The 116505-nt window shown below is 44.0% G+C and overlaps 3 protein-coding genes across 4 annotated transcripts; 2 read left to right on the forward strand and 1 right to left on the reverse strand.

Annotated features, from left to right (window-relative positions):
• The first annotated feature begins 16577 nt into the window (after positions 1-16577).
• SPP1 (secreted phosphoprotein 1) lies at positions 16578-21214 on the forward strand. 2 transcript variants are annotated; one of them, XM_076337051.1, is made up of 7 exons: positions 16578-16776; positions 18037-18103; positions 18208-18258; positions 19161-19268; positions 19420-19464; positions 19731-19979; positions 20468-21214. In XM_076337051.1, exons 2-7 carry the CDS (start codon positions 18050-18052, stop codon positions 20870-20872), a joined length of 912 nt encoding a protein of 303 aa, XP_076193166.1. In that variant the 5' UTR covers positions 16578-16776; positions 18037-18049; the 3' UTR covers positions 20873-21214. The 2 variants fall into 2 exon arrangements, with proteins under 2 accessions (XP_076193166.1, XP_076193167.1); XM_076337052.1 differs by lacking the exon at positions 19420-19464.
• Positions 21215-21710: 496 nt separating this feature from the next.
• On the forward strand, positions 21711-49207 carry PKD2 (polycystin 2, transient receptor potential cation channel). Its single transcript, XM_076337054.1, has 15 exons — positions 21711-22125; positions 28846-28959; positions 31893-32026; positions 32379-32629; positions 33379-33603; positions 34167-34395; positions 36235-36405; positions 37571-37752; positions 38836-38956; positions 41399-41497; positions 42496-42617; positions 43429-43546; positions 43811-43974; positions 44790-44937; positions 45970-49207. Exons 1-15 carry the CDS (start codon positions 21711-21713, stop codon positions 46201-46203), a joined length of 2727 nt encoding a protein of 908 aa, XP_076193169.1. The 3' UTR covers positions 46204-49207.
• Positions 49208-71357: 22150 nt separating this feature from the next.
• Positions 71358-94097, reverse strand: ABCG2 (ATP binding cassette subfamily G member 2 (JR blood group)). The gene is made up of 16 exons (XM_076337656.1): positions 93907-94097; positions 87892-88104; positions 85903-85962; positions 85304-85418; positions 83988-84140; positions 83416-83573; positions 82509-82660; positions 81939-82043; positions 79823-80073; positions 77278-77360; positions 76092-76181; positions 75350-75474; positions 74037-74191; positions 73030-73119; positions 72238-72335; positions 71358-71754 (listed from the first exon to the last, which is right to left on the reverse strand). The coding sequence occupies exons 2-16, from the start codon at positions 88095-88097 to the stop codon at positions 71604-71606; spliced, it is 1992 nt and encodes a 663-aa protein (XP_076193771.1). The 5' UTR covers positions 88098-88104; positions 93907-94097; the 3' UTR covers positions 71358-71603.
• Positions 94098-116505: the final 22408 nt, after the last annotated feature.

Genomic DNA, 116505 nt, shown 5'->3' on the forward strand with positions numbered 1-116505 from the left:
GATTTGCTGTGCAGGAACTGGGGAACAGCTGCTGCTCTCAGCACGTCCCAGCGATGAGTACATCATTCTGGAAATGGGTGGCAGGAAACTCTGCCTTTCTCCTTGGGGAAAAAGTGATCTCTGTCCCCCCCGGGTGCCCTCTCCCTTGTCACCAGCTGTGGCTGTGGTGGGTACCAAATGTGTTTAAGGTGAGACGCTGTGATACACAGGGTCTAACATGTTCTCACCCTCTCCCTGCTCAGGAGGATGTTTCTGTTCCCTGTTGCCACCCTGCACAGCCCCTTTCTGTAAGCCCTGGATCCTTCCTCCCCACCCCCGTGTTGTCCTGCCTGCCCTTACCAGTGTGCCCTACAAAAAGGGCTTTTGTGGAGGTGTGCTCGAGGGAGGTAGTTAATTTTTAGCTTCCTGTTTGCTGAGCCAGGAGTAAGATTTTAACAGGGACTTGCTAGACTAGAGCTGTTTTTGCTATTGCTTAACTAGTGCTGCCTGGCTCTGGGCCACTTAAAACAAAAGGCCAGACCCCAGAAAAGAGCAGAGCATCACTACAGTCACTGGAAAAACAAAACTGGGCCCTTTCTCCATGCGGCTCAAACACTGCCCAGGCCTGGGGTTTCAGAGCTAGAGGAAACCTCCCCAAAGTTGGTAGGTGGAGGTGTTTGTTGGGGTGAGGGCTTGTGTTTCTCCACTCAGGGATGTGGAGGGGAACTGGGGGGTGTCCACATCATCCAGCAGATTTTTGTGGCGACTGATAAGATTTCATCCTCTCTGCCGCAATCCATGGCCACTGCATCTGCTTCTCAGGTGGGGAAGCCAAGGCACCGATGTCCCAGGGACTGAGCTCTGTGGCCAGGCACTGTCCTGGGTTGTGCTGTCTGGGCAGTCTGTTCTGGCACACCGAAAGGGAAGGGAAGGTACTAGCTGGGTTTGGCAGCAGCAAGCTATGCATCACACTTCATCCCTGAAAGTCCTGTTCATATAAAGGCATGAACGCAGTCTGAGAGTTCATGATTAACTAGAAAATGAGATTAAGTTAACAAGGGTATGCATTAGGACACCAGTGAGACTAAATCTCTGGATTTTTAATGACAGAAATAAAACACTTCTGCCTCGTGGTACAAAAGCCTCATCAGTAGCTGATGTTAGCCTCGGTTTCTCTCCTGTTCAAAGAGCACGCTGTCAGGGATAAAGTGGCTAGTACGCAGTTTCATGTCAGGGCCTTATCCAGGGCACTGTCAAGGGGAAAGCAAGGGGGCCCCTTCCCAGGGATGCTGGGCTTAGGAGGCAGAGCTGTGCAGGGCTCTGGCATGGACTTGCTCCGTCAGGCTGTTTTCAAAATAGCTATTGTGCTTCTCAGAATTTGCAGAGATTTTCAATAGCCATGAGGACCATGGAAAAGGTTTTTAAGTGCTCAGAGATGTAGGAGGTGCAAGGGCACAGGTCAAAAGCTAACCTCTTCAAGGGGAGATAAAGCCCTGAGGCTGTAAACAGCTCAGTGTGGGACAGCTGGGTCTGTGTGCAGGCGATAACCCAAGTACCTAGAGCAGCTACAGTGATGTGCTTTCCCAGGAGATGAGAAACGGGGGGGGAAGGTATTTTACTTGTTTTCTTTCTCTTTGATCCTCCACTGTTGCTAACCAATCCCTTGGTGTGACTTGTATCAGAAGGGGAATGGTGATGTTGCAGGTTTCTTACCCTTTCTGGATGTAGGATCTGTACTTCCAGAGCCTGCCACAGACTCTGACCCTTAGCAAGAGCTGGTGACCAGTCAGCATGCCAGGCACGAGGGGAAGGTTTTGCTCAAGGTATGTGGCATGGCATGCTCTTTTACCTCCCCTTCTTGCAGAAACCATAAAGGAACTAGTTTGTGGTGTAGGTAGCAAAGTGCTGGTATAATTCAATTCAGTTCATATACAAGTACCTACCGATAGCTACTGGTGTTTTCATAACACTGCTGGATATTCAGTGTTTGTGTGCTTGAGAGAGACTTTTACTTGGGGTTGTTCTTGTCTTGTAATGGCGTGCTGTCATAAAAGACTCCCAGGAAGGCAAATCTTGTACTGGAGAGATGTTCTGTGGCTGGTGTGAGCATCTTCCTCTTTCTTTAGAGTAAAGCCACTGCTCAGCCTGGAGCCTGCTCTCATTAGGGTGAGCAACAGAGAGCTTTAATCCCCTTTGCTGCAGGAATTGACACATTTACCTTGCTGATGTGACAGACAAAATATGATTCATAAGCCACCAGCCTGACACTGGAAGGCTGCTGGAAAATCCCAGTTTAAAAGTTTTACATGTTACTGAAACAAAGCAGTCTGTCACAGCTCTGGAGTTGCTCAGAATTGATTCATGTTTCTGTGTTTGATATACAAAGGGGTAATTTGGACCTTAGCTCCTCCTGATGGTCAGGTTGTTTCTCCAAAGCCTGCAGGTGTGCCACACGTTTGGTTTGAGGGATGTGTACCTGCAATACGCTTCAAGCAAACAGAGCCTGTGGATGGGGGTCACGAGCAAGCAGAGCTCCTCATGTGCTGTGCATGAGGCAGAACTGTTACACTGGCAATTGCATGCAATGGTTGGCTTAAATTACCTCCCCACGAGTTGGCTGGCTCTGTGATTTGCCTGACAAATTTTCTGTGCCTTTCCCTGCTTGTTTTTCCTTAAGAAACCTCCAAGCCTTTTTTGTACGCCCTGACAGGCCATGGGGAGACGTGCTTCTGATTGTGACCCTGTGGCAATCCCAGTGATCACGGTCAGTGTCAGATGAATGCTAAATCCATGTTGTCCCTGGCACCCCCACTCTCCTCGGACCTGCTTGCCTATGTTATCCCCTTGGCCAGGCAAGGACCACCTGGGCCACCATGGCCCTGGGTGTTAACAGATGCATCCTCTGCTGTCAGCACCCTGCTTGAGTTAGTGCAAAACGCAGCAGGACCTTGAAGCTTTGCCAAGTAATGGGGCTGGTTTAGGATTTGGTGCCTCGCGCGCGTGGCTAAGGAAGGAAGTGACTTATGTGCTTGTGATTGGATTTTCCTTGCAGGTTTGCGCTGGCAGGCAAGAGTGAAATGCATCTGATGCCCCAGGCTGCGCACAGCTTGCTGGCACTTGCCCAGCTGTAGGTGGGCAGGAGGGCAGCTGCTCGCAGCAGCACCCTGATGGTGTTTCAGGAGGGTAGGGGTGTGCATTGGCTGCAGAGAGAAACAGTCTCAGCATCTCTGTCCTTGGCATCTGCTCCTGATGCAAGGCTAGACCTGTCACAGGCTCCACAAACAGAGCTAGAAGAGTAATCCAGTACTAAATGCTCGCTGTAAGTGTCAGGTCTCTGGGAAAACCCTTGCTGAGCCACAGCCATCAATGTTGTATTGTGACAGAGTAAGTTGCCAGACTGAATGGGCCAGAACATTGTAAAACACTGAGGGGACACCTTTCAGGTTCCTGGCTTTCAGCAAGAATTTGGTTCAAGAAGTTCTTCAGGTTTTGTCCAGTGGCCTTTGTGCAACTACCTGGAAATAAAAATATTTAATCTTCTTTCCACCTTCCCTCCTCTTTCCTGTGTTGCTCCTCTTGTTTTGGAAAATGTGGTTTAGATCTTAACAAACACCTTCCAGGTAGCATGGGGATACCTTCTGATAGATATCTAAATTAATTTTCTAGATATCAGAAGATATCTAAAGATACGCACTATGTGCATAACTGCTTCTGCTTAGTCATGTGCACTCCTATAGCCTTCTAACTCATGCCTTGACTGTTAGGAGAAGCACCACTCGATGTCCCTAGGTCGCTTTGCCACCTCCCTGGGCAGTGGCGGTGATGCTGCTGCTGAAGGCTCAGCACATTTCTTGCCAAGATGTGCAAGTCTGCCTGGAGCTCCTGGGCCCTGACAGCACAGACGGATGGCCAGACAGGCCCTGCAGAGAGGGGAGAGGGCCACAGCAGTGGACTCCTGTGTTCAAGTGTCAGGGGAGAGCAGCTCTCGGGCAAATGGGTATTGCTCCCATGTGGTCCCTGCCAGACCAGCCTTGTTTCACTTTACCTGAGCTACATACAATGCGAGGAGTTTGCTTGTGCGATCTTGTTGCCTGCTTTTGCCTAGTGGTTTATTCAGCCATGCCGCTTGGGCTGCAGTGTCTTTTATGGATGGAGGCCAGAGTATTTACTTGTAAATTCCTGCAGTGACTTAAGAAAATAAGATAGGAAGCAGCTGATATTTTTTTAAGGTACGTTGGCTCAGAAAGACTTACAGTAATAACTATTGAGCCCAGATACAATCAAGTTCAGTAAGTGTGTTATACCTACTTATACTAGTGAGGCTTTCCACTGACAGAATGTAATTTTTCATTTTTGTTTAATGATTGACCTTGTTTGGAGAGCAGGGGAAAGTAAACCATTTGTTATTTTAGTCCTCTATTTCCGTCTTGGATTATACGTTTTGTATGTGGGGACACGTTGCAGGGAATTACCCATCTGGGTAAAATAACCTCTGGCCAGGAGGTGCCTTACCACTGCTTTCCTAGGCTGCGACCATGCAGCCACGTCGTGCTGCACTCCTCTCAACAGCTCAGATGTACACTTGTTTAAATGCTTTGCCACCTCAAGAGCAATTGCAAATACACAGTGAAATGTGAAAATGGTCCTATGTTTGGTCAACTTCTTCCATGGTTAGGAAATGCTTTTGCAGAGGAAAGTTTGACTCATTTCTTTGACTTTGAAGGAATATTCCACATCTTCATGTGAGCTGCGTATGAGAAAAGTGTATGTATCAGGTTTGTCAGAACTGAGTATTTCTGTGTAAGTTTTAATATTACTTGAGATTGGAACAGGGTTTGCCATGTCAAACAGGATCACAAAGCATGTGCATGTTGTGGCATATGTTCAATCTTTGGAAAACTGCATTTATAGATCGGGGGAAACAAGTTGCTTTCGGTGAGCTAACCATCATTATAGGTTATGGCAGCCCTTCCCAGACCACTGGCTTAAACAGGAAGGGAGAGAGACGTCTGCCCTGTCTTCAGTTTGACAAATGTCGCAGTATTTTGAAATGCATGAACCATAGCCCAAAATAACCCCATTCTTGTGCTTCAGTTTATATTTGCAATTATATTTTGCAACAGGAAGAAAACTATGTTGATTACATTTCACAGAAGAAACATTTCTCTTGTGCTTTCCTAGAATGTTCTGTAGGGAGATTACTATGTTGAAATAAAAAAACCAAACAAACCAATAGCTGTTTTCATTGGAGAGCCTAATTTCTGCCTTGCCACTCATTAGAGTAGGGCCTACGCTGATGAAGAGATTTCCTGGAGAGTAATAGCTGAATAGCCTGCACAAAGAATTGCTCCTGCTGGGCACAGGCCCTGCGTGATGACAATGTACGGAAGTGTTGGTAGACCCAGCATGATGGAAGCTGACCCTACTAGACCCTCACGGAGAGGGAGCGTGTACATGGGTGAGACCCCACTGAGGTGGGCATCTTGCACAGTGGTTGGGTTACACCATGCTGAGTAACCTGAAAAGCTGTGACGTTGCTTCCTATGTACAGAGATGCTGAACAGGTGTCAGGCAGGAAGGATCCTCCACTTGGGAATTTCCCCCACGCTTCTACTTTAATTCCATCGAATCCAGAAAAGTTATTCCTCTGGAATTCTACAAGAAAAACTTGGAGTGTAATAAAAAGACAGTGGACAACAGGGAGTTTGTGTTGCATTGAGAGAGGAATGGAGAGATACTGTCACTGGTTGCTTCTAGAACTAGTTTATAGGTTTTTTTAATACCTGTGTGTTTCCAATCCCTTTTCCATCAGTGGCTCAGCTACTTTGACCATCTTGCTGTCTTTCAGAGTTGATCACTGCGAGGAGAAATCTTATTTCCAGAAAGCCAGGAGATGTGTGTGCAGCCTAATGGAGTTGGGAGAGCTCCCGTTTCCTTAGAGGACACAGACCTGTTCGCTGTACAGTAAAACAAAGACTTCTTGAGCAGCAAAGTCTGAAACTGGAGCAGGGTGAGAAGCCAGTGCTCTGGGGAGGCTTTCTCAGCTGTGAGCAGGAGGGTGCTGGAAGAACCTCACCAGCATTGCCATCAGAGTTCTCTGTTAAAACCAGAATATAACTTGTTAATACCAGTACTGGAGGGGCTGAAATACAACTGATAATTGTGAGCCAGGCTGCTGTGTTTTTACACAGCTGAATTGTGTAAATGGCATGAATAATCTCTTGCCCACAAAAAACAATGGGAAAGCCTGTGCATAATTAATTCTTAGAGTTATGGATGGGCGGTGTAGTTGACGCTCATCAATGTGACTTTATGGAAAATGGCCTTAACACAGAATAACCCCAATTCAGGAGGAATAACTGCATTTGGCCAAATGCAAGTTATTAGGCTCAGTAGTATCTGGAGTTGGTCCTTCAGTCTGATTTGTGTAGGGGATCAAAGTAGAAGATGGTCTGTTTTAGCTTTAAAAATCAACAAATCCTCACCCTCTGGTATGTATCATCTGTACACTGTGGTGATTGACTCTTTTAGTCTGTGTTACAAATTCAGGCCTGGAAGAGTTGTTGGCTCTCTAGGAAAGATCTTCTGGGTATTGACCTGGACCCCCTGGACAGCCCAAGTAGTTGCTCCAACGTGTAACAAGGGAGCGCACAGGCTTGCTTTCACCCCTGCTAATTGCTATGCAGGGATGGGATAGGGAAGAAGAGCAGCCCAAGCAGACAGGCTAATTGTCAGCAGGCCATATCGTGATGAAACAGGAGCAGCCCTGCTGTCTTAAGTTTCAATTTGCAGTGTCTGTGTAGCCCACATAATAAAAAAAGCCACCCTCTTTCCCTGCCTCCAATGCGCAATCTGTGTATGTGCAAACATAGCTGTCTTCCACTGAAGTCTATGGGGAAGACTTCCTGTTAAAGAAAGATATTTAAAACTTACAGCCAGAGGATGCAACTACTTGGCCAGGTTAACTTTTTTTTTTTGCTATTTTGCCTCTGTATTGTTCCTTGCTTTCCATTATGATAATGATGGGAAATCAATGTGTTAAGAGAAATGCTAGCACAATTGTGAGTTCAGAGTGAGATCTATGCCTTGTCTGATGTGTGGGCAGTATTGAGCCAGGGGCTGATAAATAAAATGGGCAAATTATTATTATTGCATCAAGTCTTATAGTTACCCCCTTTTTAAAAATATATTTAATAGTCTTTACCCAATAACTGGACCCGATAACTGTATGATCAATATGAGAAAGCTTGTGCCCATGCAGTAGCTTTGCAAGATCAGAGCCATAATGAATATTATTTTTTCTGAAAAAGATTTAAGTCACATGCTATAATATCAGCATGGGGGGAAGGGCAGGTATAGTAGACATAAAGTTAAATGACAGGCAAGAAAACCTTGCCATGGCAGTTTGCATTTCTTAATATGTTGATGCTACTGGGTTTTTTTAGTTATCATTGGAAAACCTACATTATTCCTATCATCTTAAGACCCCAGACAAGCCAGCAAGCGTGCCTTGTAACTTGCCTGTAAAAACAGCAGTGTAATATCCCAGCAATGACACTCATGGCACTGGCCAAAAAAAAAAGCCATGGTGAGTGTTCCCTGGACAGCCCACCTCCTTTCGCCCTTGCTCTGGGACTCAGTCCTGCATTTCCTCTTGTAGGAATCTGTGTCAGAGGGGACTGCCACTGTGTTACACTGCTCCCTCATGACAGCAGCCACCTAGCAAAGAGGTAGGATGAATGAATCAACTGATCGAAAAGATTGGAAGGTATACCTAAAAATGCCCAGTGTGTCAGCCTGGTTTCTTTGCCTGGGGCAGAGGCAAAGGAGACATCCTTGGCCATGAATATTTGTTGAAATTAAGCCCTCCTCTTTCCATCTTTACTCAAGCCTGAAACAGGGGTCTCGGACTAGTCTCACTGGGACTTGCCGTGGTCCAGCACTCTCTCTTGCTGTTGATTTTTGGTTTTTTTGTGTTACTTCTATGTGACTCAGAACTCCAGAATTTCATTTGGTCCAGAAAGTGGAATTTAAAATATTAACTATATGTGCATATGTATGTTAGTATATATGTGCATCTGTGTGTGTATGTATTGCTGTGGCTGAGCCAAAGCGAAGCAGTGCTGCAGGAAGCCTGCTCCAATCAGACTTTCAGCCTGGGATGTAGTTATGCCTCCAATTTTCAATCAGTAAAATTCTAGCTACCTTGTGCATGGAGGCAAACACTGGGGTTTCTCTCCGTACCAAAGCCTGTCCCGGGGGAAGTTAGATTCTTTTTGCAAAAGGTGAATATAGAAGAACCCATTCTGCAGAAGTCATTTATCTAAGCAGCTTTGCTAGCTGGATGCTGACCTGCAGCTAGCTCTGTTTTTTGCTGTAGCCACCACACTATTTCTTTTCCTCTGTTTAGCACACCCAGGGAGCCCAGGTAGTGCAGCTGAGTCAATATGCAGTTGCCTGCACTATTAGGGTAGTGCAGGAGTAGGAAGTGTCAGGGATGTGGGCAGCAGCGTGGTCCTGCAGGGCTCAGACAAAGATTCCTATGGGCTGTGACTGTGTCGGTGCCAATGAAGGTACAACTGCCAGGGTTTCTATAGTGCTTCCTTCAGGGACTGGGTGCCATAATAAATGCTTTTCAGCAGCCTGCTGAGGGCATAGAGTTATCTGTTGACAACCTGCCTCCTTAGATCTGTGATTTCCAGTCTGGCTCAGCCCATGTGTCTCTGCCCTGTTACTGTCCTGCTGCCTGAGGTGAGACTAACACAGCTCCAACAAGCAGTTGTGCTTCCTCATTTTGTCTAATCAATTGCTTAGATGAGATTTAGTCTGTGTTTCAACATCAGTTATTTTGGGTATAGCAGATCAAGTTTCTCCATACAGAACGGATGTTGCTTCCCAAAATTGCCTGTCATCCTCTGCGTTCACATTTTCCATGGGTGAGGAGAAGTCATTTGACTTCTTTGTGATAAACAAGACTCAGTGAGCAAAACAGTTCTGGCTTGTTATTTATTGACTGGTAATGTTCTTCCTAATGCAAAGAGCCCTGACGCTGCATACGCTCCTCAAGAGTTAGTTGCCCCGTCAGCTGCCCTTTCTTATTGTTTACTTCAGAGCTTGCTGATTAACCCAGTTTCTTCGGCTTTCCTTCCCTCTAGTTAATGTATAGCTGCAGTTTGCTTCCTGCTTTGCATCCATATGCCAACCACAGTTTGCCATTTATTCTGCCAAATTTATAGCTACATGCTCAACCAATAATCTGTCTAGGTAGCCAGTATGAATTATGTGCAAAATGTTATTTCCTAAATCTGGATGTGATTATCTCTCAACTGTGTATTTCCAAAAAACCTCCTCCCTTCCAAAGAGAGCTGGTAAGCAAGGAAGGAGAGCAGGGGCTTGCCAAAAATGTTTGTGCTGCTGTGTTCCCGTACCTAGCAGGCTGTCTGTCCTCCTGGCTAGCCAAGCTCAGTGTGCCTCTGTGCAGTTCCCTCGTATTACAGGCTGCCAGGCTCCTGGTCCTCTGTGCTGGGCAGGGTCAGGGACTGGCTGGTCCAGGAATTGACAAATCTGGGGAGTAAGGGCACCTGCCCCATGTACATGAGCTGCCAGTTCAGCAGGTAGTACACAGGTGCTTTCAAAACCAAAATATTTTTGCATTCCAGTCCTGCTAAAAGGGAGGCTGGGGAGGAAAAGAAAACTGGCTGAACAAGAGAGGAGGGGGGAGGGCAGGAAGGGAAGGTACTTTTCTAATGAAAAAAACCTTTTTACTTTTTTCTCAGACACTTGTATTGCCCATCATCTGAACTATTCAGTATATCAATTTATCTTATTTACTTGAAAAATTATACAATTAGGAAAATTAACATCATCTTTGACTTGCTGATGGTAATGCCTGTCAGGTGTGAGTTACTACTTCCCATTCCATCCAAAAAACCCCAATTTTTTTAAATTGAAAGGATTAACACAATTTTAATATGCAAAACACAAGGAGAAATTGCTGAGTCTGGGTGATGTTCTCTATTGGCACATAGATTGCTTGTTGTGCAAGAGGTGGCTACCCCAATACCAGTTAATATGAAGTATCCTGACATGCAGGAGATGTCCCGGCTTTCCAAGCCAGAACCAAAATGATCCATTGCTGCAGTGAAGCCTGGTTCCTGCAGAGCTCCTGCCTGGATGGGCTTTGCGGGAGAGCAGCCTCATCACCTCTGAGCTTGAGCAAGCTGTGGGGAATCTCTCTGTGACTCAGTCAGGACGGCAAAGGCCTTGACCCTAGCGTGCTGGTTTTTGGTTCCCCCACAAAATCAAATCAGCTTCTCAGCCAAACAACTTCCTCCCCAAATCCAGTCCCCAACTCTTTAATTTCCCTTCATCAGGCCCACAGATGGGTTTTTCCTCCCACTCCACCGGCAGGGGCTCCACACCCCGGCGCACAGTGCCCGGGAGATGTTTGCTTTCACACTGACTCAGTTCTGCATCCGTTCCACCTCAGACCACGGCAGCCCTAGACTGAGTTAAGTAAACTGCTCACAACAAAACCTGCAGCCACGTGAAATCTGAAGGGTTTCTGGTGTGTAGCCCAGCGTGGGTCTGAGGTCAGGTTTACTGACAGGGTTACAACCAGTCCTAGCAGTCCTGCATTGCTTGTACAGCACATGCTTCACCTTCCCCAGACCTTCTGGAGATAGAAAAGTCAGGGCAGGCTGCAGAAAAGACGCCTTGTGAACCGATAACCACAGATATGCAGGCTGTGATCCTGTGTTGCGTAATGCCCGGCACTTCTCCAAATTATCTGTTTTGTGTTGGCCCCTTCCAGGAGGCACTTAGAAAGTGTGCCTTGTAAAAGGTTTGTCTCTGGGATTGGTAGCAACCTTTTTTGGACTCTGCTCCTCAGGCTGAGCACCTTGTGTGGTTGTGTGTGGAAACATGACGTGAGCTCAACATGGTGTATGTGGAATGCAAAATCAAGGCTGTTGTGTGATAAGGATTACCAGGGCACAGTTAGGACTCTCCCTCTGTTGTGCAGTATAGGGTTGCAGTACTCATCTCAGTTATGCACAGAAGCAGTGTGCAGGTGACTGTGGAGGAGGAGCTCACCCACCATCTTCTCTGTCCACCTCTTCTCTGTCATGCTGCGCTGTCATCTGTTCTGTTGCTTGCAGCGAGGGAGTGGCTCTTCATGCTCTGCCAGCGGAGCTTAGTGAAGATGCAAGCGGAGGGGTGCTGGGTGTGCAGAATCATTCCTGTGGTGCCCTGCCAAAAGTCCCTGCACTAGGTGGAACAGGCATCTTGTGACTTTCCAACAGTTTCACAATACAGAGCAAGAAGATGCTGTTCTTTCCATACCCATTCTGCATATTCAGATGTTTCCATTAGTGTCCTTTCTCACTGGGAGGAGAAAATTTTGCAGTAGGATAGGAAACAGGGAACTGAGATAGCAGGGGGGAGAGAGAGGGAAACAACTTGTCACAAAATTTTTGCAATGCTTGTCCAAAAAGCAATCATCTGTGAAGCTATTTCCTACCATCAAATTCCCCTCAGTACCCACTGTGAGCCCTGAGCTGGCAAACTGATGGTTACTTTCTTATGAGCATACAGAGGATTTAAGCACACGCACTTTGTGTGCTTTCCTTCATCCTGGAGCATTATCTCTGCAGCAGTGTTCAGGCTTCAGAGCCAGCATCTTAAGAGAGCGGATTGAGCTCAGCTCCCATTGAGATGCTGAAAGTCTCGTCCTCCTGTTCTCTAACAAATGTTTTTTTTGATGGTTACACACATCACAAAATGGCACAGTCATGAAAACATGATGTACACCATATAGACTTCCACTGGTTGCTTTTGTTTCTAATAGTAGTTGACTATTATTGTGTTTATTAAATTTTCCAGTTGAAACAAATGCAATTCTTTTTCTGTCAATTCAGAGCTGAAACACAGCCACAAAACCAGCACTGGAATATCTGGTGTTTTGTTCTTTGCACTGGTAACTATGATGACCTGAAGATAACATAATGTTTCTGTGCCGGTTCAATTCCTGCTGCTGCTCCATGGACTTCAGTATTAAAATACATGAATTTCAACAGGAAAAAAAGATCCAGAAAATCTGTTTTTTCTAGCTGGCTGTAAAAGTCAAGGGAGGAAATGTCAGTAGGGCTCCATTTTAGGAAGCTACAGACAGCTGGACTGTATTTATGCTGTAGTAGGAGCAGCCACTCGGCTCTGTGAAAGCTGGGATCTGACTGAGGCTGTTCAGCCTCTAGGATTTGTGGGCCACAGCTGTATGGCAGTTTCTCAAATATTTATTTTTTTCTTCAGTTTCCAAAGCTGTTCCTAAAAAGGCATTTGAAAATATGCACAGGTAGCAACTAGTCTCAGAAGTCAAAGGAGACAAGCGAGGGGCCTCTCTTTACACTGAGGGAGGTAAGGACAGACCAAAAGACTGTGCTATCTGTCAAACACTGGCACTTTCTAATATGCTGGCCGCTTACGGTGGGGTTGTTTCCCAGAAAGTCTCCGTTCTGTCCCAATGAATCACCTATTGCAGCTCTAGGTCAGTGCTGTGCCTGGTTCTGCGAGCCCCCCCCAGGAATGGCTAGGGTCGACTCTGGGGAAAGTAAGATACCATAACCCCCTTTATTGCCTGAATGAGGGTTAAATAGAGCTCACCTTGCCAACTAGTCATCTGAGCTGCACTGCAGATCAGAAGTGGCAGGGAGACTGGAAGGTCATGGACCCCACATTGTTCTGAACTGCCCTGTCACTCCACAAGAGGTTTTGCTTGGGAGAAACTTGCTGCTGCTTATGAGTGCTGCTCTGTTTTGGAAATGCTCTAAGCAGTGCAAAGCAAAAGATACACAGTTGTGCTGCGCAGGATGCGTTATCGCATGTGCTCACACATGCAAAGATCAAATCTCTGTTGTAATTTCTTTATCGAACAGGTCTGACACCCATATCCCTTCTGTATACCAAGTACTCTCCTAGGCCTGGACACAAACGCTGTGGTGGTCTGTGTAGTCTATTTAAGTGGCAGAAGGTTTTTTGAAGCCTACCAACTGCTGAACGTAAGCTTTTCCCCACTTTTGAAGCTTCAATTGGGAAAATTTAAGGGCTTTGGGGGCTATATTATATTGGCTGACATGCTGAGTTTCCAAGGTACTTTTCAGGAGTATTTTATGGTAGCAATGCAAGAAAGTTTTGGTTTTCATCTGTTTTTCACAGAAACCACTGTTTACTAAGTCTGATTTTCTTTGAGACATTCTAGTTGCAAAACAGTTGTTTCTAAGAACCCTGCCAAGCTGGGGTTTCTTGGGGCTTTTACTTCATAGCATTTTTAATGCTGCTGAAGAAATTAATCTCTCTCTCCCAGTCTTAGTCTTTGCCACCTGGAAGATGCTGCTCTGATCTCCCCTGAGGCTTCTTTTTGGTGAACAAATCTAAACAAAAGCCAGCTATCTAAAAGATTGGGCATTACAGGTCACTGCAGGCAGGCTGGGATTTCCCACACTGGCTAGAGATATCGCCGGGCATCGCGCTGATGTCTCAGCTCACGATCTTAGGTACGTGTCAGAAGTTGCACAGGGAGGCACCGATAGCACTTCTCAACGACACGAAACGGCAGCCTAACCACGTGTTCCTAACATTCAAGATGGAAGAAATTGTGGTCAAAAGCTTTGTTTGACAGGATAGCCTAGTATAAAATGTCACCTACATGCAACAAATTACAGCCTGTCACGATCGTGCTTCGCACAGACCCTGACAGGTCTTGAAAGCTGAAATCATGTACCTTCCCACTTGTACAAATTCGAGCAAGTTGCTTCTGCTGTGCCATTGCCAGCCAGGTGCTCTCTCCAGAATTAGGCATTTTAATGTGGGAAGTGAAAGGGTGAAAGTTCCCCCCTTTCTGCCCTGCTTGTTCCTTATCTCTGAGAGGATGAGAAGCACTACCTCTTACCAAGGCAAAGGATTTTTCAGTTAGACGAAATGATTTACAGGATGAATAACCACATAATGACAGGCATGAGACAAGTGCTAAATTTACTACAGCTCTGTACTGGCTGACCTTGCATAAAATGAAGCCATTTAGTAATAACTGTCACTTCATGTCCTGCTTCTGGATTACTGCAAAACATCACTGTTGTTCCTTAGTTCTTACAAAATCAACCATCTAGCTTTGGCAACGGTACTCAGAAATGCTGCCATCTCCCAGCACACTGGAAATACCAGTTGTTTGCCAGAAACAATTCCCTGGGGGTCACATAGCATCTCTGCTGGGAGACAAGTGTTCCAGGTACTGGCAAAATATTTGTCTTGAAAAGCCACAGTGATAATTGACCTGTACAGGAAGGTCTTTAGCAAACTGCAGGAAGACTGTATTTCTAATGGCTCTGGGCTTCTCCATCAGCATGACTGATAACTGCTGCTGAATTTGGTGAAACAAGCTGTTTACAAGTCCTGACATAATATGTATTTTCCTGAAAGTCTGACAGACCGTAGTATGCCATTATGCAAATTGCAGGTGCTGGAAGGTTCTTGTTTTGGCCAGACAACAGCTCTAGGGAATTTTTCAGTGTAATGTTGTCCAGTTCCGTGTCTCTTGATGAATGGTTGGTAGAGAAAGTAGGTTTTTGCAGGCTTAAAATTTGATCTAGTGTATGTGGACAGGAGAGCAGGACCCAGCATACCCAGTCCCACATTCAGTGGTATGAGCCACCAAGCTTCACTGTCTCAGTTTCTTGCTCTGTCAGATGAAACCATTTTTTTCTTACCAGTCAGGGGAGCTGCAAGATGCACTGTTCATTTGTATCGGTGTTTGGGATCAAAGGTACTCGGCGACCTAAGAGCCTGATTTGGGGTTTCCTGGAGTCAACAACAGTGGCCTTTTGAAGCAGTCCTAGTTACTAAGTAATAGTGATGTGTTATAACCTGGGTGTATCAGCTACTACATAATGCTCAAGCTGAAGCTTCTAAATAGCACCCACTTCCAGCTCAAGTCCTGCATCTGCATTCAAGGGCTTCAGTAAACTGTCTGGTTTCCAGAAGCACTGAGCTGCAGATATGATGGGAGATAATATAAGCTAGCTAAATCTGCAGAAGATCACGCTGCTGAAATCCTAGTTACTGAAGGCTTTTTTGCTTGAAAAGTCTTTCCTGAGTTAGTAAATAATAATGGTCACATAGCTCCAAAAATAAAAGCTAGGATAGTCCTCATTCAGGTGGATACATACATGGGTTTATGTACATGCAGAATTATTAATGATAAAACTATCCTTTTATCCAATTCTCCTCCTAGGATATTAGAATACTCTATTAAGCAGACTAAGTTAAACTTCTAGCTGTTGCTGCTCTCAGCTCAAAAATATAATTAGATAGGTCTGTGTGATGATGTGATGGGCAGTTGCTGAGCTAACTTGGATATGTTTCTCATGGTGTTTCTAAACATGCCACAGAAGTGTTAGTAAGCGCAGGATAATTGGTAACATGGACAGGGACAACAAGGTGTCTATTTCATTGCTGCTTGACTAAGGATACATCAAATATTAGCTGGGTATCAGAAATGAGGAGAAAGATAACTGCTTTGAAACAGTTACAAACATTCTGCCTTCTAAAAGGGCTGTTTGGAATGTTTTCCTGTGTTTGAATGACACCTCATTGTCATCTTAAAGAAACACTGAATGGAAGAGGGTCTGAGAGTCTTACAGCACATCACAGATGAGGCAGAATCTATCCAAAGCTATGGCCATCCAAGCGAGGTGCTGCCAGAATAGATCTGTCACCCATCAGCAGGGCCGATGCACTGCTCCATAGGAGACGTGGGATTTCATCCCATGTTGTCCCTTGCTTCCCAATGCTAGTCATGGCACTCCTCATACTGGAGCTATAGCTGCTTTTTTTTTTCTTTTTTTTTAGCTTGAAAACTATCTGGCATCTGGTCCCTGAAAAGGGTTGTGGAGCAGGTTTGCTGCAGCAGGCAGCTGTAGCAGGTAACTCAACCGAACCACCTGAGAGAGTGAATGAAGCTAGAAAGGTCCCAGAAGGAATAAAAATGAATAGAAAAGGAGTGAGAATTTCTGATAACGGTGCACAAACCCTTTTTAATTAGACTATCAGTGGCTCTTGTATACCTTTACAAACAAGTTTCTGGGTGTAGAATGCCTATTGAGACATACTAATACTGTAATTTTTTTTGACCCAGTTCAGACCAAAAAGGCAAAAGGCCATATTCTGCACCCTGTCTTTGCAATTCCTGTTGCAACATGTGTATGCTGGGGAGTAAATCTACAACTTTGTGGAAGCATTAACACCTTTTGGGGGAGTCTTATGTTCAGATCTCTTTTTCTTCCTGCACACATTACATGTTCTTACCCCCTACAGAACAGGGCATGAAAGGTTTCTGGGAAACTGGGCTCTGCCTTTTCATAAAAGGAGGACAGACGTGCCCTGAAGTCCTCCTACACGATACCAAATGCTGTGCATTCAACAGACCTGCTGGTTAATGATCTTGCCCATAAGTAATTTTTTAACCATAGAGTAGCTTTTGTTTGCTTCAAAAGCCACAAAGCCAAAGAGGAAGTGTAGGAGAACGTGGGCAGGACGGTGGCCAGGAGCCTCATGACCTCATCTTTTTCCGCCACATGGGGATTGGTGGCTGTGCCTGGGACAGGGTTTAAATTCCCCGACGTTGGAGATGTCAGGCAGTCAGGGGACGAGGGGAGAAAGCCAGAGCTGCTGGGAGCCAACTGGCTGGAGCTGCTGCTGGGATCACTAAGAACGCTCTTGTCGCAGCTGACTCCAGCACCAGAAAAGGTAATTTTTTGCTTTTTTACCTGACATGTGCCATTCTGTCTGCAGCTTTAGTCAAGTAAGCGTTGGGCAGGAGATCTTTGAAAACTGCTTCACTGGACAGGGATATTTGATGTTTCTCTGTGGAAAAAGGTGTGCTTTTATAGGAGCAAGGTTGCTTTAGCGATGCAAGGTATTACACATAATCACAATTTTAAACCTGTCTGCTGACAGATGTCAGGAGGAGGTTACTGAAAACCCTGCCACTGAATCAAGTGCTGGAAACTCAAAGCTGGTACTTGAACACAGACAGCTTCCTCCCTTGTGTAACCACTGCCTGGCAGTGTCCTTGTTTCTCCTGGCAGGCTTGCGGTTTGTGCTACACGCTACTGAATGGATGGGACACGCACTGTGTAGCTCTTGAAATTGCAATACCTCTAATAGAGTGTCCTGTCTCAGGGCCAGCCTTACTAATGTATTTTAAATGTGCCCTTAGTAGCTTTTCTTTCCTGATATGATTTACTAAATTTTTAAATGCCTCTTCTTCATCAGTAAATCAGTTTAATTTCTCAGGCATGTTCCTTATCCTGGGAATTGGTCTGTCAGCACCAAAGTTTACTGTAGCTCAGCACTCTCCTAATTTCAGCAGGAATCACTCATTTATTAAATTGCTAAAACTGCAATGTGAGCAGATATTTCACTTCATCTCTTGCTTGGAAACACAGGGGATTCTGTTCAAACTTCTGGAGGGGGAAATAAAGGTCTATCAATAAAAGCAGTTTATGTTCATATAAACTGAGTTTACTCACAGTGACTCCAGTTAATAACCCTGAAAACTAGTTTTAAAATAACTGAAAAGAGAATCCAAGCTCAGTTTGTCTTGTCCTGTCTCTTCTGACAAAATGTTGTTAAATGAACGAAGATAAACCAAAGCTGATCTTTATAGCACTTTGTTTTTCACAAAGCTTTTCCTTTGCCAGTGCAAGTCAGTAGATGACAGGAGGAATCTGCTCGTCTTCTCAGTGTGGCTACTCTCACCACTGCTCAGCACTTCTCACTACCTGGTTTTAAAATTCTTGTAGCTTTTGAGTTGCTAAGTCATTACAAAACCAGCTCAGTGTGGGGTGGTGATGGAGGACAGAGGAAAAAGATCGGCATGGGCAGGTTGAATCCTTAGCAGAGAGCTGGTCTTGACGTGGTGAAGTATACCAGGAGAAAGAAAAAGCCTATGGAATTTTTGTGGTATTTTACCTTGTTGTCTCACTGTTCCAAAATATTTTCTAGGAAAAACATCACAATGAAGGTGGCAGTTCTGTGTTTATGCCTTATCAGCATCACCGCTGCATGGCCAGTGAGTAAATCACAAATGCATGTCAGCAATCACTTGCATGTTTTCTTTGCATATTAGCAAGAAACTAATACTGACAAATGCTTTTTCTCTTTTCTCCTTTCAAGGTGAGTAAATCCAAGAAGCATGCCACTTCTGCCAGCTCCGAAGAAAAATACGTAAGCTCCTTCTGTCTTTCTATTCATTTTCTTTAATAAATCCTTTTTGATTTCTTTTTCTTTAATACACATTGCCCGATACTTGTTTTATGATGATTGCTGCTTGCAGAACATGTCCTTACCTGGCTGTTATGAGCCAGTTTCTCAGGTAGCCAAAGCAGAGAGCCACTGATGTCAGTTGATTTTTGCCATGTTAGGACTTTTTGTTAGTTGTATCTCTGGACCAGCACTGGAAACCTTTTTTTCTTAATGAAAAATGTGTAAGCTGTCAGTTAAAAAGAGAAGAGGTCTGTAGCATGGCACAACTACTATAACCCACATTCATTAGTGTGGATCAGATGACAATATTTGGTGTTGGAAGAACACTTTAATCCAATTCCCATGATTTTTTTTGGAGTGGTGTGCATGAACGGTATTAGTCTTGTATATAGCTATTTGATTGATACTCCATTGCCAGCTACTAATTGATGTAAAATAAATTCTTTGCTCTAAGAATCAGCTACTGCATTTAGTTTAGAGTCTTCATGATGTGGGAGGTAAATCACTCTTGGGAAAAGGACCTGAGAATTAGGAGACATGATGGTCATTAGATATAACTCCAAATTTCACTCAATAAAAACGAGCTGGAGAAACTGATCTGAAATTCCCCAGGCTCTGCTAGTGGGAGAGGCGCATCTTCTCTACTATATTGTTTGGGTATAAGGTTCATCTGGGATCATGGCTTGTTCTGAGTCCTCTTCCTACTGCAATGAATTGCTGAGGACACATCCTGTACAAAAGGAGTATGTATTGCAGATGCCACATCTGCCTGAAAACAGAGGTTGTGATGCAGGCAGCTTTGCCTGCTCCTGTATGCTCCTTTGTGGATTAAACACACACACACCCTTTTTTTTCTCTTGAAGGACCCCAGGGGCCATCACTCACACAGATACCACCACCACCACCATGTGAATTCTCAGTCTTGGGAGAGTCTGCAGCACCCACAGAATGACCTGGCATCACCTCAGCAGGTACAGGCAACTAACTGGAAGAGAAAGCAGAACATCTTTCAATGCCAGAATCTGCAAGTTAGGATTAAGTGCTTAAAGAATAGTCAACATGCTGATCAGCTCTACTGTATATGCCTTTGTGTGCTAATAGTGAGTTTTACGTTGTTTTCAGACTCTTTACTCTTCAGAAGAAAGCGTGGATGTCCCAGTACAACCGGTAAATGTTTTGAACAGCAAAATGTCAGTTGAGTGCTGCAGGGCAGCCAGTGTGTAGCAGCACTCATTTTCCTCAATCAAATGTGGTTCTTGTGGTAACATCTCTCCCTACATAAAACAAAGCTTCAGGCAGGGTGAGGTGAATTCAGAGCAATTCGTGCACGTAGGTCCTCAACAGTGCATAAGCCCTGGGTGAGCAGGACAGATACCAGTCTGCACATCTCGCATATATGTTCATTTGTCTGATGCATAATAAATGTTTTCCAGCATTTTCCTGATGTGTCAAGCAAGAGCCATGAAGATGTGGATGATGACGATGATAACGATTCCAATGACACGGATGAATCCGATGAGGTTGTCACAAGTTTTCCCACAGACATTCCAGTAACTGTACCCTTCTCTCCTTTCCCTTTCACCCGGGGAGACAATGCCGGCAGAGGTGACAGCGTGGCCTACAGGGTGAGAGCAAAAGCCACAGTGGTGAAGCCTAGCAAACTCCGCAAAGCTGCAAAAAAGGTAAATAGCGCTGAGCAGTGGTACCCAGTTTTTTGGAAAAGGGTAGTGAACTTGAAAATGGACATGTTATTTTATGGGAGTAAGTTTTGAAAAGAATTGGTGGGGCGAAAGTAGGCATAAGTGAAGGAATGTATTTCCTTTCTCTGGATACCCCAAATCAGGGGCTATCGATGGCCAGAGGGCTGTCAATGTGCTGAGGCAGGAGTGTAGCCTCCTGCTGCAAGCTGTGCAATACTGCAATTTGCACTATCAAGATACACTTGCACACATGAAATCTGAGGCCAGGATCAAACTTGAGTTTCTCGTAATGTGAAAGGCTCATGTAACTCCATAAAAGACCACAGATCTCCAGGCAGAGATGTATCATGCAGGCTTTGAGTGTCCCCGCAGCCTACACAGCTTGCTTTGGTGCAGTACAGCAGCACCTGTTGACAGATCAGTTCTTCAGGAGTAACAACAGCTCTTTCTTGTTTTGCTCTAAAACACAGCTCATTGTGTATGATGCCACGGAGGAGGATGAGAGCGCCCTGGATGTAGACAGCCAGCAAGCAGGGCTCTCCCGGGAGGATCCTGCTGCCTGCCGCTCCCTGGGGAAGCATGCCATCAGCAGGGAATGGGCTGACAAGAGCCATGGGCAGGACAGCAGCGAGCTGGACAGCAAGCAGCGTGACCGGAGCATGGAAAACGGCAGCCGGCAGAAACTCGACAGCCATGAGGCAGAAGATGATAGCAAGGCTGGTGTCAGAGGGGATAGCCACCAGAGCATGGAAAGCAAGGAGAGCCAGGTTCACGTTTCAGCTGAGATCCCCGACGATAACAGCAATCAAACAACAGAGAGTGCCGAGGATGCTCGAGATCATCACAGCATCGAAAATAATGAAGTCACCCTTTAAAGGGAGACAAATGTAATGTTTCCCTACTTTTTCAATTCCTACCTAAGGGGAGGGGGGAGCAGCTTCATTTCGGGTAACTGTTTGTCAATGTAGAGCGCACGGTGACTTTTCGGGTTTGGGGCAGCTTCTTTACCCGGTGGCCTCCCCTCGGCCGCCAGCAGTGTCAGCCCTCCACACTGCTCGTCGTGCCGGCCTCACGGGATGCAGTCGGCAGAGGAGCAGGGAAGCAAGACAAATGCTGTCGGGCACAGAGCAAGCGTTACCTCTCTGGCATGGTGCTCTCTGTACTGCCAGCCTGTATTTTGCTGTAACTGGATTTAAATAAAAACACAAAACCCTGTACCCGTGGGCTGCATTACTGTTTGCTGGGTTGGGGTAGGGGGAGCTTTCTGGCTGTGTGAGGAGCTTTAATACCTCTCCTTCCTAAAACTACGTGAAATGGCTGTTCCCCTGCAATTTATTAAGTGTGTAAAAACCCCTCTGCGGGGCCTCCTTCCGCTTTTACCGAGGTGAGCGGCGAGCTGGCCTGAAATACCTGGCGCCGGTCCCTGCACCGCTACCACAGAGGCGCCCCCGGGCTTCCAGCCTCACGGCGCGGCTCGGCGCTTCAAGCCTTGGGCGGGGGGGCGGAGGCACACGCCCGGCGCGCGGCCCCACCGGCCGCGTCCCTCTCTGAGGCCACGGGGAGGGAGGGAGGCAGGCCCCGGCCGCCGCTCCCGCTGGGAGGCAGGGCGACTACATCTCCCTCCGTACCCCGGGCTTTCCGGGCCGGCGCCGGAGGGCGGGGAAGGGGCGGAGGCGGCGGCGCCCCGCCCCAGGCGGCGGCGGCGGCGGGCTGATGGCGGGCCGCGGGGGCTGCCGGCGCGGGCGGGAGCAGCTGGAGCTAGAGCGGCTGGGCGAGGCGGCGCGGGCCGGCTCCTGCCCGCCGTCGCCGCCGCTCTCCGCCTGCTCGCGGCAGGCCTGGAGCCGGGACAACCCGGGCTTCGAGCCTGAGGAGGAGGCGGCGGCGGCGGCGGCGGCGGCAGGGCCGGTGCTAGAGATGGACGTGGAGTGGGGCAGCCCCGCGGCCGGCGCTTCGTCGTCGTTGGGCAGCGGCGCGGCGGGTCAGGGCGGCGGCGGCGGCGGGCGGCGGCAGCGGCGGCTCCCCGCGGGGCGCGGAGGGGCGGAGGTGCCGAGCCGCCACCAGGTGCCGCCCGACGGCGCGGCACCCCACCGAGCGGCCTGGGCCAAGCGCCTGGCGCGGCGACTGCGAGGTGAGAGCCTCTGCCCCCTCCCCTCCAGCCCCCTGGCCTGGCCCCTCCTGCCGGAGCTGGGCTCCGAGTCTCTCTCGGCTCGTATAGCTTGGCTGCCTTTTCCTGCAGACTGTCGCCGAGAAGAACGTTTATGAGTTGTTTGCAGTCCCTTTTGCCTCTTCTTCCACCCGCCCCTTTGCTACCTGTCCTCTTTTTCCTCTACCCGTGTTCTTTTCCCATCTCCCGTCTGTCCATCTGTGCTTGCCCCGTCTGTCCCCACCTCTTAGTGCACGTCCATATTCCTATCTCTGTCCTGGTTATGCCCCCCAGCACACACAAACGCACGCACACCTCTCTCCTTCCTTTCCTCTGGAGCATAGAGCTCTCTGCCCCCCAGGTCTTAGTCCTGGCTGCTTTCAATGTAAGAGACTCTCCTGAGTAGTTTTTGGATACATGAGGCTTTTCTGACCCAACACCAGGTCTTCGGAGAGTTGGAGCAGAATACTTGTCTTTCAGCATCCTCTGTCCTATAAAAGAGGTGGTTAGGATGGCATTTGTGCTTAGAGTGGGGTTGTTAAGAGGGTGTCTTATTCATTTTTGCTCTTCTGCAATATTGTGCAGTGCCTTGGAGCTGCCCTTGATTGTTCAGAGCTGCCTGTTGATGCACAGCTGGTGACCGGGGACATAGTCTGAAGCATAAACAGGAGTGCATTAAATGAGCATTTGGAGTGTCGTTCTAAGCTTACTGCATTGACTCTGTGCTGAGCTGGCCCTGTACAGGGTTGATTTGACACAGCAGAGAAAATGGTGGATGGGGATTTGGGGGATTCTTTGGATTCAAGGTTGTGGGTGCACATGTGAGAAACCCGCCTTCCTTTTCAGAGAAGCTTAAAATGCCAGCATCAAATTGTGAGGATTCTAAACATAGGATTTGTTTAAGTGTCAGACAAAATATTTATAGTTATAAAGCTATATAGTTATAAATATTTAGAAAATATTAGAAATATTTCTAATATTTAGATAATATTAGAAAATATTCTTCTTTTAGAAGAAATCTAGCGGTGGACTTGGCAGTGCTAGGTTAACGGTTGGACTCAATGATCTTAAGGGTCTTTTCCAACCTAAATGATTCTATGATTCTAAAATGTGAATTTGCTGAAGTGATAGATAGCACTGTTACTGGCTGGCACAGCATCAGCAGAGGTGTCAAAACGAACTTGATTTTAAGCAGGAACTTGTAAATTAGGCTATTGTATGTCCTGTATGTCTTCACTTTGATTTTCATGTGCATTCAGAAATCATTTGCTATAATGATTTCCCTGACTTCAGCTGTCTTGCACCAAAATAAATCCCTCTTGATCATTGCAGTGTTTTACTTGGATGCAAGTCAGACTTGCAGAGATTATGGAATAGAGCCTGTTTTCTTTTCAGCAGATTTTATTGGGGGAGTGTTCAATGAGCTAAGTCACTTCATAACAAGAGACCAGAACGGCCAGGAAAAAATATTAATGATAATTATGTGTTATGCATGAACTGGCACTACTCTGTTTGGAGTCTTCAATGGTGTGTTTAGTTTAGTCTGTCACTGAGATACGTAAATGCCTAGGAAAGGAGCTGCTTCACGTGGAGAAAGTGAAGTCCTTTTATAAAAATTCTTATCTAAGTAGACTGTTCAGATGCTCCCTTAGTACTAGCTGTTGCTGAGAAGGAACTTCTTATATATGCTTTTAACTGTGGTGAAAGATAGTGGTGTTTGAACATGAGGTGAGTGTGAGAGGGACTTCGTGATGACCTGGCATAAGTTGGTACTATTTCGTCTCCGTCATGGTTTCTGCAGTAATACTCAAAACAGATTATCCACACTAGGACTGAATTTGGTGCTGGTTTCTGAGCCATTTTGAACCTGAAGGCAGAGCTTAATAACATGTGATTTGTGTAAGGTCGGAGTATTCGCAGATGGAAAGAAAGTCCGTCAGACAGACTTTTTTTTTTTTCCTCTGCCCCCCACCCCCCTTGCCATGAGATACCATTCTAATGAAGGCTTAGTAAAATGCTTTGTTGAATCATATGTAGTTCACCTGTATCTACAGCTTAGGATTGGTTTTGGGGGGAGGAAGGTTGCTTATTTTTAGTATGCTTTTTTCCTCGCAGGTTTTTTGTTTTTAAGCCCATATATGTATTTTCACCTTGTTCAGCTGAGCAAGCAGCAGAACCAAGAGGAATTGGCTTTTGGTGAAGCTGCATGCTGTGCTGGGCAGAATGAGTGCAGCTGAGCCTTCAGCAGCATCAGCATCAGGCAGATGTTGCCAGGGAAGATGTTCTGGCCCTGCTCCGATAGATGTATCGCTTGCCTGTCCTGCTGCCTAAAAGCAATGTATGTTGGTCTAGAATAACCAGTTTGGGAGCTGATGCACGTCCGTAGCTTGAACTTTTTAATTTCTGCTTTCAAGCTGAAAGATGAGGACCACCTTTGATGCGGTAACATTATGCATCCTTTCGACTGGTGTGGTTCTCTTTACATTACTGGGTGTGAGCCTATTAATCAAGTATGTGCTGTGTGGAGAATGGTGCAAAGTTACACGTTCTTGCAATGCAAGAAAACAAAAAGAAATATTTTCAATAATGGCCATGGACCAAGTTGCCTCTTGCTGTTCGAGACAGTGTACACTGGTAGTATTCTATTTTTAGCTGTAAAATGAAAAGGCTTGGTTTCATGTTCTAGGAATGTTCAGAGTGGATTTATCCCTGTGGTTACTATCCACAGTTTCTGTTGATTTCTGACCTGCGTTCATTTTGTGTTTATAGGCAAGTGCAGCTAAAGTTACTGTAGTAGACAGATCCTTTTCTGGCTCTTTCATGAGAATGTTGCCATTAATTTATAGGCACAGTAAATGGCTAGGTGTGACTTTTGTGCTGTGGAGGTAGGTACTGCAGGGTGCTGTACTTGCCTGCCGCATAGGTAAGTAACCTTCTCTGAAGAATGTAATCGCTGCAGGCTACACAGCGAAAGGGCTGATTTCAAGCCTGAAATTAATATAGGGCACTTGAAGGATAACTGAGGTTTTAATACTGGAAAGAGCACTCAGTAGTTCTTTTGACATTTCATGGATAACCATGAGGATCTTTGAAGACTGGAAAATGGCATACTCAGTACTCAGTTTTATATCAAGACAACTAGAGGAAATTTAGCATAGATTTATTTAATGAAATTCCACTTCACTAGACAGAATTCAACAAGAGGGATTAATCCTTTGGATATTAAAAGTTGCCACTCATCAACTGAGGGATATTGAATGACAGCTTACACTTTTCTTACTGTCAGTTGTGAAATAAAAATACAGAGAGGATTTAAGGTAATGGGATTTTGGTAATTGCAACTATTGGGGAGACTGTAACAGGAGTTACTACGTGAATAGAAAGTCAACTACTTCAGACTATCTGTATTTTAGGTTCTTCTCTTTGTGGATTCTTTTCAGATTCTACCATGAGTCTCTGTGAAGTAGCTTTAGTCCCTCTAGTTTTGCAGATCTCTTCAGCAAACATCCCAGATGCTGAGGGGAGAGGAGGGGATGACTATTCAACTCTCTTAAAACTTTTGATGACTTTCTCCTTGATGGGTAAGAGCAAAGTCCATTTCCAGAGCCAGGCTGGAAAGGTAATCTGCCTCTCAGAGCTGTACTTGGTCACCCAGTGCTACTGTGTCCTCATGTGCATCAATATTAAGGAGTGTATGTGGGGTATTTCTTGAAAGATTTTCTTAGTTGTTGTTAAATGGAAGTATCAGATATCATTTCCAGTCACTCATTAATTGTTACGTTCATGAAGAATGCATCATGACATTTTTACTTGGTTGAACTAGTGCAGGCTCCGATTGTACCTTACTAAAGAATGTGAACTAAGGATTGTGAGACTGTGTTTTGTTGTTTTGGGACAAAGCATCTTTCCCTGAGGGTCACTTTCCTCTCCTTCCCCCAGCCCCATTCTTTCCCCAGCATCTGAATTTCTGTATGGGCAGGTTAGTTAGTGATATGTATCTTGGCTTGAGGGCATTCAGAACTTAAGACTTTCACATAAATCTAAATTACTTTACATGCATTCTGTACCTTATAAACTTGGCTTTATAATTATGTAGGTATATGTGTATATGTAAGTACATACGTATTATATATATTACATGTATACATGTTTATAACATTTTATATATGTGTAAACAGAAAGATTTTAATTTCCTGTGTTACCTAACAAGCTAGACTTTTTATTGTAAGATGAAATTTCATCTATTTTTTTATTTGCAAATGATCATTATTTTTTGACAGCTCTTCTGAGTTTGTATGCTCTTTGGGTAAGCCGTTTGGGCTATAGAATGAGTATGAGAGAATTGTTAGTTACAGATTTGTTTGATAAATGAAAGAGTACATAGATTCTGTCAAAAAGTTGATGAATAGCAAATTTGTATAAGGAATGAACTGGAAATGATTAATCGAGGCTAGAAACAAAACGTTTTTGGTGCTTGCAGTAGATGTCAACTTAAATCCAGCACTGCTTACCGCCACTATTCTTGATGTATCTAAACCAATATTCTAATAAGGCAAAAAGGGGAATAATATACATATCTTCCAAAAATGTGGCAACTAATGAAAGCTTCAAGCTAGCTGATGGGCAAATCCAGAGTTCATTTAACACGAAGATCATTGTATGATCTCTGGTACTGCTTTGGTTTTTTTTTCTTCACATGTAACTTTCTGTTCCTTGCTGACTCCTAACAACATTCTAATATGACAGAATTTGAGCTTGCAAGCTTTCTGCTCACCACATTTCTTATTGGTGAGTAATGTGCTGACAGCCAGGACTCAGTGCTCTTGCCAGCTTAGCTCACTGGCTGTTCCAGCCTTTTCTTCCTCTCTTCCGTAATGTTTTCCTGCCTTTATTATGAGGGTTGCTAGTGCAACGTAGTGCTGTGTTAGAGGCTGAATTTGTTGAGTTCTTTATTATTAGTGACTCTGTAAATGTTCTTGGTTTTGTGTTTCTGTCTTCAAGAATGACCTAATGGTGAGGATTTGGCATTCTGGGTAGTAAAGCTGCAGTCTTTATCTGTAACTTTTCAGACTTAGCCTTAAAGAACAGCTTTGAAAAAGCTATTGTTTTGGGGGCTGACACTAGTGAAGGTTATAAGTAACTAATTAAGGAGTGTGAACAGAGGTTAATGCTAAGACTATTAGTGCTTGCTGTGCCTATGCAAGAGAAGTTTCCTGGTTGACTTTGTGGTTAGGTCACAACTTAAAAATGTGATAGCTGAAAGGCTTCTAAAAACATCTTAACACATTTTTTTTTTCTGAATAAACCTTGTATTTGCAGGTAGAGGCAAGAGCTTCCTTATTCCCATCTCTTTGTTAGCAAATGAAGTTCTGCAGCAGGCAGATTAGGCCTTTGTCTGTCTTAGTCTTACAGCAGTGGTTGCAAAGCAACTGAACTCTTGCTTCATTGTCAGCTTTAGTGTTTTGGCTATCCCTTGTTGCTGTTCCATTTGACTTCAAATTACTGTGGTATGTTTGATGGATCCAAGATTTTTTCCTGGGGAGTTTGAGATTACTTCATTTCCATCTACTGGGAACATAAAGGATGTTTTAAAAGGTTGGCTGTTTAAAATACCTGAAAAGGAAAAGGCTGGAAGTTTGGTGCGCTTCTGTAAGAATTAATTTTTACTTTTATATGCTTTCTCTCCCATCATAAACTAAGGTCAAATCATCTTGCTTTATTTAGGCTTAAATGAAGAGAAGGTCCTTGAAGGTAGCAGTTCTCGTCTGAGCATCAGCAGCTGTTCCCAGCTTTTTTTCTGTCCTGTATTAGGCACAGGAGATCGGTATGGTGGTTACTAACAGATTTCTGTTCTCAGATGGTTGGTTGTTTTAGTGACTCCGTTTGAAAGATCCTTTTGCTTTTCTGTTACCCTTTTGGAAGGGATCACCGAAGTTCAATAACTTCTCTTACACTGTCTTCTTGAGTATGTCAAGTAAAATATGAAGCTAGTAACAGGCGGAAATAGTTCAGCTAATGCAGTTACCCAGTTTGACAGCTAGACGGCAGTTGCTCATTTAGGCTGCTACTAATGTTTCAATGATAACTGTTTGTTGTGCAGGGAAAGAAATCATGTAGAAATACTCACCAAGATCCCTGCTGTGTCTCTGTTGGACATGCCTCGCCTATATGGGAGAGGAAGGTTACAATTTGTTTTCTTTAAAAATATGTTTGACTGACATATCCTCCTTTCAGGTAGAAAGTTTATTAAGAGTACTAATAAAGATTTGATACTGAACATGCGTTTTCATTCATCTAACAATGCTTTTCGTATTTAAAAAAACCAACAACACTGCACTGCATTTCTTGAAGGATGGCTATCTGTTTGTGTCTTTGTATACTTGTATCTGTTTTCATACCATGTGGTTTTAAGTGACAGCACTTCTGGCAAGTCTTCAGCAGATTCTGTTTTAGTAACAGCTCAGCAGAACTCTATTATTATGGTATCTCATGAATAGCTAATACTGCCTTGGGCCCCGTTCAGCCAATGGAAGGGCAACCCAAAGACGTTGTTCTTGCTTGAACTTAGATCAATTTAAAATCCATAGAAGAACCTGCAGCAGGCATGACATAGGTTAAGCTTTCAAAACCACTTAACTTATTATGTCACTTGCGTATCTAGTATCAGATATCTGTCTATATCATTATATATGTTTTCCTTTTAAGGTCTATGGGGGACCAGACTCATGGAAGAAAGCAACACCAGCAGAGAACGATATCTGAAAAGTGTTTTACGGGAGTTGGTTACGTACATGGTTTTCCTTGTGGTCTTATGTGTCCGTAAGTACTGTTCAGCATTAATGCGTCCAGTTCTGTACTATCTGCTTGCTATCTGTGATTCCAGAATGAAGGTTGTTTCAGTGATGTGGGAGAAGAATTAACGGGCAGGTGCGTTAGCAGATATTTGGAATTAAATCTTTCTCTTGTTTCTGCGCTTGGATTGTTTCTTGAGATTGAAAATACTGCAACTTTCTGGGCCTTGACAAGTTTTGAACCTTTAAGCAGCATGATAATATACTTATTCTTTGTTTTTAGGGAGCATTTTTTTAATGTGGTACCACATTGCAGTGTAATGCTTCTGCTACGCATTTTGAAATCACTGAACAGAACTGTTGAATGTGAAGAGTAGGAGTTGGTCATCTAGGACAAAATATTAAATTAAATCACCGAGTTTCAAATTTATCACCAAGCTTATGTACAGATCATTCTAAGATTGAAAGTTCTTGATAGTAGCTGGAAAGGCAGAGATAATGCTAGCTACTTAGAAATATCTGATAATCTGTCTTTGCATGATGCTGGACGTTTTAAACGCATCTGCAGCCTTATATATACTCAAGTGTATATGGATCACAGCTGGAGACTTCCATGATTTAAGTGTGTCATTTTTTTTGTTGTCTATGATATCATATGAAGTATCGTAACACTACAAAACACAGAACAGAGTAACATTCAACCTACTCTTTTTTTTTTTTTTTAACTTGGCTTTTAAGTAGGTAACTGCTTTGAGGTAGGTGCTCTAGAATCAACGCTGAAGACAGTATTAGCAGATTCTACTAAATACAGACTTAGTACTGAAGTGAGGAGCTTGATGAATCTCTAACCTCATACACAACAATATTGCTGGACCCAAACAGACTTCAAGAAAGCAGCCTGAACTGAGTTTGCTGTTCTTTTCTCAGGGTGAAGAACCTTAGTGGTGCTGGAGCACAGATAGTACAGGATGTTTATCACAGGCCTCACACAGCACCATGAACAGTTGTGGCCAGTATAATGTAACGATTCTGAGAGCGGTCTTCTTTTCTGGCCTTGGGAACTTGAAGCCCTTATATAATTCTATTTCTAGGGTTTTTTTAAGTTAATAGTCAAAACAAGACTATATATTGGCATAAAGACTATATATTGGCATAAAAATTAGCAAGACAATGCAAAATAGAACTTACTATGGAGTTGTGAAATAGATGTTTTATTTCGTTACTAGGGAGAATAACAACAAAATCTGTATGCGTTAAGTTAGTATATCTTTGGAAAGCCGATACGTTTCAAGCCTCCAATTTTTAGTGTGGCAGTTCTGTTCTAAATGCCTGAAATGTCAGTGACACTTAAGTTGTCGTTTATGATCAGTTGTAATAGGACAAGGTGATGTTTTTATTTTTTGTGAGAGAGAATCTTGGAGTGGAAAAGAAAATGCAAAACTACATTGGTAGACTGGCTCTGAGAGCAAGTCTGCCTTGCTTGTCTGGAGTAGAATTACTAAAAAAATCCCCAAACCCCAAACTTTATACTGTTGACACAACTGTTTTGGTGGTGTACTGCAAGCATGGTTATATACTAAATACCATGTTTTCTTCCTTCCTGAGTCCTTTAAGAATGCTTAGTGCAGATTTATGGATAAAGTAGTGTAAGACTGCTTGTGGCTGGTATGCTGTACCACCAGGAGAGGTGTAGCCGTGAGGGACCTGAATTAAAATAAAGTGAAATTGGTTTCAGCAGGAAAAGTTTGACTGCAGGCTGTTCACAATTTGTTTTGCTATAGAAAAAGATTTTTGGTAATAGAATAAAGGAAAAGTATAGTGTGTTAAATATCTACAGATATTGCTAACTCATTAGTATTTTTTTAAGTACTATCCTTTTTAATTTTACACGTAAGCAATACCTATGGGACAGACTGGTCTGTGGCTTGGCATGCCCTAGGAGAGCGCTTTCCAGTGCAGGCTAAATGCTATGGGCGTTTCTTGTACTCTTGTATTTTTGAGAGTACGTATTTAGTGAGAATCCAGGTATTGCACAGTCATGTGATACATTCCATGTGCCGCCGCAGAAGTCTATTAAAAATAGTTCTTGTTCTCTGGTTGCTAAAGAAAACACATTTTCTTCCCTGTGATAAAATACTTTATAAAATTGTCAAAACTGATGGAGGCGGTTCAGTGTAGACTTAATCTTTCAGGCTTCTCTGAGTTTTAGCCATAAAATGGTTTAAGTATTTACAGGCAGTAACAGTATCAGTGCCAGAGACTGTTCTCTCAAGCCATCTTGGCTTTGTACGTCATTTTATAATTTATGGTCTGTGTTCCTCAGCCAAATGCTTGGCCCAGTGTGAGGAAAAGAAGTAACACACAGTCATTTATTTTCTGTGGGGAGATTCTCTCAAAAGCACTGCACGTCTTGGGTGGAGTTTCATTGTCTAACCATAGGTGGCTAATGTCATTCGCAGTGCCGAGCGATATCCTGGTTGACTGTCATTATCTGCTCAAGCAGGGCATAGTTCTCCTGAGGTCTTGTGCCATCCGTGCCAGCTCTCTATGGATGCCGTGGATAGCACAAGTCACCTAAAAAGGCACTAGCTGTCTCTCTTGAGGCTGCTGAATCATGCCTTTGTTTTTCTTGAAGTTAGCTTTTGTAGAAGCATTAATAATAGAATGAGGTGTGGGAAGGAGAACTGAGTATTTTAAACTGATTGATCAGTCTGTTCTTCATTGCTTTTTGTATTTTAATCACCATTGACAGACAAATGCTTCTTGGTGTGGATTTTGGTTTGTTCTGAAGCTTAAACCTTGCAGTGCAAAATCTATACAATACAACCTGATGTATTCAAAACAAAACAAGCAAAGTATTCTTTTTTTTTCTTTTTTTTCATTCTTTTTTTTTCTTCTTCTTTTTTTCTCTTCTCTTTCCCCCACCACTTTACCTCTCACTCCTTACCAAATCTTTTGCAGTGACTTATGGGACAGTGAGTTCCAGTATGTACTATTACACAAGGGTTATGTCGCATCTCTTCCTGGAAACACCTGTATCAAAAATGGAGAAAACTGATTTCAAAACTTTGTCCACAATGGATGACTTCTGGAAGGTAATCTAAAAACAATTTTTTATCTCTCCGTTGCTGTGATTTGCTTGTTCTGTAATGGCCTGTAAATTTAACCTGCAGGATCTTTTTTCTAATGCAGTGGGGGGTGTGCATGAAGGGTGTGCACAATGTCAAAGCTATGGAACAAAGTAGGCCTTTAATATGTAAAAGTTTAGAACCTAGGTAATGCTAGTGGGGCAGGGTGGGGCAAGGTTGTGGAATGTCTTTGGAGGACAGGTAACAGTAAGGCCTTATGTCAGAAAAATCATCAACTGCAATTCTAACACGTCCACGGAATGAAGATCTATAAAAACGGTGCTGGCAACATGCAAACTAAAATTGCCTTCCTCCCCAGTTCACAGAAGGCCCTTTGCTGGATGGTCTTTACTGGGAGATGTGGTACAACAACAAAACCATGGCAGAAAACAAAAGCTTCATTTATTATGAGAACCTGCTCCTAGGGGTGCCTCGCATTCGGCAGCTGAAAGTGAGAAATGGTTCGTGCTCAATACCTGAAGATTTAAAGGATGAAATCAAAGACTGTTATGATGTCTATTCTGTAGCTAATGAAGATACTGCTCCTTTTGGACTTCGAAATGGAACAGCGTATGTAGTATTCCTGTAGACACTTTTTTTTTTTTCTTTTTTCTGACCTGGGTTATGCTGAATTACACAATAAGTCTCTCGGCAGAGGCAACTCTGCATTTGCTGTATGTTCTGTCTGTAAAGCCAGGTAAATCCAGAGCAGCTGCCAGTTCTGCTCGTGGAGAAACCTTACCAAACTTGAGAGGACTGTGCTCTTGATCCACTTGAGTTTAGGTGCTGTCATTGTGCCATTGATAGCAGTTACGCATGGGAGACACGCTGTGGTCTGAGTGCAGCACTACAACTCATGAGCACCTGTTCCGTAATTCCAGATTGTATTACCGCAGTGGGTTTCACTGAATTGTCTTCCCTAGCTAAAAACGGGAATAGCACTGCCTCTCTTGGAAGACGATGTGCGAGTTGAACTGTAAAAGGTGTTGGAGGGGGAACATAACTATGTAAATGCCGATTTTTCTTTCTTTCCCTGAGGATAGAATTTCTGTGTGAGAGGATTGACGTGTTCTTTTTTTACAATTAATATACTTGTGACCCATCTTTCTATCTTAATTTTGTTGTGTTAGTCAAAGGAACTTTGTAAGCTCTTTCTCCAGGGTACAAGCATCAAAACTTTCTACAAGTACCTCTTAAATGAAAGCAGCTTTAAGTAACTGATACTTTTTTTTGGTCAGGTTTTGTTGGTATCTGTTTTGTTAACTGTAAGTTGAAAGTGGAAAGACTAACGTGCTCTGTTTCACTTACTTCTGAACTAGTTGGACATACACCAATGAGAAGGATTTGAATGGGAGCAGCCACTGGGGCTTGATTGCCACATACAGTGGGGCTGGTTATTACCAAGACCTCTCAAGGACCAGAGAAGTGACAGCTGTGCAGATTGCTAGCCTTAAGAAGAACCTGTGGCTGGACAGAGGGACCAGAGCAGCTTTCATTGATTTCTCCGTATACAATGCAAACATCAACCTATTCTGCGTTGTCAGGTGTGAACAGAACCATGACAGTGTTCAAACTGCACAGTGTAGGTTGTAGACTTGGGGTTTTCTTGTGATTGCTTTGTTTTGAGGATATGGGTAAGCGTATGTTGTGTATAAAGGAGACAGACAGCTGAAGTGGCATGCCTCCCTGTCAAAGAAGTGGGACTCCACACGGCGGCTGCACTCACCATCTGGAGGCAGTTCTGACTTTCCTGATGCCGCAACAGCTTGGGTGCGGTTTGCAGGTGACTTCTGTAGTGAGTTGGCTTATTAAAGTAAATAGTGGATATACAACATCAGTCTTTAGTTTAGACAGCATGAAACAGATGCAGATGAAGACAGGTCTTTTTGTCTCTGTTTTCTTACGCTTTGGGTTTTAGTCAAAATTGAGTGCCGTCAGGTTTACATCTTCTGTTCTGTGTAGTGTCTTCTCTGAATCATACGTGGGCTTTTGCCTGTTTCCCATTATTTAAATAATTATGTAAATAAAACCATGTATCTTTTAGTAGTGCTTTTCATCAATGCTGTGTAAATGGATTTTTTTTTTCTTTGCCTTTTTTTAAATGCAGGTTGTTAGTGGAGTTTCCAGCGACTGGAGGCCTTGTTACGTCTTGGCAGTTTCAGCCAGTGAGGCTGATTCACTACATCTCCACTTTTGATTTTTTCCTGGCAGCCTGTGAAATGGCATTTTGTCTTTTTGTTTTTTATTATATGGTGGAAGAGATCTTAGAAATTCACATTCATAGACTGCACTACTTCAGAAGTCTCTGGAATTGCCTTGATATCCTTATCATTGTGGTAAGTAATCTTTATAATAAGGCTAAAATTGCTTTCTGAAATACACTTTATGTGAGACGTTAATGACTCAGTAGTCCTATTGTGGGTTTAAGAGATAGGGCCATCATTAGGAAGGATACTTACAGACTATTGGGCTATTCAGTCTGAGTAAGACAATTTTCGTCTGTGTTGTAATGGTGTGTTTTGCAAACTTGCTTGTTCTGTCTTCGGTGGTTTCAACCTTCGCGTCCTGGTGAAAAGTTCAGAGTATTTGTCCAGTATGCTTTTTCACAGTTTTTGTCTATAAAGGCACAGCCATTATGGGAGGTAACAAACTCGCCCTCATTTCTCTTCTACATATCTGATACAGACTATTGCAGTGGCTTTCAAGTAAGAAAATCATCTGCTTTAAAGTAGTGATTTGCATTTGGAGGATTGGGACTGGGATTTGAATATGTTTGCAAAGAACCACAAAGAGATTTAATGTGGTATTAAAATACTCACCAGCTAATACCAAGTTGGAAGAAGTGTCTCAAAATTGTAGAGTGCTAGCAGCTGTCAGGGCTGCTTTCTTGGTTAAGTGGACAGTGTTGCACATCAGTAATCTTGGTGTAGCAGAAAATCAGAGCTTTGAATTTAAAGTTACATAGTATAATTCTCTCTGGACTTCTATCAAGCTGTGCTTACCGAAAGTATACAAAGGCAGTGGTGATGAAAAAGTTCCAGTCCCACGCCCGTTTTGTGTCTTCAGGCTCGGACGAGTCAAAGGTTTAAGTCTTGAAGTTAGTATCTGTAATCTAGAGAAATCAATACTTGCATCACAGTGCTTTGTAAATGAGGGACCATTTAGGTGGATGTTTACATGAACTGTGCGCTGTTTGTTATACTTAACAGCGGGGGTGGGGGGGAATAAGATGCTTTGCTGTTACAGTCAGTGAAGCGTATTCCAGTGTGAGTGTAAAATTCAGTTCACACAAAGGGTCAAATTCTATGTTTATACCTTGTCTGAGGGACATTGTTTAAATTTAGGATTATGTACTTTATGACTCTGTATACATGGTGAAGTGTTCACTTACACTAATAAAAAGCACATTTGCAGAGGTCAAAGCAAGAACCTTACCTGTATGGTAAAACTACAGCTTCTCTGCTGTTGCTTGTTCTGGGCAGTACTGGTCAGTCTATACTCCGGAGAAACTGTAGTACCTTTTTGGCTACTGCTGTCTCTCTGCTCTTTACTCTTTTTCACCTTTGTCTTTTTGAGTTGTCATCTTTCTTTCCTTGTATTTCCTTCTCTGTGACAGCTTCATTTTTCTGAGCCTGCTAGGCTTCACCATCATCTTGTTCTTCAGCTGTGGCAAGGAAAAGATTTCTAAATCTTCTTACTCCCAGGCTGTTTGTAGTCTAAGACTATAATGGTTTTGTTGTGAAATGCATTTCCTGATAGGATCCAAACTAGACTTTCTGGACATATCTCAAACAGCAGCCACTGGGCTGTTAAATTACTCCTGAGTGAAAGGTCGTGAAACCTAGCCTCCTCCAGCGCCTGCAACTGCCTGGCCCTAAGCACTGATGTGATCAGTGACCAGCGGGGTTGACCCTGAAGGACTGCAGGAAGCTTGGATCAGTGATTTTTTTTCTAGGCTCTGTGCAATTCCTCGCTGTTACTTTCCTGTTTAAAACTTTAGCTTTAGTAGTCCTGTAGTCAGGACACCTTGAAAACAATGTATTTGCTTTTACTTAAAACTCACATTATGGTAGCGCTACACATAACATGAAGTTCCTCATATCTTAACTTTATCTGACATATGTGGCTAAAACAAGTTGGTTTAAAACCCTTTCGTATGTTTCTTTTGTACTCAGCTCTCTGTGGTAGCTATAGGAATTAGCATCTATAGGACATCAACTGTTGATATGCTCCTGAAGAAGCTGCTGGAAGATCAGAACTCGTTCCCCAATTTTGAACCTTTGGCATATTGGCAAATGCAATTCAACAACATTGCTGCAGTCACTGTGTTTTTTGTGTGGATTAAGGTAACTCCAAGACACACATCCTTATTCTAAAATTAGAATGTAAGCAGTATTCTGAGTTTCGCGTGATATATTATTTGAGTTTTAGTCGTGTTTCTTCTAAAATTGGTCATGTGAGAATGTCAGGTAGGGGTAACTTCTTACAGATTAAAAGCAAGGTTGTAAATTGCCACAGGTTTAGTCAGCACTTGTTTAAGTCTAGAAGATGTAGTCAGTGCTAGTGCTTTGTCACAGCAGACACGTAAAGAAATGTTTTTATTATTCCTGAATTGGTAAGTCAGTAATTCTTACTGGGTATTGCTTTCTCCTAGCCTGGTTTAACCGTGCCCATTTTATCTATTCAAAACTTCTGAATCTTTAGAAGGGTTGGTAAAGCTAGTCCAATTTATTTGAAAACTAGATATATTACTTTAGTTAAACTTAATTTCTCACTTTTACTGTCTCCTTTCTCATGATACTTCTTTTCATGTCCATACTCGTTTTCCTGTCCTCTGTATGAGTAAAATTGCACAGGAACATTTAGTTAATAAACTGTCTAATAGGGGAAAATGTAAGACCAATGATAAGAGAATTTCCACTCTGATACTCCAAACTGATACTTAGGTTTATCAAGCAAGTTAGCTAATCTCTTACTGTTTTATAAGACACAGTTGCATCTAATTTTTGCATCATGGTTTAAGAAATAAAGTAGCTTGTTATAAGAAATAATGGTAAACCGCAGAGTAACGGAATAATGCAGGTTGGAGGGGACCTCGGGAAATCTCTAGTCCAACCACCTGCTCAGAGCAAAGTCAGCTGTGAGATCTTCTTTTCTCATATTTTACTACTTCATAGCTAACATCTTCATTGAAGATAAATAAATAGGCTTTTGGAAGCATTTCGGCAACACTGCTCTGAAGCCAGGGTGCCAACTAGAGGAGTGAAAAAACAAACAAACAAAATCCCACACCCAAACAAGAAGTTGGCATTCTCACAGAATTTTCTTCACATTTTAAGCCTCGGTGTTTTTAGGAAGTCATGTATTTCTAAATGTAAATTAACTGACTTTGTCTCCAATCAAATTCAGTAAGACCTCTCATGCGTAAAAGTCTGGAGAGCGATTGTGTTAAGAAATTATTGTCTTCCTTGTCTTTACAGTTGTGTTGTTTGTTTTTTTTTCTTTTAACAGCTTTTCAAATTTGTTAACTTCAACAGAACAATGAGTCAGTTATCCACTACCATGTCTCGCTGCGTCAAAGATGTCATTGGCTTTGCTATTATGTTTTTTATTATTTTCTTAGCATATGCTCAGTTGGCCTATCTTGTCTTTGGCACTCAAATCGATGACTTCAGCACTTTCCAGGACTGCATGTAAGTACAAGAATAAAAAATGCAAAGAATTTCTCAGTACATTGGTAAATGGATTTGGTTGCCTCATCAGAGACCAAACAAATCCTATGACATCCAGCTAAACAGATAAGCTGCAGACATATCACTGTTGACGTAGCTCAGCAGCAAATGCATTTTTGATAACATTTTTAGTTCAAAAACTGTCTTTGCTCTGAGATTAAAAATATACTGTAGTTAGATCACTGAGCTAAAAATGGCAGGTTTTCCTTGGTGGAAGTGAAATGGTTTTTATAACAGTTGGTGACATTCCTGTCTGTCTTCAGCAGTTGAATGATTATATGCTTACTTATGTTTGTAATGCTTACCGAGATGTTGTATGCATAATAACGCTGTTTTCCTGATAGTATGTGTAGTTGGTTGACTCACAAATGGAGTCCATCTTAGACAGCCAACTAGTAAATTTGTAAGTGTCTGCTGGAATCCAGGACAGAGAGAGAGGATTTGATATAGGGTTGTTAATCAGTTTTTCCTTTATTGATTTGGTACAACATAACCTGATCCTAACTGAGGTAATTACCAGGTTGTTCAGTTATCAATTTCCCCCTGCCCCCTTACACTGGGGCAGTGTTGCAAAAAGTTTCTTGTAGAGAAGCAGAGGAACTTGAAATATGCTGATGGTGCTGTGCAGTGCCAAGCCTCTTCCAGCCTTGGCACTGTAGAGACAGCTTTTTAGAGGGAGAGAGTTGGGGTTGTATGTATGCAAGAGGCAGAAGGGATAGGAGAGGGACAGGAGCGGGTCTTAAAGCTTCACAATGGTAATCATTGATTTGCTCTGCTTCCTGTTGCCCCCGTTATTAGTTGTGACCGAAAGCCAGAAGTAACCATCCTAGTTTTGTTCTGTGTGTGTGGCATCTGACTGTGAGTTTGGTTTTGCCTAGATATGGGCTTGACGAATTGACTATTGCAGTGCCTGATAAAGTATTACAGTAGCACAGACCTCTCTGCTGCCCATCAGTCAGACTGTTAGGGTAAAATAGATTGAGAATTCTTGCACAGCTCCAAAAGTGTTTTTTTTCAACTCCTGGCTATGTTTTGTTTTTTAAGATTTACTCAGTTCCGCATCATTTTGGGAGACTTCAACTTCACAGAGGTTGAAGAAGCTAATCGAATTTTGGGACCAATTTATTTCACTACATTTGTGTTCTTTATGTTCTTCATTCTTTTGGTATGTACACCTTCGTTTATGCGGGATGGGTAGGTGGCCATTTTTGCATCTCTTGTTCTTTGAGTCTTACTGCTACTTAGGGATTTTTTTGATAATGGTGAGTGTGCAGTCCATGTAGGGGCCTGACTGTTACATGGCCGGTGACTACACTCTTCAATTTTTTTTCTTCATTTAAAATAGATTTGCATTGTATGTTTGTTGTCATTCCCATATAGTGCTCCACACTGTGGGGTTTTTTTAATTTATATCTTTTTATTATTATAAATATATTTTTATTTCTAAAACCTGAATAGTGCCTGGTTGGCATACACAGCAAGCCCATATCTTTTGGTGAAAAGTAGCTGTAATGTTCCATACAGGCTCTTAATTTATAAAGCACTCTAACGCGTGGCTGGCTATGTTTACAACAGCCTAGCTCATGCATGCAACACACAGCTTGTCTGCTAGAAGAGCCTAATTCATCAGCAGTGCAGCAGCTTTCAGATATGCAGGTTTGCCTGCAAAGGCCCTTTTCTATCCTCTTTTCCTTCTCCAGGGCAGAGTTGGGCCCTGTCTTTCTCACCTTCCCAATGCAGATTACCTGTACACTTTTTGACAAACAGTATTATAAGAAGCTCAACTTATCTGAGAGGCAGTATGTAGACACGATTGTCTGACAAATAAATTCAAACAGTGAGTATATTGTGAGCGAGTACTCATCTTTCGTATACTCTCTGTTAATACTAGTATTGAATCCATATTACAGTCTTACTAATAATTTGTATAACAAAAAGTGGAGGAAGGAGACCTCTCTTAGAAACCTAGGAGACCAAGTAAATGCTTTTTTTTATGTCGATATAAGTGAAGAGCCCCAGTATCTTCTAGCTGGATGTGGTTTTCAGTTAGTTTGGTACTAACATTAATATGTCGTAATTTTGTTTCTGATTATATCACCAGACGGAAGCTGTTATGTGAGCAAGAAATCCTCCGATTATTCCTCAAATTATGTGTCTTTTGGTGATTTGATAAGGTGGCAAGCATTAAAGCTTGCATTTTACTGACCTTAAAATGGTACAGCAGTCCTGTATCATCATAACTTTTAGAGTTATTTAATGACCCTTGTACTTAATGAGGCTTTTTATTATTCTTTGAGATGAGGAGAAATGGCATTCAGATATTATTTGTGGGAGAAGATTTCATCTTGGCTATTCACTAGTAAGGAAGTGGAGAATCTGAAGTGTTCAGTGAGATGGACCAGTAGTCAACTGGAAGATAACATATGGGTCACTCTGGCCGAAGAAGCACGTGAAGTGGGTTTCATATTTGGTTTGAAGCACCTCACAAAATGCAGAGGAGCAGAGGCTAGTGTCCAGCAAGGGAAAGAAATATTTTCCTAAGGGGTAGCAGAAGAGCACTGGAGTGGGAAAGTACAGCAGCTTATCCAAAATACTCGCTGTAATTTGTGTGCTTATTAATATCTGCACATCCTATCCTTTGGCTGGAGTGAAATGTTGCTGTAAGCTCCTTGAGACCAGTCTGAGACCTGGAAACTAAGTTAGGGAAGATGGGCAGAAAGCACCAACTCTTAATGTTGGGCAGCTGAAAGCAAAATAGACAGTAGTCAAGTTACCTCTTACTTCTCTGGTGTTGGGCAAGAATGCATAAAGATACAGCATTGGAAGATTGTTCTCCTAAAGCATTTTTTTAAGTCCATGAGGAAATAGAGGTTAACGCTACCTTTCTGCATGAGTGGCACATTGAACGTGCCAGTAAATGGAGTAATTCTTTTTGGACTTGAATGTCCAGCTTTCAATTCAGTCATGTTTACTCCATGTTCAGCAGGACCCTTTCAGTAATGACAGCATGGCTCAAGTACAGGGTTAGTGAGACCAATTTTTTTTCCTTTTGTCCGAAGAAGCAACCAAACTCTTTTCAGAGTTGGTGGCATACATGCCAAGTGTCTGATTTTAAGCTTTTTTGTTTTTATCTTTAATCTGAAATGCAAGCAGAGCTGCAACTAGATAAGAACCTTATGTTTGTGTTGGTTATTACGGGATGAACTTGATTCCTTAGGTATTTTTGTTGCTGCTGTGTTGCCTAGATTAATTCACAGTTGTTACCTGTGTAAGTTTGGCCTTGCAGGTAGAAGGCCAAATTTACACATATAACGTTAAACAGGAATGGTTTATTGCCGCTGCTGTGTGTAGGCATGAGCCCTCTCTGGAAAGTAATTCTCCAGTTATGTTAACAACCAGTAGTCTTGATTAAAAGTTGTTATACTGCAGTGTGTCATATTTCAATATCTCAAGCTTTTGATGTTAGTACTTTTTAAACAGCCCGCCATTTTCCCCTGGCCCTCTTTAAAAAATTCATGTATAGGTCTGCACATGAAGGTCGTAGGAGTAGTAGGGCTTAGACTTGCTGAAATTTTTAAATGGGCTTTTTTATTTTTCTCATGAACAGAACATGTTTTTGGCCATTATCAATGATACATACTCCGAAGTCAAATCAGATATGGCACAACAGAAGGCAGAAATGGAACTGTCTGACCTTATCAGAAAGGTAAAAGTAACATTTCCTCATTCCTCACATCTGAACTTACTTCATAAAATGCTGATAAACCGTACAAAGTAAAGCTGGCAGCAGCTGATGAAAATACACATCTCTTAGTTAAAATAAATTAATCTGAGCTGAGTGTAAATTAAATGAATGAAAACTTTCCATCACAACGTATTTTAGTCATCTGAGACTTTGCGTTGAATGATCAGCCTACTGAATATGACACAGGATTTGTCTGTCTAGGTACATAGAGAAATATTGAACTGATAAAGCTAAACTGCTATTTGGTTTGGTCACAGAATTCAGAATTACCTCGTTTCAGGCAATAAGATGAGGCAAGTCTTGGATAATGTGTTGGGAGCTCCCAGGGGCAGCTGCCAGTAAGGTTGTTGAATACAAAGTTAAGAGCTTGACCTGTATCCCAGTTTAGGAAAAACACGTGCACGTGCATGTGCTCTGGCACGGATGCAGTGCTGTATCGTGGTCAGAAATGTCTAAACACGTACTCAGCATGACCAGTAACTCAAGAGTTTGAAACTTGGAAACTGGTTATTAAAACAGAGCAGAGAAAAATGAAAAGTGCTACTTTGTTGGGATAAGGACTTTTTAAAAGTCATTCCTACGACTGAAGAATGAGAGATAGGCAAAATGACTGCAGAAAGTTGTACCTATTTTGTCAGCGTTATTTGAAACTGTCACTTAACTGTCGGTAACTGTCAAAGGTGTCTTACTGGGACAAAATACTCCTTTCCTACTGACCTGCAGTGCACATTGAATGATGGAAGCCTTACCTCTAACTGCGAAGGTATTTGTATGTTGCCCATGTAAACGCTGAAATAAAAGATGGATAAACTGGAGGAAAAGACAGATTTTTGCAGGGCTTTTGGAACAGACTGAATGATAGTGTACACTAGCTGATTTTTGTAATCAAAAAAGTTATAAGAAATCAAGTGTTAACATTTCATGACAAGTAAAACGTGAAATTTCACTTTTTCTTTTAGGGCTACAACAAAGCCATGATCAAACTTAAATTAAAGAAAACTACTGTTGATGACATTTCAGAAAGTCTGAGACAAGGTGGGGGAAAACTAAATTTTGATGAACTCCGGCAAGATCTAAAAGGGTAAGGAAGCTGTTACTTCTTATCTTGAATAGTATCCCCAGAGACATGTGATGTTAAGTGTTTGATGTGAATTGCTCTTGCTAAGAGTACTTTTCTTTTGGTTAGTGGATAACAAAGCAGGTGCTTTTCCTGTATCTGGTGGGAAGTTTATGTAAACAATCAGATGTGTACAGGTAAACAATCTTTGCATATGGGTCTGCAGGCATTGCACAAAGGAAAATTCAAACTGTGGCATGGAACTGCGGAAGAAGAGAGAAGAGGAGTGGGAAAAGAATGGTCAGTTTGAGGTGGAAGAGAAATCTTAACTAAGGAGGTCTGCTGAGCTCTGGTTCCTGGAGTCTGCACTATGGCTGGTGTTGCTGCAGTGGGGTGGCATCCCACACCGGAGGAAGGATTTGGCGCTCTGGGGCCCAACCTCCTTGAGTTGCTGTGTTATGGGAGAGAAAGGGTCTGAGGAAGCAGAGATCTGAGGCCTTAGGAGGAGGAAATGGTAATGTTTCTATCAGAGCCACTGCAGGAGTTTGTGAACAGGCAGGAGTCCAAGGAAAGGGAACAAATCAAGGAGGTATAAAAGGGATGGTTGTGAAGGAGCAGGGTGCAGTCTAGGGGAGATTTGTGCTATTAACTAATGAAACGTGAGGGCTGAGCTTTTTGTTATCAGTGTTGTGAATTTATAGGCAGCACTGGGATCAGTCGTGTCTTTGGCTTGGGGATGAAAGTATGTTTGGAGTGAAGTGTTTTTCTGATACTTGAAGTTTGTTCAGCATCTGAAAAATGGAAAGTAAGGGAACTGTTTTTACTGCCTTTTCAGGAAGGGGCACACAGATGCAGAGATTGAAGCAATATTTACCAAATATGACCAGGATGGGGACCAGGAATTGACAGAGCATGAACATCAGCAGATGAGAGATGACCTGGAAAAAGAGAGGGTGAGCTCAGCGTTACGAGTGGTATGCCACCAGTGCCATCTGCCAGTCTTCGTCGTGCTAGTCGCCGTGCTAGCTTGCTGCCCCAGAAGAATCCTCTTATTTCCCTTCACATTTGCTCTCATCCATGGCTGTCTGAGCATAACTGTAAAAAGGCAAGGGGGAGCTGATGGAGGGCAGGAGGTCTTTGACCTTGACACCCCCATCCCCCATGTACAGGTGGAAGTCTTTACATCTTTCCTGTCTGTGGCTTCTGTTTTCACAAAGGAGGATCTGGACCTGGATAGGAGCTCTCTGCCACGTCCCCTGAGCAGCCGCAGCTTCCCCCGGAGCTTGGACGACTCCGAGGAAGATGAGGATGAAGACAGCGGACACAGCTCCAGGAGGAGGGGCAGCAGCTCTAGTGGGGTTTCCTATGAAGAGTTCCAAGTGTAAGTTTATCCTTCTGAGGGGGACAAATCTGCGTGGTGTGTGTGGGTTTTTTGGTTTGTGGGGTTTTTTTCCTTGTGGGTTTTCCTCTTTCAGTTATATAGTAGTCTCCTATAACTCTGAATATTAATCAAATTATTCATAAAAGTAAATGTTATGTTTTTAAGGTGCCTAAGTCACTCCTTTTAGTAGTTTTCAAGTAATATCTGAACAGGAAGTACTTTAGAGAGGCTCATGGGAATCGGTTAGAAAACCAAAACCAAATCAAAACAAACAAACAGAAAAACCCAACAAAAAAAAACCCCTGTCCTTAAAACGTGGTCATTGAAAAGACAGAGGAAATGGTCATGCTACAAAAATGCCAGAAGACTTGTCTGGGTTTTTTAGTAGTAAAACCTTGAGGTTGTTTTAGGTTCAGTGAGAACTTCAGCTGTTGTTTTTAATAAGATAAAGTTACTTTTGAGTGTGTATTTTGCCTAAAATGATAGATCTCCATATTAATTAATTAATTATAGCAACACTAGCTGAATGAAGAATTTGAGTAACTAAAAACAATAAATTTTGATGAGGATGCCTTAAAAGAAGGGAAAACAGAGTGGAATATGTACTTTTTTCCCCATTTGCTTTACCCCTGTGTTACCTTCTTGCTCTTGTGTACCTTGTCCCTTCCTGGACATTAGGACTCATTTGTGGAAAGTCAGATGCGTGCTTGAATTAAAATGCTGTCTCATCCTTATCTGCTCTGTGTGTTGACGTGCTAGAACGATACTGACTTGGAAATGTCAGAGTCACTGAAGATAACACTTGTTGCCCTCAGACTCATGAGGCGGGTAGATCGCATGGAGCATTCTATTGGCAGTATTGTCTCCAAGATCGATGCAGTTATTGTGAAGCTTGAAGCGATGGAGAGAGCCAAACTAAAAAGGAGAGATGTGTTGGGAAGACTGTTAGATGGAGTGACAGAGGTAAGAAACCCACTCTCTCCTGTCTGGTCACAACCTGCACGGCTTGCTTACTGTTAGCACTTCTTCCTACTGCTTGGCTTGGGAGGGTTGAGCGGAGTGGTGGTAAAGACGAGGTGGGTGCTTTGGCAGTAGCCAAGTTATTTCAGTTTTGTGTTAGGAAAACATGAAATTTAAAACATGAAATGTTAAGGACATGATGCAAGTTTCAGATATGACAACCCATCTAATAGCAGGCCTGTGTCACACTGAGGCAACACAGCACCATTTAAACCCCTGAACTGGACAGCAGTGGTGTTTGGTAGTTGCTGAAGCAGCTCGTTCATCCCTTGGTGTCTGTTGGGATTAATACAAAGCTTTTTATGGACTAGTCTGTTAGAGTCTGGGGGATCCAGCCCAGCAGGCCCATGCAGCCTGCTCTTCTTCTCCCATGTTGCTTCTGGGATTGTGTGTGGCAGGTGGAAGCAGGTCACTTCTGTCACCAGGGTTATCTAGCTTCTGTTGCCTCCCCTCCCACCTTCTCTTTCTTGAGGGCCCTTTGGAAGTGGCCAGTGGGACAACTGTGTTATTTCTGTGGATGCTAAAACCCGTCAGCTTCCCGATGGGGCAAGAACAGCCAGAACAGGGCTGTTAAGCGGTGGGCGAGATGGACTGTCTTGGTGGGTTATGTAGGTAAGACTTCTAGCTGTCCTGTCACAGATACGGTGTTCCTGGCTGTTACTGTTGTTCCAGCCAATAATTCTGCTTCATTCTTGAGACGGGGCTTCCTTATGTGTCTGCTGTCCTCAGTATATTTTACATTTCTGGAGGTGGATTTAAATATTAGAAACTAATACAAATTGTGCTTTCATAAGTGAAGGTGACAACCTGGGCGTTATGTCACTGGAAAGAAAACAGTTTACTGCACTAGCTGTGTTTCTCCACTAGCCTATGGAAATACTTGAGTGGTATAAGAATTTCCCATGTTTGTATAGGGTTTTGCTTAGACTGCAGTTTGGAAGCTGTGCTTTCAGCTTGTGTCTTTTAATTGTTCAGGATGAAAGACTGGGTCGTGACAATGAAATCCACAGGGAACAAATGGAGCGACTTGTGCGAGAGGAGTTGGAGCGATGGGAATCAGATGATACGGCATCCCAAATGAGCCATCGGTTGGGAACACCACTTGGACTGAATGGCCAGCCTCGTTCAAGGAACTCTCGGCCATCTTCCTCCCAGTCGGATGGTATTGATGGGGGAGGAGGAAATGGGGGGAATAACATCCATGTGTAGGATTGACTTTGTAGGTGATTCTAAACATTTCAGGTCAGTATTAAGCCAGCAAATACACTACTCCACTGTTTCCCAGTATGAGGTGATCGTCCTGATCAGACCACTAAGGACAATTTTCACTGGTGGGCAAAAGTAAATATTCTCTTCATAAGGCATTTTCAGACCTATGTAAGCCATGTGTCACGTTCAAGTTACCGACAGTGAGACTGTCACCCTTGGAAACGAAAATGCAGGAGACAGAATGGAAACCAGGTGTGACAAAATCTACCTGGACAGAATTTTGGTTCCATACATGTATTTTGGGGAACACTTTCACGAGAGCAGAAAGCTTCAGACAAAATAATGTGCTGTGGCTAAAACACTCAAATGAAAGGCTATGAGTCTTCTGCTTTCTATTGGAAAATACGATTTTTAAATGCTTTTAAAAGCAATTTTTAAAAGAAGATGGCATCAGTTTATTGTCTCCTTCATTATAACGGCTGACACTTTTCAAAGAGATAAAACAGCACTTTTTTTTTTACTTTGAGTTTCTACCTATTTTTCTGAGTTATTCTTGGTGTACTAACATTTTCATTAACTTAAATTGTTCATTTTTTACTGTTTTTGAGAAATACTATGTTTCTTTAAACAGAAGAAAGTGCACTTAGTTTTTACAACTGTAAATCACATTATTCCATAATAGAAACTGTATGCATTACATGTTTTTGCATTTCATTAGCATTTCAAAAGTAATATTTGAGAACGGCCTCTTCACACCCAAATAACGTAATCATTTTCAACTTTGTTGCAAAGTGCCCATTTTTTAATGCTATGTTTTCATGATCTAAGTGTTCCTGGGATAAACATTCCACAGGTTCTTAGGTAAATATGGTTACTTTGCAGAAAATATATTATTTAAAAGCACACAAAATTGAAAAACACTAACTCTTCCTCGGGTGTGACAGGGAAGGGGCAGAGACGTTGCTGACAGTTGGGAAAATCGAATCTTGTGCTCTATCACATTCTAATTGCGTCTCGACTATGTAGTTTGTATTTACATTTAACAGAACTGCTTGTAAAATTATTAGGTATATTTCTACATATGCTTTTCTGCTGAGGTGCAACACGTGATTCCTGTGGAAAGGTGTTTGTAGTATAATCACTGATTTTTAGTATTTAATTTCCTCTGCTTTCCATGTCGTAGAAGCTTTGTTTTTGAAAGGAGATGCAACACTGAAATTACGTTGGCTTCCTATAGAAAGCATCGAGGCATAGTGTTTGTAGTTTTGCCTAGCAACGTGTTTCCGTATGTGGAATGCTGGGTTAGGAGGGAGGTTTTCAGTTGTGCTTTTTTCCTGAAGATGGCAGTTGTCTTGTATTTAAAGACTTAGAGTCGGTGTAAAGGAAAATGGAAAGCTACATAATCAAACACATCTTAGCTATTAGTAGGGTATATAGAGGAAACAATGCCTACTTAACAAAGTGTAAGTAGCATGTATATGTTAGGTTGGTGCTTTTTATTTCAAAAAGCAGTTATTGCCAGGGGTTAGCACCTCATTCTTGTGGTAGTACTGCTTAGGCAAAGCTTACATCTTGCATATGTTCTTACAACTGCATTGCCTGGATGTACAATGACTCAGAATGCCTTCCCTCTAACCAGAGAACTTGTTAAAACTAAATAGACTTCATGACTTTCCCTATTTTTAATTTTACGAGAAACCATATGCACAGAAACTTAATGTAAGGTGGAGCAGGAGGAAGTTCAATGTGGAGATCGGAATTTCTTAGTAGCTTTGGCTCGAGAACAGAATGACGTGGGAAAACAGGTTGTGATTCTTGTGAAGTATTTTTTCTTTCTGTGGGTTATTTTGTCCTGTACTAGGAAGAAATTCATACTCTTTCACAAGAGACGCCGTCAACTTCCCAAAACAGCGCACAGCACAGTGGTTAGGGCATTTGTGTGAAACGAGAGACACTCAGACTAAGCTCTGTCTTGCCTTGATTGAACGTTTTTGGACCTTAGAAACCTTCCTGAGGAAAGCTTTTCTGTGTTGAACTGGCACTTCTGACTTTAAACAAACAAACCAAAAAAATACTAGCTGTACACATGGCCAGCTGGTGCGCAAGGAAAATAGAAAATACAATACAAAGCCATTTAAATATACATAGCCTTGTCTTTACATTCATATCCAAAATGTGTAGTATGTTGGTGTGTGACATGATTTACAGCGTAAACTCTGAGGTATGCTAACTAATTACATGTGTGTAACATGGAATTGATGTTGGGTTTCTAGGGTCAAGGGTTCTAAGATAGTATTTAAATAATCATGTACTTAAAATCAATGACTTTGGTCAAATGACCCAATTTGAGTTGTCCAGCAATCAGCTGGAACTTTACTAAGAATACCTTGTGTTTAAGGTTTGTGCCTGTGGCCTGTAAAGCATGTGGCATGCTTGAGGTTTATGGCAGCAGGGACTGGGGTGTGTGCAGAAGTGATCTAGCAGTCATGTGTTGGTAAGGCAGGGCCTTCCTGGGGGGAAAGAAAGCAAAACTAAACCTATCAGTATGGTTTTAAATAGGTTTCCTGTAAAAATGTATCTTTCGAACTGTGTGACTGAATTTACATTTTATCTTTTATTTGTAGTATATGTTTATTATGAAAATGTTTGCATTCATAGCTATATTTGTTGAGGTATATTTCTGTAACGTGTCGTTACTTAATAACAAATTTCATCTTGAAGTGCAGTAAGTTTTCATGGGGTACCCGTGTGTGTTGACGATGGGCCTTGCAATAAGTGCATAGCCACTTGACCAATGTTACAAACATTTTATTACTTCATTTTTCAACTTTAGATTATAATATCATTTGTCACTTATTACAAAGGTAAGGTTTTTGCATAGTAATGTACAGTGTTTGGTCGTATTAGGAAGCTGTTAATTATGCAAGTCTTCTACAATGATCAAGAATGTATTGATCTGTAAAACTGAGCACTTTACTTCCTAATAAACGTTTTATATAATCTATAGAGCAAACATCGTGCCATACACTTGGTTTGTTTATAACGGAACATTAAGAATCCTACATTTTATTTGTGTGTGTTACTTCTATCTCATACCTTATCCTCAGATTACTTAATAATGTAAAACCGGAGTACAGGGTGTAAATGAACAGAGAGCACTGGGCTGATCCTACTGCTTCATTGCCCAAACAGTACTTTTTTTAACACTTCATTTCACATTTGCGTTTGTGCAAATGCACAGGTCTATTTTCTGCTATTTCCGGTAGCAGCTCTGACTGCTAGTAACTCTGTCCCTTTATTACTTCACAGTTGCTGCGTAAGTTAACCTCTCTACTCTTTTTCTCTATTCCCCTTTATTTTTTCCCTTTGTTTCAGGGAATCCTACAGCATCTGGAGGGTTGAATGGTCCTTGGAAATCCCAGACTTGCATATAAGCCCCATAGTTCTGTCTGGACAGCTGCCTCACCAGGTCAAAAGTATACCATATTAATGAAAATCGAATGCTTAATGTAAATCCATCTCAGTCTTTAATGAAATACATACATACTGAGTTTATTAAGTATATTAAGCCTTTAGTCAGTGCACTACAGAAGTCACAGTGTGTGGGAAGTGGGAACTTTTTTTATTTAATACTGTGTGTATGCTGTAGTGTTGCTCACTTTTGGAAATTTCTTCAGGAAGCGCAGTTTGAGATGCATGTTTGGAATAAGAGCCACGTAATTCTTCCATATCCCATGGGCATCACTTGGATGCCTTGCATATTCAAATACTCTTCTCCAGTAAATCTAAACAAGAAAAAAACAGAAAAAGGGAGAAAAGTTAATGTTATGATAAAACGTCTGCAAGCAATTGTTACTTATATATTTAGGCACCAATGGGGCTTTTTTGGTTCCCCGCTTGTATAGAACGTGCAGTGTGAGCGAAGAGGATAGCAGTTGGAGGTGGAGTCATCATCCTTCTCCAGAGTCCGTTCCACAAGCAGTCCTTCAGGAGGACGTTTATGCTGTTTGTGTCCCTGGCCTCTCCCCATACAGCATCTCTGGCCCTGCTGGGGTCCCCAGGGCAGCGATGAGCCCCCTAGGAAACCCAGGTCATTGGTGGCGGGAAGATACATAAGCAGCACTGCTTTCAAGAGGGAAGGCAGAGCCTAACATCTCAGAGACACTTAAGTCGTGTCAGTCTTTTTTCTGAACTGAATTGCTGAAATTCTGATGCTTGCAAACCATTCTTCCCTTTCTGCACACAAACTGAATTAATTCAGAAGCACAGTTGTTTTCCATTTTGCTAAAAATGTTTTTTAGTAGTAACTCAGATTATGCCCTGTTTTACCTGAAAGACGCTGTGGATAGCTGGAAGAAAAATCGGTTCTCAATTGCTAGTAAACAAATTATAAAGTATTATTTACTAAAGCATGCTAAATAGAAGAAAACACTACTGCTATATACCCCTTTCAGTAAGAGTTTAGTTCATGCTCTGGGTCTTCCAGAAAAGATACAACATTGTATTTCAAAAGAAAATAAATAGTTTGCAAAACAAACCAGTCTTCTACGATGGAGAAATGCAAAAAAGCTGTCAGAAACTTTTTTCCCTTTGTGCAATCTTAACAAAAATAGCAGCTTGGGTTCCGACTTGTTTTCAGGAACATAGGAGTGCATTAGAAGATTTGATTCTGATTTCACAGTAAGTCTGTGTACCTCCTGTGCCATAATGGTCCTTCCAGGTTTTAAGCACTGATCGTGCAAAATGGGTACAGAAAGGCAGAGGGACAGCTTAATGGTTCGGGGGTAGACTGACATTCAAAAGAGTTGTCTCCTTTGTGTCGCCTCACCCTGATGCGTTAACACACAAATTCAACCGGTCCCAGCTTGGTTCAAAGGACTGTTATAAACATGCTGGTGCTTAAGTGTCAGTAATGCTAAAACAGCGGTGGGATCACAAGCAAGTTTTCCTTGGACTGGAGATTTCTGGCAGCTCTTCCACTTTGCTTCTACTCTAAGGAATACTCAGGGAGACTGAAACTGGATCCCAGGAGGCAAAGAGCAGGTCTGAAGGCAGCAAACTTGTGCCTTTTGTAACAGACATGAATTTGGACTTAGTGTGAGAGCAGCTTTCCTGCAGCCAGGTGTTCAGGTATTTTGGAGCAGGCCTACCAGCAGTGGGATGCTAGGAAGAGAGCAAGAATTTTTTGAGACTCGGGGAGTGTACTGGGTTTGTGTGGCTCTCAAGAAGTTATTAGTAATAAATGCAAGACTTAGATTGCCAATGGACTGATGGTGACAATTTGCATCAGCCACAGTTTTGCTGGTGACATCTTGATGAAAGTTTAGACCAGTACATTCATTCATTTGCAAAGCCTTGAAATGAATAAAAAAAGATAAGCAGATATTCACAGGGACAAAATGCTCATTGAAAGACTATTCACGCAAAACAAATTGACAATATTAAACTGTTAGATTGGAAGTTGTTTATGTCTGTAAGAACCATAATCACACAGACACAGATTATTTAGTAAATAGGAGTGTGTCACATGGAAGATCCAGGGGAGCAACTCCAGGAGTCTTTGCTGGCATTGCTGCTAATTTACATTATCAGATTGTACTCTCTCGTCCTGTGCTATACCTTTTGTGTAAAAATACACAGCTAAACACAAAGTGAGTGATTGCACTTTACTGACTGTTCAAGACACAGCAAATTGATGTTTATGAAAATATCATTTACTAGTTAATATTAGAAAACCATTGCCCTTTTTTTTCCAAATTAAATGATGGTCTCTTTTGGAAGATTATTTGAATAAAATGTGCAGAAAACCTAGCACTATTAGGCTGTAGCAAGGAATACTGAAATTTTTTATCCAGGAAAGAAAAATTTGAACACTTTTAATATTTATCAGCATCCCAGAGAAAATTTGCAAACAGAAAACATGTAACTACAAATCCATAACAGGAATTGTTTGAAGAGGTTTGACTCATCTTGGACTGATGCCAGCGCCTGTCCAGAAACAATTTTTGTCATGTTACCCGAGATGCCTGTCTGCAGTCATACAGAGCAGCGTATTGCATCCTAAGCACTTGACTCTCTGCCCGCTAGGTCAATGGAAACATAATCAATGCCTTACAGGAGGCAGGTGGCAATTTTATAATACTGGAGAGTGAGGGAATAACTGCAGTGTTGTATTCTTTGAAGAACAAGTGTTACTGTAAGTCGGCAGATGAAAAACTCTCTAAGACTCAATTTGGAGTTTTAGAAAGCAGGCATTCTTTATTGCGGCGCCAGGTGCTAGGTGGAATTTCCACAAATCAAGCACACCTGTGCCGAGTTCACCGTTACATTTATACACAAAAATTACAAGGTAGTTCATTACTTCATTCTTTCTACTTTTCCACTGGATTGTGGCCTCCAAGGTGTATGTAGGTTCCAGGTAATTCCCAACATTTTACTAATGCCCTGCACCACTTCTGCAATAAAATAGAATCATAGAATCATAGAATCATTGAGGTTGGAAAAGACCTCTAAGATCATCAAGTCCAACCATCGACCCAACACCACCACCCACTAAACCATGTCCCTAAGTGCCTAAAATGTGGACCTCTATCCAAAGATATTCCGATAGGTACCCCAAATCTTGGGATAAGTTCCTGCAATAGCCACTTAATGACTTCTTTTGCTTGATTGGTCCGACAGGGAAGGGCTTCTGGCCATCCTGTAAAAGTGTCAACTCCTACCAAAATGTACCGATACCCATTTTGCCAAGGTAGTTCTGAAAAATCGATTTGCCAATAATCTCCTGGTTCCATTCCTGATTTCAGTATTCCCATTTGAACCTTTTTCTTTACAACTGGGTTGTTTTTCAAACATATTTCACATTTCGCAGTTAATCATTTTAGCTATTTCTAGCATTTTTACTGATACTATGTTTCTTTAAAAGTGCCACCAATGCTTCTGCTCCCCAGTGACATTCCTTATGTTTTGTCTGTGTTATTTCCCTCATTATAAGTGGCCTTGTGATGTTATCCACCATCCTGCCAGAGTCTTTTTTTGCATTTAGCAATTTACCTAATTTCTCGTCTTCCTCTGAATATTTAGGTTTATCTCTTGGTAGAGCAATGGTTTTAGTAGGGATTAATGCCATTTGGAAGGCATCTCTTTTTGCAATCCTCCTAGCTGTTCTGCCAATTTGTTTCCTATAATTTCTTTTGTATTTCCTGACTGATGTGCTTTACAGAGCATGATTGCCACCTTAGTCGGTTTCTGGACTGCTTGTATTAATGTTAAGATTTCTTCTTTGTATTTAATACTTGTCCCTGGGAGGATAATAATCCCCTTTCCTTCCACAGGACTCTATGAACATGTACCCCACCAAAGGCATATTTTGAATCAGTCCAAATATTCACTTTCTTTCCTTCATTTAGTTCTAATGCCCTCATCAAGGCTACCAGTTCTGCCTTTTGGGCTGAAGTAGTGCAAGGTAAAGAATTTGCTTCTACAACAGAATTCTCAGTAGTCACCGCATATCCTGCATATCGGATTCTATCCTCCACAACACTGCTACCGTCCGTGTATAATTCCCAATCAGGATCATCCAGCGGTCTATCCTTTAAGTCTTCTCGACTGGAATGGACATGTTCAATAGTCACCAAACAGTCATGTTCTAATTGTCCTTCTTCCTGCACAGAGTTCAAAAAGACTGCAGCGTTAATCAGGTTAGTTGTTTTGCCTCTGTTTCCAATTTTAAATCAGTATATTTTCTAGCAGTCTCCTTTAATTTTTCTAGGAATACAGAGGGAGATTCATTCTTACCTTGTTTTACCTCATATAATTTAGACCAATTTAAAGCTCTTGGCATTGCATGCTTTACTCCATACAGCACCCATTTTTTATATCGATTTAGCTGCCTTCTGTGTTCTATATTATTTGGATCCCATTGGGGATCTCCCAAAGGAAAATTCTGCTCCAAAGTTCCAGGGAGAGTTTCATTCATGTGTGCTGCCTCTGCCTGTACTCTTGCAACTTTTAATACCATCTGCTTCTCAGTACTATCCAACAAATTATCCAATATCACTTGTAAATCATTCCAGTCAGCATCCTGAGTTCTAATAATTGTCTCTACCACACTTCCTACCCTCTCTGGATCTTCTCTGTATACCCCTGCTGCTTGTTTCCACGCCATCAAGTCTGTGATTGAAAACGGCACCTTCACATATACTGGCCCGTTCTGTCCTACTCCCTGCCTTAAAGGAGCTAGCAGTTGGGTTTGTTGTCTAGTTCTTCGGGAAACTGGAGTATGAATCACTACTTCTTCTATCTCCTCCCCCATTCCACTACTATCTGGTTCTGTTTCAACACTTCTTTCCCTTACACATGAGGGAGGGAAATTCCGTCCCTCCTGTGGGGGTGCTACTTCTAGTTCTAATTCCATTTCATCCTCTTTTGGTACTGTACACTTAATGCACCTCTTTCCAATATCACAAGCCGAACAACAACTCTGTTTTCTTATTTTCTGAAGTTAATGCCATTACCAAATTATCTCGACTGATTAACTTACATTCATTCTGCCAATCCACTCGCTGTCTCAAATAAAAGAACAAATCTACGTACGGTACTTCATTCCATTTGCCTTCACTCCTACAGAACAGCATTAACTGCAAAATAGTATTATAACTCAAAGTTCCGTTCTTTGGCCACTTTTCCTGATCCTCCAAACCATACAAAGGCTGCCAATGGTTACAATATTCAATCATCTGGCTTTTGCGTAAATCATCATGCAAATCACCCCAATGTGCTAACAAACACCCCAACGGCGAGGTTTTTGGTATCTTTTCATCCGTCGCTAAATTCCCAGCACTTTTACTCTTAAACAGTTTTACAAATCCTGATGCCATTATGACAAAATACTCAAAGGTAATTATAAAATTATAATTACAAAATAATTATATATATTATATATATTATATATTATATATATAAATATTAATATATATGGCTCGCCAGTTATATAACCAAACGAAGTCCAACCCAGCAATAGCTTTCGCTTATGACTTACGGGCAGACGCCTAGGCTTCCGACTGCAAACGGGTACCCTCTTAGCCCCAACCCTGCGTAGCTTTTGCTGCGCCTTACAGGCAGGCTTTCCAAACGGGGACGTTTAACCCCTACCAAATGGGGACTAGCCCCTGCCAAATGGGGACATTTAACCCCTACCAAACGGGGACATTTAACCCCTACCAAACGGGGCCTAGCCCCTGCCCGGGTCCCAAACCTAACCCTGCGGAGCTTTCGCTGCGTCTGACAGGCAGGTATCCAAATTTCCAAAAGAGTGCCTTAATACTCACAAAAGAATATTCTTCGCTCAGGGGCTCTTCGGTCCAGGGATCGGGAAAAATCCTCTCCGAGAATCCCTCGGTGCCGGCTGAGGTTCCGCGATCCCAGGATCCGTCGAGGCTCAAGAGCAGTGTCCCATCTGGGTCGCCAAATCCGTTACCGTAAGTCAGCAGATGAAAAACTCTCTAAGACTCAATTTGGAGTTTTAGAAAGCAGGCATTCTTTATTGTGGCACCGAGTGCTAGGTGGAATTTCCACAAATCAAGCACACCTATGCCGAGTTCACCGTTACATTTATACACAAAAATTACAAGGTAGTATACTCGCTGTTACAATGATTGGTTAGTGATTTGCATAGAATTATAATATCTGCTGTGTCATTATTTTCTGTTACTATGCTTGTGCAGGGGAAGGGTCTTCACCTGGGCAAGGGTCTTCTTGACCTGTGGGTGTGTTTTTTAGTAGTATAATGAAGGCGGTTCACTTCAGGATACCTTAAAACCAAGTTTTGTTGCCGAGTTGGCCAGATATATATCTACCTTGTCAGGTTGTCAAATAACTCATCCTATATACAATAGAACCTAAGTGCTCTGGTTACGGTCTAGAGAGTAAGGACTAAGGCTAACATGGTCCAGAGAACAGGGACTTCGAGCAACACAGCCTCGGATGACAAGTAGCACAGCAACCCATACGTAACGCTAACATAGAGGCTAACCTTATTATTTCACAACAGACACAAAATATAGAAAGATTCAGTAAAACTTAAGATAATCTTCAACACAAGGGTGCCTAAAATATTGCCAAGTCAGCTTTCTTGAGAATGGAATGGTCTGCTTAGACAGCATGACACAAAACCCTATGGAGGCAAAGATTATTTCTCTCAAAATATGAAGGAAATACATGAGACTGGAGAAGCACGATTTACTGATTTATTTTAACAGGCTAGGTTAGGCATTAGTGATGTTTGGATTTCTGCAGCAGGAATGTAGTCAAAAGTGGGGGCAAGAACTGATAGACAGTGTCTGAGTCTATGAACACATTTTGACCTGCCTGTTCTTGGGTTCATGAGCTGTATGGGTTAATCAGTATGTCTGATGACTTCTTTTACCCTCATTTTGTGATTATTTCAATTGCATGTAATGTCTTTATCTTTTTGGATAAGGATGCTTTTCAACAGTATGGCAGCACTTCAGAAATTGCGCAGCCTTGGTGATATGGTTGTGAAGTGTTTTCATCAAAGACCTAAGTGTAAAATAACAGAGACTGCAGAGGCAGTAACTAGGCCTGAGCATCAAATACAAGTTTTCTTCTGCACAAGGCACCTTTGCCCTTTTGACATGCTCTTTTTCAAGTATTATAGGCATCAGGTTTGCAGTGTAGTAAATGTGACAGCATTGTCAGACATTGTTCCAAATAATATTGTAAACATACTGCAAATTTGCAGGGGGTTGCACTGAGTTGTTGTAAAGTGTATGTTAGAAATTATTTTTTCAAGTAATCTAATTGTGTGTCATAGCAAAGATACAGGGGAAGAAACTGAAAAATCTTTTAGCACTGACAATCATAAAAACAAAGTAAATGTTTATCAGGAGATTAGCAGCACTCACCGCATTTTGTCCAGTTGCTCTTGCTAGAGTCATCGAACTGGCTGTATAGGTGCTAGGATGAGAGTAATCACCATGGTGAAGAAGGCTGCAACTTTGGCTTGAAACCTTTAAAATAAAAACAGTACTTGGTCTTTCACCAGGCCAGAGCTGGTTTGGCTGGCAGTGTTGTGTGTTTTGTTGTTGTTTACACTCAAAAAATTCTTTCTAATTGAAGCTTGTTGAGAGACAAGATAAAAATGGGAGGAGGACTGCTTCTGTGTAAGGAACAGTAATTAAAATAGCGTGTGGTTGCCCAAAACTGTCTGCTGGATAGGTAAGGATTATATTGATGCATTTTACTTTTGTAGAATGCTTGTCTATTGTGAAATAATTTATCCATTAATTTATCCATTAATTTATCCCTGTGAAGATGGTGCTTGGCAAAGTCATGCTGGGTATTAAATCAGCCAGTATCTTAGAGAAGAAATAAGCAGCCATTGTGTAATATCCACATATATACTTATGTCTCGAACACAAAAATAATCATACGTTAGGATCGTATTTTACTAGCAAAGTATACTATATACACAAGGACAGTGATTCTCAGAGAAAGAGAATCATTTGAATCCTAAAACATTTTTTTAAATTACAGTAACTATATTAAAAACTTGTTAAAAGAACTGCTGATACTGATCCTACCAGGTAAGCATAAAAATTAATTTATATTCCTAATACTGCTTAATAAATACATTGGCACTAAATCATCCCAGTCTGTTCAGTCTATTAGTATATCTCATAGCCTTTCCGTGCCTCAAATTCTATTGTCGTTGCTCTTGTGCTTTTGAAACTGTGTATTTGTTTTCAGTTCTGCTTCTTTTAGCCATCTGTTGAGGCACTACATTGCCTTTTTAGAATTTTTAATTTCCCTTGTAACCTTCTGTGGAATGCCTTGAAAATAAGTAATTTCAACCACTTTTTCAAGCCAAGAATTTGTTGATAGAGAATCAGAGAATCACAGAAAAGTCTGGGTTGGAAGGGACCCATGGTTAAGGAATTCTGAAGAACTGGACAGAGATGCTTTTCCTCTACAAGGGTGATTTGGACTTAATGTTTTAGACTCTAGAACATATCACATTCATTCAGCTGAAAAAAAGTTTCACTGATCTGTCATTACCAGAAACTATGTAACTTCTGGTTTAGGTATCTGTGCATCTCCATTATCTGACTCTTCCTCTTGTCTTCTGGCTTTTGATAGTAGTCCATACGTTCTGTACTTGCCTGACAATATCTAGTGGAGACTACTTGCTGCCCTTGAATTTATCCATCTGTTCCCACATGTAAAGAAACGGTGTCGTTTTGAACTCTTAATCTGTAACTATTTAGTCTCTGTGATGAAAAGAGATAGACCTACGTTATTTAAATTTTTTTTGTGATGTTGCTGTCTTAATTCTTTTCTTTCTTTATTCTCTAGTGGATGTATTAATTATCTTTATTGGCTATCAACATCAAGTGTCTATCTGACATAAATTCTTTGTGGCTTTTATGTTATATATACTTTTTTTAATCCTTCCTCTGTGCTGGAACAACCTCCTGAATTGCGAATCTCTTTATTGATTTATTTTTTGGATAAGCATACACTCACTGGTAGTAAGAAAGAATAAAGCACTGATTCTAAAGAAAGAACAATTAAAAGCAACAAATTAGTTGTGCAGGGTTTTTTTTTTAGTTACTGAGGCAGAAGATATTGCAGTGGGACATGTTTACAGTAGAATAAAATACAAGAGGTAACTATACTGGTAATAACAAAAAGATCTTTTTGTCTTGTGGTAAAAATGTGTCTCTATCCTGAAACCAGACAGGAGCCAGCTAACTAGTCTGTACCTTGTGTTCAGATTTGGCTTCAGTGGCTTACACGCTTCCTCATACTCCAAATTCCTTGTGGAATGGGTTGTCATTCTCTGCCTCAGTAGGATGCTACTCTACAAGTACAATTCCCTTGATGCCTCCTGGAAAACCCAAATTAAACAAATGTCTTTCCTCACAGGTAGTGAATGTATGGCCTACAAGGTTTTTATTGTATCTACCAGTACAGAAGTCAAGAAAGAAGATGACACTTCTTATGCAGCCCAAAGCAGCCAGCCAGTAGTAGTGACTTCATCAGCAAAACACGTAAGTCCGTAGCAAGAACTACTGAATCACTTAGGCACTTGTTAAATCTTTGCTTGAACCAATACAATTTATAAAGCCTATGTACGCTGTGAAAAATAACAGGCCCAATTCCTGAGTCAGTATAACTCATGGGCTTTTTAGATGTGTCATTTGAAAAGTCAATGGTGTATATTATGTACCTCATACAATTGACCTCAGCCCATCGATCCAGCCTGTCCAGGTCCCTCTGCAGAGCCTTCCTACCCTCGAGCAGATCAACACTCCCGCCCAGCTTGCTGTTGTCTGCAAACTTACTGAGGGTGCACTCGATCCCCTCATCCAGATCATTGATAAAGATATTGAACAAGACCGGCCCCAAAACTGAGCCCTGGGGAACACCTCTCATGACCGGCCGCCGACCGGATGTAACTCCATTCACCACAACTCTCTGGGCCCGGCCGTCCAGCCAGTTTTTTACCCAGCGACGAGTACACCTGTCTAAGCTGTGAGCCGCCAGCTTCTCTAGGAGAATGCTGTGGGAAACGGTGTCAAAGGCTTTATTTAAGCCTAGGTAAACAACATCCACAGCCTTTCCCTTGTCCACTAAGCAGGTCACCTGGTCATGGAAGGAGATCAGGTTGGTAAAGCAGGACCTGCCTTTCATAAACCCCTGCTGACTGGGCCTGATCACCTGGTTATCCTGTACGTGCTGCGTGATGGCACTCAAGACGATCTGCTCCATAACCTTCCCCGGCACCGAGGTCAGACTGACAGGCCTGTAGTTCCCCGGATCCTCCTTCCGGCCCTTCTTGTAGATGGGTGTCACGTTTGCTAACCTCCAGTCAACTGGGACCTCCCCGGTTAGCCAGGACTGCTGATAAATGATGGAAAGTGGCTTGGTGAGCACTTCTGCCAGCTCCCTCAGTACCCTGGGGTGGATCCCATCCGGCCCCATAGACTTGTGTATGTCTAAGATCACTATTTCCCCTTGGATTTTGGGGGCTTCATTCTGCTCCCCGTCCCTGTCTTCCAGCTCAGGGGGCTGGGTACCCCGAGAACAACTGGTCTTACTGTTAAAGACTGAGGCAAAGAAGGCACTAAGTACCTCAGCCTTTTCCTCATCCTTGTGTCCAAAGAAGGGCAACAAAGCTGGTGAAGGGTCTAGAACACAAGTCTTATGAAGAGTGGCTGAGGGAACTGGGACTGTTTAGTCTGGAGGAGGCTCAGGGGAGACCTTATTGCTCTCTACAACTACCTGAAAGGAGGTTGTAGCGAGGTGGGTGTCGGTCTCTTTTCCCCAAGTAACTAGCGATAGGACGAGAGGAAACAGCCTCAAGTTGCGCCAGGGGAGGTTTAGACTGGATATTAGGAAAAATTTCTTCACGGAAAGAGATGTCAAGCATTGGAACAGGCTGCCCAGGGAAGTGGTAGAATCACCATCCCTGGAGGTATTTAAAAGATGTGTAGACGTGGTGCTTAGGGACATGGTTTGGTGGTGGACTTGCCAGTGCTACGTTAACGGTTGGACTCGATGATCTTAAGGGTCTTTTCCAACCTAAACAATTCTATGATTCTATGTAGTTGTCCAACTACATGTAAATATTTTACAAAATCAATTAAATAACTCACTCGCTAACATCAGTTTTGAAAACAAAGCACCAATTCTGAAAATGAATTTTGCTTTCTATAGTGTCTAGCCTTCTGCTTGCTTCATCAAAAGCCATTCAAATTGTTCTACCACCAGGCTTACTAACCTGTTTCAAATACCACTGGAATAATTCTTTATTGCAGCAAAATTGCTCCAACAATTGATATTATTGATTATTAAATATTTTTTAGCTAAAAGTAGCTAAAAAAGTAAGAAATGTGGTTTTTGTTAAGGGAAATATCTTGTTGAACGCTATGATAACCACAATATAAGACAAATATAAATACAAAGTAATAAATAATCAAAAGGAATTTATGAAATTCTGATTTTTTTTCAACCTTGGAGGTTAATTAGTGTAATTAGTTAATTAGCATAACAGTGTAATCTTAAGGTAAGTCACTCTTCAATGAGTCTTACAGACACAGATGATTCGCACAGTCAGTGAAGGCTATTTGTCTTTCATTATTTGTAATTAGGACAAAGTGCTTTCAAATTGAAAGACTCCTTCCTTTGTAACAAAACAAAAAAAAGTACACAGTAAGCCTTGTTAGGCACTTTGTTTTCTGTATGGGTAATATTTTGAAGTTTCATGTATTTCCTAAGTTTTAAGAACTAAAATTGTGATAACTCAGTCTGAACTTCTACACAGCAATAACCATAGGTTACGACAGGGTAAATCCTTAACAAAGCTTGCTAATGCATTATAAATAAAATGTAGTTGTTTCAGAACCATATCCAAACTTGATGTGTAAATTTTAGGGCAATGGGAAATCCACCAGATCTTTAGTTACTTGTATAGTTATTGTAGTTAGTTTTCATTTTTGTTATTATTTTTTTTAAACTGTGTTTATTTCCAAATTGGATACCAATGATTTCAGTTTTGTCAGTGGCTTTCTGCATATTAAAAGCCCTCAATTAATACAGGTTTTCTCCTTAGGCTGCTGTCAGCACTTAGGTTACCTTTTACTTTTTTCCTCTTCTTAATAAAGAAACATAGAGCTTTTTCAGGCTTCTCTTCAGTAAGGGATTCGGCACTTGTGTAAGTTTTAAATATTCTTCCTAAAACATGAACACTTGAATTGGATGATATATGCTAACACTAACAGTTCCATTTTTGGGGTACTGTAAATGTAAATTCACAGTAAATTTCTTCTGTAAATGGTCTTAAGGATTATTAAGGCCACTTACACCTTCTGATAAGTGAGTGGCAAGACTAGATCCCTACGGAATCAAATGATAATTCTGTTGAGAACTGTGTATCAAATCTGTCACTTGTAATCTATTTAGTAGGTGCTGTAATTGCACCTATTCTTTAACCACAACAAGGCCTGTGACAGAAGTGAGAACTCTGATAGAACTCTTAGTATATTGAACCCATCTTTACTGATAAATGCATACATTTGTCAAATAGCACTTTGAATTCACTTGAAAAGATACAGTTTTCAATTTAAATAAAAATCCTAATTGGAATTGGATGTCTTTCCTATAATTATTTATTACTTTGAAAACTGGACTTCAGTCAATTACTTGTTGTAAAATAAGTCAAAGAGGAGGAAGTTGCTTCCCAAGCAGCACTGGGGCAGCATGCTTGGAAGTATTAGCTGTATCTAGCCAGTTTAATATCTGTTCTTGCCCATTATGTAGCAATAAAATTAGGTGCTTGCTAGTAACAGAATTTATGGCTGGGATATTGTAACAGCTGATCAAACAGATGGAAAAGTTGTACTTCGGGCAATGAACAAAAAAAATGCTCATACCAAGCAAGTCAGAAATGAGTACCTCACATGACATATGCAGGTATTTGGGGGAAAAACACTTCCCGCTAGATCCTTGGTTTGCTGAGGAGGAAAAAGGGTTAGTAAAAACATAAAACCCCTACTATTTAGCAACGCTATGCTATTAATTACAGCAAATGGAGCATTCATTACAAGGAACAAGGAATTACTTTCAGTTACTGGCACTTAAAATATAAAAACCTTACTTTCTGTACTGAAAGCAATAAAATTTAAAAGCGGTAGCTTGTAAGATTATTGTTATCATAAAGCTTCCTTCAAACTAATCAATTCAAACAAATTACAGTACCTCTTTAGAAAGTAACAACCTTCAGCTTGTGATTTATTTTTAATTATTTTAAAGTAGTTCAGATGGAAGATTTAAAAGAAAAAGCTTCAACCAGATTGAATAATTTCACATAAAACCTAAACATAAGTAAGTCTTTTAAAGTTTCCTAGAGTCCAGATTAAATCACTTACTGTTAAATGTAAGCAAACTGAAACAGGAATTTTCATACACAAAAACACATTTTCAATTGAGTTAGTGATATAATCAGAATGATTAAATTCTGTACATAACAATTGTTTAAGACTAAGTTCAAATGACAAAAATCTCAGCAAAACTGATGGTATCAGGCAGTTCTGTCATTTTTAAGTGTGAGCAATGCATGAGTCTTAACACCATAAACCCCTTGATCCATGGTACCCTATTGCTAAGATCCTGCCGAAAGGAGCAAATGTCAGGGATAATTCAGCTCCTAAGCCAATTGCAGTGGAAAGCAGGGATCATATCAAGACCAATTTGGAGCAGATTAATGAAAAAAGGCTTAATGAACCATGCACCCCCTAAAAGAATGCTTGTAAAATCCATCCCTAATGAGGGTGGGGAGATAGAAAAGATTGTGAGAAACAAGTCAGGACCATTAACCTTGGGGTATTACGAGATCCTTGAGAGCCTAATTCTTGTCACAAGGTCAAGCTTTTACAAAGCAATTATTAAGGATCTCCATAGTATCAACATACAGACACACACACATGCTCAAAGCCTTTTAACCTCGGGGATTCTGGACTCATTTCCCTTCTCCTGCTAATCACTTCCCCCCCGCCCCCGCTTTCTTTGTTCATAAAGGTACATGTTATAGTACCTATACTGATGATGTATCTCCTGGCTTGTGCAAGCAATCTAATTGTACTAGTCAGTGCCCAAACAAAAGGGGAGAACCAAGGTTTTATTTATTATTTCACTTCTGCCTTTCTCTCAGCTTGAATGAAGAAAGAAAGGAAAATTCTCATCTCTCTGCCATAGTGGGCCTGCTGTCGTAACTTTAATCTTGAACGAGGACAGGTTGGCATTCATGCCCACTGCCAATTTGAATTCTTCCAAAGTACAAGAAATAGTCTGACAAGCAATTTATTAGTCCTATGTTCTTCTGATCCTGATATATATGGAAAGTGGAATGCTGGATAAAAGGAAAAAAATATAATCTTAAACCTATAGTGTGACAGTGAAGTCTGATATCACTACTACTGTAATTTCTGCTCATGCAACTAAGGTATAGAATTTTATAAATCTCATTATGGAGTTGCAGAGCTCAGCTAACAGTTTGACGGCTAGATTGTGCTGCTGTCAGTTCATTAGTGTGTAGGCATTCTCATTAAAATCACTGGGAGCAAATAAGCTAAAAAGTGATGCACTTATGAGTAGCAGAGTCTGTCCTTTCATTGAGATGAACAGGAATTCTTCCTGCGCAACAGCTCTGGGATTTGCTCTGGTCACATGAGCCACTTCAATGGAAATGAAATACAGGCAGTATGTTAACTTTTCTGCAAAGTGAAATACAGAGTTAAGCATTGGACAGTGCAGGAAGAAACATTTGTTTCACGTAAATACATTCTTATAGATGGCCAACTGCTAAAATGATTAGTATAAAGGAAGAAAAGTTTAGGAGTTTCTTGGTAAATACTATCTGTGCAATCCTGTGTCAAAGTCCGTTCAAAATGTGAGTAATTTAACTTAATTTGATTATTTCCTTTCTCAGAAGCCACTGTTGTATACTGAAATTTATTTTATTTTCAGATTGGAACATAGTCTGTGTGATCCCATTTATAACTCTTTAAATGTTGAAATGTTAGAGGACCAGCTACAAATTCCTGGGCTGTAGAGTTCTACAGTTTTAAATCTGGGCTGATGGATTTTTTTCCTCCAAAGACAGTTTCTGTAATTCCACTTTCATTTCTGTGTAGTACGAGGACCTGGAGTACTTTTTTCTGCCGATTTCTTTGCAACAACCACATCACTGTTATCTCCTCACTGTTTCCTTCTGCTTAAAAAGGAAAAATGTGTAAGTAAACTAAAGGTACAGAACACTTTCTGCCAATTTTTGTACTCTGAAGCTTTCATTTTCCCTAGCAGCACTACATCTTACCATCAAAGCAATACAATAATTAGTGATTAGGTCAGCAAGAATCCTGAATTCATACGTATCAAAATGTTAAGTTTAGAGCATACTGTGAGCTGTCCAAAAGCTTAGATCATTTCATTTACTTATAAGTAGCATCCCAGCTCTGAATGTTCTGGAAAGATAAAATCTGAATTGAAATCGAAGATCAATCAAATCTGTAAATACCAAACACAGCTGAAAGAGTTGAACAGATTTATATTTTATGATCAGAATTTTACTACCAAGAATGATGGTGCATTCTCAGAGGTACATGTTTCAGCATCGAACCACAAATTCTAACTAATTCTATTCTCAAGAAAACAGTCACAATGGAAGATTGTACTCCTGAAAGCTCTATTATCTTTCTTGATTTGCATCTCTCTAGCCTTCTGCACAAAGGAAGGAATCAAAGGAGAAATTCATACCGGGGTAATTCCATGAGACAGAGGCTTAAATGAGGCAAGAATAAGGAATTCATAAAGACACGTTACCTTTTCTGAATGCCTCGGCGGTTTGTGATTATTGCAACTATCAAGGAAGCTGCACAGGTAAGAAATGAAGTGGTTTTACTTAAAACAGCACATATTTCTCTTGGGTATCATCTCTAATGATGTTGGACATAGTTGATAGGATGAACACTGTGATTCAGCTTTCAAAAATTTAACAAAGGACTTCTTACATTCAGGATGTGAAGAAGGTTCCCTGAGTTCTTTAGCAGGTTAAAATACAGTATTATGTTACAGTCACAGCAGCTCTGAGCCAAGCAGTCAAGCCTTAATTGTATCCACAAGTACTCATGGATTCATGCTATGACATATAAGTTTAAATTTCAGCTTCAGTTTAATTCTTTTAATAATGACTGACCCAATTCTTTAATAGTCATCGTGTTCTAATATATTGAAATATTGTGCAGTATTTCAGTGGAATACTGGAATAGCGAGGTGAAGATTTTTTCAATTTTTTTAATAAAAATGTTGGGGTTTTGAAGAGAATATAAAATGTCAAAAACTTCAAATCTCAAATGCAAATTTTCTCTTTTTTTCATGAGAAAGATAGCAGAAGCTGACATGCTAGAAGGATTTTAAACACTTGCAAACATAAAAGAGAGGAGAAATCTTCAAAAAGAATTGTTACAGGTCTCGTCTCTTTATGTATGACATCTGCCTGTGACAGTTTGTTTACAGCTGTCTATATAAATCTCAAACGGATTTTTAGAAGTATTCTCTAAATTTGCATTAAAACTAATCTAGCCTCAGAAATTTTTAACAAAATATTATTATAATTCTTTTAGAAGTAGATTACCATCTTGCAAATAACGTATTATCGTTGCTTATGCTCAAGCTGTGAAATGTTCTTTTGTCATAAAGGAACCATCTTGTCATACCGGAAGGACTATCACGTGCATTTTTCAATGCTGCAGCAGCTGAGTCTTCAGTAGTGATACTCAAAAAAAAAATCAGGATTGTTGTATGGCTCACATTCATAAACTGCAAAAAAATGAAACAATACTGGGCATCAAAAATGACTAAGGCAAGATTTAATAAAAAGGTACAGAATGCTCTAAGACTAATGCTATGAAAAGTCTTAAAAGAGCAGTAACACAGGTACTATTGATAACAAACAAGAAAAGCCCTGGCACTGCCAGAAATAGCAAAAGGCCAAAGTCTTCAGGTCAGGATTGGATCTGAAGTTCGTAAATAGTTTCAGCATGTTGGTTCACTCCATTAGAAAGATGGAAAGTTAGAAAGATGACAGTTCAATTATTACCAAGTTCAGATATGAACTATTCAGAGATGATAGACTCCCCATATATTTCAAAAAGTAACGTTAAAATAGGCCCTTGACTCAGAAACTGAACTATCAATACAATGAATAACATACCTGTATCTATCTGTTCCCAATAGCTGCATCTCACTTAAGTGCTTTGGCCGTTAATTCTAACTAGGGTCGTACTAAACCTTGAAGACGGAGGCAGGGCATTCTGACTGCAAAGCACTATTCACCGGACCTTTCCTACCCCAGGAATCAGTGAGCGAGTACCAGAATATTTATGTAAATCATTTCCTCCAAACCATTTCATAATAGAGCTGGAGTATCTGAATTAAATGAACAAAAAGTGTGTTGTCATTTAAATCCAGAGTACTGTCACATTTTAGTGAAAGCAGCGACTCCTCATAAGCTGTATGGGAAGCTCTTGTCTTGGGGATAGGCATTTTACACAACAGCGTAACATCTCAAACCTTACCGTAAGAGGGAGCTACAGCTCATTTGAGTAATAATTTATCTTTTATAACCAAATGGGCTCTAATGAAAACTTAGTATTTTTTTTCTTTACAAACACAATCAACGTAGTGCAAGGTGAAAGGTTTAAGTCTGTGTTAGTCAGTGCCTGTCACTGTGACCAGTACCTCCAACTGTTGAAAGCTCACCAATCTATCTGAAGTACTGTAAAGCATTATGAGCAGGGCCATGGTACAACCTGGCCTGCTATCAAACACTCAGAATATGGAGTAGTGAGGCGGATGGATGGAAAAGATGATTGTCCCCCCTTGCCTTGACATCCTGAATGTAAAAGTAAAAACAGAACTGGCATTCAACTTCTGCATTTATCCTCCCCCCCGCCCCTTCTGTGAGAAATTGTGCTGTGAATAACTAATAACAAGCATGTGTGCAAACCTGAGTAGTATGAAGCATGTCAGTATGAATCCTGATGACCTTTTCCATGTTTAAATAGCTTTTATGAAATATATTACCATTGACTTTAAATGCTTATGTAAAATCTGAGCAAAAGAGTAGGTTAGAATTTATTGCTCACATGATGTTTCTTGAGGATAAATTCTTCTCCTGGCAAGTAACTAAATAAAATTTGATCCTGTTGATGGTTTGATTGCTAAAATGATATTGTAAATATTGTCCCAAGAAATACTTGTAGGAAATACCGCTTAGTCTCAGGTTTTTTTCCTTTCCAGAAATATTTGGGATCTCTTTATTAAAAAATCACATGTATTATTTACAAAATATTATGATGTAAATGAAGCAGGTAAAAATAGAGATTGGCTAAATCCTAAAAACAAAGCACAGAGAAAGCTGGCTAGGGTCACATCTCACAGAACAAGGTAATACTGTGACTCTTCTCCCAAATCTCAAACAGAAAAGACACTTTGAAGAAAAAGCAAATAAGCAACAACTTCAAGATATATCTAACCCAATGAGGCTGTCCTAAATGATGTGTTGTTTAAGCCTAAACCAAATCCTTTCCATGGAATAATGGGGATGGGAGATAGGACAAGAATTCCATGTACATAAATTATCCATGTATCAATATATGGAAATATATTCAAGATATATTCATATGTTGATACTGATATGATTCTATGATATATGGAAACTAGTATACAGGGGTTTTATCGCAGTAAGCTTGATACCTGACATCTCAGTGCAAGTCTGCAGGGAATGACTCAGTTCATTTTAATGCAGAATATGTCCCTTAGGGGACATAAACAGCAAAGGCAGTTATTTACCTCTACTGCATAACCAGAGGTACATTTATCGAACCGTTGGTGCTGGGTTCCAACAACTGGCCGCTGCGGTGGAGCTGCTTCTGTGCCACAGCCGAGGGCAGTCACTGCTGGCTACAACAAAAGCCTGTGAGAGTATGAGTTAACACCTTCACTCAGAGCAAGGACCTCACTGCAAAGACATATCTTTGTCAAAATGATAAAACCCAACTTGCATTTATATTTAGGACGCTGTTCTACAGCTGTCTTGTTTCCTCTCATGCAGTTCAACTGTGAATAGTAGTGTTTGATTAAAATGTTATTCCACAGGACCTGTGTCACTTGTTTCAAAACTCACAGTGAAATATTTCAGAGCACAGCTACAGGTTACCATTGTAGAAAGCCTCATTTCATGGTACTCATTGCAAGGCTCGCAAAGGGAGGCTGGAGAACAATGTAGGTTTTTTCAGGTTCTCCTTCACCCTCACTCCTCTGTCTCGTGTCATTGCCCCAGGTCTGCACTACTGCTTCCAAACCAAGTATTTCTGACAGAAAAGGAGAGCATGCAGTCATACTGCTGCTCCAGCTCTGTCACTCTGCCTTGAATAATTTTTGAAACAGACATAAAACTGCAACCATCCTGGAAGGAGTGGTGTTAAGTCTCTTAGAGAAATAAGGTCTTGCAAGTTTCTTGAAACTGTCGAGGAAAAAGATTAGAAGTACTTAAGTACAGGGAGAAAAAGGCAGAAGGAACTCAGCTGTTCTAGGTGTGTCGCAGCAGTTTGTCCTAGCACACCTACAGCACTTGCTGCCTTCTGCAGGAGCTGAGCTCGCTGATGTTTGCACAGGGAGAAAACGTGCAGGAAAATTGGCGAAAGTCAGAAGGACACCACGCTTCACTGGGGAGTAACTTATTTTAATACACTGTAATTTAAATGCAATGCTAATAAATTTGGATAGAAAAGTGTAACAATAATTTGTATTATGGTTAACTTTTTGCTTTCTATTAGGACAAGAGCCGGCCCAGTTAAAATCAGTTGATATAAAAACTAACAGAAGCCAGACAGCACTAAGAAATTTTCAAATGTGACCGTCTATCACCCAAACAAACTAGTGTGAACATTGCAAAAGCAGCAAGATTAATGGTAACAGCCCAAGAAAGAGCGGTAAAGTTGTCTTCTGTGCATTTTTATGCATTTACTTTATGCATAACTCTGAAGGTAAAATCCTTTGCATCACGATCATTCCGTTTGCCAACAGTTTAGTTTGATGTCAGATGACAACTGAAAACGTGTCAGACAGGGAACGCCTACGCCCCGTACCTGCGTTCAGAGAGCACAGCGAGCGTCTGCCCGAGCGGCAGCCAGGGACCCCCCCGGCCGGCTCGCCCTCCCGCGCCTCGCCGGCGCGCCCTGCCCTCTGCGCCTGCGCCGCCCGCCCCGGCCCTGCCGCGAGGGCCCCTTCCTCCCCTTCCCTCCTCTCCTCTCCTCTCCTCCCCGGAGGAGCGGGCGCGGCGGGCACTCCCCAGCCCGGCAGCGGCAGGAGGGGAGCGTCGCGGAGCGTCGCGGAGCGGGGGGCGGGCGGGCGGGCGGGTGGACCGGCGGTGATTGGTTGCGGGGCGGGAGGGCGGTGCGCGGCTGGCGGGGCGCTAACGCGCCTCGGCCCTTGGGTGCCGCCTTGTGACTGAGAGCGAGGGGAAGGTGGGGGCGGAGGAGGGTGCACGGTAGGGCGGCACACCCCGCCTCATCCCGCCTCATCCCGCTCTCCCTCGTCTCACATGGCGAAACCTCGGCTCGGAGCCGCTGGTGTCGTTTTACTGCAACGCACAGGCTGCATACAAGGAGAAAGCCGGGTCAGCTACAACGTAGAGGATAAGCCTTGCGTGTGGATTTTCCCTGGAAGATGGCAGGTACATCGGTGAAGCAGTACAGCTAGGCAAGTGTTCCCCCATAATGTTACTGTACTGCACGTGCACCTCCTAAATAAACTCAAGAGGAGGGATGACTGGTGAGGAGTCCGTAGACCACAGCCAAAATTAAGCAATGGGTCTTTAAAAACGAGCAAATTTTATTACATGAAATAATAATGGGGAGTGATAAGGGCAGAGATCCTTGTTGGAAGTGCTGCTGCATCTGTACCAAGTGGAAGGAGATGAGCTACCGTTGCTGTGTATGGCCAGGGGAAAAGCTGGCCGGTCAGGAAAGGGTTACTGCAACCTACGGACTCTTACAAACGTGGTAGCATCCTGATTAGCTGTACACTTGAAACTGGTCGCCATAAAGAAGACTAAGAACTCACGATAGCAGCAGTAACAGGACAGTGAAGATGACTTGCAGTTATGCAGAGAAAATGCAAATTTCAGTACAAGGATTATGCAAACTGGCAGAGTAAGAAAGTACACAGTCACCTTTATTTAAAAAATAGTGTTTCTGCCACTCACGCTTGGTAAGAAGAAACTTGATGGCATCAATCAAGTATGCTCTAGAGCAGTAACGATTCCCAAATAGAAAAGGGCATGAGACGTGCACTGGGATGGAGAGGATGGTTTTGTCGCTGTCTCATGTGGACTGTGACCACATTAGCAGTTGGGACTGCATTGGTGTCCTGATACACATCACTTTGGACTGAATTACTTGCCAGTGAATGTAGGTGCTAATTAAAGTATGGAACCATTTTTTTTTCCAGGTTAAGCCATTAAATACTAGTTTCATTGTTTAACAAATTCATAGCTAGAACATGCAGAAAGACTGAATAGTCTCTTGAAGAAATGAATAGTTGTGTACTTTTTATGGCAAAGGGAACTGAGGCATGCTAGACATTTCAGCAAAGTACATTAATACTAAGTATTTAATATACAAGGATGGCATTCACATTGTTGACTTGTGTAATCATAAACAAACGTACAAAGGAAGGTCTCAAAGAATCAAGTCAGTTGCACAGTCAGTTTATCGAACTACTGAACATTGGGAATTGCATTTTTCATTCTGGTTTTAAGAGAACTTCTTCATGAAGTGCAGTTTCAGGTATGCAATGATAAGGAATATTACTGTCATGCAGGCAAGAGCCAGGTGGTTCTGCCACAGGCCCCAGCTACTCACATCAATGCCTTGATTTTTCAGATACTCATCTCCGGTACACCACCTACGGATAAATACACACACATTTATAAACTTAGTCGGTTTGAAGCATCTAGGAAGACCCCTGGAAGTTGTAGTGTGATTTCCTGTCTACAGTAGGCCAGGCAAACGCCAGCTATGTGTTACTATTTTATTTTCTATTTGTAAATTTGTTTTTCTCGTAGCTACAATCAGTTTCCTGGAGGAAGCTGAAATGGATTTTGTGAGGCTGTACAATTGTAGTGTGTGTGTATGTGTTTCAGTAAACGCAGCTTAAAGAAAAGTGAGAAGCATCATGCCAGATATTTCTAGTGTTACAAATACTAAATATGACAATAAGGAAAATGTTCTTTGCAGACAGAATGCAAAAACCCAGTCAAAACTTCATTTTCCATATAAAAACTCACAGATTCTGCTGGTCATCAGTGAGTACCTCAAACAGACTAATGGTCTAGGACTTTGTAAGTTACTGGTGGTGGAATTCATTTTAATGTACCAAAATACTTACGGCTGGCTTATCTGTCGATAGATACTGTTGCTGATTAAATTTGTGATGTTGCTGCTGCTGCAAAAGTTCAGACCAGTCAATTCATTGATTTGTAAAGCCTTTTAAAATAAAAGAAACGATGACAACAGAAATTAGTAGGTAAAGGAATGATACATTAACAAGATGAGATATAATTCAAATCTGTTCTAAAAACGTGATGGTATCACTATTTATTATGTTGGCCAAATCCCCATTTTTTAACCAAGCAGCACGGTTCTTTTTCTTTTAAGAGAGGAATGTATGCAGTCCACACCCTGTAATGCCCGCACGTCACCAGCCTTTAACACCTCCCCCAGGCTAGACTATTTCTGCACAGGCATATTAAAGCCCAAATTTCCCTGCGAAACATCACCCTGGCTTAAATTATCAAAAATTAGGAGAAAAGTTTTAGCTTGACAAGTTTTTGTTTGATTGATGTAAAAGTGAAGAATTGTTTGTTAGGGGTAACATTGTTCTTTACTCTGTATCATTTTCGTCCAACTGCATTCCGTTGGATGTAGTTGTTTAGTGTCTCTCTCATATGAGGTGTTTCCAAGTTGCAGAAATGAGCTCTTCTAAACAGCAGTGGGTGCTGGTGGATGAGAAGCCTTTCTTGTTTCAAGATGCTGCACTACATTCTGAGGTTGCAGTATTTAAGTAGCTTACCTTTTGCTCATTAGCCCATAAAGTTTGGAGTTTTCTTTATCATGAGTGAAGACATTCCTTTCTAGCAAATCTTTTCCAAGTCTGTACACAGGAAAATACAGCACTTACTGTCATTCCGTATCGAGGGATGCTAAAGTATTTGAGCCAGGAGAGCCAGGACATGATGCTTGTGAGATTGACCAGCAACCCAGAGAAAATCTACAAAAAAGCCCCAACAAAAACAACAACAAAACAAATTACAAATTACGTGCTGTTACCACGTGTTCTTCTCTAGCTCTTGACTCTGCTGCTTCAGATTAAGAACAAGTGGGAAGGCATTTCTAGAGGAAGAAACTCTTCTAGTGGAAGAACGGGAGAGGGAAGGAATCGTTTCTGTTACCCAGCTTTGGGCCATAACCCCATGTGGTCCTTCTCCTGAAATGAGTAATGGGGAATGCTTTCACCCGTGCATTAAACCCGGATGCTTCCCATCTGTGGGTCCCACATGGGTTCACATGAACTGTCTGCTGTTACTTGGGTGTGGAGCTGCTGGAGGTGTGCACTCGGTTTTGCTTGTGTGCCCTGAGTCTGAGGCAACGTGGTTTTTGGCTGTTGGTTCAGCACTGCCTCATTGTTTATGGTGCCTGTCTTCTAAATGTAGCTGTTTGTGTGTTGTCTGGTTCTAACATGCCTGATGGTTGGCTCTGCAGCTGAGGAGGGCAACTACGGTAGTGGTCTCAGAGAGCAGGAGGCTGCGGGTCATGTCCTCAGCCAGCCAAATTTGTCTTTGGCAAAGCTAAAGGAGAGTGAATGAAATGCAGCTCTAGGCTGCTTTTCTACTTTCCAGGCAGTACGCTGGCTGCCAGAGCCATAGAGAAGAGGGCAGAGGAACCACGCTACCTCCCGCCTTCACCCGGCCCCCCAGCCCCCTGGTTCTTGTTAGTTAAAAGGACAAATCAGAATATTCGACCCCACAGTATCAGAATATTCAAATCAGACAAATCAGAATATTTGACACGCTCAACCCCGCGGTCTTTTTGCAGAATTCAGCTGAACTCTGTGCTGGTAGGATTTCTAGATTTCGGCATTTCTAGGATTTCAGGATGCAGTCTAGAAAACTGAATAATGCTACTCACAATCATAAAAACAAATGTGATAGTCATGAGCAGGTTTGCTACAGCGACCACACTCTGTCCTGCTGCAATGGCTAGTGCCATAGAAGTGGCTGTGTAGGACACCATCATAAGGGTAAACATCATTGTAAAGAAGGCTTCTACTGTTGGTTTCAAACCTTAAAGATCAGAACAAGAAGGGTTTCAGTATGATCCTGCCAAAAGCTCTGCCATAACCTGAACACTATCCTGACTTATGTAGTGTATCCTGCCTACAGAATACATTTTGTCTGACAGCATAGGCTACATCACTGAGACCCAAGACTGCGGTGGGGCTTGTGACAGTCCATATGTGTATGCCCTGTCAACGGAGGACAAGATGAATAAGTAGTATGCCGGTAACTGCAGTAACACTGGAGATAGCAGAATGGGTAGAAGTTACAGTACTGTACTCCACACAGTCCAAGGTGAAGGCTTCACTGTGGCTTCAAGTTGTTTATCAAAGGAGAAGTTTCTAGTGCACTTCCATGAGCAGCAGTTGTACAGCATTTCACCTGTTTCCATCAGAGCTCTCCTAATGGACCTAGTGGCTTTTGGGTGGCTATGGATTTGGTAGCAAGGTCTATCTCACTCCAGTTTCGCAGTCTGAGAGCCACTTGCTGATGCGGCCTTGTTTCCTATTCCTTGTGGAAAAAAACTCAGACCAAAGCGAACCGTGATTATTTTTAAATTTTGCTTGCACTTTCAAGCTTTTGGGACATCCCAAAAGGATGTCGTGATCTGAAACCTTACTCTAAGAAAATGGCCTGCTTGGGACATATTTTGAGGATGACATTTGAAGGTCTTCTAGGGTTGCAAAAGTTGGTGCCAGCAATTTTCAAAGTCTGCTCACTAACCAGATGGCATTTCACCAAAAAGAACAAGCTGATATTAATTCACACAATATTAAGTTCTTAAAACTTTTTCTTTGATAGGTGTTCTTGCAAGGACGGAAAAGGTATCTTGTAAAAGTCACTGGAAGCTAAGATAGCCATAAATGAAAAGGAATAAACCAAACCTATGTAGTAATGGTTATGGCACGCTTCCTTCTAGGGACAGTGGAGATGAGACATGTCACAGATTCTGACATGAATGCTTAAATCTTTGAAAGTGTGTCTTTTCTGTAAACAGCATGGTATGCTAAAAGCAAGCACAGTAACCACTGCCATGCGGATGTAGTGGTTTAGCCTATATAAATATACATGTATACATGCACATACATTAAACGCGAGTGCCTTGTTGATTTGTGCCCCCTTTATTGAGGGGGTTGTAATGGGACTGTAGGAGACCATACTTGCCTAACATGAAGTAAATTATACAGGTGAAGATGATGCTTGGTATAGTCCTCATGGGTATTAAATCAGCCATTAGCTTTGAGATGAAATATGCAGATGTTCTGTAGTACCCACTGATATATTCATGTCTGGAACACAGAGATAAATACAGCATACTACAAATTTAACCACTAAAAACCAGTAAGATTATTTTTATCTGGAGACAAATGAATTCTAGCTCAAACTGGAAAAAAGGAGTTCTTTCATGGTTAGGCTGTAATGCAAATGTCCACACACTATAGTAATGGTGGCATTTTCATATGCAAATGAATATGGATACTTGTGCACATAATTTTTGGTAAATGTATGTGTCGTGTCATCAAAACAGAAAGGGTAAAGCTTAAATAATTTTCCTTTTCTGTCCAGTGTAATTTGCATAGCTTTAAAGAATCCAGTTAGATATTTACTGTCCTCACTAGCAAGTCACAAACTTATTTATCAATACCTAAATTGAGTATTCAGGGTTTTTTTCCTACATATGTTAATAATTTTAAACTCTGAGCCATTTGCAATCATAGCTACCGTTTTGGGGATTTGCAGACAACTCACTAACAGGCTAAAAGAGTACATTTGCAATGAGCACTAACAGTGAAATAATTTGAAAACTCTGCACTAGGTGTACTTAAATGACAATTAGCTACAGCAGGGAAAAAAAACAAACTCTCTAACAGTAGTCCCTGATAACTTTTTTGTATGTTTTACTTACGTAAATGTCTTTTTTTCCACAATAAAGAGTTCAATAGCTGAGACGCTGCTGAAACACTGGTTGGTGGTCAGAAAGAACATTGCACCCACTCTGCAAAAAGCAAAACAGCAAGCTGTTATTAAAAATGTCATGTAAATGTAGTGTTTCCACTACAGCATATGTAAATCCAACCGTAGTGCCTGGAGCTCGGCAGTATTTGACCTCCCATGCTGAATTCCACAGGAAGAGGCTTGGCTACAAGTCTTTAACAAGCCTGAAGTAGACGGGTGGTACAGGCAGTATTTGTTACTTGCATGCGAGGATAGTATGTTCTCTGATGCAGTCAAGGGATAGAAAATGAACCGATTTCCCTTTTTTTTTTTTATGGAATTTCCTGACACATTAAAAATTCTCAGTCTGTGAGGGATTTGTCTGATGCAAACTGTGAGGAACTGAATAAGCAATGTGAGAAGTTGTTTTCACCTTTTCCACTAAAATTTAAGGCTTTGCTTTCACACTTTCATATCCAATTTAAAACTGAGCCATCTTTAAGTAAATGCTGTGAAGTGTTTCAAGACTAAGAAACCAGAGCTTTCTTAGTTGCAAACCCATTTGTCAGGTCATGTACATACAGCTGTCAAAATGATACATAGACCAGAATATTTTTAAAATCTAGCTTTAGATGCACCTTCTGACTTATTGCTGGTAAACTCAAGTGTGTATATAGAAGCAGTTGCAAGATCACAGCTGTAGTTACCCAGGTTTATGTAGCCAAGTCTGTATATTTTAATCTTTAATCTTGTTATCTTGGGGAAATCTTTGCAGAAAATAAGTTAAAATGCTGCCATGCTGAATTAAGCCTTTTTAATATGATGTCTGCTGTTCAGCATTTTCAGCAACTTGACTGGCACTGAAAAATGTCATCCTACAGAAGTAGCGTTACTCGCTTCATTTGGACTGCTTGTCCAGGTTACAGCATGGCAGGGCAGAACTGCATCCCCCTCTCAGAACTTGCTCACTTCGAAGACACTAACATAGGCTTGGCCTTACCTACTGATGTGAAGGGAAGCATTTGCTTTAAAGAGGTAGATATATTTCATAAAGAGCTTGCAGGTTCCTTCTCAGCCTCCAAGCTGTTCGTTATTCTATTGCAACGATGAGAGAGCTTTATCAAATTTTTGGATATCCATTACCTAAACTGGCTAACCTGTTCTGTAGTCCAGTGGAGTCCTCTTTAAGTCCAAAGAAAATGGCACCTACAACCAGTCCCAGGAAAGCCGTAACACACAGCTAAATATAAAAAAGAAAAGAAGAGGAAAAGTATTATTCTCATTGCTTTCAAAGCTTCAGTAATTTTTTTGAAATATGTAACGGGTGAGTGTAGATTGACATGAAGTGTTTTCGGAAAGGAGAAGAGCTATCCAAGCTGGGAAGGGAGTCTATGGGGCGGTTAGCAACCTGCAGCACAGCAGTACTTTGAGTCTTGCGCCACGGTATCCTTCGAGAGGTGTCTGTGAGACACAGCAGCTCCCCATTGCCACCTGCCCTCGGCGGCGGCCAGACACTGCTCGCTCATGCGGGCAAGGCACTGGGACGGCTAGAAAGGAGGGACAGTACGGGAGCTTCAGCTGCTTCTCACTCTTCTGTGGTGGCGCCAGCAGGAGGCACATACCTGCAGCAGTATCATAGCTTTTCCTTGACCTTGTGCTGGGCCAGATCTATGGCCTGAGGGAACTGCTCTGGGAGTGCTGGGAGGGTGCTAGCACCAGTGATGGGAGGAGGACAGTAGCAGGGGCTTGGTGCGGCAGGTTAGAAAGAGGGAATAATGTTTTTCCCCAGAGGAACCCCAGCATCATGTGAACCTCAGTCAAGCTCCTTTCCCCCCCCACTGTTTCAGCCATTCTTGGATGTCGTGATTAAGTTAATTGGTGATGTATTGCAACATCAGTCCTCTCTCCCTACGAATACTCTCCACCATTCATCCTCCTTGGGACAGTCGGTGACTCCCCATCTGCTGTCAGTGACAAGGGTAACTTCAGCTCTAGGGCTGACCACAGCTCTTCAGTGCAGTTCTTCTGCGGGGGTTTCTCTGGAGCCATCTCAATGCTACTTTGAGCTTGGCAACCAGTAACCGAAAGCAGCCTTTCCTGATTGCCGGGTTGGGGATGACAGTTTATTTTCATGCTCCACAGTGTGTAATTGCTGGGCTCTATCACACATCTTATTCACGGGATTGTTTTTAACATGAGCAAGATACTATGATCGGGCTATAGGTGTAGTGATATTTGCAGTCTGTTACACAATTTAAATAGCAAAGATACCAGCTGCCTCAAATATATAATTTAAAAGACTGAAGTGTGTACATCACACTTTTTTAATGCTAAATGCAAATGACAAAAATCTCAGCAAAACTGATGGTATCAGGCAGTTCTGTCATTTTTAAGTGTGAGCAATGCATGAGTCTTAACACCATAAACCCCTTGATCCATGGTACCCTATTGCTAAGATCCTGCCGAAAGGAGCAAATGTCAGGGATAATTCAGCTCCTAAGCCAATTGCAGTGGAAAGCAGGGATCATATCAAGACCAATTTGGAGCAGATTAATGAAAAAAGGCTTAATGAACCATGCACCCCCTAAAAGAATGCTTGTAAAATCCATCCCTAATGAGGGTGGGGAGATAGAAAAGATTGTGAGAAACCTTAGGGTATTACGAGATCCTTGAGAGTCTAATTCTTGTCACAAGGTCAAGCTTTTACAAAGCAATTATTAAGGATCTCCATAGTATCAACATACAGACACACACACATGCTCAAAGCCTTTTAACCTCGGGGATTCTGGACTCATTTCCCCTCCACACTGGCTGTTTCTTCACTCATTATATAAACCATGATGAAGATAATTTATACCCCTGGCTCGGGAACAATTTTTCTATTGGGTCCTCTAGAATTGCTGAGAATTGCAGTGGGAGTTTTGCTGGTGCTGGGACTGCAGAGTTTGGCTCATGAATTAGGGGATTCCTGAGGATTAGTCATTCTGCAGAGGTCAGCCAGGCATTCTTTATTTTTGAAGGCAATGTGCAGCTTTGAAGAAATCAATACTTTTGGTGTTGATTCTTCTGAAAAAGCAGCACTAACAGGGCCAGTCATGTAGAACATGCTCATCTTCCATGGCAGGTGTTAGACCCTATTGTGGTCTTCATCATATCTTCTTCAGAAGACGTCATCACCATTATGAACAGTCAATTGACCAAACAACACGCACATTACGAGACTGTGAAAATATTTTTACACTTGAGCCAACTGCCAGCACTTCATTGTGTGCTGAAGTTTAATTAAGTATGCAAGTGCAGTCTTTTAACTTTTCCTGGCAGGGGAGAAGATTTGAGGCCAAACCCCACAGTGCCAAGCCTGGACAATTAGAGTGGAAGAATGTTCTGGAGCAAATGTGTGAAACTACTTGGGAGATAATCTGCTCCTGGCCGGGAGCAACAGAATACCCTGCTGGAAAAGATCTCGCCTCCCAAAGTCTTTGAGTAGTCCAAAATTAATTACTGACAGTCCCTTATGCTGCTTATTTGGGAGCATTCAGGACACCTTCTAGTGAATCAGATTTCCAGACCTTGAACACTCTTTTTTCAGATGCTTACTGCAGTCAAAATATCAAGAGGCAAAACCATCCCAATGACTTATCTAATACAGGAGTGGAATAAATTCAACGTATACCACAAAAGGATAGATACAAATAGCATTACCTGAGCTACAGAAGCTTGAGGGTTTCCTACCAGATTTTTAAATGTGCGCTTGGACACCCATTTCAGCTGATGAAGGAAGGAGTTGGCATACGTGATTTGTCGGAAAACTGCTTTTGTTTTCTTTTTATTTCCCAAAGAAATATTTTCTAATACTGCTTTTGTTTCTTGGTAGTAGGTAGAGTTGGAGTATTTTTCTGCTAACTTCTCAGCCAAGGTTTTATCATATTCAGTGCATTCTTCGGTGCTCTCTGCTGAAAAGATTAAAAGGAAATACGACCGTTTCTGTAAGGGATGGGAAGAGTGTTTAGGAGTTCAGCCAGGAGAGTTATGCTGGGGTGGGAGAGTTCCTAACGAACCAGAAGAATTAATATGCACATTTAGTTCCAGTGATTCATTGCACTCGGTCTCATGGCATGCAATTCAGAAGAGTTGGTATAAGTAAGACCAAACCTCTGTGTGTGTCTGTGCAACCTGTCCCACAGGCAGCAGCTTCACAGCAGACTGGCTAGGTAAACCCGTGTCTGCCAATGAAGTTGCAAACTGGCAGCAATCTGACTTTTAATCAAAAAGTGATCCCCCCCCAACCCCCAGGTTTCTGTAAGTGATCTGTTTCGCAGATCTGATGAGATTATCCTAGACCTCCCAGACTTTTAGATCCAGGTAATCCTGCATGTGTCTACTTCAGTCAGACTTTTGAGTCTGTCATAAAGAAATTTCAGCTGGAGCTCCTTTTTTTCTCAACTGTAGTCCAGTGTGTGCTTCTCCAATGACAAATAACAACGTGTGTTGCCAGCTATAATATTAGTCACACCCTGAACACAGTCAGCATTTTTGTAAAATGCTGGTTGCTTCTTTGGTAAAGATATCACAGTATCATAGAATAGTATCATAGAATATCTTGAGTTGGAAGGGACCCATAAGGATCATCAAGTCCAACTCCCTGCTCCTCGCAGGACTACCTAAAACTAAATCATATGACTAAGAATCATAGAACCATAGAATCATTAAGGTTGGAAAAGACCTCTAAGATCATCGAGTCCAACCGTCAACCCAACACCACCATGCCCACTAAACCATGTCCCTAAGCGCCTCATCTACTTGTCTTTTGAATACCTCCAGGGATGGTGACTCAGCCACTTGCCTGGGCAGCCTGTTCCAATGTTTAACCACTCTTTCAGTAAAGAAATTTTTCCTCATGTCCAATCTAAACCTCCCCAACAAAACAACAATGTTTTGTGTTTGGGCACATAGCATATTCATCATTTCATTTCCCTTTTCATTCATGTGAAAAGAGAGTGTGCTATTAATGAGTGGCAACAGACAGGATGAAAAAGCATGCTACTGAATGTAGGTGAGATTTGATTTGTTAGTTTTGGGATAATTTCTGCCTTACCACAACTTCAGGGAAGCAACAGGAGAACACTGGTCCCCTATCTGTACACCCTCTTCCCAGCCTACTCAGAGGAAGGAAAACAGTAATTTCATAACAGATAAACCATTCCATTAGATAAAAAATACAAAGTATAACTGCATCAAATTATGCCCCTAACTGGAACAATTGTTCTGATTTATGGTCTCTGCTTCTGCAGGACTTCAGTTGGTTTGCCTCAAAGATGAAAGCTCTTTCTCTGTGTTGAGAGGTAACAAAACAGTTTCTTTTATTCCCAGACATTATAACTTCAACACAGGAAAATATTCTTTCACCTTTAACATCTCGTAATTTGAGTGTGACACTAAAGTATACAGGTCAGTTTATGAAGAAATGGATAGCAATGATAAATTACTAAATACCTATTTATGAGAGGCAAACTATTCTTGCATAGACAGGAATATTTTATATAGTAGGGCTGTATGTGAATTTGGTACTTATTTCAGGTTATGCTAATTATTTTCCATGTATAACAAAAAGGATTTAGGAACGGTGTGGGGTTTTTTTTTTCCTTTAAAGCAACATGGATCAGCAGTACGTAATATTCTCATGCATACAAATAGCCGTATGCTTGTACAACACGGTTATCGGTTGTTTGACACCTGTAAGTGATTCTTCTGTGTTTTGCTGGACACCTTCTGGCAAAATACATGTTGTTACAATTTCACTCAGCTCTGGTTTTCATACCTGTGTTAGTTTCATTGGTCTTGCTCATTGCCACTGCAGTGGAGTCTCCATTAATGACGTCCAGGAAAAAGTCGGCAGGGTTGTTGTATGGCTCACACTCATAGCCTGCGGTGACAGCATTACAAGCCCTAAGTGGTGGTTGTGAGACTGGCAGAAGGCTATGCATGGCCATCATGAACACAGCCACACCATTGTGCCTGTTGAGCAGCCTGCACCGTAAGCATTGCAGGCTTCAAAAGGTCCGTGCTTACCCAAGAGACAAACAGCACTGCCGGACAGCTCTATCAGTGAAAGCAAGGTGACAGCTGGCAATGTGCCCTTCTCAACCCTAGCCTGGGCTTTGTCTAATTAAGATGCGCCCAGGAACAGTTGATTAGAGGTCAGCCCTATTATCCAAACCCACATATGGGTCAAGAGGTGAAACACTGAGAGAAATGCTTAGCCTGTTAAAATCCCGGGCTTGCTAATACAGACTATATCCAATTCTGATCAAGCGTTATTGGCATTTTATTCAAGTTAGTGCAAACTAAAGATGTTGCTGCAGTTGGCCCCGCTGTGAGTTGTGCTCACCAATAGATTGGAAGTACTCGATGGCGTGCTGAGCGGGCCCGTGGTACAGCACCCTCCCCGCAGCCAGCAGCGTCAGGTTGTCAAACAGTCGGAATATGGAGTACCGAGGCTGGTGGATGGAGAAGATTATTGTTTTTCCTTGTTTTGCCATCCTGAATGTGAAGAATGACAGATGTTAGCTTTGCAAGTCGATTCAGCATTTAGATAAGAGAATTTGCAAGTTCAGTTAAGCTTTGGTTAAGTTTGATTAACTTACCTCTGGTGTGCCAGAGAGGGGAGGGGAAAGGAAAAAGGAAATATTTCGGTCATATTTGTAGTGTCTGTGTGAGAAAAGAAAGTTTCCTCTCGCTGAGAATGTTGTTGGAGGGGAAGGTCCTGGGAAGATTTTGATGCAAACAGAAAGCTCTAGAGAGACGCGTTTGAGTCCTCTTTGCTTGTAGTAAATGCAAAATGATATAAAATTTGCAAATAGAGAGTGTGTTGTGCTTGTTTTCCCAAAGATAGGCCTGAGATTTTGTGATAGGGCAACAGTTAGCTGTGTTCCAACTACCGTCCCTGTTAAAATCGATCACCTTACCAGACTGTACAACAGGCGTTTTTGTCACTTTTCTGGCCCAGGCAGACATGAAAATAAATGAAGCTGTCCGTGACAGCTATCACAGACAAACTGCAGTCCTGGCATGCACATGCTTTGCAAGGCGCTTTGTGTACTGCTGTGAGCAGCTGCTTTGGAGTGAGAGAATTCATACAGCCTTTTTCCTACCCCCTTTGCAGCCTTGGCTCACTGGTAAACAATTACATGTCTGATTTCCCTGTTTGCTCATTCTAACTGTAATTTAAGTCAAATATAACTGAAATGTAGCAGAGTTGAGTGGTGAAAACAGGAAGCTGTTTCCAAGGCCATCACCTTTTCATTAGCAGTAGGACAGCGTTAGCAGTGCTGGCATCGAGTCCCGTAGTTGGCTCATCCAAAAACAAGATGGCAGGATCCGTGATGAGCTCCATCCCAATATTGGTCCTTTTCCGCTCTCCTCCAGACACCCCGCGGGTGAACTGGGTGCCAACCTGCCACAAAACAAGAAACTTGTCTCATTTGGCCTGATAACAAATACTTGAGTGAACAGCATCCTACCGACATGGCAGCATTTGGGAAGAGTTGTAAGAAATTTTGACCCTACTCTCAGGTACAGATGTAGATGTTACCTCACACATAGGCTGTTTCTTAACGTTGCTATTACTTGAGGTGTTCTGTTTTTCTCCAACCACAGGCTACCTTTCCCCTTCCCCGCAATGTAATAGCATATGGCAGTATCAGCATGGAGTCTGTACAGATCGCCATACAGAAATGTTAATAATTATTGTATTACTGAAGTAATGTTTGGTTTTACTTTCTTCTAATCTGCCATGCTGAGCCATTTGGTTAATTAAATAAATCACAATATTTGTTCACTATTTAAGCACCATATTTACATGCCTTACCTTGGAATCTGCCACTTTGCTCAAACCCAGTTCCTTGATGATCTGATTCACTCGTTCATTTTTTTCCTGTTCCTTCACTGACTTTGGCAGACGGAGTGCTGCTGAGAACTTCAAATTTTCTCTTACAGTCAGGGTTCCCATCACCACATCATCCTTCATTAAAAAAAAACCAAAACACAAAAACGTAGCTACTTGGTGGTCACTTAGCAATTTCTATTTTTTCCTCTGAGAACTGCAGCTACCTGTGTTTTATGTTGTCCTTGTATGCAGAGGGACAGTAGCAACTGCCAGAACATGTGGTAAGGTGCATCTTTAATGCCTGTGTCACAGCAGAGAGTTGACTTCATGCACGTAATTATATTTGCCTTTATTCATAAAGCAACGCAATATAGGAACATCCTCCATCATGCATGATATCAAAATGCATAAATAGCAACTTATTCAAAACTATCCCTCATGTATTCTTACCTTACTCAGTTTTTTGGAGATGTCGAGTGAGATACTGAAGGGCTAAAGGGACCTAAGGAGCAGCTACAGCTCAGGTCACTATCACTGTGCGTTTGTTAATGCAGCCTCAGCCCACCACAGGTAAGAGCAGGGAGAAAAGAAGGAAGGAAAAGAGAGGTTGGGTCCATGTGGGGTAGGGTGAAGTTCTTCTGAGCTTGTTTCAGCAAAGGAGGAAGGAGGGTAGGTTTTTTAGATATTAGCTGCTTGTCTCTTGCAAAAGGAAATCTGTCAAATGTAGGAAGTTCAGAGTTACGTGTGTTTTGAGAGACTACCTTTCTGTAACATGCTGACTGTACTTTTATAAGGGGTTTACATAGATGCACCTCTTCAGGTGTTGATAAACTGAGCAAGGGTAGTGGGGAAGGGAAAGAAATTAAGAGGGATGCGGTTTTCCTTCTTTTGTCCTTCACACGTCTTTCTCCCCAGCCCACCCTGGCAGGACAAAGGTTTTCTCAGAATGGGACTTAGTGACATTGTCCCTGAGCAAGCAGAAGTACAAGCTGTATATTACCAGAAAGCATCATACTTGGAAAATACTCCATGCATATTGGTAGCCTACAGCTGTTCCCCCAAATGGAGAACAAGGAGGGATCCAAAGCGTCTGCTCCCATTGACTGTAGAGCATTAAGGAAAGGGACTCAAATACAAAGCACAGTCTCTTTCCCAGCGAGGGTGGATGTGTGGAGAGTTGCTACTGCACCAGCCTTGATTCCTGGATCAAGACAAGGTACTTGCAACACTGCAGCAACTTCTTAAAACTGCAGTCAGAAGGGGATAATAAAATCCGTACAGTGGTAAAAATTACTTACCTGTACTACATATCCAGAGGTACATTTAAAGTTGGCAGGCTGAGGAGCTCCATTGATCAAAATGTCACCGGAAAGCCCATGGGGATCCTTCCTTGCAGCCAAAATGTCGAGCAGACTAGGAGAAAAGTTGGTTACTTTGTCAGATGAGTGTGCAGGAGGTAAGCTCTCTGAACCACAAACCCAGTTCGTGGAATGAACAGCTACATAAAAGCATCCCATGTTAAACATTTGCTATTTAGAAACCCCCCACCCTGCAACTTTCAAGGGCTGAGTTTCTTTTGCCCTGGTTCCCTAAGGAAATGAGATCTGTGCAATTTCATGGTGCATTTGTGTCCATTCATTCAATAATATGAACTTAACGGAGAATGAGATGTAAAGATCGTGTATCAGAAAAGTGTGGACTAAAATTGAATTACATCTTTGTCATGTAAGCTGATTGTCTTTTTTGAATTCAGGTATTTCTCAGAAACCAGTGAGATTTGCAGAGACCTAAATGAAAACAAAATCTTTCCCTGAAAGTATTGTCCATTACTGCTAAATATGTGCAGATTCATTTTCTCCTTAGTGTAATTTCTGTGTAGGGCAAAGAGGGCACTTACGAAGATTTACCACTGCCAGTGGGTCCCAAAATTGCATTCAGTCCTGGTCTCATGATGCCACTGTAAGAAAAAACAGACAGGTTTTACAAAATACATAGGGTGTTTTTATCTCTCTTACTGTTTCATCGGGTAGGCTAGTGTAAATTATCTGTAGAACTACCTTCTGCATCCCATTAATTTTGGAATTAATGAAGCTGCCTTATCACAAACAATATTTATGATCAGTCAAACTCCACCTTAATTTTTATTCCTAATTCAAGAATAATTGATCTTCATATAATGAAGACAACACAGAAACTTGAGTAAGATTTAGCAAAACCTGTATGCATGCTTTTCCCCCATGGATCTCTAGAAGTGAAGCACACACTTGCTTTAACCACATTCAGTTCTAAAGGTGTTATTCTCTCAGCAGAGACAATAATGGCCCCTGTAGACAGAACATACTAGGGATTTGTCTGTACTTACAGAAACTGCAGTTGATAGTTTCTCTGTATCTGATTTTAAGCCACATGAAACTCAAAGGCCAGATAGAAAAGGTTTTTAAAGTATTTGGGGAAAAGACCCTATAGAAATGATACAGTATATGGAAATACTGCTGCCTTTTTTTTATCTTTTTGCTGGAGCACGTGAAGGCATCGCTGCTATTTTTCCTGACTAGCCCCTAAAATCTGTGCTCAGCAAGCCTTGGTGTACACAAGAATCACGCTGCAAATACAAATGCCTGTCTGTAACACAATACAATGTATGTTATGATACAAGATTTATCTTGAACTGCACTCTGGTACTGGTTGTTATCAGCAATCCAGGTATCAGCAATCTGAGTTACTTGGCTGTGGGTCTCGCCCAGTACAGCTGTTCTTAGGGTCTAATGACATGCAACCTAGGAGGCTTGGTTTTGCTCTTCCTGATGCATATTTCTTTCCTTCAATTTCTTATTGTGGAAATTTATGGTTCCGCAGATTAAGCAGCATACACATTATACATACATTATGTTATGTTATATGTGATTTTAACACAAAAACCCAGTATGTAACAAAACAAATGCAAATGTTGCATTTTCCAAAAGGGAAAAGCGTAATGTGTGTTAAACGTTGGTCTTTTACAATAAGCCACAAGAGGGGCCTTCTGCTCACATCATTGCAAATGACCAATGTCAGTCAATTGAGTTACCATAACATACAACTCTTGAGGAGAGTAGGAAAGATTTTAAGAGCTCATGTTTAGGAGGTGTGGAAATTGCATGGGCAAAGAGCAGGACAGACAGAGCTACACAAAAGGGTGAATATTTATGACAGAAATTGGAGTTAGGGAGCTGAAAGTCATGGGTGACTTGGAATGGCATGTTGTATGAGTACTTGCCACTTAGCTTAACTACTGAACTGTAAATGGGCAAACTCTATGCATAGATTATTGAACAAAGGCCATAACGATGTGATTCCTTTAGTGCAGTAGTGCTCAATGTTGGGAAAAAAAAAACAAAAAACAAAAAAAGAGAAAACTTTACATCTCTTCAAAGTTAACCTAACCCTAGTTTATATTACTGTCTTAAACATTTTAAGTTAAACCCCCCAGAATTAACCTTCCCAAAGGCCACCTTAGGGAAGGAGACGCAAACATTGAGGACAGGCTGTTGGTATCTCAGTTAAACACCACGGCACAGTGGGAGACTTGCCAGGTAGTGTAAAACAACCACAGCTGGCTCATGTGCCCCTGTGCTGATAGCGGCCAGGAAGGCTGGGGAAATGGCGCCCAGCAGCATGAGCTCTCTGTTGTACAGGCTCAGCTCCAATGACTGAGGACCACTGGGGCCTAGCAGGAAGCTTAAGCACAGTTTAAGCAAACACAAAGCAACCATACATACATATAATTTTTCTAAATCTTGATCAAATTCTGTATATTGTGCTTAGTGGCTCAGTGACATGAGTGGACTCAACTCTCCAGACAGAAATAAAATATACACATATTCTAAAGAGATATTTAAATACATACTTGACATGTCTCAAAACTTCTTTATTGGCTGTTTTTTGACAACACAGGAACCCAGTCTTCACCTTCACATGGTAGCAGATGTTGTGGAAAGTTAGTATGCTTCCTCCCCTGCCAGCTAAGTCTGGAGAGGACTGCTTTCTGCTGAGGATGCCATTTGTATTCGAGTCTGACATCTGAATACTTAGGTGTGGCTGGCCTTCTGCCATTTTTCCTCTATAAATGAAAAAACATGAAGGGGGAAGATTTTATTAGGTATGGAGAGAAAAGATGTGTCTGTTGGGTCCAGTGTTTGGCACTGGACCTACTGTGGGCCTTGTAGATGTCCATCTAGGTGTCTCTCTTTCAGATAGGAAGTTTGGGTCGTGTGAGCTCAGACCTTGAGATGACACAGAGCTGATGGGCAGCTGGGTCTGCCACATTGCTTCACACCACATGCAGTGTTAGGGAGATAGAAGAGTCTCCCTCCACCCTGATGGTCTGTCGTGGTGGGTTGACCTTGGCTGGCTGCCAGATGCCCACCCAGTTGCCCTCTCAGGTGAATCTCTGCTCCATGCCTGGAGCACCTCCTCCCCCTCCTTCTTCACTGGCCTTGGTGTCTGGAGGGCTGTTTCTCCCACGTTTTCTCACTCCTCTCTCACAGCTGCTGCACAGTGTCTTTTACTCTTTCTTAAATAGGTTTTCAGAGAGGTGCTACCAGCATTGCTGATACGCTCGGCTTTGGCCAGCAGCAGGTCTGCTGGTGCCAGCTGGAGGTGGCTGTGTCTGGCACGGGGCAACCCCGGGTCCTTTCTCACAGAGGCCCCCCCCAGCAGTCCCCCTGCGGCAGCACCTGGCCGTGGGCACCAGCTGCATCTGTTCTCCCGGTACGAGGAAGTAGGTACCTCTCACAGCGGGCACTAGCATGACATTATGCTTTTTCTGGAGGGCTGTCCCTGGCAGAGGTCTGTACATAAACTGCACGCTTTTTGGAAACCACAGGTACAACAGGTGACTCACCAAAAGATCGGCTCAAAATTATTGAGGTCCAAAAGGACCTGGCCTTCTGCCCATCCGCTTTGTCAGACTTCTTTCTAGTTTTGAATGTGCTTAGAGTTTGCCCATTAGATGCTGTTCTAAAGGGGTAGTTTGAAAGTAAAGATACTCCTCCTACCTCTAGAGCTCCTGCGCAATGGTAACAAAATCTAAAAATTGTTGGTTTATTTTTTTAATCAAAATAATTTTGCCAAGGGTATAGGAACATGGAAACTGACACCGCTGCCAAGTAATTATCTTCCTTGGATCTGCTTTCCATGTAAAAACTAGAAGGTAGTGTGGAATAATTGAAGTTTTTTCACCTCCCTTGTCAGCCAGGCTCCTGCCTGTGAGCCATCCACCTGCACCGTGGGGGCATCCCTGGCTGTCCCTTGTGCATGCAGACCTTTGTCCCCTTTGTGCTTCCTAAGTGGCACAGGGTCATTTAGTTGGGAGGCATGATCTGGCCTCTCTTTATCTATCATGTTGACTCATCAGAGTCTAATTACTTTAGTTGTCACTAGGGGAAATGTTAGTAATGCAGTAGTTCATGGGAACTGGGAGGGGAGATGAGCAGCTAGGAGCTCTGGGATGATCAGTCCCGTACCTTAGCATAGTTATACCGCTTGCAGCAAGGAAGAAGGCAAATTATGAGGCTGTTTCAGACACGCTGAATGAATTTGAGAGCAGTTAATAAAATGAGCCTCGCAAAAAAAGCCTTTTAATCTAACACAGTCATATGGTCACATAAAAAACCAAGTCCTTATCTTGTTGGTTTGCTAAGGTTTCTTGACAGATGGCTGAACCGTCCTTTGTGGCTATCAGCACAGTGAAAGCGCTGGAAGCCCTACTTTCAGCAACAGGCCTATCTGCATGTAAAGGCTGCTTCATCGTCTCCCAACGATGCTATCCCAAATCTAGCCCAAGGTTGCCTCTCCTGACAAAACTGCAGTCTTCTGTGCTGGCAAAAATATGAGGTCTTAATGTTCTAGTGATCAGTAATCATGGCCCAATTTTCCTACAATGAAAAGAAACTGTGTTCCCAATATAATTACAATGGGACTAGCTTTAATTTAAGCTAAAATGGATTTTGAGTAAGTTGAACATCAATTGAATATGCAACATTTAAAGTCTGGAGGCCTTTTATTGTTAAACTGCCTACACTCTTCCCTACTTGTGCCAGAGAAGACTTACCTACCTGCAGGAGGGCAGCTAATTTTATAAGGCTATTTATAAGTAATTTCTGGGCTAATCTGGCTGGACAGCAATCATTGCCATTTGAAAGGGTGCTTTGGTAAAGTAGAGATGTGCATTCAGAACCACAGTGGGAACTTTTCATTTAAAGTCTCACCATACACTGAGCAGATGTTTGCTAGTATGTCAAACAAGGTACTAAACACTCAACCGCAGAGTCAACACCACAGATAGACATTACAAAATCCCTTGAACTGTTGGATAACCAGCAGCATGATGTGAGTGCAGAATTCTTCAGAAGACAGTGTGACTCTGACCTTGATATATCACTGCATCTATAAGGTATCTAGATCAGTATTTTACTTGATCAGATTTTTTTCTCATCTTAGTGTTTCAGTATTACTGATGCAATGTTATGAGCAAATGGGGGAGAGTGAGGTAGAGTCTGACCTCAGGCGTTATCAACAGGATAGTTATATCTTTGTTTCATTTGGGTGTGTTTTTTTTTTCCAAAGACCAGCATAAAAACCTAACTCAGCACTTGCACTGAAATTTCAGAAATGTTCTTTAGAAAACAAACTTTTAATTTAGGAATGAAACAGATTTAATCTTCCAGACTGAACTTGACGGGCAGACAATAAGCACAGGATCAGAAACTATTTTCATAAATACAGGATCACACTACTTTCACAGAGTTGTTCTTAAGAACAGACAGTACGTCGAAGTTAGATTTAATTTACCAATTGAGTTATGATTAGATTGTACTCATCTTTGCAAAGAACATTGCAGAAGCTAGATAAATAAATCAGCTGTGAGAAGGATTAGACATTTCCATAGCAGACAGTCCCTCAATGGCTATTTAATACAGCTGTCGGCAGGAAACGTCCAGTTCAGAAAGGCCCAAGCCCACTGATTGCCCAAATCTGCCAGAGAAGAACAGTGTTCTTTGATACTGTCCCTTGTGAAGGCATTGGTTACTGGCAGCTATGAGTAGAGGCTGGATTCAGGTCTAGCTGGACCTCTGGCCCTTCATGGCTACAGTGCGCTCGTGCTACTTGCAGTGACAGGGTGGGATGCTGTAGGTGGAAGACACAGATTTGCCTGTGTGCTGTTCCTCCTGATGGCTGCCCCTGCAGGGAAAGGTGTATTTGTGGGCATACGCCATTTATCAAAGTAAAAAAATTCTATTTCAGATGTTAGGTTAATACTGAAAATAGCATTTTACACTTTCAGAGCTACTAGAATTTATTGCAGAAAGAAATTGCAGAATACTCATTCGCTTAAAACTTGAATGGTTATTTATCAGCTGCTCTATGAAATCTGTGTTAGCCGTCTCTTTTCTCAAAGGAGTGTAGCCATTGCAAGGACTCTGTCACAGCACCTCCTTGGGATGACAAAATGACAGAGTTCTGGACATGCTGGTGGGAAGGGGCCTTAGGAAATCCCATATCCCAGCTTCTCCCTGCAAGTGGGACTGTCGCCAACACGAGATCGGGACAGCCATGGATCTGCCTGGGTGACTCATGGAAACCTTCAAGAGTGGCGATTTGGATCTCGGCTAACTGTGCGCTGGGAGAAGATGAAGTGCTAACAGCAGAAATAATGCCTGTGTGCTAGAGTTAGGCTTTTGATTTGCTTTTCTCTTTTTGGAGACCTTTTTTTCCACTGTGGGGTAAGTACTTGCAGTAAGATAAACAGTTTGGTATTTTACAAACCAACCTTTCAATTTCTGATCTAGCAATAAACTTCACCATAGGAATACAGGGGCATGCTCCTTTACAGCTAATATAATTGTCAGCTGTTTGCAATTGCTTCTTAGGAATGGATTTTTTTTTAATGTTGCTTTAGGCCTTTATTTACTGCGTTTAATGTGACATACAGCCATGAAACATTTTAAGTCAGATCATGTGCAGGACAAAGAAACAGCCATGATGAATGTTAATCAAATCAATTTCTATGCAAACTAAAATTCTTGAAATGAAGTTTCCTAGAATTCATTGCCAATGGCTTACAAATACCTACTTTAGATCAGAAATGAGCAGGAGATTCAATGATAATAGGTACTGCCTGCTGTATTCAGAAATATTTGTTAATATGATAAAGTGTTTCATATCCTCATCATATCAACTCTGGGTATAATACATTATTTTTGCATCAGCTAAATATAAAATTTATGAACTCTCTGGGAATTTTTACAAATTTCATTTGTTTTCCTGAATCTTTCTAAAATATTTTTATTGCCACTGATTTCAGCATCAATTTCAGTTCAAGCCTAATAGAAAAACCTTTTCTTCAGACATAGTCTCAGAAAATTTCGTCAGGAGGCAAAGTACTGGATCTTGAAATGTAACCTTTTATTACTGGCAAAATGAAACTACTTTCTTAAAAACTATCATGAAATCTCTTTGCCCACTGTTTCGATGCACAGAAAATGAAACTCTCAGTACGGTCACTTTCCTGTGTATTCTTCTGAGACTTGTAAAGTACAAAGTCTCATTTTCCCTACATACACAGCGACACTAAACAAAAACATAAAACAACAACAAAATGTACTACAAAGTTCCATTGACTTAAACCTACTTAAACCACAGCAATACCATACCTGGGGTCTTTCAAGCAATTTCAGTAAACCTATTTCTAGGCCTTAAGATATATTGTCTATATAAAAAGCTAAGTAACATTCATTCCTGCCAGTCTTCCTGCAAAGCTTTTGGCACCAGAGGGATTTGCAGTTCAAATAGAAAAAAACAACACTATAGGAGTGGTAGTAAAAAGTTGGAATGGCAAAATTCAGAAGTGCATTTTAATTGATTTTTTAAAATCCAGGCAGTTATTCAAAGTATTTTTATCTCTATAGAGAAAAAGCATTGAAATTACTTAAGGAGGAAGAGTTTTAGAGACACAAGCAGCTTTCAGCAGTTTTCTAAAGGAAGCTGGCTCAAACCCTTTAAAAAAATAGCCTGTTTTCTTTTTTCTGAATACTTGAACCTGCCAGAGAAACCACAATTAAGTGAGCTATTACTTCTCTTATTTTTAATGGGTACAAAGTTTAGTCTTGCAAGCTGAAACAGTACAGTATGTACTACAAATGTGCATTTTAGACTTTGGATATATATAAATTCACGGAAGTTGTAAGTATACCTTTTTTTTTCCTCTTTAGTCGCATGCATTTACAGGGTGTAGACTGGCCAGAGAATGGATGTGGGCATGCAAAGAGGGCAGTAGAGCCTAGTACTGCCAGCCCAGGACCATACAGTTCTCTTTCTCAGGAACATGCTTAGGAAATTAAAACCATTTGAGTAAATAAGGATAATGCCATTCAGGCAATCTGTAAGTTAATTGCCAACCGATTTACTAGGGATTTGTAACCTACCTTCTGTGAAAAGAGCCCTGTGTGTTAATTGGGGACCGAGTGAGCAGCGCTCTGTGTGCAGGCATTTGCACGCGTGTTATCTGCAGTGCATTAACATGCATGGGCAAACTCCAAGTATAGTAGTTCCTGCAAAATATTCTAACAACTTTTCACCTTTTTACTGGTTTTACTTGAAGCCTTGAAGCTTTCGTCCCCCATTTATAAAACATATTTTCATGAATTTCTTGCCAAATTTCTCAATAAAATAACTTGAAAAGCTGGGAAAAGGTAGGCAAGTGTTTCGCTGTGTTTTCCTTGGCTGTTGGAGGAAAACAGCTGCTGAATCTAATTCCTTAACGATGGCAGAGTAAGCAATTCATGGATGAGGAAGCAAGCCACCACACCGAGTTAAATCTATCTCAATAAAAGGGCTGAACTGCTGCTACCGACTCACTTACCACCAGCAGGTCTGGGTCAGCGCTTCAGGGCTGCTGAGGAGGTGGCAGAGGCGGTGGAAGGAAAGCAGGAGCCAGGGAAGAGAAGAGTGTGGTGTGTAGGAATGCAGCCCCAACGGCTCGCTCAGATTGCAGGGCAGGGCAGTCCCACCCGTGTCATCACATCTGCTGCAAAATGGGGGCGAACCGGGAGCTGGGTTCCCCGCACTCTGTCACCCTGGGGAGTCTCCACCCTCTCCCTGTGGGCTGGGGAAGCCAGAGGGCTTTGTGGGTAGGGCAGGGCCAGGACAAGCCACAAGTTTCGCCTTTTTTTCTTTTAGCTGAACAAGTTGGAAGCGAGCTGCAGCGCAGCACCTCATTGGGAGCTGCCCCAAACCAACCACATCGGTAGCGGTGACATTTGAATGAAGTATAGCATCTCCGCCTGCCAAAGGCTCTCAGCGATGGCTGAGTCTGGTAGAGCTGGCAGGGCGTGATGAAAGACAGCGTGGCATGTCGGACAAGGCACAGCTGGTTGTGAAGTCTTCTCGCCCAGTGGCCTGCAGACAGGTACTACCTTGGTATTTTTTCCTTCAGTTCAAAATACCTGCAATAATGCAAAGGCTGTACTGAGCCCATCAGAGTGGGGTTTTCACAGGATAATATGTGGGCATGTAATTGATGCTATGGAGGGAACCAAAGCCAAGGCAGCCTTCTGAGTTCAGTAACCCCAAAGATGAGGTTGGCCAGGCTCTAGGGGATGCTGAAGGAACTCCTTCAGTTCAGCTGGGCTGCCTGCGCTTGGCCAGCGTCCCAGGCACCGTTCTGCAGGCGGGCTCTGCCAGCACTTTGACAAGAGCACGAACCCATGAAGTCACGGTTGTTCTCCTTGGCAGAGGGACGCAGAAGAGCACGTTACAGATGGCTTCCAGTTAAAAGCATGAGCTTTATGCTCTCATTTGCTTAGCAAGACTCATCACTAATTAGTAAACACCAAGGCTGCCTGTAAGAGCTGTTTGGGTCAGAACGTCACAAGGCCAGCTTTTTTAGCTGGCTGTAACCTGGGATGGGTAAGTATCTCATTGTTCAGGAATCACACTCCTGGGATCTTGTTCTTTCCTTTATCACTACTTTTATCATAATTAACTTTGTACTGTATTCATACAAGACTTACAAGCATCCTAGCAGCTAGTGAAGACCATTGCATAGTCCTGGTAGCATTTGAGAAGGTGCACATATGACCAAATAGGTGCAAAAATACTGTTACCTCACACATGAAATGATTTCATCCATGCCCCGGAAAAGTACCAGTTAAATCACCACGATGTTAACATCACACATTTTACCTGAGTGGCAGGTTTCCCAGCAGGTTCCCTGCTGCTCAGAGTGGGCTGCATTTCACTGGTGTGTTCCCTCCTCCTGAATTTAGGCTCACCGCTATACTCCTCCGCAGCCCTGCCGTCCCTTGTCTTACAAGTGTCTTGCCTCTACTTTGCTTTTTAGACCAAAGCCTTGCATACTTGAAAATTAACATACCTATGAAATAGTTAAGACCTCTGTTTCCTATCAGTGAACACAACAGTCCCTAGAGTTGCTACCACCTATGCTGGTGAAATTGCACCTAATCATCCTGTTGGTTGTGGTGGCACTTGGGGAAGATGAGTGTGTTGCAGAACTGTGCCTCCAGCAGACTGTGGTTGTCTCGTGCCCACTCAGTGGCGTGCATTCCCACCACCCCAAGGAGAAAAAAGTCCTCCAGGGGTTGTCCACAGCTGAGGAGAGAAAAGAGATGCCAAAGGACCCGACACACATGTAATCCCGTTTGCTAGCCACACTGGAAATGGTGAAGCGGGCAATATGAGCAACAGGAGAAGTTACTCTGTTGTTGTGTGTAAAAATGCTGTTCCTTTATCAGAGCGGTCTCTCCCACAAGCTCCTAACAACCCTGCTCTGTGCCCACTGTCGTACTTTGCCTCCCAGCTGTCTGATTTCTTTGAGGCAGCAAGTCCCAGGGAGGGAGTTAGGGACCAGAGGTGGCAGGCACTGCACCGACTGTGAAATGTCACAAACACAAATGAGTAGAGGGGCAAAGACAACTTGATAGATACACTCCGTTTTTACATCCATTCATTGCTGTTCTAATATGTACCAGGGACTGATATGTTTCCTTCCCACTGTTAAATTGCTGTGACCTTGTGCCTGTGCAGAAATGTCCTGTCATGGGGGGGGAAAACGCCTGTGGGCAAACAGCAGCAGCAGGGCATTTCTGGACAACTCTTTCTCCTCTGTATGCTGGACTACTAAGCAGAGAAGCAAGTGGGCCTCTTCAGCATCCTTCTTCCCTGATGCCCTCTAGTGACTGCCACTCTGCTCTCCCGGCTCATTCTGCATAGAGGATTTCTAAAATACAGAGCTGCTTACAGGCCAAGCCCGGGGAAGAAAATAAGTAGTATAGAGTTTGTCCATTAGTGTGGGATGTGAAACTGGGCGGTCTGGTTTGGTTTTGGTTTTCCTGCCTCCTGCGGGCAGCCGCCGGCTCCCCGCGGGAGCCCCCCCAGCGCGGGGCCTGCGGGTCGGGGCAGCGGGTGCGCCCCCAGGGCTGTAGCGGGGGGTCAGGCGGGGTGCGGGTGCGGCGCACGGCTTCCAGCAGGGTGCCCGTACCAGGGCCGGGGTATCCCCGGGCGCCCCTCCCGGTCCCCGCGGGGCGGTTCCAGCACAGCCGGGCTGTGCCCAGCCGGGGAGGTGCCGGTGGACGGGGGGAGCCGGGCTCCGTGTGTGAAACCTCTTTTTTTTTCCCCTTGCCAGGTGGGGCAGGAGCCCTCGGGGTTGCGGAGGGTTGGCGCCCTCCCCCCCCCCCCCCCCCAGGGACATGCAGCTGCCGGTAAGTGCAGGTGTCCAGGGGGTGGGGGTGTGTGTACAAGTGGGTCAGGGCAGGGAGCTGGTACTGTAAAAGTGTGTTTCCCGCCCCCATGTCCAGAGAGCTGCCAGCGACAGCCCTGGCACAGCCCGGCCCCAGAGGATGCACAGGTTTGGGGAGGCAGCAGCTAGCTCTGGCTGCAGCCCCTACTTGGGACGCCATAGAGAAGCCAGGGGGGAAGGCCTGATGTGGCTTGCCCTGTGGGGAGCAGTCTGCAGGGCTGGCTACGAGCTGCCCTAGAGCATCTGGGGGGTGTTCCTGAGCAAGGCCCTGATCCTAGTACAGCTGGGGTTCGTGTCTGTGCTAGGTGGACCAGAGGGAACCCCCTGCCCTGCACCCTTTCCCTGCCTGGCTGCTTAGCTGAGGAAGCAGAGCAACTCAGGTCCCTCCTGTACTCCAGGAGCACTAGATGATGTTCCTGGATGCTCCTCTCCTGCTTAAGCACCCCTTGTGGTGTGAGTGGTCCAGCTGGGGCTGCACTCACAGGCACAGTTCCCTGCAGAGGGGGGAGAAGCTGCTGCTGCCCTTGGATTTGCTGTATGGAATGGCCACGGTTGGCAGAGAGCAAATAAAGCCTGAAAGGCTAGAGCCTGATGACTGCTTGCCTTCACCAACAGCTAATGCAGAGGGTTACAGGGCTGGGCCCTCCCAAGAGGGAGGGCTGCCCCCACCACAGTTCCCAAGCATTCCCTAAAACTGCATGTGAGGTCCTGGGCTGTGCAGGGGCTATGTTCCCCCTACCTCCAACATCACACACAGGAGCAGAAAACAGAAATTCAGTGCTGGGTTTGTGGCTCAGAAAAAGACTAAGAAGTCCTGTGGTTTTGGGTCTTAAAAGCAGAGCCCTGTGTTTCTGAAGCTCAGAGAAAGACTAAGTAAGTAAGTAAGTCCTGCGTTTCTGGGACTCAGAAAAAAACCTAAGAAGTGCTGCATTTTTGGGACTTGGAAACAGAGCCTCGGGGGGGGGCTTTGGGAGGGCAGGGTGCATGGACCGCTACCAGAGGTGGGGGTCCGCTCGCATTGGTCCTCAAAGTTAGGGAGGCTGGCATGCACCAGGTCAAACTCAACATCTGAGACTGGGGGGAAAGATGCTTTTCTCCAACTCTTTATTCAAGGTTTGTACAATGACTGGCAGTTATTAAATAATTAGTCAATATTTAGACAACATACAATTATGACAGTTCATATTCAAGTTATGACAGTGATTGATTTACGACCTTGCCAAAAGCCCAGACTGCTGCGAGTAGCTGGAGCTTCAATTAGCTTATAAGAAGAAGCAGCTTCTGGAAGCAGTAGGAGCATCTCTTCTCCCGAGTGTGTTGGAGCTGAAATAACTCAGGGCTTCAAATAACCTGAGGTGGAACATCAATTGCCTGTAAGGAGCATCTCATGTCCAGGAGCTGAAGCTGGAGCTGGCATTACCTGAAACTCAAGAGATGCCCAAGTGTCCATAACCCGAGCTGTAACAAGGGGAGGAGCATCCGTCAGCAGGAGCATCTCGTATCCCAACTGTGCAGTAGCCAGAACTGCGATTTGGAGCTGGAGCTGTAAGAAGCAGGAACTGGAGCTTCAAATACCTTGGACGCTTCAGCTTCTGACAGTTCATCGGCCAGAGCTGTGAAAACCAGGAGCATCTCTAATCCAGAGCATCCAGTAGCTGGAGTGTCTATCAGCTGGAGCTGTAACAAACCAGGGTGTCTGTCAGCCAGGAGGGCACAGGCAGGGTTGTCCCCTACAAAGACCTCTTCCCAGCAGGGAGCCTGGCCTCTTCCCTTGGGGATTAAATCCACACCATGTACTCCTCACTGTGTGGAGGGTCTCTCTCAGTCCGGTTGCTGAGGGCAGAAGTGAAGTGGGGGTCACCGAAGCTCTCTTGGGGCAGCCCTGCTGCGAGGGGGCACAGGCTGTGGGGTGTGAGTGAGGCGGCAGCACAAGGCAGCGGTGTCTCCTCTGTACCTGTAAAAAGGGAGGGAAACTGCTTGGTCAGAGCTCCTGGGTGCACAGCCCCAGAGACCCCACAGGAGATGCCTGTCCCCCTCCCCAGCCGAAGAGTCACATTTCTCCCCAGAAGGGCAGGCGAGAAAGAGCATCTTGCTCAAACCCCTCTGCTAAGCGAGGTGCATTTCAGCACAGCGCAGAGGAGCACAGTGACTGAGAATGGGCTGTTCCCAGCCTGGGACAGCTTCGCTGCCGACTGGGTCAGACCCCAGCAGCTTTTGCTCCACCTTCCCTGAACTCTCTTTGCATCTCCCAGCCCCCCAAACGCAGGGCACGAACCTCCTGGGAGGAGCTTTGGTCTGGGGGGCTGTGGCAGCGCTGTGGCAGCTCCCCACATGGTACCGACCACCCTCGGGCATTGTTTGCCCCACACCCGTGTTCATACAGTGCCAAGAGAGGCAGTAGGGGCAGCCCCACAGCCCAGCCAGCCCCCAGAGGGGATCGAGCGCTCACCCACCACCCTCCTTCACTGTCGGTACCCAGGGCCCAACCCTGACCCTCTGCCCAGGGAGACCCCAGCCACTGTTGGGCTGGACCCCAACAGCTCTCGCTCCACCTCAAGTCCCTGGCCGCAGGGGAGAGGGACCCTCAGCCCAGCTGTGGGAACAGCCACAGAGGCAATCCAGTAATGGACTGGCCAAGAGGGACAGCTGCTGAGCTAGGAGCTCCAGGCATCCCTGATGAGCTCAGCAGGGAGCCGAGACCTCCTTGTGAGCCAGGACACACAAACCGCAACAGCCAGCACAGAAACCATGACAACGAGCTGACCTTCCAACAACAGCTACTCTGGGAAGCAGTGCCCTACACCCAGTTATGTGTCTACACTAAAAAGGTATAAAAGTAACACGATACCTACCCAAGATGAGCTTCTCTGCAAGAGCTGCTCTGCAGACATCTCCCAGACAGAAAGACCCTTGCCAGGGATGCCCAGCTGACTCCTGACTCCATGACATGGATCACCTGTGACAAGAGGCTTTTCTGTCACTGCCGCTCCTGGCAGCGGATTGGTGAGTTTCATGCCGGTAACACCTCAAATAATACATACAGGTGTGCCTATAGGTAAGTGACCATAAGTACGTACTTGCTTTATTAGTGGTCATTTGTAGTAATTTGTGGTAACTTGTAATAAATTCACAGAAACAAAGCCTCCATGTCCTTGTGTACTACAGCATCCTACAAGCCCGCTATTGTGACCTTCACACACCCGTGGGTCACGACATCCTCATAGGCTGTGGCAGTGACACCTGCACAGCCTGAGCAGCCCAGCATGGGGCTCCCACAGGGACAGGGACACACGCCCCAGGCTGGCATCACCCAACTTGGCCTGGCCCGGCTGTGCCAACACCATGGCCCCTGCACAGAGGACAGGGTCCCCAGCAGGGCCAGCCATGTGCCCAGAAACCACCCCCAGAGAAGGGGGAAACCTGCCCAGGGCAGCTCCACACAGCGCTCGGTACCAGCCAGCCCAGGGGGAGGCACCTGTGGACCCCCCCAGTTACACCCCATGCGGTGCCACAGACCTCCTGCCACCCCACACAGCCCCCACATGGCCCCCAGCCTGACCCAGGGACGGGCACCATAGATCCAGCAACACTCAGACCACTCCCCAGCTGGGCAAGCAGCAACAACCAACACCACAGCGGGGTTTTCCTGAGCAACAGCTGGACACAGCCCCAGTGCACCTGACCCCGCCATGCTCTGCCATGGGTGCAGCACCACTAACATGCCTCTGTGGTGTGTCCCCTGAGACCCCCATGCCCTTGCTTGCACTGGGCATCTCCCACCCTAGCCAGCAGTGAGAGACCCCCAGACCCCAGCTCTGCCCTGACAGCATGGTTGGGTACAGGGCTGTTTGGTCACTGCTTCAGGCACTCACTAGGCATCGCCTGCAGCTCCTGTGTTCCCCGATGCTCCTTGGACAAGGTGGGCACTGGTGCCCCTCACCCAGGCTCGGGGCTGGCTGCTCCTGGCTCCTCGCTGCACTGCCACAGCATTGCCTGTGCATACAAGAGCCCCCTGAGGACATGAGGGCAAAGCTGTAGCAAGAACGACCCGGCTCAGCACCAGCAAGGTTTTCCTGGTGGAGAAACACCCAGCTCAAGCCCTGTCCCTGCCCCACAGCATTCCTGGCCATGGGACAGCAGTGTCTGAGAACAGCAGCATGAGTACAGCTGGCACAGATCACCACCAAGGGGTACCTCCTCCGGCTTTCAGCTAAAATACAAATTTTCATGTTTGCTTTAAAAGAAAAAGCAGAACCAGTAGATAACAAGCAAAGACCAAGGACTGGGGAAGAGCCACAGTCTTAGCCAAAAGACTGGATCAACTAAGGGAACAAAAACTCACTTAAGTAGGCTTGCCTTAAGTGTCACCCAAAAAGCCCCAGGGAGGAACACGGCAGCCTGGGAACAGGAGTAATGCTTGCCCCAGGGTGTGAGCAGCTCTGCCCTGCTCCACACCGGCTGTTGGAGTTTTACTGCCACATCTGCCTAGGTGAGACAAGAAAGGTGGGACGCTTGCTCTTTCTCTTGGACAGAGGGGTGGCCGTAGCTGAGGGCTCAGGCTGAATACAGGAGAAAACTATGGACAAATTAAGGCAATCAAGACTGACAGATACAAGTTAACGAGATCAGTTTCCCCCCAGAGAGGAGAAACCCTGTTTCCTCAGTGGGGACGGCCATGCACCCTGGTCTTTACTGCGATGGTGAGAATAATGAGTGGCTGTACCTGTTTTTGCTGGCTGTGCAGCTGTAGCTGTTATCCCAGTAACTGAGCAGCCGCATCCGTGTCCTGGTGTGCTGGGAGCATGCTGTGTCACCCACTGCCGGTGTGGGCTCAAGGGAGGCCCCACATGGGAACCACAACGATCCTGGTCCTAGTGGGCTGGCGGTGGCCCGAGGGATGGTGGGGAAGCATAATGCAGGACCCCTCGAGTTGGGCATTCATTCACCTGGTCACACAGAGGAGGTTTAACATCACTACCAGAAATGCATCAGGACCAGAAAAACTTCCCTGTCCTGGCCATTGCTTGTGCTGCACGCAGCTGAGGGCATGGGGACTGCTGCCGGGGCAGGGCCAGCTCTGACAGGGGCTTCCTGCCACCGAGGTGCCTCACCTGGGGGTGCTGTGGGGCATGTCCATGTCCCCTCACGCTCCTCAGACAAGGTGGGCACTGATGCCCCTCACCCAGGCTCAGGGTTGGCTGCACTGCTGCAGCATTGCCTGCACAGACAAGAGCCCCATGAGGACAGGGGGGCAAAGCTGCAGCAAGAAGGACCCAGCTCAGCGCCAGCAAGGTTTTCCCAGGGGACAAACCCTCAGCTCGAGGTCCATCACTGCCCCATATGCAGCCTCACTACTCCCCGCAGTGTCCCCGGCTGCCCACGGGGTTTGCGGGACAGAGACGCCTGCCAGAGGGGGACGGGGCAACCCGGGGCACAGCTCCCCAACACGGTGCTGCTCCTTGGGCTCCACAAACAGACCGGGGGAACCCTGCAAGAGCAGCCTCACACAAACCCATCCAGGACTGACCGATGGCTGTGGGACAGGAATGAGTGAGAGCAGCTGGCACAGACCACCGCCAAAGGGCACCTCCTGTAGTCAGTGCGTCCTTTGTTAAAAACTGACATAGGGAAGGCTGGGCCAGCCCAGTCCTGTGGAGTCTGAGAGAGGGATTACAGATAAGAAAACACCCTGGTCCCGCTGGGATACAGGTGACTTGGAAAGCTAAAGTTACCCCATGACACAGGGCTGTCACTGATGCCTTAAAACAAAAAGCTTGTGCAAAAAAGAGGAGGAGGAGGAGAATAGTAAAAACCTATACATAAACATAAGAAATGTTGATCTGGGTTAAAATAAAACTCCTGGGTTCATTTTAAAAGAAAAAATAGACCTGGTAGGTAACAAGCATGGACAGAGGATTAGGGAAGAGTTGTCCACAGTATCTTAGCTAAAAGATTGCATCAACTTAAGGAAACAACAACTCAGTTGTGACAAGCTGTTAATGTCACCTTAAAGGCCCCAGGATAGGGACCCTGTCCCAGCCATCACTCGTGCCACACACAGCCATGGGGCACAGGGACTGTCGCTGAGGCAGGGCCGGCTCTGACAAGGGCTTCCTGCCACTGAGGTGCCTCACCTAGGGGTGCCGTGGGGCACATCCATGTCCCTTGATGTCCCTGGGACATGCTGCTGCCCTGGTCGGTCCATTCTGATGGTGCTAAGGCTGAGGGCCATGGTGCTCCCAGGGCAGGACAGCTGCAGCAGTGTCAAGTCCTGGCACACAGCACTGGGTACAGTGGCTGGTTTAACAGGTTGTCTCCTGCCCCAGTCCGCAAGGATCCCATGGGAGAAATGAGATCCCTGTGGAAAAACAAGCTTGCCACGTCTCTTGAAACACCCGGAGCATTTCCCCAAGCCATGTGCCAGTGACCGCCCGTGCAGGGGCTGTCTGGCAGGGGCAGACTGCACTGGGACCGGCATGGGACAGCCACACGTGTCCTCGTCCCTCCACCCGCAGAGGCAGCAGCCCAGTGCCCTGGGCGGCCCTAGCCAGGGCTGTTCACCTTGTGCCAGTGCCAGCGGCATCTTGGCCAGCAGCCACATGCATGCCAGCACCACTCACCACCACCGCTTTCCAGGACAGTCTCACCACCAGGAACCTGGACAGTGTTAGTGTCACCTCCATGCCCGCAGCGCTGGCCGGCCTCTCTGGTGGCCCCACAGCAGCAGGACAGTGCTAGAGGCTGCAGCAGCGGGGGCCCAGCACTCCCCTGCCCACACGAGTTCCCTCCCAGGGGACACCCAGGCCAGTCACCCCTTGGACATCTGCCCCAGCCTCCTACCCCCATCTCTTGTATTCTTTCAGCCCACACCCCCCACATATGTACCCCCAGCATGTGCACCCCTGGGCAGCATGCAGCTTCCTAGGTCTGGTGACATTCCCCGTACCCCACTGCCCCCAGGACATCACAGGGCAGAGGAGCAAGGAGAAAGATGTGAGGGCGAGGAGGGATAACAGCACCGCGACTGGGGCTCTATTGCTCCAGTTTCCCTGCCTGCGGGCAGGACAGGTCCGTGAACAGCTCCACCCGGCCGGAGAAAACAAACAGGACCGGAGCTACTGACGCTGACATGACAGGGCCAGAGCACGTCGGGCGGCGATTAAATGGCCGCAGCGAGGGGCGGGGCGGGAGGGGCGAGGGACGGGGATGGGCGGAGTGAGGGGCGGGGCGAAAGGGAGGGGATGGGGCGTACCGCGGCGGGGATGGGCGGGGAGGGAGGCGGGGCGGAGATATAGGGGCGGGGTGGGAGGCGGGACGGAGATATAGGGCGTGGCGTGGCGTGGCGTGGCGTGGCGTGGCGTGGCGTGGCGTGGCGTGGCGTGGCGTGGCGTGGCGTGGCGTGGCGTGGCGTGGCGTGGCGTGGCGTGGCTGGGTTTTCTGCCTTGCGGTACTGCAGGGGGCTGGGCTTTGGCCATCCCGGAGAGCACGGTGGCCGTGCGGCTGGCCGTGCTCTGCAGCCAGGACAGCCACAACAATGACAGGCACAGCCCAGACGCAGGGAGGGGCAGGATGCAGGCGTCAGAGGCAGGGCTGGAAAGAGAGAGCACTTTTTTTCCGTGTTTTTTTGGCAGAGGGGCAGAGAAGAGGGGCTTCTTCATAACTTGGGTTTCTAAAAAAAGCAAGGAGACCACTGCAAAACAGCGATAACTTCCTGGTTGTGCATAATACAGGGATGATACTTTTGCATGTAAAGGATCTAAAACGCTTTGTTTAGACTTTGGGGCCAGGATGCCACACATGCAAGGGCCACTGGATTTGCTCAAGAAACCAGGCTGGGCTGCACCTGTGTGGTGTTAATGGCCCCTCAATGTGCTGCCAAAGGGGGCTCCTGCCCCATACCCAGGGAAGGCAGCTGGAATCCTTATAAATAGCTTCCCAGGAGCCAGATGAAGGTTTTGGTTGTGCTGCAGTGTGGTGTGAGGGAGCTCAGAGGTGCTGGAAGGGTCCTCAGTGTGTTCAGGACTAGTGCTGCAGAGAGACACGGGCAGATGCAGGTACGGGGTGGGAGATGGGGTCTTGGAAGGTTCAGAAATAGTAAGAGTCCTAGAGTGATTTTTGGGGTTGTGGGCTTCACAGGCAAGCTTTTTCCTTAAATAATTGCCTAGATAGGGTGGGATGTCGCTTTAAATTTTTGTAGCTCTGAGGTAATGAGTACAAAGCTGTGGGAGGGTGGTGAGGCTGGGAGATCCTGGAAGTGCTGCTGGGCTGGCAGGAGCTGTGCCCAAAGGGGAAAGTGGGGTAGCTCTTGGGGGGGGGAGGGGGAGGTGGCATGGGGCTCCAGGCGGGGCTGAGCCTGGGTGCTGGGGTGCCTGTGGTAGGAAAATGGAGGGCCTGGTGCCTGAGGAACATGGGTGCTTCCAACAGGCAGTAGGGGCGGAGTGATGGAGATGGACTTTGGTAGCTCCTTGCAAAGTTCCCTCTCTCCTTGCTAGCTTGGGAGGCCTTGGGGGGCCATAGTGCAGGCTGGGAGATGGCTGCAGGGGGGCTGCTCTGTCCTGTAACCCCAAACCAGCGTGTCAAGGCTTCTCCTTGTCCTGCAAGCCCGGAGGTGGCTGCTTTGGGGTTGTATGGCAAACCCGTGGCCAGCTCTCTGCATTGACTGGGTAGTGTAAATGGTATTGGGGGACCCAGAGTTCACTGGGAAGCAGGTGTCCTCCTCCACAGCTGCAGGTGTGGGCACATAGTCATAGGCTCCCTGCTCACAAAATAATACCACTCAAAGCCTAGAAAATGAACTGGAGTGAGATGGCTGCTCAGCCAGACCTGGCGTGGTGTGGCACTGCTGGTACCTGCATATCAACCGCTATCAAGGTGTGCCCTGCCTCCAGACTGTTGCCTTCAGTGAAGTTTCTGGTGCTTTGTTAGAGCAGAGCTGTAGGGGGTTATGGTTTAGCATTGGTTAGTGCTGGAGCCACACACCACTGGATCATCTGGCAATCAAGATGTTACCCAGACCAAAGCGCAGCTGGGTTTTAGTCCTGTTTGCTGGCATGTGCACAGGTATGTGTGTACACTGGCTGTATCACCTGCAGGAGCACAGCCTGGCATAAACTTGCTGGGATACAGCTTACTCCTTCAAAAATAAATGCTTGCACACATCTGGGTCAGCAGAATGAATTTATATGGGCTCAGTGTTTTAGGGTGGTGTGGTACCTCCAACCTGGCAGCAGACCCCCTCCCAGGGCCTGGATGTGATCTTCCAGTCTCACCAAGGGTCAGCCCTTTTGCTCTTAAAAGAGGAGTGCTGAGGCTCTCCAGGGAAGGTACTTCCTGATGGAGCTGTGAGGTCCTGCTGAGCCTCACCAGGGGCTGTGCTTCAGGCTCCTGGGTATTGGCAGCCCAAGCCTGGGCTCTCCTGGAGTGGGGGTCTCTGGGTTGCTTCCCCACCTTGCCCATCAGGCCTAGATCCCACCCTGCTCTGCCCTCAGGCTGCTGCTGTCTGTTGGGTCTTCAAAGCCTCTCTGCAACTGGGCTTCCCACCTGCTGTGTGAGATGGGGATGATGGGGACACACACATGTATACTCAAATGCCACCCTGGTGTTGAAATTCTGCTCTGACTGGAGACTTGGAGGAAGTTTTCCCTCCTGTGGCCACCTGAGTGAGCCGAAGGGCATGGCCAGCAGCCAGCCCTGGGGAGTTAAAGGCTCCTGCATGTGTTTTGGAGGCAGAGATGGCTTAGCCCTGGTGCCTGTACTGGCCTGGGGCTGCTGCTCCTGCAGCTTTCCCCACCCATGGCAGCCCAGGGCAAGGGGAGCCAGTAGGACCCCTGGGGGATGTAATCTGACCCAGATTAAGGGAAAATGTGCATTTTCCTGCTGCTGATGGCAGCCCCTGTACAGCTGGAAAGGTCTGCTAGATCTGTGAAATAAATGCTTAAAAATGTGTGGGGAAGAGCCTTATTTCCTTCACTTCCATAGCTCTTCCCAGATGCTCATTCCTGTGCAGGACAGGGCGCTGCCGCAGAGTGCGGGTAGAGGAGCGATGCTGCTGGAGTGCTTGGCCTGTGAACTGGCAAGGTGAATGTGGAAAAGATTAAATGGGGTGTTTTTATGTAAAAAATCATCTTAAGTGGGTGCATGTGTTTGAAACCCTGAGGAAATCACATCAGAGCACAAAATACTTGTGCTGATTTAAAAAAAAAAAATAAATAATTAAAGGAAGTGAGAGGGCCTCTGGCATTAAGCTGAGCTCGGGGGAAGTGCAGGCTGCCTAGTGTGGCAAAGGTGCCCGGCACCGTTGGGTGCTGAGGCCATGCAGGCAGCGGGGCGATGGGATGGGCAGGGGCTGTGCTGGCATGGAGGGGTAGGAGCTGGCAGGCAGCGGGCAGGGCAGGCATCAGGCGAGAAGCTGTGGTATGTGCCTGGCAGCTGTGGGTAGGAGAGCCCTGGGGGGCTTTGGGGGTGCCTCATGTGTCACTGGGGGGGTTTCTGTGTGCTTTGTGCTTTACCAAGGGATTTTGGGTGTCCTGGGTGTCACTGAGGAGGTTGTTGGGTATGCCACTTGTCACTGAGGGGGATTGTGGGTACCCTGTGTGTCCTTTGGGGGAGCTATGGATGCCCTGCGTGTCACTGAGGGTGGTGCTGAGGGTCCCTCACGTGTCACTAGGGCGGTTTGAGGGTGCCCCATGTGTCACAAGGGGGTCCAAGAATGCCACATATATCACTGAGGGTGTCTGTGGGTGCCCCACATCTGAGGGGGGCTGAGGGTGCCCTGCATGTCACTTAGCAGGGCTGTGGCTGCCCCACGTGTTGCTGAGGGGATTTGGGTGTCCTGAACATCACTAAGGAGAGTCTTGTGTCCCCTGAGCATCTCCGGGGGGGCTGTGCGTGCCCCACGTGTCTCTGAGGGGGGCTGCGGGTGCCCCCTGTGCCACGGCGGGGGCCGGGGCTGCCCCGCTCTCCCCGGCAGCACGGCGGCGGCAGCTCCCAGCCGGGGCCGCCCGCTCGCGCGTCCCTCGGGAGCGCGCGGCGTTTCCCGCCGCTTCGGGCTCGCGAGCCGTTGGTGGGCGGCAGGTTTAAAGCCGCGCTCGCGCCCGCAGAGCTGCAGCCGCGCTAAGGCGCGGGGAGTGAGCGCCTGCGGCCGGGGTGCGCTCCGCGGGGCTTCATAATAAACCGGGCAGTCGCCCCGGGGCAGAGTCTGGGCTATTACAGAGGGCACAGAGGGGGCGTACTGGGCAGGGAGTAGGCAGTTCCCTCGGAGCACAACACAGTGCTTCAGGGGAGAATTTTGGGGAAAAACCGAGGTAATTTAGAGGGGACACGGGACAGTTCTGCGAAAAGCTGAGATAACTTAGAGGGGACACGGGACAGTTCTGCGAAAAGCTGAGATAACTTAGAGGGGACAGAGGAGAGAGACATTTGGGGGGGAAAAGCTGAAGTAACTTAGAGGGGACAGGTGGCTCTCTGGGAAAATCTGAGGTAACTGAGAGGAGACATTTTTGGGGTAAAAGCTGGGGTAACTTAGAGGGGACACAGGTGACTTTTTTGGGGAAATGTTGAAGTAACATAGAGGGAACAGAGGAGACTTTTTTTGGGGAAAAGATGAGGTAACTTAAAGGGACAGAGGGGATTTTTTTGGGGGGGAAGCTGAAGTAACAGAGGGGATAGAGGTGACTTTTTTGGGGGAAAGTTAAAGTAACAGGATAGAGGGGACTTCTGGGGGTGAAAAGCTGAGGTAACTCAGGAAATTTTGGGGGAAAAAGCTGGAGTAACTTAGACAAGACAAAATGAGCATTTTTGGGAGGAAAAGCTGGGGTAACTTAGAAGGGACAGAGGTGACATTTTTTGGGAAATCCTAAGGTAATTCAGAGGGGACAGTTTTTGGAGAAAGGATGAGGTAATTTAGAGGGGACAGAGGGGACAATTTTTTGGGGAAAAGCTGGGGTTAATCAGAGGGGGCAGAGGTGTCATTTTTGGCAGGAAAAGTTGAAATAACCTGAGGAGAGAGAGCGGACCTTTTTTGGGGGGGAAAAACTGAGGTAACTTAGAGGGTACAGAGGGGACATTTTTGGGGTGAAAAGCTGGGGTAACTCAGAGGGGACAGGGGACTTTTTTTGGGGGAAAAGCTGAAGTAACTTGGAGGGAATAGAGGGGATGTTATTTTGGGAAAAGCTGTGGTAACTTAGCGGATACAGAAGTGATGTTTTTTGGGTGAAAACAGGTAACTGCAGGACAACCAGGGGATGAGGCCTAGCCAGCACAGGTTCATGAAAGGCAGGTCCTGCTTGACCAACCTGATCTCCTTCTATGACCAGGTGACCCACCTAGTGGATGAGGGAAAGGCTGTGGATGTGGATGTGGTCTACCTGGACTTCAGTAAGGCCTTTGACACTGTCTCCCACAGCATTCTCCTAGAGAAGCTGGCGGCTCACGGCTTAGACAGGTGTACTCTGCGCTGGGTCAAAAACTGGCTGGACGGCCGGGCCCAGAGAGTTGTGGTGAATGGAGTTAAATCCAGTCAGTGGCCGGTCATGAGCGGTGTTCCCCAGGGCTCGGGTTTGGGGCCAGTCTTGTTCAATACCTTTATCAATGATCTGGATGAGGGGATCAAGTGCTCCCTCAGTAAGTTTGCAGACGACACCAAGTTGGGCGGGAGTGCTGATCTGCTCGAGGGTAGGACGGCTCTGCAGAGGGACCTGGACAGGCTGGATCGATGGGCCCAGGCCAACTGCATGAGGTTCAACAAGGCCAAGTGCCGGGTCCTGCACTTCGGCCACAACAGCCCCATGCAGCGCTACAGGCTTGGGGAAGAGTGGCTGGAAAGCTGCCTGGCGGAAAAGGACCTGGGGGTGCTGGTTGACAGCCGGCTGAACATGAGCCGGCAGTGTGCCCAGGCGGCCAAGAAGGCCAATGGCATCCTGGCCTGTATCAGAAATAGTGCGGCCAGCAGGAGTAGGGAAGTGATCATGCCCCTGTACTTGGCACTGGTGAGGCTGCACCTCAAATACTGTGTTCAGTTTTGGGCCCCCACTACAAGAAGGACATTGAGGTGCTGGAGCGTGTCCAGAGAAGGGCAACGAGGCTGGTGAGGGGTCTGGAGAACAAGTCTTATGAGGAGCAGCTGAGGGAACTGGGACTGTTTAGCCTGGAGAAGAGGAGGCTGAGGGGAGACCTCATCGCTCTCTACAGCTACCTGAAAGGAGGTTGTAGTGAGGTGGGTGTCGGTCTCTTCTCCCAAGTAACAAGCGATAGGACAAGAGGAAATGGCCTCAAGTTGCACCAGGGGAGGTTTAGATTGGACGTGAGGAGAAATTTCTTTACTGAAAGAGTGGTTAAACATTGGAACAGGCTGCCCAGGGAAGTGGTTGAGTCACCATCCCTGGAGGTATTTAAAAGACGTGTAGATGAGGCGCTTAGGGACATGGTTTAGTGGGCATGGTGGTGTTGGGTTGACGGTTGGACTCGATGATCTTAGAGGTCTTTTCCAACCTTAATGATTCTATGATTCTATGAACTCAGAGGGTACAGAATGGATGTTTTTTTGGGGGGAAACCTGGGGCAACTTTGAGGGGACAGAGGTGACATTTTGGGGGGGAAAAGCTGGGGTAACATAGATGGGGCAGAAGTGACTATTTGGGGGGAAAAGCTGGTGCAACTCAGAGGGGAAATTTTGGGGGAAGAAGTTGAGCTATCTTGGGACAAAATGAGCTTTTAATGTGTGAAAAGCTGAAGTAACTTAGAGGGACAGAGGGAACATTTTAGGGGAAAAAGCAAAAGTAACTTAGAGGGGAGAGAGATGACAATTTTTAGGGAAAAGCTGAGGTTCCTCAGAAGGGAGAGGGTAAGCATTTTGGAGGGAAAGGGTTAGGTTTCTTAAGGAGGACAGAACAGCATTTTGGAGGGGAAACATGGAGGTGACTGAGGGGACAGGGCAAGTCCCAGGGGAGAGCTCCATCACTGATGAGAGTAAGATTGAGGTTACTTAGGATGGGGTAAGCATTTTTGAGGGTGACATCTGAGAGAAGGCATTGGCAGCATTTTTGTGGGAGAAGCTATGATGTTGAAAGATGCTAAAAGTAACAGAAAGGATGAAGATTTTTAGGCCATGATGAATGAGCTTCTTGGTTTCTGTAGTTATTTTGACTCTAGGCACTCTGGTCCAGCAGGGATGAAGAGTGGCGCATGTAGCGGGATTTTCATGGAAAAGAAGCATCATCATAGGGACTGATTCCATTTAACAACTGAGCTACGGCATTTTCCTTTATTTAGAGTTCTGAAGCCCAAGATCAAGAGAAACTCATTGTGTGAGCCGACACAGGCAGGACACAGGAACAACCACAAAACCACGGATGAAATGCGAAGAGAAAATTTATTTTCATTACCTTGCCAACCAGGGGATCCCCGAAGCAGCATCCAGGCAGAGGCACACAAGCAGGGACACAGGCACTGCGGAGCTTGGTCCATGCTAGAGGATCACCGAACCTGCTGTTTTTGCCTGTATTTCAGGGATTCACGTAGATATAGTTTACCACTGTGCTTTGATCTTTCCCACAGCAGGGCAGGAATCTCAAGCATGTTCGATAGGGTGCCTCTAAGTCTATCACAGGCCTATGTAATCTAAACACAGATGTTCTACTTGTCCAACACATAAGGCCAAACAACAATTAGTATCATATATGTGTTTTTCGACACCCCAGCTGCAAGTCACTTGAGCGTATTTACAATCCTCCTTGCCAATCTTCCATGAGTGTCCCACACTCATGGAGACATTGTCTCTGGAGGAAGGGAGAAGGACGATCACCAACACCTTCTAGTAAGTTCAGCAAGAGGTTTGCCTTCAGTAAATGGGTGACTGCTCAACTCTTGCTTAGATTTTGGCCTAAGGATAATAAAGTTACTGAAGTAGTGGAACGTATAGTAATGCCTACAGAATACACAGAGCCTCCATGCTCTCCTATCCAGGATGCTCCTGAATTCAATCCCTATCAACCAGATGGTGTCTGGTTTACTGATGTGAGTGCTCATAAAATACAGGGTAAATGGCAAGGAACGGCTGCTGCTGTATCTGTAGCTGATGAACTTGCAGTAACTGAATGAGTAGGAGGTTCTGCTCAATTAGCAGAGCTCTACGCCATAGTATTAGCTCTTAGAAATGGCACACTGATTCCTATGCTGCATGGGCTGGTGCTACACAATGGCTAGGAAGTTGGGCAAAATGCAATTGGCAGATAGGGAATCGAGATATATGGGGAAGAAAATATTGGGAACAAATATACCAGATCACCAACTCCCATCCTATTGCTATAGGGCATGTAGCCGAACACCAGAAAAATACTACTCAGGTGGCCAAATGGAACAATATGACCGACCACCTAGCCAGTATAAATGTGGCAGGTTTTTCCTCTACCTTGAGTGTTGAATGGTTAGCTAAATGGCTGCATGAATGGTTGGGACACACCGGTGCATATGACCTATATCAGCATGCAGCGAGACGAGGCTGGCCAATTTGTAAACAACAAGCAGTTCAACTAGTGACCGCTTGTGGATTTTGTAATGATATGAGGGATTATCTTGTCAGAAGTCAACAACAAGCAAGCGTTAGAGAAAGGAAAGTCCTTTGGGGTACTTGGCAAGTTGAGTACATCGGACCCATGACATGTACTTCTGAAGGATGGAAATGTATTATGACTGCAGTTGAAATAGTAAGTGGTTTGGGTAATGTTTACCCTACATGCACTGCATCTGGACTGGCAACTGTAGCAGGATTAAACCAATGGCTTGCTGTGCACCCAATGCCACAAGAGATACAGTCAGATAATGGTTCATCTTTTAAAAATAAAATAGTACAGGAATGGTGTCTTAAGCATGGAGTTAAGTGGGCTTTCCACTTACCCTGTCGTCCTCAGAGTAATGGTATAATAGAAAGATGGAATGGGTTGCTTAAACAACAGCTCAAACGGCAAAACGGTAATGCTAATTAGGGGAGGAACTTACGGGAAGCCGTACGAGCACTGAACTCACGGCGGACTCCTACTGGCAGTCCACTATATGGAGGTTATGAACAATCCCCTGTGCTGAACCAACACCAGCAGGATGCTTTGAATACCTCGGTGTGGCATCCAGGAGATCAGGTGAGAATTCAACACCCATCACTCGGAAAACGCTGGGTCACTTTGCAGCACTTTCGAGGGAAAGGAATATGGGAAACTCTGGATGCTGTTGGAGTGAAATTAATCGTTACTGAGGCTTGGATACGATCCAAGACCTAAGTCTTCTTTCCCTCTCCCTAGGAACTGTTGAACTCCTGTACAACTAAGTGAAAAGCTGTTGTTGAACCTGCATCCTACGGAAAGTATCCATCTAGAAAGTACCCTAAGTATTCCCTGGAACTTTGTTAATACTCTCTATGGTAAAGTGCTATCACTGGAAAGAATGTTAACATCTAAAAAGACGGGAACCTTCGTGTACTGGACAATTCTAATCCTCGTGTTGGGGAATCTGGCATTCTTTCACATAAATGTAGATGCACCATGCAATAACCAAGCAAACCCACAGAAGCTGGTAACCTCTGCCTTAATGTGGACAGTGAGGCCCAACATATCCAAAACCCACCAGTGGGGCAGCGAGAACCAAGGTTTCCACCTGACCACGCACATCAGCCTTACCTTTTGCTTAAGCGTTAGTAGTGCGTATCCAGGAATCTGGACTTGGGTTGGAGAGACTAATACTCGCATTATAGATGGGGCCACCGCCCTACAGTATGATCACAATACCACTGAAGGACCTATTAAGTTTGTCCTTTTACACAATTGCACACATGTAACAATATCAGATAAACCCAACAAGGGATGGCAATGCCTGCTGCAAATGGGGCCGCTGGGATTCATTATGGGAGTCTGTGTGCCAATGAACCGTCGAGGTCATGGTTCGTGTACCACAGTGGGCAGTATGCAATTTGACATTTCCCTGATTCCCACTACCACTACTACACCACCAGCAACAGTTGCCAAAAGCTTTCCTGAAAGATTTTCAGTTTTTACTTCTGAAGTACATGAATTTTACTTTAAGATTCGCTGGGACAATGTTAATATTAGTAAAGTGTACCCAAATTGCTCACAATGGACAATACCTATATATAATCAATGGCTTAAGTCTCACTGGAAAATCTGCACAGCTAGAGATCTTCCAACAGGATTGGGAGCTGCTGGCTTGGGCACAGGAGTGTTAAATTCTACGGACTTGGAGATTGCTAATAATAAAGTGTCCAGGCTAGGACAGTTAAGCGAACAAGCTATAATTGGTCAGAACATGGATATGGTAAAGGGGATACACAGCTACTAAAACCCTTACACTTAGTCTTAACCCAGGGAAAAAGGGCAAACAGATTTTGAAAGACATGTACACTGGTGTTTGTAACACTGGCAGTGCCGTTGCATGTGTTACTATGCAAACCTTGCTATAAATGAATATGAACAACAAGCCAATCAGGTCCATAGTGGAAATCCTGCTGTGTTAGGGGCCCTATTACTGGATCGGTGACAGGATTGTAAATCTCAGTTCCTCAGAACTGTAGGAAGTAAAAGTAACCTGTTAAGTGGATCTATCTATTACCGCACAGTGAATTAGAAAATAAAAGAAGAACCCATTTACCAATATACCCTGCTTCCCATCATTGCAGTTAACAGAATATGGGCACCAGTTCAAGGGCACAAATGGATAGAGGACCAAGGCAATCTGATTGATACTCGTGGATGTGAACAATGGGGAAACCATGAATGGTACTGCCCTGAGCGTTTAGTAATACAAGACCCATGTTCCAGTGATATATCCTCAGGTACCTCTTATTTAGACTCAGTGTATGACAATCACACAGTTGTACTTAAGTGGAAACCAGGTTGTGTATGTGTGGTGTCACTTTGTGATGTTCTATGGAATGACAGGAACAAAACGATGGCTCCTGGCCGAGAATGTCGGTGCAACGTTACAGCACTAGAAACCTGTGGATGACTTTATAGAAGCCATAAAGCAAACCTCACATCACTGCTGGTGGAATTCTGGCCTACAACTTGGTCTGTACCCTTAGGACCAATATGGGACACAGTATTCTCTCAAACTGAAGAACTGGAGTCCTTAACCGCCAGCTATGGAAAAGCTATTACATACCAAAAACAAGTGACTATTGCTATCAAACACAATACCGGCTAAATTGTCAGAATTGCAACAGAAATTGAACAAACTGCTAGACATCACCGGTATGACATTTTTATGGGATATGCACCATCTGCAACTGGCATATTGCATCTTATGTTACATCCTGTGATAATTGTATTATTGTGTTCTAACTTTGTTATTATTATGCTTGTATATCCGTGTTTATTGCTTATCTCACCGTGTTGAAAGCATGAACCATCAATCATTACCTGATTACAAACTGTGAAACCAGACTTCATTGAAAGTGCTCAAAACTTTCCCCTACCCTCACCCCTGGTGAGGCAAGAGGAGTAACAGTACCTCCACTCGCCCAGGTAATGGGTTTGCTGGATGTTTCGTCTATACCAAGGGGTGGGGCGTGACTGTTCACTCAACTCCTGCTTAGATTTTGGCTAACCCAGCTCATGCTAAGGCCTGATGTATGCTGGGAGCAGCGCCATTAGGTCAAAGCCAGAGCACCACATAGGCAGGACAGGTGGCAAGAAAGAGCTAAAGGGCCCTTATGCAGCCATGATCACCTGCAAATTGCTGTCTCGGGCAGCCATTATCTTTTTTCTGGCAGTTTCCTCAGAATTCACTAACTTACAGAAATGGTACAGACCAAACCTCCAAGCTGGAGGGTATAAAACATCAGCTTACCCCAAAAAGCTTTTGAAGCAGATCCAACAGCAACTAGACTGCTGAGGCTTTCATGCTTCCTGGTGTGATACAGGGGATGCCTGCACCATGACGGAGGAGGAAGGATGAGCACTCTCACCATCGGCTAGGTAACTAAGTCTTTTCTTTTGCTCATAGGTGCACAATGTTAAGAGTTACAGATTATAAGTTATGAAACCTTATGACTTGAATGGTGAATAAGTGAATTCACGTGATAGACTAGTCTGGTTAAAAGGGGATTGAGCCCGTTTGTTGTATTTCTCAATGAGCTCATGAAATAAAGTTTAAATCACAGAGTATGTTGTCCTGTAAATTTCAGACATCCAAATGGACCATGACAGGGGGGTAGGGAGTGGGAGAGAGATGCCAGAGAAGAAAGGAGAGGAGGATGCCAGGATGGAAAATTGCCCTTGATGCAGGCTGCACGTAGGTTGCAGACCTGACTGAGGGAGTGGTGCTTCAAGAGCCAGTCCATCCCTGGGTGCAGCAGTTAGGCGTTGGCACATCTCAGTTCCTACTGTGTCCTCCTTCCCTTGCAGCAGCTGGTGGAGAAGAAAGAAGAGGCATTGTGTGGAACTGCAAGGCAAGAGTGAGCATGAAGAGGAGCGGTGCGATGAAGAGGGGGATGAGAAAGGCACCCTGGGCAAAGGGACCTCCCTGTCACCAGAGCTGCGGTCTCACAAGAGCACCTCTGGCACCTTTGGTGCCCTGGCTGGCTTTGCACTGGGCGACCTCCCTGTAACCAGGGCTCGGGTCTTTGCTTTTGTTGGCCTTTTGCCGTGTTGCTCCTTTGGCTGCCTGGAGAGGATGACAACGCTGAAAGGAGGGACCCCAAGA

Source organism: Aptenodytes patagonicus, chromosome 4 (genome assembly GCF_965638725.1).
Source record: "Aptenodytes patagonicus chromosome 4, bAptPat1.pri.cur, whole genome shotgun sequence".
In the NCBI taxonomy this organism is placed as follows: domain Eukaryota; kingdom Metazoa; phylum Chordata; class Aves; order Sphenisciformes; family Spheniscidae; genus Aptenodytes; species Aptenodytes patagonicus.

Excerpts from the sequence above, each read along its gene's own strand:
- SPP1 (XM_076337051.1), top strand. The coding sequence starts at position 18,050 with ATGAAGGTGGCAGTTCTGTGTTTATGCCTTATCAGCATCACCGCTGCA. Across the intron at positions 19,269-19,419 it reads ACCTGGCATCACCTCAGCAG|ACTCTTTACTCTTCAGAAGA; the intron begins GTACAGGCAACT and ends CGTTGTTTTCAG. Across the intron at positions 19,980-20,467 it reads TCCGCAAAGCTGCAAAAAAG|CTCATTGTGTATGATGCCAC; the intron begins GTAAATAGCGCT and ends TCTAAAACACAG.
- PKD2 (XM_076337054.1), top strand. The coding sequence starts at position 21,711 with ATGGCGGGCCGCGGGGGCTGCCGGCGCGGGCGGGAGCAGCTGGAGCTA. Across the intron at positions 36,406-37,570 it reads TGTTTTTTGTGTGGATTAAG|CTTTTCAAATTTGTTAACTT; the intron begins GTAACTCCAAGA and ends TTCTTTTAACAG. Across the intron at positions 41,498-42,495 it reads TGTCTGACCTTATCAGAAAG|GGCTACAACAAAGCCATGAT; the intron begins GTAAAAGTAACA and ends TTTTTCTTTTAG.
- ABCG2 (XM_076337656.1), bottom strand. The coding sequence starts at position 88,097 with ATGGCAGAAGGCCAGCCACACCTAAGTATTCAGATGTCAGACTCGAAT. Across the intron at positions 85,963-87,891 it reads GAAGTTTTGAGACATGTCAA|TGGCATCATGAGACCAGGAC; the intron begins GTATGTATTTAA and ends TTTTTCTTACAG. Across the intron at positions 85,419-85,902 it reads ACTGGCAGTGGTAAATCTTC|TCTGCTCGACATTTTGGCTG; the intron begins GTAAGTGCCCTC and ends CTTTTCTCCTAG.